This window comes from Ambystoma mexicanum, chromosome 7p, assembly GCF_040938575.1.
Source record: "Ambystoma mexicanum isolate Mex_15411 chromosome 7p, UKY_AmexF1_1, whole genome shotgun sequence".
Classification (NCBI taxonomy): Eukaryota; Metazoa; Chordata; class Amphibia; order Caudata; family Ambystomatidae; genus Ambystoma; species Ambystoma mexicanum.
Window position 1 is genome coordinate 5,814,549 of NC_090939.1, and position 144,179 is coordinate 5,958,727.

At 48.7% G+C, this 144,179-nt stretch overlaps 2 protein-coding genes across 2 annotated transcripts; both read left to right on the top strand.

Moving 5' to 3' along the window:
• Window positions 1–7,991: 7,991 nt before the first annotated feature.
• LOC138526569 (mucin-22-like) lies at window positions 7,992–12,098 on the top strand. Its single transcript, XM_069637353.1, has 3 exons — window positions 7,992–8,927; window positions 8,975–10,616; window positions 11,989–12,098. The coding sequence occupies exons 1-3, from the start codon at window positions 7,992–7,994 to the stop codon at window positions 12,096–12,098; spliced, it is 2,688 nt and encodes an 895-aa protein (XP_069493454.1).
• Window positions 12,099–15,062: 2,964 nt separating this feature from the next.
• Window positions 15,063–73,296, top strand: LOC138525606 (sodium/potassium-transporting ATPase subunit alpha-1). The gene is made up of 23 exons (XM_069635647.1): window positions 15,063–15,286; window positions 28,016–28,132; window positions 28,404–28,463; window positions 29,699–29,902; window positions 30,207–30,320; window positions 30,447–30,581; window positions 37,595–37,712; window positions 38,286–38,554; window positions 39,298–39,496; window positions 40,720–40,829; window positions 42,019–42,153; window positions 42,518–42,710; window positions 42,854–43,029; window positions 46,644–46,780; window positions 46,874–47,024; window positions 47,839–48,007; window positions 48,301–48,455; window positions 48,603–48,726; window positions 50,175–50,320; window positions 60,100–60,230; window positions 71,715–71,816; window positions 72,396–72,487; window positions 72,881–73,296. Exons 1-23 carry the CDS (start codon window positions 15,275–15,277, stop codon window positions 72,907–72,909), a joined length of 3,078 nt encoding a protein of 1,025 aa, XP_069491748.1. The 5' UTR covers window positions 15,063–15,274; the 3' UTR covers window positions 72,910–73,296.
• The last annotated feature ends 70,883 nt before the right edge of the window (window positions 73,297–144,179 follow it).

The window sequence follows — 144,179 nt, forward strand, 5'->3', positions numbered from 1 at the left end:
GAAGGTGCCACCTGGGGCAGGCATGCTGGGCAAGAGTCCACACAATTGCCCACTGCCCCTGTGCCCCTTCAGCCTGTTCTGCCCTCTGGCTTGGCATGCTGGCACCTGCATTTCTCGTTTGAAGATTACTAGTCCGGTATGACGCCAGGCTGCTTGCCACACGTGTGCCTATACAGTCTCATAACACCCACTGCATTCTGGTCCTTGTAGTTCAGCCTTTCCTTACAGGCCAGTCCGTCCCAGGGGCTTCTAACGTTGCCGTGGCCAGTATAAAAGGCAACCCGTTCTTCGGGGTGTGTTGGATTTCTGCCCGGCACTCTGCATGGAACCCCGCTTCTTCTGGCTGCACTTGCTGTGCAGGGGGGGGGTGGCGGGGGCGGGGGTGCTGGTCACCACCGCAGGGAGGGCATTCGATGCTAATGCATTTACATGCAATCACCCTGCCGTCAGCTTGTCCTCTCTAAGTGGATTACCCTTTGCGGGGATTGTGTTTAATCGTGTTCTTCCCCTTGCCCTCCAGCCGTGCCCCCGCCCTGCAGGTCCTGTCTGCCACCTGCACTCTGTACTGCCCGCCTTGGACAGGCCTGGAGGGGAGGGGCAGATGGGCTGCAGCTGTGTACAATGCTGCCACCCGTAGTGTGTTATAACGTGGCAGTGCGGGGTGGGTGTGCACCGCTGTGTGTGTGTGTGTGTGTGTGGGGAGCACAAGAGTGCACCTCACGCCTCCTCTAAAATCCGCCGGATCCAGTGATTACGTCACATTTCAACTTCTTAATTGAATCAACACTAGAACTCCCCGAGAGTTTGTGTATTTGCAGAATAATAGTAGAACTGGGAACGTGGCCGCTTTTCTAAGCTTGTAGTTTCTGTGTGAGGCAAAATACGGAGCTGGAGACTGGCCACGCATGCCGGGCAATAGGTCTACACGTGTTGCACCTGCGATGGGTCTCGCGAATACCACACCCGAGGGTCACTTCCATCAGAAGTGCCTGGGGTACACCCAGCTGACGGGGCCCTTGAAAGCCTGCACCCCGAACAAATTCCTTGTAAAAACTAGTACACATGTCAGACCAATGCATGTAAGTGCATTTTCCCCAACCTTCTGTAGATCACTCTTTCAATAGCAGCCAAACAAACCATCTCCTCAACCCAATCATCTGAGTTTGGCGGGATTCGGGACTTCACCCCCTCAAGATTATTTTCTTGCATATTGACGCTCCCCTGAATAAAACATTTTTTTCAGACATGGAAAAATCCTCAAGTAAGGCACCACAGCCCAAAACCATCGTTTTAAAATCCAAATCAATACTGCAATTCAGGACCCGCAGACACCTAGTACAAACCTCCTGCCAAAAACCTCTGACCCTAACACAGTCTCAAAGTAAATGCTTGAGAGTGCCCACCTCTACATCACAACACCAACACACATCAGAATCTGGCATGCCTCTGCTCTTGAGTCTCTCCGGACACTAATAAACCCGGTTGAGAAATGTAATTTGCCTAGTGCGCTCGCAAAAATTAATCGAGCAGAGCTTCACATTTGCACACAACTCAAGCCACATATCAGCAGTGATCTCACATCCCAATCACCTACTCCACTCATCCATCAGATCAATATTCCCTTTGTAGTTAGCAACAATTTGGCGATAAACTTTGCTCGCAATAGAAGGACTGCCCACCATAAAAATGTCCAAACTCGGACTCGTTCCCATCAATCTCACAATGCATCCCTTTAATTTCCTGTAGTCTGCAACTGAAAGATTGTCAATAATGAAATGTGTGCGAAGCACATCAAAATCAACCCGCTTCCCATCTCTGTACACATCACTAATCCAATGAACTCCACCAACAAACCATTCCGGCCACAATATAGGTCTGCCACCCTCTGTGATTGCTTTACTGCCATGGGTTGCCCCCACAGTGCCAAGGCCTTTTTGGTGATTTCAGTATTTCACCATGCAAAGCCTTCTAACATGTTCTCCTTCATTAACCCCTTAAGTGCCACGGACGAGCTATCTCGTCCTTGGCACTGGGGAGGTAATGCCAAGGACGAAATACCTCGCCCTTGGCACTTAAAGGGTTAAGCCAAATTGAGGCTGAAGGCGATTTCAAAGCGATTGAACCACACGTCATGAAAACCTTTCCACACATCCCTCAGAAATTCAGTCAAAGGAAATCTCCTACAGGGGTGGACTGGCCTATACGGAACTCTGGAGATTTCCCGGTCGGCCTCTGCACCCTGGGCCTCTTTTCTGTGGTATTTCCAAATTTTCTCATAGGAAAAGCATTGAAAATGTGTCATTTAGGGCCACTTTCAACTTTATTTCCAGGGCCTCTTTCAGTCCCCAGTAATTATTTCCAGGGCCTCTTTTAGTTCCCAGTCCAGCCCTGATCTCCTACCACGCATGCTAACTGTCGTAAGCACAGCTCGCGGGGCAAGAGGGCCCAATGAGCTCGCCTCTGCCACTGCCCAAGCACTCGGATAATCACCCATAAAAGGAAACAGAAACTGGCAAGAGAATGCCAGATGATACGCCTTAAAATTGGGGACCCCGAGCCACCCCCCTCTCAACTGACAACTGCAATTTCCACACTTTAAGTCTCTGAGGTTTCCCGTCCCAAAGGAAGGTCTGCAGAGTAGCATTAGATTCCAGCAATGTGCACTAACCTTCAAAGGGAGCATACTCAAAACATAGTTGATTTTCGGGGCTGAAACCATCTTCAAGGCGTTCACCTTGCCCCACAATGATAAATGTAAAACCGCCCACCTTTGTGTATCCAATTTCAGCTCCCGGCAGGCCTCCCCTATGTTCATCTCCAAGTATTTTATTTTTTCTAAACACCATTGAAATCCATAACCAGTCACCAATGATTTAGCACTACTCGTGATTGGCAAAACCTCAGACTTTGACCAGTTTATTTTATATCCGGCCACCTCATGGAATCGATCAAGGATGTTCATCAGAGATGGCAAAGAAATCTTCAGATCCTGTAAAACTAGCAAAAGGTCGTCTGCATAAAACCTGTTTTCTGTTCAACCCCATTGAAGGACACACCTTTCAAGCACATGTCACTCGGTAAAGCAATAGTGAGAGGTTCAATGGCCAGCACAAACAGTAAAGGGGAAAGCAGGCACCCTTGTCTGGTGCCCCTCCAAAGACTGAAAGTTCCACACAACAAGCCTTTGTCTTAACATCTGCCGTGGGACGGGCATACAAAAGGGAAACCCAAGAAATGTATTCATCATCCAGATTCATTGCCCTCAGCACTGAAAACATATATTGCCAATTAACACTATCAATCCACTTTCCAGCGTTGAGAGAGAACACAGCTACGTCCTCATCCAAACTCTGGGCCTGCGACATGGTCAACAAGAGATTTATGGGCGTTTACGAAAATGTTAATAGGCTATGTTTTCGAGACTGTGCTGGTGAAACCCATTGGCGGTGCTTCAAACCCGTAGAACACCACGGGGCAGAAGCAGTGCCTATACATTGTTCCCATCCTCTCCAGTGTGTGCCCAGCTGGCTTCTTTGCAAGGAGTCCCGCCAATTGTGTAGCTTTTCTTAGTGTAGTCTCTTTTATACACAATAGAGGTAATATTAACACTGTATAGGCAGTGCTTCTGCCCCTTGGAGTTAAAGATGACTTATCCAGTAACACTGGACAACACTGCTATAGCTGCACAGTGTATTAAGTCACCCAGCTGGCCCACTTGGCCACACACCACCTTAGGCCTGTAATTCTGGAATTGCCCCGTGTGCCAGTCTGAGGCTGACGCCACCACGATCCCCACTCCCCTACAGCTTCTAGCCTGAGATGGTGCTTTGAGCCATCTTTCAAATTGCTCCTTATCCCGGGTATTGCAGGACGTGGGTTGGGTAAACCAGCTGGAAGGGTTGTTTTGGCGGAAGGTATTTGGCCTACCTCCATCTGCCTCATTGGAGTACCTATGTTTGGAGTTGGGCATCGTTTGTTAAATCTAGAACCGCCCCAGAGTGCCCGGTGCAGAAGGAATGGGAGGGTGGGCCGTGGCAAAAAATGTAATTTTACATTGGAATATTTTTTATAGTATAAATTGGGAGCCCCGGCCAGTCTCCTGGACCAATTGTGAAGAGATTAAAGACTCCATGCACAGGAAAGCAAGTCTGGGGTTGGAACAATACCCAACATTTATCCAATCTGCAGAATTACACCGCAGTGGCCCTGGCATCTAAACACTGCATGGGATGTATTGCAGTGCCGAGTCCAGCAATAAAACACTTTGTCAAGAGGGCGGATGAACCAACCGCCTGTACTCTCACTTCAAGGGACAAGGTTGGGTGTATGCCTGGAAACGAGATTCTGTCGAATTGTGTTCCTTACCCCCCACCCCCCCGTCCCCGTCCCCCATCAGCAAAACGTGTTGAGAGTGCAGCCCATTGGGCTCTGTTTACATGAGGACGATGGGAAAATTCGTGCCCAATTACGATACCATTAAGGCGGAGACTTTTTGGATTTAGTGCTTACATTGTGAACTGGAGGCACTGCACAGTGCACTGTATTGGGTGTGGCATTGGGTGGAACACAGATTAAAATCAATGCAGAAACTAGTCAGTGTATACATTTGGGGGACTGAAAGAATAGACAATTGATGGAGTAGGGAGATCTTTGCTAATGTTTAAATGCTTTGGTACGGTTTCTAGTAATATATACATGTATTTTAAAATTAAGAATATTCTTTTAATCAGAAATGTAAAACATGGCTGTAAAATGATGTTAATCAATTGAGTGATATTATAGACCTTTTACTGAATATTCATTTATTTATTGACTTTAGGTACCCTTTCTATATGTTTCTTATTGCATGAATTATTGTTAACGGGTGTAAAGTTTGTGTTCATTTTTTTCCAAGTTCTTTTAGAACTAAAACCAAACATATATAAATAAGTAATCTTTAAGATGCACCTTTTACCCAATCAACTCTCCCTTATGCACTCCTCAGCCTATCACAAAACAAAGGCATTGCCATTTGTGACCCTGGCCCACACTTTTCTTTTGCCCGGGGGACTGTCGCCCATTGGTACCCAAGATCACTTTATACCCCAGTGGGCTGCCGTAAAATGGGGTGCCCTGTAGAGAAGGTGGATGTGATGTCTGGGCCCTTGGGTGACTTTCAGGGATTGCTGAGGCGGGTTGGTCTCTGGATCTTTGGTTGTCTTGCAGGGAGAGTTAAGGGGGTGGGGGGGTGCCCTCTGCATCCTGCCGGGCTACGTATAAAGGCTGAGCGGGGTCCCATCCTGGGGCGCTTTGAAGTGACGGCTGTGGGGGGCAGGAGGGGTCCCTCTGTATCCTGGGACATGTAGTAAGTAGCTCGTGACATACGAGCGTGGAATTCTACATGTAGAATTCCACACTCGTAGCTACAATGTTCCAATGTTGTTTACCTTTGTTGTGGTTCCATACTGGTCAGTGTTGAGAGAGCTGAGGGAGCTGTAGCACGGCTGGCTACAGGTTGTTCAGAATAAACAGTTACTGATACTCCAGTGTACTATCTTTACTACAGGACACTGTGCAGGGAGGCGGTCCCTCTGAATCCTGGGCTGCCTTGCAGAGGGAGGGGGTCCTATGGAACCATGGTTGATTTGCAGGGAGAGCTGGGGGGTGGGGCTCCTCTGGATCCTAGGTTTGCTTGCAGGGAGAGCTGTGGGTGGGAGTCCTCTGAATCCTTGCTTGCCTTGCAGGAAGAGCTGTGGGTGGGAGTCCTCTGCATCCTTGCTTGCCTTGCAGGCAGAGCTGTGGGAGGGAGTCCTCTGCATCCTTGCTTGCCTTGCAGGAAGAGCTGTGGGTGAGGGTCATCTGCATCCTAGGTTGCCTTGCAGGGAGAGCTGTGGGAGGGAGGGTCCTTTGCATCCTAGGTTGCCTTGCAGGTAGAGCTGTGGGTGGGGGTCCTCTGCATCCTTGCTTGCCTTGCAGGGAGAGCTGTGGGAGGGGGTCCTCTGCATCCTAGGTTGCCTAGCAGGGAGAGCTGTGGGAGGGGGTCCTCTGCATCCTAGGTTGCCTAGCAGGGAGAGCTGTGGGAGGGGGTCCTCTGCATCCTTGCTTGTCTTGCAGGTAGAGCTGTGGGTGGGGGTCCTCTGCATCCTTGCTTTTTTGCAGCAGGTAGAGCTGTGGGTGCGGGTCCTCTGGAACCTGGGGCGCTGTGCAGGGAGGGGGTTTTCCTCTTGAGTCTGCAGTACTGTGTAGGTATGAGCTGAGGGAGAGCTCTGGATCGTGGGGTGCCTTTCAAGGAGATCTAGGGGGGTCCTATCGATCGTGGGGTGCCTTCCAGTGAGAGCTGAGGGTGTCCTCTGGATACTGGCGCGACTTCCAGGGAGAGCTAAGGGAGTGAGTGCCCTCTGGAACCCAGGAAGGTTGCATTGCTGGGAGTGGCCCCCTGAATACTGGGTTGCATTGCAGAGCAAACTGGGGAGGGGGTCCTCTGGATCCTGTGGTGCTGTGCAGGAAGGGGTCCTCTGGATTCTGGGGCGCTGAGCAGGGATGGGGGGTTCCCCTCTTGAGCCTGCAGTAATGTGCAGGGGGAGCTGAGGGTGTCCTCTGGATCCTGGGATGCCTTTCAGCCCCTAGTCCTGACTGGAGGCTGAGGGGCGTTTCTTGAGTCCCCTGCCTCCTCAGCCTCCCCTGGGGTCTCCATTTCTCCAGGTCTTCAAGGCCCCAGTTTCCCTCAGGAAGGTATAAGCCCTGCTGGGAGGGCTGTAGGTCAGTGTGCCGTCTTGCTGGGGGTCGGAACGTGCAATGCTGGGGGACCCAGCAGGGAATGGGCCTCTCGGCCTGCGGCCTGCAGCCCCAGCAGGGAGTGGGCCTCTCGGCCTGCAGCCTCAGCAGGGAGTGGGCCTCTCGGCCTGCAGCCTGCAGCCTCAGCAGGGAGTGGGCCTCTCGGCCTGAAGCCTGCAGCCTCAGCAGGGAGTGGGCCTCTCGGCCTGCGGCCTCAGCAGGGAGTGGGCCTCGTGGCCTCTCGGCCTGCGGCCTCAGCAGGGAGTGGGCCTCGTGGCCTTCGGCCTGCGGCCTCAGCAGGGAGTGGGCCTCGTGGCCTGCGGCCTGCAGCCCCAGCAGGGAGTGGGCCTCTCGGCCTGCAGCCCCAGCAGGGAGTGGGCCTCTCGGCCTGCAGCCCCAGCAGGGAGTGGGCCTCACGGCCTGCGGCCTGCAGCCCCAGCAGGGAGTGGGCCTCTCGGCCTGCAGCCCCAGCAGGGAGTGGGCCTCTCGGCCTGCGGCCCCAGCAGGGAGTGGGCCTCTCGGCCTGCGGCCCCAGCAGGGAGTGGGCCTCTCGGCCTGCGGCCCCAGCAGGGAGTGGGCCTCTCGGCCTGCGGCCCCAGCAGGGAGTGGGCCTCTCGGCCTGCGGCCTGCGGCCCCAGCAGGGAGTGGGCCTCTCGGCCTGCGGCCTGCGGCCCCAGCAGGGAGTGGGCCTCTCGGCCTGCGGCCTGCGGCCCCAGCAGGGAGTGGGCCTCTCGGCCTGCGGCCCCAGCAGGGAGTGGGCCTCTCGGCCTGCAGCCCCAGCAGGGAGTGGGCCTCTCGGCCTGCAGCCCCAGCAGGGAGTGGGCCTCTCGGCCTGCAGCCCCAGCAGGGAGTGGGCCTCTCGGCCTGCAGCCCCAGCAGGGAGTGGGCCTCTCAGCCTGCGGCCTGCAGCTGCCTGGCCCTTTCCGGGCACGCGAGCCTTCGGCCTGCCGCCGCCTGGCAGCCATGGAATTCGGAACCCTGGCCTGGCCTGCGTGGAGTGAGGCCGTTGGAGCTGTTGCCAGCAGGGCCTCGCTGGGAGCCATCCGCCGGCCAATTATAGCCACCTCTGGCCCCGCAGGGGGCTCGCTGGGACCCCTCTGACCCCGCAGAGGCCCGACTGGAGATTCTACCGCTTGCTTCTAAGGTGGCCGTCGTCTCCCAGGCCTGTCTCTGAGCTGCGGCCTTCCCCGGCCCCCAGGCCTCTCCTGCTAGAGATCCGAGGATCTCCCGTTTCTGAAATGTCTGACCCAGGTTATGCCAGCTCGACAGATCCAGCCAATGCCAGGGACCCTGCAAGCGGGACAGAGACTACCACTGTGGCAGAACCAGACTCTGCCAGTCCAGCCACTGCGCCTGCAAGCGGGACAGAGACTACCACTGTGGCAGAACCAGACTCTGCCAGTCCAGCCACTGCGCCTGCAAGCGGGACAGAGACTACCACTGTGGCTGAACCAGACTCTGCCAGTCCAGCCACTGCGCCTGCAAGCGGGACAGAGACTACCACTGTGGCTGAACCAGACTCTGCCAGTCCAGCCTCTGCGCCTGCAAGCGGGACAGAGACTACCACTGTGGCAGAACCAGACTCTGCCAGTCCAGCCTCTGCGCCTGCAAGCGGGACAGAGACTACCACTGTGGCAGAACCAGACTCTGCCAGTCCAGCCACTGCGCCTGCAAGCGGGACAGAGACTACCACTGTGGCTGAACCAGACTCTGCCAGTCCAGCCACTGCGCCTGCAAGCGGGACAGAGACTACCACTGTGGCAGAACCAGACTCTGCCAGTCCAGCCACTGCGCCTGCAAGCGGGACAGAGACTACCACTGTGGCTGAACCAGACTCTGCCAGTCCAGCCACTGCGCCTGCAAGCGGGACAGAGACTACCACTGTGGCTGAACCAGACTCTGCCAGTCCAGCCACTGCGCCTGCAAGCGGGACAGAGACTACCACTGTGGCTGAACCAGACTCTGCCAGTCCAGCCACTGCGCCTGCAGGCGGGACAGAGACTACCACTGTGGCAGAACCAGACTCTGCCAGTCCAGCCACTGCGCCTGCAGGCGGGACAGAGACTACCACTGTGGCAGAACCAGACTCTGCCAGTCCAGCCACTGCGCCTGCAAGCGGGACAGAGACTACCACTGTGGCTGAACCAGACTCTGCCAGTCCAGCCACTGCGCCTGCAAGCGGGACAGAGACTACCACTGTGGCTGAACCAGACTCTGCCAGTCCAGCCTCTGCGCCTGCAAGCGGGACAGACTACCACTGTGGCTGAACCAGACTCTGCCAGTCCAGCCACTGCGCCTGCAAGCGGGACAGAGACTACCACTGTGGCTGAACCAGACTCTGCCAGTCCAGCCTCTGCGCCTGCAAGCGGGACAGACTACCACTGTGGCAGAACCAGACTCTGCCAGTCCAGCCTCTGCGCCTGCAAGCGGGACAGAGACTACCACTGTGGCAGAACCAGACTCTGCCAGTCCAGCCACTGCGCCTGCAAGCGGGACAGAGACTACCACTGTGGCTGAACCAGACTCTGCCAGTCCAGCCACTGCGCCTGCAAGCGGGACAGAGACTACCACTGTGGCAGAACCAGACTCTGCCAGTCCAGCCTCTGCGCCTGCAAGCGGGACAGAGACTACCACTGTGGCAGAACCAGACTCTGCCAGTCCAGCCTCTGCGCCTGCAAGCGGGACAGAGACTACCACTGTGGCAGAACCAGACTCTGCCAGTCCAGCCACTGCGCCTGCAAGCGGGACAGAGACTACCACTGTGGCTGAACCAGACTCTGCCAGTCCAGCCACTGCGCCTGCAAGCGGGACAGAGACTACCACTGTGGCAGAACCAGACTCTGCCAGTCCAGCCACTGCGCCTGCAAGCGGGACAGAGACTACCACTGTGGCTGAACCAGACTCTGCCAGTCCAGCCACTGCGCCTGCAAGCGGGACAGAGACTACCACTGTGGCAGAACCAGACTCTGCCAGTCCAGCCACTGCGCCTGCAGGCGGGACAGAGACTACCACTGTGGCAGAACCAGACTCTGCCAGTCCAGCCACTGCGCCTGCAGGCGGGACAGAGACTACCACTGTGGCAGAACCAGACTCTGCCAGTCCAGCCACTGCGCCTGCAAGCGGGACAGAGACTACCACTGTGGCTGAACCAGACTCTGCCAGTCCAGCCACTGCGCCTGCAAGCGGGACAGAGACTACCACTGTGGCTGAACCAGACTCTGCCAGTCCAGCCTCTGCGCCTGCAAGCGGGACAGAGACTACCACTGTGGCAGAACCAGACTCTGCCAGTCCAGCCTCTGCGCCTGCAAGCGGGACAGAGACTACCACTGTGGCAGAACCAGACTCTGCCAGTCCAGCCACTGCGCCTGCAAGCGGGACAGAGACTACCACTGTGGCTGAACCAGACTCTGCCAGTCCAGCCACTGCGCCTGCAAGCGGGACAGAGACTACCACTGTGGCAGAACCAGACTCTGCCAGTCCAGCCCCTGTGGCAGAGCCTGCTGCCATGCCTGAGCCTGCCAGTCCAGCCCCTGTGGTGGAAACTGCTGCCATGCCTGAGCCTGCCATTCCAGCCCCTGTGGCAGAGCCTGCTGCCATGCCTGAGCCTGCCAGCCCGGCCACTGTGGCTGAGCCTGCTGCCATGCCTGAGCCTGCCAGCCGGGCCACTACCAGGGTGACTAAACCTGTGGCCAGCATGGAGCATGCCACTGTGGCGGAGCGCGCCAGAAGGATTGCGCCTGTTGGTACCGCCAGCATCCCTGAGCCTGCTAGCCACCTTCAGCAGCCCCCTGTTGCAGCGACTAGATATTATACTGGTGGTGCCGCAGGCCCCCCAACTGGTCACCACCCAACAGGACGAACTGGTAAGGAGCACGCAGCGCTGTTGGTATATAACACTTGTCGCTGGGGTAGGTCTGCAGACATAGTGTGGGCGTGGGCTCTTTCTGAGATGTGCTGAAAAGGACACATGCTGGTGCCCAAAAGGGGCATTCAAAGAATCAAACTCATCGACAGGAGGGTAGCTTAAGTTTTTATTTAGGTATTTCAAAGAAACAACGTTTCGAAGAGGGCACCGTTTCTCCCTTAATGCCTTTTAGACTAGACGTGTTGGCACGTAAACGGGATAGTTGGACAGCAGCTGGGAAACCAAGGGTGTGGCAGTTACTTGGCGAGGTTCAGCTGATCATCAGTCATCTTGAACTAGAGGTGGCTATTCTAATACTCTAAATCACTTTCCCGTTGCTTTCCATCTAACGCTCTCTACTAGCATCCTGTGGATAGCTTTAACGTGCAGCATTGGTGCTCACCCTTTGCAGGCCATATTCAGGTCTTGTTTGGGGCGGCCTTCTGGCTGGGTTTAGGAGAGAAGATGGGTAGGGTGGAGGTTATAAAGGAAAGGAGAATGACTAGGTGGGCGGTGGAGAGCATCTGGGGAATGGCACCACACTTTCCTGTGGCTGCCAGATGTGTATCCACCACTGGCTTCTATCTAGAGTAGACCAAGGTCAGAAGGCAGTTGGTTGTGGGTTAGCTTGTGGTGTGCAACGTTCAGGTGATATGGTGTACCGTGTGGTGTTTTTTTGGGGGGTTTTCGGACTTTCATGTTTTGACCATTATGGAAGTGTTTTGGTGGAGTGTGTTTAGGTCGTTTTCTGGTGGTTTCCAGGTGTGTCCAGTTCTGTAGAGAGCTTGGGTCCCGCCATCGTGTGTTTTTTTCTAGCCTGTGGGATTGGCATATGGAGCTCCACCAGATTCTGTGGGATGGCGGTGGTTGGTTTTTCCAGTGGGGGTATGTGTCGGGAAGCTGTCTCTTCTTGGGGCTTAGTGGGCTGCTGTCCTTTAGTGTGGTAGTCTGGTACAACTGCAGTATGTTCATGTTGGACTGTTGCCTCTTTCCAGAATCTGCATGGACTGTGGCGGTAACATGTCTGCGCTCGCAGGGAGAGCTGTGGGTGGGAGACCCGAGGATCTTTCCCTCTCTGGCACGATGGGCTCTGGATACTTTTAGCTTTGTGCATTCTTTCTGGTGGCCATAGTGCCCTATTTAGTACAAAGAATAGGGTTTGTGATTTGCTCGCTGCTTTTGATGCTGTATTAACCGTTTCCTGAATAGTTTCCCATTGGATCTACTCTAGAGTTTGTTTTGTGTTTGGTTTCAATTGTGTTGATTTTTGGTGGGTTGGAACCGGTGGGGCTATTTTTACAGAATGTGCTTGATGTAAATCTCCATTTCAGCCAAGTCATGCATTCCACAAGGCCACCTAGTAGCCATCGCTGGAAGTTCACCTCCAGTTCTGACCCACAACAGCAAGGCATTATGGGTATGCAAATTAGCTCAAATGTGACCCTTTTTCTCCAGGAAATTCTAATCACATCTGTCTTGGGTTGATTAAGCTATGTATAAAGTAGCACTGCTCTCATTCACCACTAGTTGAATGTTGAATATTCCTCTACTAATGTAGGCCAATATAGATTTTTCTTTCTTTTTATTTTTTGAAATGTTATTGATGGTTAGCCTGGGGTCATGCCATGACAGGAGGGTGATACGTTTGTTTTGGATTGTTCAGGGGTTTTAGAGAACTAGATGAAACTGCTGGAGGAAGCAGACACGTTTGGATAGGCCTTTTGATAATTGGGCTCATCAAGAGACTGCAATCCAATGGGAAGGGTTGAGAAAGGGCGTCCTCCAAGTAGACGGGTGGTGTATGATTTGGTTGACTATGAAGGCTTTGTGGTATGGAAGGAAGTTAGGCAATTTGATTTCGGCCCCACCCCCAGTTTTTAGCCCACTGGATTTTTTTTTGGTCTAGATTCTTGGAGATTTGCATTCCTAAAAGAATTTTACAAGGGAGTCAACCCTCTTGTAGAGGATAGGTATCATTGCAAAGGGGTGTATAATTATTGATCATAATTTTGATTGCCCCACCATGATGGAAACGGGGGAGACCATTTCTCTAGTTTCCCTTTATTTTTTGGGTTGTGAAGGTTTGGATTCTGGATAAGGTTGTGGATTGTCGCTCCAGTACTGTGCAGTGGTCTCCTGTGCTGCACTGCAGGCTGCAGATTACTGCTGCAGTATCCTGCAGGAGGCTCCTGTGCTGCACTGCAAGCTGTGGATTGCCGTTGCAGTACTGTGCAGTGGGCTCCTGTGCTGCACTGCAGGCTGTGGATTGCCGCTGCATTGTTGTGCAGCGGGTTCTTGTGCTGCACTGCAGGCTGTGGATTGCTGCTGCAGTACTGTGCAGTGGGCTGCAGGCTTCTGTGCTGCACTGCACAGCATGCTGTGGATTGCTGCTGCAGTGGGCTCCTGCTGCACTGCAAGCTGTGGATTGCCGCTGCAGTATCATGCAGTGGTCTCTTGTGCTGCACTGCAGGCTGTGGATTTCTGCTGCAGTATTGTGCAGCAGCCTCCTGTGGTGCATTGCAGGCTGTGGATTGTTGCTGCAGTAATGTGCAGTGGTCTGCAGGCTCCTGCACTGCAGGCTGTGGATTGCTGCTGCAGTACTGTGCAGTGATCTCCTGTGCTGCACTGCAGGCTGTGGATTGTTGCTGCAGTACTGTGCAGTGGGCTCCTCTGCTGCACTGCAGGCTCTGGGTTGCAGCTGCAGTACTGTGCAGTGGGCTCCTGTGCTGCACTGCAGGCTGTGGGTTGCAGCTGCAGTATTGTGCAGTGGGCTCCTGTGCTGCACTGCAGGCTGTGGATTCCCACAGCAGGACCGTGGAGTGGGCTCCCTGCACTGCAGGCTGTGGATTGTAGGCCAATAAAGATTTTTCTTTTTAATTTTTTTAAATGTTATTGATGGTTAGCCTGGGGTCATGCTATGACAGGAGGGTTGATATGTTTGTTTAGGATTGTTCAGGGGTTTTAGAGAACTAGGTGAAAATGCTGGAGGAAGCAGACCCGATTTGGATAGGCATTTTGATACTTGGGCTCATCCATGCAGGCTGTGGATTTCCACTGCAGTATTGTGCAGAGGGCTCCTGTGCTTCACTGTGGATTGCTGCTGCAGTGGGCTCCTGTGCTGCACTGCAGGCTGTGGATTCCCGCAGCAGTGACGTGGAGTGGGCTCCCTGCACTGCAGGCTGTGGATTGCTGCTGCAGTATTGTGCAGTGAGCTCCTGTGCTGCACTGCGGGCTGTGGATTGCTGCTGCAGTGGGCTCCTGTGCTGCGCTGCAGGCTGTGGATTGCCGTTGCAGTATTGTGCAGTGGGCTTCCTGCACTGCAGGCTGTGGATTCCCGCAGCAGTGCCGTGGAGTGGGCTCCCTGCACTGCAGGCTGTGGATTGCTGCTGCAGTATTGTGCAGTGGGCTTCTGTGCTGCACTGCAGGCTGTGTGGATTTCCACTGCAGTATTGTGCAGTGGGCTTCTGTGCTGCACTGCAGGCTGTGTGGATTGCTGCTGCATTATTGTGCAGTGGGCTTCTGTGCTGCACTGCAGGCTGTGTGGATTTCCACTGCAGTATTGTGCAGTGGGCTTCTGTGCTGCACTGCAGGCTGTGTGGATTGCTGCTGCATTATTGTGCAGTGGGCTTCTGTGCTGCACTGCAGGCTGTGTGGATTGCCGCTGCAGTATTGTGCAGTGGGCTCTTGTGCTGCACTGCGGGCTGTGGATTACTGCAGCAGTGCCGAGGAGTGGGCTCCCTGCACTGCAGGCCGTGTGGATTGCCGCTGCAGTATTGTGCAGTGGGCTTCTGTGCTGCACTGCAGGCTGTGGATTGCCGCTGCAGTATTGTGCAGTGGGCTTCTGTGCTGCACTGCAGGCTGTGGATTGCCGCTGCAGTATTGTGCAGTGGGCTTCTGTGCTGCACTGCAGGCTGTGTGGATTGCTGCTGCAGTACTGTGCAGTGGGCTCCTGTGCTGCACTGCAGGCTGTGGATTTCCACTGCATTGTTGTGCAGCGGGTTCTTGTGCTGCACTGCAGGCTGTGGATTCCCGCAGCAGTGCCGAGGAGTGGGCTCCCTGCACTGCAGGCAGCGGGCTACAGGCTCCTGTGCCGCACTGCACTGCAGGCTGAGTGCGGCTCTGTAGTGCACCGGAGGCGTGAGGGGAACGTGGCGCTGTGATTGGTCACACGGCCAGGAGCCCTGTGATAGGTTGAAGACTCGCAGATGTCGCCGCCTCTTTCAAAGGAGCCGTTACTAGCCTCTGGCGCCTGTGTGGAGCCACGCCCCTGTGCCGCTCCTTCACGTGACGTCTTCCCCTGTAGGCCCCGCCTTCTCTCCCTCCTACAGGTCGCGAGACTCTTCCTAGCGACGCCCCGCCCTCCCGCCGCTCAATCCCGAGTTGCCGTGACGTCAGACGGCGAGCTCGCGCGGCGGCGGCGTATATGAGGGCGCGTGGACTGGAGCTCTGGTGTCAGACAGTTCTGGGAGCAGGGCGAGCGGGTGGCGCGAGGCACAGGGCTCCAGCCGAGGCGCGAGCGAGCGAGGGAGCGACGCAGCGTCTGCACGTGACCCGGAAGCGCGGTGCCGGCGAGAGTCGGGACCCGGAAGCGGAGCGGCAGCGCGCACCACCGCCACCATGGGCTACGGGGTAAGACCCAAATATGGCCCAGCCCATCGTGAATGCACATGTTACCAAGCCCCCCGCCCCCGCGAGAACAAACATGATTGCCCCCCCCCCCCCCCATCGCTTTGTATTTTGTGTGACAAGGAGCCGCCGTGCCCCGGGTTAGGATCCCCGGGCACTGGCGGGGTTAGGAGGGTGCACGGGCCGGGCTCGCGGTGCTGGATATGGATTGGGGTAGCCTGGGCTCACTGTGCACGGGCGTGCACTGAGTATGCACCTGTAGCTGGCTGGCTCTGGTGCCCCCTCCCGCTGGCTACCCCAGCCCTGGCACCGAGCCAGGCATTACTTGGTGTAGACCCCCCCCCCCCCCCCCCCCCAGTGGCGAGCCCTGTGGAAGCTGGTTTCTCCTCTCGGTGGTGTGTCCTTGGGCTCCTGGTTTCCGTTGTCCAGTAGTGTGCCTCCCTCCCCCCCTCCTGTGGAAGCTGGATTCCCTCCCCTGTGGCGTGTGATTCCCTCCCCTGTGGAAGCTGGATTCCCTCCCCTGTGGTGTGCCTCCCCCCCCCCCCCTCCTGTGGAAGCTGGATTCCCTCCCCTGTGGTGTGCCTCCCCCCCCCTCCTGTGGAAGCTGGATTCCCTCCCCTGTGGTGTGCCCCCCCCCTCCTGTGGAAGCTGGATTCCCTCCCCTGTGGTGTGCCCCCCCCCCTCCTGTGGAAGCTGGATTCCCTCCCCTGTGGTGTGCCCCCCCTCCTGTGGAAGCTGGATTCCCTCCCCTGTGGTGTGCCCCCCCCTCCTGTGGAAGCTGGATTCCCTCCCCTGTGGTGTGCCCCCCCTCCTGTGGAAGCTGGATTCCCTCCCCTGTGGCGTGTGATTCCCTCCCCTGTGGAAGCTGGATTCCCTCCCCTGTGGCGTGTGATTCCCTCCCCTGTGGAAGCTGGATTCCCTCCCCTGTGGCGTGTGATTCCCTCCCCTGTGGAAGCTGGATTCCCTCCCCTGTGGCGTGTGATTCCCTCCCCTGTGGCGTGTGATTCCCTCCCCTGTGGCGTGTGATTCCCTCCCCTGTGGCGTGTGATTCCCTCCCCGGTGGAAGCTGGTTTCCCTCCCCGGTGGAAGCTGGTTTCCCTCCCCGGTGGAAGCTGGTTTCCCTCCCCGGTGGAAGCTGGTTTCCCTCCCCTGTGGAAGCTGGTTTCCCTCCCCTGTGGAAGCTGGTTTCCCTCCCCTGTGGCGTGTGATTCCCTCCCCTGTGGAAGCTGGCTTCTCGTGTCGGTGGTGTGCCTATGAGTGTGTTGGACTCGGGCTGCACTCTTGTCGTAGATCCATGTATGTCCTGGTTGTTGGGGCCGGTATGTTGCCTGTCTCCAGGCCCCCCACCTCCCTCGCCCCGAAGCATGCGCCAATGTGGTGCGGCCGCCTCCTGCATCCGTATTTTTCCATTACACACCGAGGCACTTAGGCTTGGCAGGGCTGCCAAGGCTGCTCCGATAAGATGGAGTCTCTGCCGTGGCCGGGGCTGCCACCTGCTCTGCGGGGGGAGGGGGGGGAGGGTCGCAGGGACAGCCCCTTTCCTCCACCCCATCAGCTGGTGCACCGAACACTTGTGGTGGCACGGCTGTGAGCCGCCCCTGGTTCTTGCCCAGTGAGTGGTGCATCAACACTCCTGGTCAATCAATACTCGGGGCGAGCGGGGTCCCCCAGAAGATCAGCCACGCTTTACATGCGGGTAGTTTCTCGGAATGGACATTTCTTGTCGCAGTTCTGCCTCTGCCTGGCAGTCTGGTTACCTGGATGCAAACCCTATACATGCTTAGGCGTGATCTTACCCTGTGCTTTAGGGATTTCGTTTAAAAGAGCAATGCGACTCAACTAGAGGCTTGCCTAGCAAAACGCATTGAGGTGCCCCGGTTTGCTGGGCGATCTCCCGAGAATGCTGTGCTTCTCTAGAGCCTGGCGGGCACATGAGAAGCACTTCAGTGGTGTAGGTGTAGTTGGGTTCGGCTGGCATCCTGTGTAGTCCAGGCAGGATTTTCTTGTCTGCCCTTTTTGCTCTAGTGCCCCTATAGACGAGCTGCCTTGACGGCCTGCCAGTGCATCACGGGCGTGTGGGGCCGGGGAAGCAGCCCCCTTGGCCCTGCGCTTGCCATGGCTCTCCCTCCTGTACTCCCTTGGTCAGTCTTTCCCAGCAGGAATCCAGGAGGCCCTGCATTTCCCTGTGCCTGGCTCTGGTAATGGTTGTGGTTCATGCGGATGCCCTGCTGCCCATGGAGATGATGGGCCGGACTCTGCCATAAGGGCCACGTGTGCCCGTACATTGTGTACTGCCAGCAGTGTGCCCGTCGTGTCTGTCGACCTCCTACTGCGGTTCAACGTGTTGAGCCAGGGCTGACACCTGAAGGTTGGTTCCTTATCCGGTGCTTCAAGCGCACCCTGTCCACTTGGGCTGCTGTGGTTCTGAGGTGTGTGCCCTGACACTGTGCCCATGACGGCTGCGTCGCGCTGCGCTGCGGGCAGAGCCCTATGAGACCTGGCATCTCGCGTGCAGAGTATTGATGCTTGAATTGTGCACCCCAGATGCCATGCACGGTTGGTCATTGCTGGGAGCCATTCACCTCCAGCTTCCATCTCTATAGCGCCTGGTTAGCTTGGCGCCATCAGCTACCAGGAGCTACTTTTCTCTTCAGATGCCACTGGTGACATAACTTTGTGACATGTAACTGTCTGTATGTGGATCCTTAAGTGTGCATAATGGACCGGGATCTCGCGGCATCCTATGGAGTCGACAGATTTCATGAGCATTGCCCACTGGGCAGCAGCTGCCCCGGAGAACAGACTTAAGGGGGGGTCAAAGCGGCCTTTGATATAGGTACTTATATGCCCCAAGGTAGCAGGACCAACCATGCCACAGTAATGCCATACGCCTCTTGCGTGGCGCATGTGGTGAATTCACTGGCACGCTATAATAACGTGAATCGTTATTTACTACATGCGATTTACTCCTTGCAGAACCATGTGGCGCTGGACCCGTGGTGTTTGGAGGAGGGGAAGGTACTGCCAGGAGGTTTTCGGAACACCAGCTCTCCTCCGTTTGAGGGGTGATCCTGGTTTCTTGGACCGAGGTGAAGTGGGTGGTGTGAGCGGAGGCAAGTAGAAGTCCTCTTGCACCATCACACTGCACAGCGTACCAAGTGGCCTACTATGATAGGCTGTCTTCCCAGTACTACCTCACTCGCTAGGTAAGAGCGTTGCCCGCTGTGCTGTAGTGCTCATTCCTGCTCTTTGCCACAGTTAGACAGTGGTAGCGTTGTGAGGGTTGGTGGGTGGTTGTGTGCTAGTTCACCTGGGTGTGGACTTCTGTTTACAGCGTGACTTTTTATCCCTGGCTGGTAGCGACCCCCTCTCCGCCCCCCCCCCTTCAGTAGTGGCAGACAGGATAGCTCGAGAGCGTGACTTTTTATCCCTGGCTGGTACCTTGCTACCCCAGTGGTTGACCCGCTTCAGTAGTGGCAGGAAGGATAGCTTGAGCAATGCCCTCGTCTTGGAAACTGAGCAGCACCCGTTTGCTACCCGGTTCCCCGCTTAGCGGCTGATGCCTGGCTGCCTTCAGTGGCGAAGGGGGTGTACTATTTCGCCTCTAAGACAAACCTTGAAGGCTGGACGTTGCTGTGGGAACTTCTTCTGAGAGTTTAGTCAACCCAGGGTTCCAACCCATGAAAGCAAAGACAATTTTACGAATTGCATCACAATGTGGAAAGAGCCTCCTAGGCTGATTCTGCAGTGCTAGCCTCGGGGCGTGCCCCGATGTGCAGGTAGTGCTTTCGTTTCAAATTCCAGATGCAAAGCCATTCTCGTTTCTATGGCTACCGATTTTAGAGGATTTAGCATTTATATAAAGGGTGGGGAAAAAGCCGACCTGTGCTTATCTATGCAGCACCCTAGGCTCTCGCCACTGGCTATTGGCGAGTGGTATGTGACTTTTAGCGAGATAGAATTGTGTGCTGGGGGGGAGGGGGGCTTTTGACTGCCTGGTCTTTGCACCATGTGTTAGTTACATGATGCCTTCCGTGCACTTTGCCTAGAGTGCGTCAATGGGATTGGCTGATGACTCCCAGTGAAGGTCTGCACACGTGTTATGTCGTGACACTTCCATGCCGGTATTCTCTCATGCCTTTGCGCTGTATTCCTGCAGGCCCTCCTCCAGCCTGTGACGCGCATTCTCCACATCCGTTTCTTGCTTTGTTGGGGGCGGGGGGGGGGGAGGTAACTTGGAAGAATACCCGGGAATCCGTTGTTTCATTACCACTTTCACCCTGGGCCCCATCTTCCGCAGTGAAGAGTGGAATGGGTCTGCCTGCAATGCCAAACCTCGCCCATGTATGCCTTTCTGCCCTGACACAGGCGGCAGAAGGGAGGTCCTGCAAACAATGCCGTGCAGAGGCGCCTCTCAACCCGCTCGCGAACGTCCCGTGCACAACGAGCTCCAACCACACGCCACGATTCACTTACTCTCGTGCACCCCACACAGGTCAGGATCGACGCACGCACCTCTCAACACGAGCCCCACTTCCGAAAAAACAAAGTACCCCTTCAACATATCATGTCACCACAACCTCGAGCCATGAAACCGCTGAGCACTCCAGCCTGGCTCCTCAGACTAGAGCGACAACAATCCAAATTCAGATCATGGCCAACCAGGCACTTGCTACACGCAGCCACAAACGCCATTTCTAGCTCCCTCCCCAACCTTGCAAGACCACTTGACCAACTGCACCCAGTAAGCCCATCTGGGCACAGCCTCACTGTCCCGCATGGCTGACACCTCCTATACTACCCACTTAGCTCTTGCCTGAATCTATGCTGTCCCACGATAAGACCAGTCAAATGTGAAGGCACCCTAGTGAATGCAAGGTCTCTCTCCGCTCATGCCCTGGAAATCCTCAACATGGATATACTGGCTTCATACAGCCTCTGGCGCATACCCCTTCACTACCCAATCTATTGTAAAGGATAGCTCGGGGAAACAAGAAGACATCGAACAACACAGGTTCGTTCCCCCGGGTCCGCGCTTGGAACCTCTGTGTATTACCTGTCATATCAAAGAGATGAGAGTTGCTAGATGTGTGGGTGTCGCCCTAGTACCTAGAGACTCCGTAAGCTTTGCAGCAATCACCAACTACATTTTCCCCACAAGGGAGTTGCTAACCACCAAGCTCAATACTTCACTCAATGCTGCGTTTACCTCCCACCTGGCTTACAGCGCCCCAGTCCAATCGTCATTCGAAGAGGATATTCACCTACTCCTGTCGACCTCCAAAACCCTTCTCTTGGGAGACTTCAGCCTTGGTTTTAATGGCCAAGAAGACCAAGACCAAATCTCTACCCACTTTCCCTCAATAAGTTGGGTTTCACACAATGCATCGCCAACACGCTGCAAAGGGCGACTGCTTGATTGGGATGTACATCACTGCTAACAAACCCTGTTTTGACCGACCTACACACAGCACCACAGCCACCCGCGGCTCCATACCAAGTCGTACATCCTTCCCCTGCTACATGAACAACACGCTCCAAACCTAACCATCAACCCTGCCGCCCAGGTGGACCACACCGTGCTGACTACGGCGGTCCACACTGGCACCACTTGCCTTTAGGAAAGCCCTTTCTATTGCAACCCTACTGTGCAAAACGGAGCCCTCTACCTACAATCCACCAGTACCTACAAAAAGGCTATCCATATACACTTGGATCACTAGAATTGAGAAAGCTAAATCTAGCTCCCGGGAGCTTTTCACCATTATGCAGGAATTGGTATCTCCAATTTCCCCCTCCACAAACTGTTTACAGCACATTGCCTGGTGCGCTAACATCCAAAAGGCCCTATTACACAATTTCCACATTATAACAAAAAATCAATTGCAAAAACACTTGTTGAGAATTGGGTCCTTCTCGCTGCCAGGGAGACATGTATCCAACTACAGTCATAAAGGAATGGGTAGAACACCTTGCTCCCTTCCTTGCCACCTTCATCAACTCTTCCTTCTCTTGCTCTGTCCCCACAGCCTTAAGGACGCCTGGGACCCCCACCGCCCCCTCCCCCCCCAACAAAAAAAAAACCTATGCTGGACATCAATACCGCTACTGCCTGGTCAGAACTGTTCCCTTTCTGCAGAAAATCCTTGACCGTGCAGCCTACCCGCAAATCAGTTTTCTTGATGCTCAAAACATGCTGGGCCTATGCCAGTCTCCGGAGGATAGCTCAGGGGCAACATGCTCGCCTTGGAAGCAAGACGACACAGAGCAACACAGGTTCGATCCCTGGGTCTGTGCTTGGAAACCTCTGGGTATAAAGCTTGTTATAAATCGCCAATCTTTTATCAATCAGGCTTCCATCCTGGCCATGGCAAGTAAACTGCCCTCTTGGACCTTAAGAACCAATTGTATGAAATTGCGAAGATGCTCTGTTCTTACTGTTTAACCGGCCTGCAGCCTTTGATTTAGTTGATCATCAAATACTGTGCCGAGACTACAGCAGCATACTTTCACCTCATGCCATCACCTGGATTTCCTCCTTCCAGCCTGACGGAAGCATGAGATTTTTCTCATCTGGCGCCACTGCCCCAGTCTCATGCAGTGTCTGGCTTGTACGTGTCTGCAACCCTCTAGAACATTACTAAGCCGCTTTTTGACTTGCTGGATGACAAACCTACACAAACTATGCTATGACATGCAGATTCTGCTCCTCCTTTCTGGAAATTACAAAACGGGTTTGCGCAGCTCTACTACAAAATCCAGGCTTAGGTGACTGCTCATCACCTTTGCCTCCACGATGAGCTGAAGTTGGCTCTCAGTCGCTTAAAAAAAGTATCCAAGAATAGACGACATAATCCCAGTGGCCAGTAATGTCAACACTTGTGGAATCTCTTTGGATGCCACTCTGTCACACTAAGACGGGTTATCGGCTGCACACAGACCTTTTTTACCCTATAATGTTGTACCACCATTGCTAGAGCCCTCATGCTTGGTGCTCGACTCCTGCAATATCAACAAACTACAATTATACAAAATAACACATTCCAAAGCGTGAGCACATCTCGGCAGTGCAAAGAAATGCTCACTGGCTGCACATCCGAGGGGGCATCATCTTCAAATCCCTGCCCCTCTCGCACAAATGCCTCTAACAGGGCGGTTCCTCAAACGACTGTCCACCAGGCCGACTCGCTCTGCCTACCCCCACCACTTGACTATCCCTAGCTCCAGGGGGCGCCAGGTTCCCGGTGCTGGATCCCAAGTGCTGGAATGCTCTTCCCTTGGGACTAAGATCTGCGTAATCTTACTGCGTCTTCAGGAAGCAACTCTCCGCCAGCCTATGTTTTCTGAAATATCGATGGCAACATCCCCCGCTAAGTTCCATGAGACCCACTGGGTGCTTGCCCACTCCCTAGTGCTCCGGCCAGTCTTGACTGCTGGTTCCCTCCCCAGCCGCTCATTGATTGGCTGGGACAGGACAAACAGTCCAGCATACGTGCTTCTGTACAGGTTATGATATATGGCACGGTGCACAAGTGCTGCTAGGCACACCAGCAGAATGTTTTCTTTTGGGGGTCCTGCTCCGGTGGCTGTCGGGACTGGAACACTTCCTGGAAATTACAAAAAGGTTAATTTTTGTTACTCCTCCCCGAACCAGTTGTCCTAACCCCTTTACACGCCACAGATCCATTTTTCTGCAGTTCCATTAAGGCCCCTTTCGTTGCTTCTAACCCTTTTTGCTGCCCAGCCCCATTTTGTCCCCTTTAGACCCTTTGTGTTGCCCTGGAACCCTTTAGCCCCTGATAATGCCCCCTTGGCTGCCCTAGGCCCGTTTTGCCCCTTTCTTGAGTCCCCTCCCCGTCCCCAACCCCTTTTAAACTAAAGAACGGTTTCTAATCCCAAAAAAGTGCCCACAGGTTCACACGCTTCACTCGGGTGAATGTCTGGAATAAATCCTGTTTGCCGCGTGACTGGACCCGAGTGGGATGGCACCCCAAAAGAAAAGCTAAACCCAATGGTGTAGTTCTTGGGTGGTCGAGGTTAATAAGAGGGGAGCCCATCTCACCAGCACGGCAGGCCTTTCAAAAGTCCTAACTGTGGCTATGCATTTTAGTCTCTGTGAAACAGTCTGTCTGCCACAACAACCGCACAACACAATGATGAGACTCACAGGGCGTTGGAATATGTGTTGCTAGTCTAACTATGAGAGAATTGGGTAAAGTTTGTGCTGTCAACTGAAGAAGGGTCACTGCGAGTGAGGTGTCAATCATTCAGAGTGGTGGAATACTTCAGCATAGTGATGGCAGAACGTCACTTTCACGGCCCAGCAGGGGTGGGGCGGTAGTAATTTGACAAACGTCTGCTTAGTCCTGACTACTCTTAGTCGACTCTGGACTTTTCAAGCCGTGTGCTGAGCCCCCTCCTGCCGCAGGGTCGCGCCCCATAGTTTGAATACTGCTGTGGATTAGTCTCTTGTCTGCCCCCCCACCCCTCTCCACCGTCGACTAGTATAGCCCCTTTTCTTGCAGCAGAACCATCTAGCTTTTATTTTCCACAACCCGTGTTCTTGCCCTTCGCCTCTTTTGTTGCCTAAGTCCATCTTAGCCCCTTTTGTTGCTTTCTCAAACCCTTTAGCTCCTTTTCTTGCCCCGACCGGTCCTCTCTCCCGTGTCACATGGCCATTTCAGCTCTTGCTTGGCAATGGGAGCCAAACCTTCGTTTGTGCCAGTGGAAAGGACAAGTACTGTATTGGTTTATGTTGCAGTGAAGCACAGGGTTCGAAATTGAAATTCATCCAGCAGGGGTTAAATCAAGCTCCAGGGTGTTGGGCATCACCCTGTAGGCAGGAGCTAAACACAGCTCCTGGTTGTTGGGGCATCACCCTGTGGGCAGGAGCTACCACAGGGGAAGCGGGAGCCACCAGCGATGCTCCTCTGTTTTGTCCATTTTGTGTGAACCTTTGTATTTAAATGTGTATTTGAGGTGTTCCAATTCTTCTTAACATTCTCAGCTGCTCAAAGTTAAACATTTACATGTTTGGAAGACCTCCAGTTAGTACTAGGAGGCAAAATGGCTCCTTGTAGCTGTTGGTGTCAAGCTCACCAGGCTCTGCTATGCTAGAAGCTGGAGCCGAATCGCTCCCGCTCCCCTCCATTTCGAACCCTGGAAGCAGTAGAATTGTGGCCTAGTCTGGTGCTGGGAATATTACAAACCGCAAGGGTTTATTTTTTTTTAAAAAAATGTTATTTGATTTTTTAAAATGGGGGTTGTGTGAATGAGGACCAAAATATCAGAGACTGTTTGGTTTACTTGTAAAGCGGCGCCAGGTCCCTGGGCAACCAGGCGCATATTCTTAGATACAGGTTACACTATAAACAAATAACATGCATACAATAAAGCAATTTACAAATTATAATACAAGTACATTGTAGCGTGTATATACACAGGCAAGATATATTACCAGTCGGTAAGTGAAAGGAGCTTCATGGGTTCTGTGTGAACAGCCAAGATATGGTGGTGTTCTTGAAAGTTAGGGACAAAAGCTCAGTTCTGATGGAGGTAGGCAGTGAGTTCCAGAGTTTTTAAGCTAGGACAGACAGGGAAGCTCACACCACCTGCTTTTTGGAGTTTAAATCTAGGCAGGATTAGGCTGTGAGTTTGAGCTGATCTAGTGGGTCGAGAGGAGGTGTGTAGTGTAACGCGAAAGGAGAGGTAACGAGGGGCATTGCTGTCCAAGCATTTGAGTCAAGGCTAGTGTTTTCAGGACCAGGAGCCATCCAAGATCAGATCTGACGTTAGAATTATGAGACCGTCTAGGGATGTTGAGAGCTGCCCTTATGGCATCATTTTGGATAGTTTGCAGTTTGAGGTTAGGCTAGTCGCCAAGTAGAGGGCACTGCAGTAGTTGATTCTAGACATGAGTGTTCTTGCAAGGGTAATGCAGTTAGAGGGTTGAGAAAAGGTCTGCAGGCGGTGGTAAGTTTGCAAGTATAGGCTGATGCCGACCTTTCTGCATTTGTTTGTCTGTTCAGGGAAAGAGTCCAAATAGACACCTAGAGTTTGTGTCTTTAGAGACCTTGATGTCATTACCGTCAATGATGGTAGGCTTGGTCTAATTTGTTGAGGTTGTTGAGTTGATCCTAGTAATAGGCGCTCAGTCTTGTCATCGTTGAGGCATAGTTCGTGTTGCGCCATCCAGGCCTGAATGACCAGATGAACAAATTTCATTGGACAATATCTAACCATAAACTGGAAGTGGTCTCGGAGTATAAATACTTGGGGACGAATTTCAACAATATAACATCTGATAATCCATTTGAAATAACATTGCGCGGCAAATTGATGCTCACCTCGCAAGCAAGAATTGTTTATGCAAAATTTGGGAAATTTTCATGTGCCCCTCTTATGTCATTCTATCAGCAGAAAATTATACCTGTCATTACATATGGACTTGAATCTGTTTTACCCAATCTGTCACATTCTGGGATCGAATTGAAGCAAAGTTCTGGAAAACAGTGTTAAATGAACCTGCTTATTAGATTTGAACTGGGACTTGTATCAATTCAAGCCCAAATAACTTGGAAAATGTGTAGCCTGTTCAGAAAATGTATCATGGGAATTTCGATGAGAAACAGCCTCGCAGTGTTGGCCGACTTCTTAATATCTTCAGACCACACTTTCCAACTGCAATGGAGAACCCACACTATAAACGCACTAGCAAAAGCGGATATCTCAATTGATGTTTGATAACAAATCCAAATCGAGCAAAAGCTAAATCAAATGGTTTGGGTGACAACTCACGAGAAATGCCTTAAACTTAAGGATTTTGATAGACTCCTCTTCGGTCATAAACAATTACGCACAATAGCTGACTATTTGATGAAATGTCCATCCCCACAACTAAGATTCCGCTTTAACCTATGGCCGGTTAATGACATTCTATTAAGACGAGGTTTGATTAAAAAAGAATCGGGGCATTGTCGGTTTTGCAATGATATAACCACTATAGAAACATCACAACACATACTCATGAAATGTAAAGTTTTTGATTTTCATCGTGCCAAACTTGCTAAATGTGTGAATTTGAATTACTGTAATCGCTCCTATGCCGAAACTTGGGCGGCAATCTTTTACTCTCCTAAGATATCTGTGAGAATAACAACCATTGCAATTCTAGATGCAGCGTTCCCAGAAGAGCAAAAAGGCCTTATTTACTGATGGAAAACAGTCTACTGCCAACATTAATGCTCAATGTGTCTGTGAAAATGTGTTGTAAATCTCTCTATTATTTTTAGATGTGCACATAAATACCATGATACATATCACAGTATAATGATATGACCCTGTGCACCTTATAGTCCTGTATTTTTTCTGACATTTCTACTTCTGGCTCTATTTGTCCTTTTTTAAATAATGATGCACTAATTGTTTGTCAAAAACTGAACGATGGTGATCCACTTTTTGTTACTGTGCGTTTGTACAAAAAAAATATTTGTAAAGTTGTCGTTTCAACTAAAGCAAATAAAAAAAAAAAAATATTCAAGGATTTAGTGTAATCACCAGTGATGGAATGAGTATCTGGGTGTCATCCGTGCAGTTAGTGTAGGAGACACCCAGATAATCGAGCATATCGAAGAGGGGCTTGGTGAACACGTTATAAAGCATGGGCGATAAACACGAGCCTTGAGGGACACCACAGTGAACAGGAGAGGGGTCTGCCGAAGCTGTGGGTGAAAAGACCCGCATGGACCTGTTAAGGAAGGAGTGGATCCAGGCATTGGCAGAGTCTGAGAAGTGGGCTGCAGATTTAAGATGTTGGCAAAGTATTGGGTGGTTAACCAAATCGAATGCTGCAGAGAGGTCCAGGAGAAGGAGTAACACTAATTTCCCGTTGTCCTTTAGTGTCTGGTTTCACAAGACAGCTACCCAGCTTTCACACACGCAGGTCGCAGCTGTCCACAGAGTATAGCGTGCTGTCTTCTACTATTGCCACTGAGATACGGAGTGACATTCTTGCAAAACATAAAGCATTGTGTCCTACTAGCAAACACATTCTGTCCAGCTCATGTCTCCATAGGGGATCCATTGCTGAATAGACACAAGGTGGGGTTGGTACTATAAAAGTGAGAGGTGAATTTGCAACCCGCTCTATGTTCATCTTAGACTCTGTTGCTGGACTGTTGTAGGTTTGCAGCTTGCAGTGAGCGCTCACCAGCAGAAGAGATTTTGGGGGGGAGGTGGTGGGGAACGTGTTTGGAGCGGGCAAAGTTGGGTGTGTGGGCTGATCATGCAGCAAACGCCATCGCCTTTTAAGAAAAGGGAGGGGTCGGTTGCTTCCCCCTCCCCAACCTCATGACTATTGCCGGGTACATCTGTAGTGCAAATCGTAACCGTGCTGTCTGTTCTGCACAGGGCAGTGCCGAGCCCACCTTGTAAGGGTGCCTACTCCAGTGCTAGACATTCACCGTATGTACATGGTGCTGCCAGCACAATGCATCCAAGGGTGTCTGGCGCTTAGGCCTGTTGCTGGGCCCCTGCAGGTCCTGTCGGGCCCTCTTCAGCTAGTGTGGTCTGTCTGCAGTGCAGAGCCGAGACTATGCTCGAGTGTTGCCTCAGTGTCTGGCTGGCTGCCTGTACCATGCTCTTCTCCCCTCCTCCCCTGACCCAGCCAGCCAGGCAGGCACCCTCCCTCCTATGGGCAACTCTTAATGTGGATCTTTTTCTCCTCCTTTGCAGGCCGGGCGAGATAAGTATGAACCTGCGGCCACATCAGAAAATGCCCCGAAGACGAGGAAGGGCAAGAAGGCGGCGAAGGAGCGGGACATGGATGAGCTGAAGAAGGAAGTGGCGATGGTGAGTGTCCTGTAGCCACTCCAGGACCTAGTCCAATGCCCTTAGCTTTCATGGAATATGTGCTTGGGCCTTTCAAGGATTGCGGGGCACAGCTGACCCGCCCCTTGCTGGTGTTCCCGTTAGCGCTTCTTGTAGCTTACAGTCTGTCTTGAAGCCCCCCCCAATTATTCATGGGGGCTATTACAACTGTTGACGTCTTTGTATGTTCAGTTCAGACCATCACTCGTTCTGTCTACCCTGCGTTTGACCAGTGTTTCTTTCTCTTCTGCAGGAAGAGCACAAGCTGAGCCTGGATGAGCTCCATCGGAAGTTTGGGACCGACCTCACTCAAGTATGTAGAAATGCAAACTTATATGTTGGCTATATTGTGCAGCGAAGGGGTCCTCAGCTGTACACAATATGCCCTGCATTTTCGGGCTGTTGATTTAGGATCTTGGGCCTAATGAAGTCCCATGCTTTGGTAGTTCGGGGGTCAGCTGCCTGGAGACACCCGGTGCACTTTTACCAGCGAGGCGACTGGAGCATATAGAGTGGGGATGGACTTGGGGTTGCTGGGGTTGTTTGAGGGTTTTGCAGTGCGCCGGAGTACAGACATTGACATTTTGCAAACGGTTGCCTAGCAATTGCACTACTGACAGAATAAAGGCACGGTGGTAGAGATGCGATTGCAATAGTGGTGCCCAGCAGAAACGTGAGTTTTCTATAGGGGTCTTACCTTTGAGGTGAGGGGTTTACGGAAGCGTGAGGCAGCTGGGCTTTCCATAGCCCTCCTGCTGCGAGCATGCTCTGAAAGTCCAACCTTTGGGAGTTGAGACCCGACCTTTGATTGCTGTCTGATATCCCCTTCTACCCCGAAGTACCCAATGTAAAACTGGCAGTCTGATCCTGCTTCACCATCAAGCGTTCTTCAATGGGCAGATTGATTGCTGGAGTGCTGGGCGCATTGCCTTTTCTGAGTGATCCTATTGTAACGCTGCATGGAAGAGGTGCTGGGAACGGTCCTGAAACTGCAATGAGCTTTATCCCCTTAATCCCTCTTCTGCCTCCTTTCCCAAGAGCCTCCCTACCCCATTACCCGGGTGGAGGTGAGCTTGTGCACCTGTGGCGGTCCATTGAGGACAGCCATATCGCAGCACCCAGTCATGGATGCGTGTGTATCGTTTGCATTCACTTCCTTAAGGTGCTTCACTAACGGGTTATCCTCTTGGGATCGTGCTTTGAGTGCCCTCAAACCAGGTAATGGCACCTGTGGTCAGTGCTTTGACGCTGGATACATCTGGCATGGAGCACTGTTTTCTTGGATGGCCCTTTTGGGCTCTTGTTACAGTGACTTGGGAAAACCATTCAGTCGTGGGCTGGTAAATGTTGCTGCCTATTTTGAGGCTCTAGGTTTGCAGTTGGGCATGCTTGTGGTGCTAGCATTCCTGGCGACTTTGAGCACTCTGCTTGGTGTTCTTATCATGCCGCTCGTTCCAGGGCCATGTGTGTTTGGCTCTTCTGGGCTTGCTGTGTTCTTTTTACTTTGTGCTTGTCGATCTCTGAATGTCTGCCTTCCTCCTTGTTTAGGGTTTGACGACAACGCGTGCAGCGGAGATCCTTGCCCGAGATGGTCCCAATGCACTCACGCCGCCCCCCACCACTCCGGAGTGGGTCAAGTTCTGTCGGCAGCTTTTTGGCGGCTTCTCTATGCTTCTGTGGATCGGGGCAATCCTGTGCTTCCTGGCGTATGGCATCCAAGCGGCCACGGAAGAGGAGCCCCTCAATGACAATGTATGTGCTGGCGCTGTGTGAGCATTTTGGGGGGGTTCTTGATGTGCTTCATGTCCTATATACTGCACTGGTTCTTGCTTGGTGTGCGGTGGCCCATTTGTATGCCAATGGAAGGCATGTGTGGGTTGGCTTAAATGCTCCCTGTAGCCCTTCCTGGCTTCATGGTGCGCTCGCTATTTTGCCAGTGTCCTGTGTTTGATTGCCACATGGTCTGTACTTGGAATGTTTTCTCTTAACTGTATGGACTTGCTGGGGCCATGAGTTTCTGGGAGTGCCGTGTGCTCATCTCTGTGCTCTCTTGCAGCTGTATCTTGGTGTGGTGCTGTCGGCGGTCGTCATAATCACTGGCTGCTTCTCCTACTACCAAGAAGCCAAAAGCTCCAAGATCATGGAATCCTTCAAGAACATGGTGCCGCAGGTAAGCAACAGTGCATGCAGCGCCTTGGTTGCAGGACTCGCAGCGCACCCGCTTCCAGACTGAAGTGCTAGCCTTGTGCTCATACCTTGCTGTAGCGCCACTAACCCTTGGTGATCTCTGTTCCAGCAAGCCCTCGTCATCCGAAGCGGAGAGAAGTTGAGCATCAACGCTGAGGGAGTGGTAGTGGGGGACTTGGTGGAGGTGAAAGGTGGCGACCGAATCCCCGCCGATCTGCGCATTATATCTGCTCACGGGTGCAAGGTAAGGTGTAGATCTTGCATGCAGTTGGCTTGCTCCTCATTTGGCACAATTGTGGGCTGGGGGGAGGCGCGAGTGGTGTTGATGGCGCTTAGACTGTAGGATTTTATATTGGTCCTTCGGTGGGTTTTTTAATACATTTTTTTGATGTGGTAAAACAAAAGGCTTTAATATAAGCATTGCAACATGTTGGGCCTGCTCGTCGCTTGCAAGAGCATTTTGCATAAAATGCTCCTAAAATGGAGGGTCACTTCTGCTTTCCTAGTGCTGTCTAGGGGTGATGTTGGTAATAAAAGCTTGATGTCTGGTTGGATGTGTTTTCATACCTCTAGGGGAGAGAGACACTTGCTGGTTGGATGTGTCCGGGGGGGGGGATCCCTGAAGCCCATCAAGTCCAACAACCGGTCGTGAATGTCCGTCCTCCCAGTGCATCCCCCGGGAGGCCCCACCAGGATGTGATTGTTTAGTGGAGTCCCTGCTTCACTTCCTCAATCCACCTGCCTGCCCGTGTCACGAAGGAATGTCCCACTATCCATGCCGACTTGTAGGGGCCCGTCTCTGTAGGGGGGGGGGAGTGGAGGGGCTCATATCAGTTCTTCTCATGTATTTCTTAAAACATTGCGACCCCCCCCCTGTCCTTTTCACACCTTTTGCTCCCAGGCCCCCTGCCCATGCAGAAGTGGCTGCTCCTATTCTGAATGAGTGTTCCAAATTCGGCTGGGTCCCATCCTGCTTTGGCCACTGCTTGTTTCAATACTGCTTGGAACTGATACCTGCTGAGTCCACTGCCGTTCCCATGTATCACAATTGCCCGCCGACCTCCGGTCGGATATCTAGGAATTCCTGGGTGATGCATCTGGGACAGTGGTCCTTCTCTCTGATGCAGTTGAGGTCTATTGCTCTCCCCTTACCTGCCTGGTCAGTCTTGGATTTTCTTAACATTCTGGACATGTCCTTGGTACCCATACTAATATCGCTTTTTGCCAGGCCATCTCCCGCTGTCGTGTTACGGCCACTAGTTACCCTACCCTGAAGGCACCATAGTATGCCAACGCAAATGCTGCCCTGAACATTGCTGTTTGATATATGCTACTACATGTACTTTGCAATACTTTTTACAGGATCACGAGTTTCCCAAAATTCAGTGGCCTCCTGCTGTCTGTTTTTTTTTTTTTTCCCCTCTAACTTTGCCCAACTCTTCATGGCATACTTTATTCTAGGGCTGTCGGTGGGATCTGGTACACCGGCTATCTTTGTGGTGTATGCCGCTGCAGCTAGGTGTGCTGCCGCCCTTCTTCTTTTCCCCTTTGGCAAATGCCCCTTCCAAAAATTCACATATTTTCTCTGAAATTTCCCGCACATCTTGCACTCCTGTTTCCACCAACACATCTTTTACATGCTTGTCGTACTGCTTACCCGTTCTGTACATTAGGGCGTTCCTGGTCAGCTTGTCTATGACCCGTTCCATTTTCTGTGGTTTTCTAATTTCTTTGGAGTTGACCTTGTTGTCGACCGTTCTTTCCTTTCCAGTGCTTTTAACGGGACCCATGCCTTCCGTGGCGTGGGAGTTCTCTCCCTGTCGGCGTCCGGTCTCAGCTCCCTTAACCTTTCCCACTGAAAATGAGATACGGCGTCAGCCACCACATTTGCTTCTCGGCGATGTGCCTCGCCCTTATGCATACATTACTTTTTAGGCATTCCAGTGTGATGGCTCTCATTAATTCCAATACTATCGGACATGATGTGCTCCCTTTATTCAACACGTGCACCACTGCCATGTTATCCGACCATACTGCCATCTCCTCGTTCAGTTCTTCCCATGCGCACAATGCTACCCAGATTGGAAAATGTTCCAGCAGCATGATGTTCTTCGTCCATTCTGCCTCCTGCCATGCCTTTGGCCATTTTTCTGCACACCACCCTTTTCCTAGTAGTGCACCAAAACTGCCTGCCGCATCGGTGAACAACACTTTTTTCTTTCTTCGTTTATGGGTGAGTGCCAGATGACCGACCCATTGAAAGACCTCAGGAATTCTGGCCAAACTTCCATGTCTCTCAATTCCTCCCCCTATCCTGACTTTGGTGCCCCATCATGGTCCCTCTCGATCTCAGCTTGATGCTTCTTTTATACCTTGTGGTATGACCCTCCCCGCAAAGTTTAGCTTTCTTGCTAGTGCTTTCAGTTCCCACAGTAGCCTTGTTCCTCCCTTTTTAGATCTTTTGTTTTTAGTAGGTCTGCTACCATGTCCTCTGGGATCCGGCATACCCCCCGCCTTGAGTCAATTTCTATCCCCAGGAATTGAATAATCTGTGTTGGGCCCATTGTTTTTTCCCCTGCCAGTGGGAAACCCCACTCACTTGTTATGTCTACAAATGAGTTGCTTTGCATAGTTTTGATCCTTTGGGCCCTAGGAACATAAAATCATCCAGATAATGCACCATCCTGGCCTCCCCCATTTCTTTTGTGACTGCCCATTGCAGAAATGAGCTTACCCTCTCAAAGTATGCACATGAGATGGCAAAACCCATAGGTGGACATTTGTCGATGAAATATTCACCCTCCCCTCCCACTGCATACATAGCCATTTCTGAGATTTGCTATTGACTGGCAACAGCCGGAAGGCTGACTTTCCACTGCTTCTTGGAAGTCTGAGTAGGCGCTTCGCTTTGTGGAATGCTGTCATTGACAGAAGCCCCGGGGGGGTATGATAGATGGTGGATTAGTCTGTATTCCCCTTCCTCCTTCTTTGGGACTAGCCCAAGCGGTGAGCACATGAAATCTTTAAATGGCAAAACCGGAAAAGGGCCCCCGATCCTCTTTCTGGATTCTCTTTGTTTTCCATCGCCGATTTTAGGTTTTTGCGGATATTCTGTGATCCTTGCCCTGTAAATGGAATGTTAAAACCTTGTCTGATCACTTTTGCAGCTTCTTGGTCTGGGAATGCTTGGAGCCACCCTTCCATTCTCTCAATTTTAACTGGTGTGGCCCCCTTCCTGCCCCAGCCCCTAATTCCGCTTCTCGTTTCTGTTGCTGGGTGCTGTCGCCCTTGTGCACTTGGAGCTGCTGTGGTCTCCCCTACATTTCTCGCACTTGTGGCTGAACTTGCACTTCCAGCCCCAGCTGCATGGTACCCCTTTTTCAAAATTTCAACATTGCCCTGGCTCTGCCCGTGCTGCCAAGTGTTCCCGCTGCCTCCTCCCTGCCTAGTTGGCGGTAAGCTGCTCTGCCACCCTCTCTGTGAACCATATTGCCTGCTCCGAAAACTTTGATCCCTAGCTCTGCATAGCTATTTTCATATCTTCTGTTATTGTATCTATAATCAGATCTGTAATCATTCTGCCAATACTGTCTCCTCTGCTGCGCTTCCTGGTTTCCCATTTTTCTTTTAATACATTAAATATGTAGAGGCTAAAATTTTCTTCGTCCCATCCCATATCTGGAAAGCAGTCCATTTCTTTTCTGAACACGTGGTCCTATTCCTGCCATGCATCCCCCCCCGAATGCCTTGTATACTTTTAACACCCTCTGTTGATATGCGACTAATGCTACCCTGCCCTCTAAGAATTTCTGCAATAGAATTGTGGACATTATCTGGAAAGCTGACATCCAGTTGTCAAACAATTTTAGTACTGTTCCCTCCTCAGTAGACCTGTTATCTTTTATGTCCTCTATTACATTCATCCCCCTTTTTTGACAATCTAGCAGTGAAAAAATATCACACTTTTCTCCATATTTTTTCCTTTACCTTGTCATTTATATACCAAGCCATTGCCTTCATGGACCTGCCCTGTGCATCCTTTTCCATTTTTGGTCTGCCATATTTAGTCATGATTGGTCCCCCTTTGTCTGCTGTAACTGCCGCTGCTACCACTGGTGTTGCCACCCCCTGTGGTGGGTTCCCTGCCACTGGTACTGCTGGTGCTCCACGGTGCTACTGGCTGTGGATTGGTACCTTGTGGTACCCCTCCTGTGTTTGGTATTATCGGTGCCCCCTGTGGTGCAGGAACCGGGGTCCCCTATAGCCTCTACCCACCCCTGCCACTGGTTTGGGCGACTTACCCGTACCTGCGACGCATTTTTGTAACCATTTTTCTCCCCACATCATTTTTCACAGTACCTTTTTTATTCTTTTCTTCCTGGGTGCCTCAGGCTGGTCCTGCAATCTCCTTGGCTCTTCTCTCCTCCTCTGTCCTTGTGGCACTGCATCTTCTCCTTCACTGCTACTGGGCTCCACAAACAAAGGCAACATTACCTTTGCCCTTTCCTCTTTTTGCATTACTTCCAGAACCCATTGGGCCCCATACTCTTACTCTGCATTTGCCCATTCACTGAACTCCTGGGCCCTTATTGCTCTTTCTTCTGCCAATCTTGTCTGAATTCTTCCTTTATGCTTGGATCTGCCGCAGCTTGTGCAAGTCTGTATGCTTTCTTTCTGCAGGGCTGTCCTTTGTCCCACACTTTCACTGCTGTGCGCCAATATTTGCCTCTTTGGCTCGTGCTTGCTGTGAATTGGACTGCCGAGTGTAACCCAATGTTCTGCTTGCTCTCTTCCAGTCGGGCCTGCAGTGATTTCGCCTGCCCCTTTAAGCCAACTTGTGCTTTGGAATTAATGTTCCTCCCCCAGCAGTGTCCTTCCTGCACGTTCCCCTTGTGCCTACTCGAGCGTTGGCTGCCCCTTTAAACCTGTGTCTGCTTTGCTGGAAGAATTTCTGCCCCTCCCCCCGTGGAGGTAGCATGGTCCCTAGGCAACGGCCCAGGCACAAGTAGCGATGTTTCCGTTGTCTGCGTGTGGGCAGGGCAGCCCCTCCTTCCTGCTCCGCTGGAGTCCTGTCCGATCGCTGTGTGCCCTCTGCCTCCCCTGGGCTTCCTTGGAGTTTCTCTCCGATGGGCTCCCTGGGTTCTTCGCTCGTCCTTCGTGTCTTCGCCTGGACCTGCTGATGGATGCCCTGCGCGGCTGGTGGATCCTGCACTCTCTCGACACGGCCCACAGACTTCGCTTCCCGGCGCTGCTTTCCGCCCCAGATCCTAACTCTGGGCACGCCGGCTGGTCCTTCCGCGCAGACTTCCGGCTTCCGAATTGGATTCCCGCACTGCAGTCCGCTCATGGCACTCGGCGGTCTTCTCTGCACAGCTCTGGCTCTGGTAGGTAAAACAGAGATGCTTTAGAGGAGAAACCTGTACCGAAAAGTGAAAGAAAAAACTGTAAACCCGCAAGAGTACAACGTTTTCCTTCCCTCTTTTCCAGGCCATAGGAGCTTGCCCGAGAGAGGTGAGCTCCTTACCTGGTTTGCCTCATAACTTTTCCTGGGGCTGCTTAGACCGCAACCCCCCTCCCCCACCCACCCCTTTGTTTTCCCTTGGGGCGGGGCAGGCTACCCCAGCCCCTGCTGTTATCCCTCACACCTTTCCTTGGTGCCATTTCCTGTGCTTCCTGCCCCTCTTGAGTTGTGGGCGCCATTTGGAAGCCCCTCCTCTCGGCTTTTGCGCCATTTTCCCCCCATCCCATGCCTAACCTCCCAGGTCCTTTATCGAGCCGTCCTTCGGACGGCCCAGGGCCTGGGACAGTTGTCCCCTGAACACCCCCAAGCTGTTAGTAATGGACCTGAGCATCGCCTGATTATGCACAGGGTGTGGAGCTGCTGCGGGAGGGGCCTGTGCAACATTGCATGGAACCTTCTGTGGTTGGGGGGGGGGGGTTCTACAAGGTGACCTGGTACTACCGGTGCAGGTGTGGGGAACATGCCAGCCAAAATGTAGCCACCCTGGCAAAACCCGGATGCCCACGTTTTACCAACAGTAGGAGGTCCTGGGAAAAGGGACTTGAACAAGTATAGTGATTCCTGAGGAAGTTCGGCAGCTGTACCCAAGTCACTGTGGCTGCCACTTGGGCCAATTGGTGCATTTGGAAGCTCAGGGGCAGCGAACGTGTCTAATACTTGAATGTATTGGGAGTTCTCCCACAAGCAGTCCTGGCCAAAGTGAGACTGCCAAGTCCTGGCCAAAGAAAGGTTGTGCCAAGTGTAGGACAAAGTGATGGCATTTCATGTAGAGGTTGTGAAGCTTCCCAAGGAGATGCAGTAGGTCATTGGGCCAGTCTGTGCCCATGTGTATGAGGGATTGGTGCTACTGTGGCATGTGAGGCGCATGCTGGTAAGACTTGCACATTGAGGCTGCACCTTAAGCGAGAGAGAGCGGAGCTGTCTGGGTGAAGAGCTGGCAAGTGGGGCCGACTTGCCCATCGCAGGTTAGAGTACCGCAGCAGGGACTTATCCTTTGCAGGTTCAGGCTGTACTTTCCTGTGACTGAAGTGCCTGCCCAAAATGCCATGCCTACGTAGGTGCTGGCATACACATCAAATGCAACAGTCCAATCATTTGGGTTTCTGAAAGCTTTTTATTTTTACTGTCTTTAATGGGGTCTTTTTTGATCTCGCCTCCAACAGGCCACTGTGACTGACTGCCCTCCGCCTTAACCCTGAAGTGGTAAAACTTTGTTTCGGCCGAGCAAGTACTTACTCCGCTGGAGTGGACTTGCCAACAATTATACAGTCATCTGTTGACCTGTCCTCCCAGAGAGACTTCGGGCCTAATTCCCAGAAGGGTTTTATAATGGCAAAACCCCATTGGAATACGCTCTGTGAATTGGGCCCTGGGCCTATTAATATGCTTTCGTATGCATTTCCCCTGAAAAATCAATATCAATCTGAATCTGCTTTTCCTACACCAACGTGTGTGTATTCCAAGTCGGAAGCCACTAAACCTGTTTGTATTTTAACGCTGAGATGGGAAGTCCATCTGGGAGCATCATCCGTCCCTTGGGTTGGCGCTGTCTTGTCGTAGGTTTGCTTTCGTGCCCAGTGCTTCACGCCAGTGGGGAGGAGTTGATGGGATGCCAACCTGGGCTGGCTGTCCCTTGCATGCATATGGGCACATTGGGTTGAATCCTGGTATCTATCTGCCTTTACGCCTCTGACTCTACCCTGGACTCATGGCCTGCCTTTCCCTTTTTGTTGTAGGTTGATAATTCTTCCCTCACTGGAGAGTCCGAGCCCCAGACCCGCTCACCTGATTTCACCAATGAGAACCCACTGGAGACCAGGAACATTGCTTTCTTCTCAACCAATTGTGTGGAGGGTACGTATTGCTGGAACCGGCCCGAATGATGGGGTTCAGGTAGGTGGGTGTAGATGCTGGAGCCATGGCTGGCGTGTTAGTTTGAGGCTCTTTCTCTAGCTAGATGGGTGCTGCAGAGAGTCGCCTGTGCTTTGCTGAATAACTGCCATGTCTGCGGATCAGTGTCTGGATGTCTGCAGATCAGTGCATCGGCACCCTAGACCTTGAGCCACATGGGAAGTGCGTGTCTTGAACATGAACCGCATGCACACAACATATACCCAATATTGGGGGGGTAACTCTTACTGATGGGGGTATTGGGGAAAACTCTCCACTATTGAATGGGTGCAACTTGCAGAAGGTCTCGTAAAGAGCACCAGTGAAGGGCCAACCGGGACCAAGAGGTCATGACCTGCCATGGAGGTCCTAGTGATGGCATAAGCCCTCCTTATACAACCAGGACTCGCCCCAAGGTGACATTGTGGGGGTCTTCTGATGGAATATGCCATTGCCGCCTGACTAAAGCGAAGGACATCGTGCCGTGACTTGTACTGCTCATTTCAATATGGTTATGTCTGTCTCTTTTGTCCCCAGGCACTGCCCGTGGCATAGTCATCAGCACCGGTGATCGCACAGTGATGGGTCGCATCGCCACCTTGGCCTCTGGTCTGGAAGGGGGCCGCACCCCGATCGCCATCGAGATCGAGCATTTCATCCACCTCATCACGGGGGTGGCGGTCTTCCTGGGGGTCAGCTTCTTCATCCTCTCCCTCATCCTGGAGTACAGCTGGCTGGAAGCGGTCATCTTCCTCATCGGGATCATTGTGGCCAACGTGCCAGAGGGACTTCTGGCCACTGTCACGGTAAGACTTGTGTTGAAATAAAGGGGCTGCCTGCGTTTCTGAAACCCAGAGTGCGACACATGGGTGATCAGCAAGTCTCTTGTATTGCTTCTTGATCAGATGCACTGGGATACAAGAATGCCTCCTGGCCGCAGCTTGGAACACCCAAAGCCAGTGGCATTGTGTTAAGAAGCCTAATATATTGCCCCCAGACCCCTCATTCCATGTATCGGCAGGGAATGTGTGAGCGGGCCGTGGTACGGGCCCATTAGAAAGAAATCCCGGCTATGTTGGCCTTTGCCGGCGAATGCTGTCTGGCGCGCAGTGATTGGTTGAAGATTTTAAATGGGTTGTGCGTGGTGCACCCTCACTTGGAGGGTGGAGGGGAACCCCAACTTCACCAAACCTGGACTTGAGCACCATGCCATAGTATCATAGAGCACTGGGGCATATCTGACTACACTACCATGCGGGAGTCCACTCACCCCACCACCCATCCCCTTTGAGTGAAACCATGCATCCAGCTGCTAAATGAACTTTACCTTGAATTGTGTGATTCTCTTCACACTGAAATGAAAAGATGCCTTACCGGGTATTCCAAAGTGGAACATGATGTGCGGGTCTCTAGTTAAATTGTCAGCCTGTTGCTCCTTAATGTGTTCTGGAAGTTTGGGTCGAAGTGGGGCTGCAGGATGAGCGTAGGTGGTCGACACCTCTTCTCCCCCCCCCCCCCTCTAATTACTGCTGTCTAATCTCTATCCCAGGTGTGCTTGACCCTCACTGCCAAAAGAATGGCGCGCAAGAATTGCTTGGTGAAGAACCTAGAAGCCGTGGAGACCCTGGGCTCCACCTCCACCATCTGCTCTGACAAGACCGGGACGCTCACCCAGAACCGAATGACTGTGGCCCACATGTGGTTCGACAACCAGATCCACGAAGCGGATACGACTGAGAACCAGAGCGGTGAGTGGGGCAGAGGAGGGGCTAGCTAAATGTGTGGGAGTCTACCTAGTATGAAGGAGACCTGGGTGGGGGGGGGGGGGGGTGTAGGTAGCGCACAATCACAATAAGATAAAACCGTTGCCCATTCCTAAGGAGCATTGGTGACCAGCCTGGAAAATGCAGCCATGTTGAGGCCATTTTTCAGACGCCGGTCCTGATCCAGCTTGCCCAGATTCCTGCAGGGCGAGCTTTACTGAACTTTTGCCTGTTATTCAGCCTTGAGGCAATCTTGCTTCCCTCTATCCCTCCTCCAGCATTGGGCCCTTTGTAACTACCCTCAGGTTCTACGCACCTCTTGCCCAGCCGGACCTTGCTCTAGGGGCCAGAGGGCCCACGCCTCCTCCCATGGGCCCCACGTCCGTGATCTGGCATCCTTCCTGTTTACTTGCTCGAAGTGGTGACTCCAGTTTCCACTCCTGCCCAGCGAGACCTTTCCTGTTTATCCACTCCCAGCACGAGCAGGGAGTTCCCTGACTTTTTTGGCCCTAGAAGGCGGCTTGCACATCTTTTCAGCCGAAACGTCAGCCGCACACAGCCCCAGCGTTCCATGGGCCTTTCGTAATGCTGCACCTATACCTCTAACATCTTATCCAGACGTAGACCAAATATGAGGTCAGACCATAGCCGGGCATAGGAGACCTACAATCAACGTCTCCTCTAACTATACTCACATTCTGTGTTTTATGGACTTAACTACATGGTTTCCTGTACTAGCGTTTTGTTTACGCCTTGGACACCTATGAACAGTTTTTTTTCACTGTATTTTAGATGTAATTATGTGTTTGTTCAGTACTATGGTTATTATGAATTGTTATGCAGATAATAACACTTAAATATTTTGCAAAAGCATCAGCGAATTAATAATAAAAAGCTGAGTTTTTTTAAGTGAGATGTGTTCATTAGCAGCAAATGTTAGTTTCTAATGATGGTTGCCCCATGAGGATGGGCTTCCAAAAGGGTTTAAACCAGTTTGCATTTAAATGTCTTTGCATGCTGTTGAATCATAGAAGGTAGGACAATTTCCCCCCCCCCCCCCCCCATTATAGATGTTGAGGTCCAGGGGCTGCTATTGGCCTCGCCGTAGCTGGACTGTTCACCTGGCACAGACAGCATGCATATGAACCGTCTCGGAACAGCCTGGCCTCTTAGCCTTGTCTGAATATTGTTCTCCTTTTTGTTTCCAGGCGCTTCATTTGACAAAAGCTCTCCCACTTGGGTGGCCCTGGCCCGTGTGGCTGGCTTGTGCAACCGCGCAGTTTTCCAGGCTGGCCAAGATAACACGCCTATTCTTAAGGTACGTGCAGAGAAGGCTGCCGTGGCACAGCTAAAATTCTACATCTGAAAGCCAACCCGCTTGCCTCATAACCTCACCCCCGAAGCCTAGTTTCATGTGTGCTCCTGCCTGAGGGCCCCATACTGGCCAAACCTGTATAACCAACCGTGCTGCTGCGTTCGGCGGCCTCTTAACCCTGCAGCAAGTGTACAGGCTGGCCTTCTGTGTAGGGATGGGGGATTGGGAGCTGTGGTGGGATCGCATGCCAAGCAGAGTTTCTCGTGTCATCTGCTTGCCATGATTCTGCTGCATGGCCGAAGGCTGGGTATTGGGTGGCATGCTTGGTTGTTGTGGGAGCACTGGCAGCAGTGTACAGTGGCAGGACCTGGCTGCATGCACTCATCGGCTGATGGCTGCCGCATGGCTGAGCCAACGCTTCTGAGTTTGAAGGCGCGGTGTTGGTGCCACTGGGGTCAGAGTGAGCAGTAATGGCAGTGCTGCTTTGCCTGCTCTGGCGTGTGCCAGTTCTGTTCACCGCAGATGATGGATGGTAGCGATTCTTTGTGCCGTTTTTAACCACTGGAGTGGTGACCCTTGCAGCCACTTATCTCTTCCCCCCCCCCCCCCCCCCCCCAGCAAAAATTCATATGCAGTAAAAATAAGATCAACGACAAGTAGTCACTGGACCCACGCCCCCACCCCCCCCTGCCCCGCCCTCCCACCAGCACAGGCCCGTGTTCTCCTCTGGGATTGCAGTGCTGCTGGACCGCTTTGATTCTGGGCACTCCGAGCTTGTGCAGTAGTTCATCTGCTGTAGTTTTAGGCCGAGGACCCAGACAATCAACAATTTGCTATAATATTTGACCTACAGTTGTATTTGCACATTAATAAGCAAATTGCCATTTAGATAAATTAAAGAATTCTTATTCCACCCTACTTTTGTGAATTAATATTTTAAGGTGTAACTGGTCCTTTTGAACATCTACAGTTTGTGCCATTTACTATTTGCATACCCATGCAAGTATGGGAGGAGACACCCCATCACAAAAAAACGGTCGAGTTCAGGTCCACCAAGTGCCCCGCTATATTGCAGACTTGTATTTTTGCAACCTCTGCTAACTAGTTTCATGTCTGCCTGGTGACGGAGCTGTAATTTGTGCTGCTCGGGCTATAGTGTTTCGATGTAACAGTGGTGTGGTTTTCTCCCCAGAGAGCAGTTGCTGGCGATGCATCCGAATCTGCTCTTCTAAAGTGCATCGAGCTGTGCTGCGGCTCTGTGAGGGACATGAGGGAGAAAAACACCAAAGTAGCCGAGATACCCTTCAACTCCACCAACAAGTACCAGGTAAGGGTCTGTAACCATGCGTCCTGCTGCCCGCCCCAAACCTGGGCCCCTTCGAGCAGTCAGTCTACGGCAACTCGCACAGCACGCCAGTTTCCTCCTGGTTCCTTCTATCCTATCCCTCTTGCCCTCACTAACCCGTCGGGAGACTATACCAATGGTAATTGCGCGACATACACAGCACATTCATTGCTATGAGGTGGGGGACAGAGCTATTTGTGCAACAGTAGCTTTTTTCTGCTAGGTTAACCTGGGCACCTTTCAACCCTCCGCCGCATTCAGCCTCATACCCGCTGATGGAACTGGCAGCGCCGTTTGCCTCCTCTGTGGCTTGACTTTGGTCTTAACAATGGTTTCATCTTTTCAGTTGTCGGTCCATAAGAATGCAAACCCATCGGAGTCTCGCTACCTGCTCGTTATGAAGGGTGCTCCAGAGAGGATTCTGGATCGCTGCACCACTATCCTGCAACAAGGCAAAGAGCAGCCTCTGGACGAAGAGCTAAAGGATGCCTTCCAAAACGCTTACCTGGAGCTGGGAGGACTAGGCGAGAGAGTGCTCGGTAGGTGGAACCTGGGTGCCTGGCAATGTATCCGGGGGTGGGAGGCGGGGGGGGGGGGGGGTGTAGGCGGGTGATCACACACATTACTTGAATTCCGGGTTGGTCCACTCAGTAAATGACCATGTTCCTTCTTTTTCGTGCAGGGTTCTGCCACCTCACTTTGCCGGACGACCAGTTCCCAGATGAGTTCCAGTTTGACTCTGAAGAGGTGAACTTCCCCACCGAGAATCTCTGCTTTGTGGGGCTCATCTCCATGATTGATCCCCCACGAGCGGCTGTGCCGGATGCTGTGGGGAAGTGTCGCAGCGCTGGAATCAAGGTGTGTTGATGGGGACCCGCCCTCCCAGAGAATCTCTCTCATCCGGCAACCTTTATCCCATACCCCAGGCTCCCATACCCCAGGCACATATGTACCCCATTACATGAGTTCTTGAATGTATTTTTGACCCGTTTCATCTTTTTGGGGTTCGTTGCGAGTGCAAACGTCCCTTTTCAACCAGCATCCATGGCTCTTTTCTTTAGGAAATTTGAATTTTCTAAGCACAGGGTTCGAACCAGTGTTGCACTGAATCATCTTGCTTCCAAGGCAAGCGCTTTGCCCCTGAACTATCCTCCTGAGACTGGGCTGGGTGTTATGATTGGTCTTCTGTCAGGACTTCTTGTGTCACGCGGTCTGAACTGATCACTCTGCTGAGGGAGATTTTCAGTGTCAGCAGCTCCTGTTGTCTGCAATTGGGAGACTTGAGGGGCCTGCACAGCTAGTGCAACAGTATTCATGGTTCCTGTCTGGGGTGATCCCTTCAGCTGCTGCCATGCCATTTACCACCTTCCCTCTAGTGTGGTAGTGGCAACTATTGTGTGTGTGTTTCCACGGCTTGCTATTGGTGGAATATTTATAATCTCGGCTTTGTATCGCATTTCTAAATGCACAGTCTGTACTGCGTTTATTTGCAATGCGCTCCACTATTTAATGGGCCTGCAAATGGGTGCATTTCGAATCCTGACTTCTGACTGTGCTTGAATCCCAACCCATGATTGCTGACGAGAGAGCACTCCAGAATGTTCACAAATGAGGCTATGCATTCCTGCCCAATGGGCCTGGTTGGCTGTCCACTGCCTGGTCCTTAACCAGACATCCTCCAGTAGCAAATATTACCCAGGAGTATGTTTCTGCGCGCTATCGTAGCCCCCTGGCTAGTTCCCTCTGCCACATGCAAGTCCTGCAAGTACTTGGTGGCAGAGCCCATGAGAACTCTGATCAGAATGTTCCTTCGGCCCCTGGGGGTTTGGCGCTGTTCTGTTGGCCTTGGTGGACCAACTCTTACGTGGGACGTCCTTGCTTGGAAAGCGGTGTTCCTTGTGGAGGTTCTTCCTCAAAGAAAAATGGGCAACCTTGGGTTTGACTTCTCGCTCATGTTTTCCCATAAAGGAGGCCTCTCCAGGCGGCTGACTTCTGCATCCTGGGTGGTGACTGTCCTGTGATGGTAGCAGCATTAAACAGCTTTCATAAAATCAATGCACAGATGGGTTACTGTACATCTGAGGGCTACTGCTGTGTGGCCTATGGGTAAAACTTAATGTGGACCCGCTACTGGGCAGCCCTACTAATTCTACAGAGACACAGCGCACCAGTCCGCTATCACTAGCCGCAATGAGTGCAAACTCGCATTATTACTACTCCAATATTGGAAGATCTTCCTACAGGCTTTAAAGTGCAACTTGTGCATTGTCTGAACTAGTTGTTCCAGGCCTTTGCTTGCAAGCAGCTAATGACTGGGGTTCCAAGAGTCACCGAACAGGAGCTAAAAACAGCAGCGCACGTGGGATGCAACGCTGGGGAACCAGGAGTAAGTACACAGCGCCCCCCAGAATTCCACAGGAGAGGCAAACTTTTTGACCATTGATCCTGGCCTGCGAGGCAAAAAGTGGCCCCTAACCAGGCTCCACAAGGCGTGTCCTAAAGGTGCTGTCCATGTATGTCCGGCTTTGGAGTACAGTAGCCTGGTGGCCTCAATTGGCAGAAGAACTGTCACAATGCCCTGCATCACTCCAGACCAGTGGATTTTAATTTGCTTCCCAACTCCACAACTGATACTACACATGCATACTCGTTTCACCGCCTTCCCAACTCTGCAGAACTACAACGGCAGGCACGTGATACCCCAAGGATCCTAGCGCATGGATTGTTCAAGTAAACTTACAGTTTAAGAACAATATAAATAAAATGTTTTAGTATGAAACCTCCCGTTAAACCACAATTGTTACTTTAATGCCTTGAATCCAGCAATATTTTAGATCACTTGACAGTGATTTTTACCTGATGGTGCTACTGCCCTGGATTAAATCTTTCTGGTCTGAAATCTGCACTGCGGGACACCACCTGTTGAATACCACAAGGAACCTCGCCATCTTCAACATGCCTCCACACCTGCTACAAATACGCAAATGACTCCCAAATCATGTACAAAATCTGCAGTGCACTGGAGGAGAACACAACACTAATAGATTGTCTCAAGGAACTCAGACTTCCACCTCAATCAACCTGGGCAAGACGGAAATCATGATTGCGCCGGACCACCAAGGTGGCCTACAGAACTAAGAACAGCACTCGCACAATCCAAAGCTGTTAAAAACCTCAGAATCCTAATGTCAACTAGCTGACCCTAGAACTGCAAGAAAATGTGATATTAAAGAAATGCTTCCATCTACCATTCCTTCACGCACACAACACTCCATCTCAGGATGGTCTACATCAACATCCTCTCCCTCGGAATGCCGGATTACTGAAGAAACGACAAGGTATACAGAACCCAGCGGCCAAACTTCTCCTGAAACTCATCGACAGGACCACATCACTCCAGTGCTAAGGATGTTAAATTGGCTACCAAATCCCCTTCAAAACAATGTGCAGAACTCGCAGAGCAGCCCCCGGCCTAGGTGCGGAATTCTTACAAAACCATCTTTCCGCTACCTAGAACATTCTGATCCAGCGACGATATCCACCTAGAGCCTAAACCATACGTGAGGAAAAGACTCTGGATCTGCTTTCTCTTGCCTTGCCGCCTAAATCAGGAACTCCCTCCCCAGAGAAATGCAAACCATGGAGGACCATCTCAAAATCAGGAAACTTCTTAACCTGAGGAAAAATGAATGAACACCCAGGCCCCATGAAACGAACACCTAACTAAAAAAGACTGGGGAGTAGGCTGGATCGGAGGAAGTACTGATGTACCCACCCTCATAGACGGTCAAACCAGAAACTGGGTAGAGATGGGGCCAACTTGTTTGGACAACAGAGGGCCTTGGATAAAAAGGGGGAGAGTGTCCCAACTGGGGGGACCTGTGGGGGAAGGGGAGCAGGGTTGATGAGGGTGGCAATTGGCCTTTAACACTAGGGGTAGAGAGGTTGCTGAACTGAGTAGTCCGGTTGAGGACCCACACCTCTGCACACAACATATGAGTGGCAATTGTAACGCACCACAATGTATGACCTGGGGAAGGGATGTTTTGCTGCTAGCAGTCAAAACGGATTGGGTAGGATAGGGTACTGCCAATAACCAACCCTACTAAAAAAAAATGCACCAACTCTGAACTAAACAACCACGCCTCCACAGCACAGCACGCACTTCACTACAGCAATGAAACGAACCACACACCGCCTCGGACAACAGCGCACGACGGCTACTGACTGAAAATAATCACTCCTATACTCAGTAACTGGTGCAAACTGAACTGAAGCTGCCAACAACACATAACTGCTCTTGCTGCCTTTCCTGCTCAGAACTGCCTGAGTGGCAAGAAACCACGCTGGTGGGCACAATATGCGGTATAAGAATCTTGTAATGTAACATCCATCTAATGCTTCCCATTTGGTCTCTTGTGTATGGTACTAAATTTTGTATTCATACAAATGGAACTGGTTCTTTCTTCCAGGTAATCATGGTGACTGGAGACCACCCCATCACAGCCAAGGCTATTGCCAAAGGGGTTGGAATCATTTCTGAGGGCAATGAAACTGTAGAGGACATTGCAGCCCGTCTCAATATCCCTGTGAACCAGGTGAACCCCAGGTAAGTAGTAACTCCCAGTTAAAATGCTCCCGTCATGGGAGCTTGAAACCTGCTAAATAAGTGCCCTTCTCCCCCCCCCCACCCCCCCTTCAGAGATGCCAAAGCTTGTGTGATCCACGGCACCGACTTGAAGGATATGAGCCCAGAGCAGATTGACGATATCCTGCGGCACCACACAGAGATTGTGTTTGCCAGAACATCCCCTCAACAGAAACTCATCATTGTGGAGGGCTGCCAGCGACAGGTATGTTAATTGGTGGAAGGTTTGGGGTTTAAATGTGACACCCTCACCTCCTATTCCCCCCCCCCCCCCACCCCATTGCCTTTCAACCTCAACATGTGAAATGAGGAGGGCTTGGAGAAGCTAAAGGCTATTGAGGTGATTTGTGTTGCAGCATGTGATAAAATGAAGGGAGCAGCAGAAGTGCACATCTCCAACCGCTCCTTAAGGACTGATCATGCTGGGGGCGGCAGTGTCAGAAACGGGCACCCACTCGATCAAGCAGGGGCCTGCTTTCCTTTATTACCCCCCCCCCCCCCCCCCCCCCCCCTTTCAGAAGGCCCTTGGGTTCAACATCAACATCAAGGCTTTCATTAAACGAATACAGCTTGCATCTGGGGAACTTTGGAATCTGAATAAGGTGGAGCATTAAAGCGGTGTTTGCCACCCCTCCGAGCCATGGTAAAAGCATTTCTTTGACACCACAGGGGATGCCAGTCTCCAGACCCACTGCAAGATCAGTTAACTGCTGTACCCAGAGTGCGTCTGCATAGCCTTGCCCAATGGGCACTGGCTCCTTCTACCAGCCCAGGATTGTTTGTACGGTTCGGGACACTGGCCGTCTCGTTGCATTATCGTGTCCAGTCCTGTGGAGGTTGTCTGATGCAACGATGGGTGGGCAAGGAGGATGCGTATGCGGACTTCTTTCAGAGCTACAAGTATGAGGAGTGCGGCTGAGGCACCCTGGGAAGGAATGAAGGGTATTGTGTAGGGCGGTTATGGGTACTGGTGTTTTGCTTGCACCATATAAATGACTTTCATCCCTTTTGTATAATAGGGTGCTATAGTGGCAGTCACTGGGGATGGTGTGAATGACTCCCCGGCCTTGAAGAAAGCTGATATTGGCATTGCTATGGGCATCGCTGGATCGGATGTCTCCAAGCAGGCCGCTGACATGATCCTTCTGGACGACAATTTTGCCTCCATTGTGACTGGTGTGGAGGAAGGTGAGTGCCACAGCACTGCACTAATTGACTTGTCCTATGTATAGTCTTTGGATGTTTAAACAATGGGCATTGAGTCCTTCATCAGCACTCCATGCAAAATGTGTAGGGGCGAGACTACTCCTTTCTACTCCAGGGGTTTGGGTAAATGATTGTGCCCTGCAGCACGTTGTAGCTCAGCCTACCAGCTACCCCAGCGCCCTGCACGAGTGTCCCTTGCCTTATGCCTTTTTTCTGGGGTCTTATAAACTGCCCTTGTTCCCTTGGCTTGATCTGATTGTCTTGTCCTTATCCAGGTCGTCTCATCTTTGATAACTTGAAGAAGTCCATCGCCTACACCCTGACTAGTAACATTCCAGAGATCACCCCCTTTCTCATCTTCATCATTGCCAACATTCCACTGCCCCTGGGCACAGTGACCATCCTCTGCATTGATCTCGGCACGGACATGGTAAGGGCTCGAGACCTGTGCATCCCTGGGGGTTGGGTGCTGCTTGGAATGCGTTGCTTATTCTGGCAATAGTCCAGTGCCTTTAACACCAGCCGGGGCATCTTTTGGAGCACAATAGGTTTCACATCTTTTGCATTTCTGCCTCAGGTTCCTGCAATCTCCTTGGCATACGAGCAGGCGGAGAGTGACATCATGAAGAGGCAGCCTCGAAACCCCAAAACCGACAAGCTTGTGAATGAAAGGCTAATCAGCATGGCGTATGGACAGATTGGTAAGTCTAGATACTCTCATTTACCCAAGCAAAATCGCCCAAATACACCCACTCACGCTGTTGCATGTTGAAGAGAAGACTGACATTAATACATTGCAGCGTCCCTGTCCTGTGGAGCAGAGGGTGTGGTGAAAACAGGCTCATCAGGAACTATTTTGGTGGTACAGTCTAACTAGCTGTAACTGGATGAGGCCTACCGGCCACACCACTAAAATTCAAGAAGCCAATGTGGTTGAGCTGGTTTGTTTCGGGGGTGAAGTGTCCCCTGCTTTTCCTGGCCAAACAGATGTACCCGTTTGTGCCAGGATGTCCGTCTGAATGTATGTGGTATTGGATAGCTCAGCGTGTGCCCCTGCAAGAGGGGAGATGGCATCCAAGTGGTGACGGCATTACTCCTACATACTTTGAATTTGAAGATCCTGGCCATTGGAAGCACAGCACCACTATAGGGTGTAGGGGCTCGGACGGTAATCTTGAAGCACTATATCTTTATTGGTCTTGTGGCTTTGCCTGCATCCTTCCCAGGGCGCAGTCTGGCCATGCTTGGCAGCTTTTGAAAAGCTGTGGGTCTAATCCTGGAGCGAATGGGCATAGTTTGGGTGCTTGTTTCCACCAGTTCTTCTTCCACCCATTACCTTCCCAAACGGGACTGCCGACCTGTGTAGTCTCTCAAAAATCCGAAACCTAGGTGTGGTTGCCCTGAGCGAGGGTAGTTTTCCCAGTCCATTGCATCCCAGAGAGGGCGCATGCTCAAATGTCCCATTTGGGCATACCACTTAGTAATGCCAGTGGCCTTTCCTCCAGCTCTGGGCAAATATGTGAAAGTAAGAGCACTAGGAGATGGTTGCCTGACATTGCTTGCGGTTGAGGTAGAAAACTGCGTGCTTGGGAATTCAATCTTAGTCTTGGTTTGTGCCTCTTGGCCCGCACCTTCCCTGTTTCTCTTCAAACTGCCAAGCCTCCCTGGCATTTCTTCCTGCCCTTCTCTACAGCTATTTGAAGTGGCTTTGATGCGTTACAGGAAATGTACATGCCCCATTCTCCATTACTGTTATAGTACCTTCTATGTATTCTTGTTACCTGCATATTGTTTAGTGTGGTGTTGCTCTCCCAAATAACTGACTGGCATTTTACAACTGTAAAAGTGGATCAGGTCCAGACTGTGCACCCCTACCATAGAGCTTTGGCATGAAATACCTTGCCTTGAGTGAGCCCAAGAAGCTTGGACGTTGCCTGGTCCAGAAGCCTGGGGTTAAAGGTGCAGATCAGAGGCTGCTCAAGCATGACTACCCTCGGTCTTGTTTCACCTGCTTTGTGTTTAGGTTGGACTAGGGCACCCTAAGGTGGAAGCGGGCCCTCCCAAAGGGATGTGTATTAATACTTTGCTGTCTTTTGTGGTTGGCATTGTTTACCATGTCTCACTGTATGGAACTCTCCCTGCTTTCTAGGTATGATCCAGGCCCTGGGCGGCTTCTTCACGTACTTTGTTATCTTGGCGGAGAATGGGTTCCTTCCGTGGACGCTGCTTGGTATCCGCGTCAAATGGGATGACCGCTGGGTTAATGATGTAGAGGACAGCTATGGACAGCAATGGGTATGCATAAAACTTTCCATTGTGTTGCAAGGGCTGGTGGCTGCTTCCGTGCAGTTGATGACCTCACAGATGAGGTAACTGGTGCTGGGACTTCGATGGCCTGTGTGGTTGTCAGGGTCCGGCTTGACTGAATTCCACAGGAGCTGATGCTGGCCCCACAGACCCTCACCAGGAGTTCACCTCTCAACCCTTAAATATAAGCTGAGCTGAAAACCCCAAGAAAGGGAAAGGGGAATTTGGAGAAAATAACAACGGAGACACAGCTGCCCTTCAACCGTCTGGTAGGCTCTGGTATCTGTGATAAACAAATACACCAGGTTACTAATATAATAAGAAAACTTCTTTTCTAACTTATGCTAAATAAACTCTAAACTCTTTACCTCTTAAACCTCAGTAAAAGACTTGGAGGTTAGTAATCTTTGTGGAATATCTTGTAAATATATCTTGTATTGTGCAAATAGTTCAAGCCAACCTAGTCTCTTTAGAATCCTAAAGTGATGGCCTTTGCAACATTTTTTCAGAATTAGATATTCTTCTTACTTCAAAGTTCTTCTGATCTTATGTAGTTTTCAGTGCTTACATAAATTGCAGTCTTTCTCTGAAAACATTGAGTTCTATTTGCATAGATTACTTTAAATTGTATTCTTTAACTTCCTGGAATACTGCTTTCTTTCTGCATGTGAATTGTTTTCCTTATTTACACATTTACACAAAGAACGTATAGTTTCTTCCTTTACTAGCGTGTGCGATAAACACGTGAAATCGGAAGACGTGAAGAATTGTCCTCGCGTGTAAAATACACACGCGATTATTTTAGAAACCCGCGCGCGTGAAAAAATACGTAAACGCGATAAAAAATAACACGCGCTGATAAAAATGGACTCGCGCTCTATCGCAACCCAACACGCGCTTTCTCTTGAGACGTATTTCGCGTAAAAAATATACACGCGTTAACTTGCGCAATTCTTTTAGGCACGCGCTCTATCGCAAAACCACACGCGCTTTCTCAGGAAACGACTTTCACGTAAAAAATGTACACGCACTTTAAAAAGAACACGCAAACGACAAACAGTCTTGAAGAACATTACACGCAGTTAATCAACTTTAAAATCCTACGCACAATCTTCAAGCTTGTTTTCCTTATAATAACTTTAACTGTAATGTCTCTTTTCTCAAATGAACTTGAAACCTTTTTACTCTTTAAGTTTTCTTATAAAAGAAAATGAAAGTTCACTGTGACAATTTCAAAATCTTTAAAAGAACGATCCCACCTGATGACTTCTTGTTCAAATTGGATCAGCAAACGATATTCTTACTACTTTGGTAGATTTTCTGAGCTCTGGAAAGGCCTTACTTAAGGAGCTTAACTAATACACAACCAGCCACTGAATTTCTCTGGATGAAAGGCAGTTTAGAATCTTGCTCACCTCCCAAGAATCAAACCCATTGTCCTCTCCACCAATCAGGCAACCAAACATATCATTGTTTCTTTAACCAATCAGATTAAGTTTCTTTCACTCCATCTTGACTTGGGCAAGCACAATGTTAATTCTATGAACAAACTCTTCCTGTTACTAAACCAGCCAGTTCTGAAAGCACAACTAACCCAGCCAGCTCTAAAGGCACAATGTTAATCTAGTTACTCTCCCTGTTATGAAACTAGTCAGTCCTGACAGTGGTGACCTAACTGCCCAGTTTCATCGAAGGAGCAGGAGGTGCCTTCACTGCAGCGGCCCAAGGGCAATTAAGGAGCGGGCGGGGAAGGCATGCGATGTGTGTGGGGTGCATGTGTATGAATGTTTAGAAACGGCAGAGGTGTCCCCTGCCGAACAAGCAACAGGCTGTTGAGGGAGAAGGGGGGGGGGGGCGGTGTCTCAAACCTTGGGTCAAGGAAGGGGCATGGCCATGGGTGTTATTTCCCCGCAGCACCGTGAACTGTTTCGGTAAAAGTGGCCGGCAGTGGAAATAACCTAGAACGACAGTGATTGCACTAGCATTTGATTTGTTCTTCAGCCGTGGGTGGGTGCTTGAGTGAGTGGGGGTGGCAGGTGAAGCCCCCTGATGTCTAGTGAAATGGCATTCTTCCACAGGCTTCATTTGCACTCTTACTGGCTAGTGGTCATTCAATCCTACTCCACCTTTGAATGTCTTGTTTGCAAGCTTTGCATCTCTCATACCCTCTCAATCGTTCTCGCTATAATCTATATGCCCCCTTGGGCCAACCTCACCTCTTCTCTCCTACCCACAAGCTTCATCTCCCAACTAATCCACCACACTGACTCTGTTGGCTGCCTCCATGACCACCAGTCTGGCTTCAGAGCAGCAAGGGGCATGGAAACTGCTCTCCTAAACACCTTTTACGACTTTCTCTCAATCCTCGACTCCAACACTCCGTCTATTCTCATCCTCCTTGATCTGTCCTCTGCCTTCGACACCGTCCATCATGCCACCCTCTTAAATCTCCATGATACTCTGGGCACTGGCTTGGTAACTTCATTTCGAGCCGGCCCTCCCAGGTTCACCTGGGTCCTTTTCGCTCTACCTCACTCTTACTTGCGGCATCCCTCAGTGCTCTTTTCTCTCACTGTGGCTCTTCAGCGTTTACCTGGCCCCTCTTGCCCACTTGATCGCCACCTTCTTTCCTCATTTCCAGTGTTATGTGGATGATGCACAGTATGACTGTCTGGCTGCTATGGTGTGCTGCTAATCATTTTTAACGCCAGTAACACTGACATCCTTCTCATTGGAACTCCTGCCCCTTCCTCGCCCCCTCCTCCCTCCCCTTAATCTCTGGCAAAAAAGCTGTGTTTCATCTTTGACTCCACTCTCTCCATCTCACCTCATACCACTGACCTTACCAAGAAGGCCCACTCTCAGCTTCATCTCCCTGCAGGCTTTCTCCCTTTCCTTCCCCCAGAAACTCAATGCCTCTAGAGTGCTGGTTCTCTCTAGGCTGGAGTACTGTAACAGCGTCTTCTCCAGCATTGGATCTTTCATGGATTCACATGCTTAGAATATTCCCCGTCAGACTGGGACCCCTCAGTACACATATATAGCCTTTTCCTATAGGAAAACTTCCGACACTTTTGTGTCCTATCCTCGTCCTTTTAGGACCCGCCTACGCATGCTCCGCAGGCCGTCCCAGTATAAGAGGCCCGCCCCCGCGGTTCCCCTTCAGATTTCAACCGTCTCCAAAGTAGTGGGATCTCCTCGTGTTGTCTTATTATTTTGTACTAGGTTGCCTTATTGGATTTCGAGTATCAGGAAAAGCGCTGTTCCGTCCATGCGCGACGTGCGGCTTGAAAAAGGTTTACGAGGGGGACGGACATATGGATTGTATATATTGCCTCCACCCTCACCATTCGGCGGATGCCTGCGACATATGCAAGGGTTTTTCTCAAAAAACCCTCCAAGACCGGAACCGACGCCTGGTGGCATGGCTGAATGAGGGTGCGGGGGCATCCCCCCCCCCCCCCCCCCTGGAGGTAGGCTCCACACAGTCGGCGAAAACATCACGCCGCGCGGCCTCGTCTGAACCACCAGCGAAGAAATCTAGACCGTCGGGAAAAGAGTCTTCTGGAACTCACTCCACTACAGACTCCTCGTCAAAGAAATCATCCTCATCAAAAAAGCATGTGAAGGAAAGGAAATCCTCCTCTGGCGATCATCACAGATCGACCACGAGTCGAGAGTCGAGTAAAAGCGGGCACAGTGTGGAGAAGGCGGGACCGCCAAAACCGCCTGCGTCGTCGACAGCGATCCAGTCAACGGCCGCCTTCCCGCCACTAGCGCAAGGGGCATCCTCCGTCCCGTCGACGGGGGTCCTACTGGAGGCCTGAAGTCTTCGACCCTACTCCCCCAGAGGCTTTGCTACAAGAGCAAGCTATGTTGCTGTCCTCGGAGGACGAGAGCGAGAGAGTGGCTGGCCCAGCAGACCTAGGGCTACGAGCGGCTGCCAAGTCGTCGACGAGGGCATCCGTTACACCGGTATCTGCCCCTCTCCTCAATCGGTTTTGTCGCTGGATATTCTGTCCTCGCTTCAGTCCTTGCTACGGTCGTTGGACCAGCGACTTCCCCAGGCCATCCTGCCACAGTCAGCTGTCGACGAGCCGGGCCCGTCCCGTCAACCGCCGCACCCACGCACGCCAATCTCAACACTGGTGCAGGAGGAAGGTGAGCTGCCAGATTCGGAGTCGGACAGGGGGGGGCCATGTCAGGGGTCTCTTTATCCCCCTCCAGGGATCCTACCTGGGAGTCAGAGGCAGAGTTAGAAAAGCCCAGCTCACCCGTCCCCTCCGGACGATATTGCGTCATTCCATTCGATGATGGAGAAGGCATGCAAAGAATTTGGTCTGTCCCAGGAAGAACAGAAAAAGGACTGTTTTTTGTTCGACCACATGGGCAAGAGAAGGAGGTCGGTGTTCTCGATACCGATACTTGACCATGTATGGAAAGAGGGGTTGCAGACAATGAGACACCCATTCTCAGAACCAGCAGTGAAAGGACTCCACCCGAGAATGAAGCGAGATGCCAAGATGCCTTTGGCAAGAAGGTGCTCTCCGTGGGAGCGACCACAGTAAAGGCAGCAAACTCTCTGGCAATTGTAGCCAGATACGATAGGGAGATGTGGCACAGGCTGGCTCCGCTGCTTGACCATCTTCCGGAACAACAGAGGAAGGCGGCGATGCTACTGGTCCGAGAGGGCGAGGAGGCCTCAAATCAAGCAATAAACATTGCGGTGGATCTTGCTGAGTCTGGCTTCAAGCAAGTCAATAATGGGGTCGTATTAGTGTACCTACTTCAGACCAGAAGTACAATACAAGGTCTTAGATATGCCCCGTTGAGGGAGACCTTCTTTTCGGTGAGAAGGTGGACCAGGCCCTAAAAGGGATGAAAGAAGATTCGGACACGGCACGTTCTTTGGGTGCCCTCCAGAGTGGCAGAAGCTACAAGTCTTTTCGCCCCTTTAGAGGGGCTTCAGGTAATTCAAGATTCTCTTCTGGAGACAGATCCTTTGCCAGATCGGCTTACCCCTCCCAGGGATACCGACGTGCCTCACAATCGGCTAACCGTCGACGAAACTTCCAGTCTTCCAGAAAACGACCATCATACCCATCGTCGACGAGAGACAACCAAACTAAAGATCAGCAGTGACGTTCCACAACCCGTTCTGGGGGGAAGAGTTTCAGCGTATGTCGACGAATGGGAAAGGATAACAATGGACCAATGGGTGTTAGACACTATAAGACACGGACACTCTCTGCAATTCAAACACAGCCCTCCGCAAATTCCACCTGCGTTCACCGCTCAGTCCCATATGAAGGCACTTCAACAAGAGGTTACACTCATGTTAGCGAAGGGAGTGATAGAATTAGTTCCAACATCACAGAGGCCAAAGAGTCTACTCAAGATACTTCGTCGTAAAAAAGCCGAACGGCAGATGGCGCCCCATTCTGGACTTGCGCGAGCTCAACAAGTACTTAAAGAGCCTGAAATTCAAGATGCTCACTCTGCAGGAAGTGATCAGCGCAGTTCAAAAGGGAGATTTCCTGGCGTCCCTGGATTTACAGGACGCGTATTTCCATATTCCAATGTGTCAAACACAGGAAATTCCTACGTTTTGTAATAGGGCGAACCCACTACCAATTCACGGTTCTTCCTTTCGGGCTCAAAACCTCCCCCAGAACGTTCACAAAATGCCTGGCTCCAGTGGCGGCCTGGCTAAGGAAGCAAAGCCACCATGTATACCCATACCTCGACGCTGCTAAGGGGATCCTCCCCAGCGTCGACCAACACAAGTCTGCAAGCCACCATGCAGCTTCTACAACGGCTAGGATTCGCCATAAACTTCGAGAAATCCTCTCTGCGGCCATCGAGAACGCTGGTATTCTTGGGGGCACAGTTCGAGACTCAGCTAGGGCTGGTGAAACCTTCTCTCGACAGGACCTCGAGACTCATTCAACAGGCGGCCCGGCTACGGCGAAACGCCAGGATCTCAGTGAGAAAGTATGTTTCGGTCCTAGGGCCCATGGCACCCTGCATCCATCTGGTGAGAAACTGTCGACTTTTCATGAGGCCAGTTCCTCTCAGACCGATGGACACAGGCTCAGGGATCGTGGTCGGACAGGATAACCGTCGACGACAAGCTACTTCGGACCCTTCAGTGGTGGCAGAGCTCCCACAATCTGAACAAAGGTGTGCCCCTACAGGAGCCGGAGTTCCAGAGCACCATAGTTACGGATGCGTCCCTAACCGGATGGGGAGCGCACATGGGTGCTCTCCAAACGCAAGGTCGCTGGTCTCCAACGGAGTCACTCCTACACATAAACGTACTGGAACTCAGAGCGGTACGATGGGCCTTGAAGGCATTCCTACCACACATCAAGAGGTCGCGGGTGCGGATACTGACCGTCAATACACAACAGCCATGTTTTATGAGGAAACAAGGAGGGACACGATCAAGGACTCTCTCCATAGAAGCCCAGAAAACATGGAATTGGGCATCGAAGCACGATATCTCCCTCGTGGCTCATCACCTTCCAGGAGTGAGGAACTGCCAAGCCGACTCCCTCAGCAGACACATGGCCCAGATACACGAGTGGGAAATGGACACGGGTCACTTGAAGAGTGTTCGAGAAATGGGGCCACCCCCCTCTGGACGCCTTCGCGACCAAAGAAAACAAGAAATGCGAGAAATTTGCAAGCGGGTGGCCCCAAGAGGGTTCGGTGGGGGAGGCGTTCTCCTTCCCATGGACGGACACGTTCCTCTATGCTTTTCCCCAGTTTCCCCTCATACGGAAAACAATACAGTGGATACGCAGATACAATTGCCGGGTGATTCTAGTGACACCATACTGGCCGAGGCAACCGTGGTTCTCAGACCTCCATCTATCGCTGGAACATCCCATAGCGTTTCCGAAAGTCCCGTACCTTCTATCCCGGGACAGAGGCACGGTGTGGCATCACGACCCGGACAGTCTCAACCTTACGTCCTGACTTCTCGGAATTCGGGGCTTTAGACATTTCATAGGTGTGCCAAGAAATTCTGCAGGCGGCTAGAGCTCCTTCCACTAACACATCCTACTCCTATAAGTGGCGGAGATTCTGTGAATGGTGTAGAAAACAGCGGGACCTACAACCATTGTTGGTGACGCCGGAACAAGTTCTACCTTACCTGCTCCTCTTAGCAAAAAAGGGATTGTCCCCCTCATCGATAAAGGTACACCTGGCAGCCATCTCGAGGTTCACAAGGAAGAGGCAGTCGTCTCCTCTATTCAGTGACAGACTGGTGAAACACTTCATGCGGGGTTTATTTCGAGCCTTCCCCCGGTGAAACGTTTTCCCCCGGCGTGGAGCCTCAACACAGTGTTGGCAGGCTTGATGAAACCGCCTTTCGAGCCTATGGCCACGTCCGACATGAAATTCATTTCGTGGAAGTTGGCATTCCTGATAGCTATCACATCAGCCAGACGTATCTCGGAACTACAAGCGCTGGTCGTGGACCCGCCCTACCTAAGATTCTTTACGGACAAGGTAGTCCTGGCGACTAACCCTACGTTCGTCCCTAAGGTGCCGACGGTATATCACAAACACTCATCCGTGGTTCTGCCTACTTTCTTCGCCACTCCATCGTCGGCAGCAGAAAAACTCTTCATACCCTGGACGTTAAGAGGGCTCTGAAATTCTACCTACATCGCACACAAGACATCAGGGCTACTCGGCAACTGTTCGTCGCATATGGTCCGTCGACGAGAGGTAAAGCCATCTCGAAACAGGGATTGGCCAGATGGGTCTCGTCGACGATTGTTTTTTGTCACTCTAAGGCCGGAAGGCCACTACAAAGACATACTAGAGCCCATTCTACAAGGTCGATGTCATCCTCAACAGCGTTATGGGCCGGAATTCCACTGACGGACATATGCCAAGCTGCGGCATGGTCAGTGCCCCACACGTTTACCCGCCACTACTGCCTTGCCAGGCAGCATGCGGATGAGGTGCAGATGGGAAGAGCTGTCCTGCGACATCTGTTTCAGTAAGGTAAGCTCCACGTTGTGGAGAGTGTTTTCTACCTTTGATGACAGTATACTCTCGGTGGGAAAGGTTATGAGTAAACTTATTACTGCGGCGCATATGTGTTGAGTAGTACGGTGAGGGTGCGTTACATTGCATTCTCACCACCGTCTCAATGTTACTGCTATACAATCTATTCTAAGCATGTGAATCCATGAAAGATCCAATGCTGGAGAAGGGAATAGTTTCTTACCTGTAACTCCATTTCTCCAACATTGGTATCTTTCATGGATTCACATGCGCCCGCCAAGCCTCCCCGGGACTGCAATGTATGTGATGTATAAGTTTAACCCTTCCTACTTTGGAGGGGCCGAAATCTGAAGGGGATTCGCAGGGGCGGGCCTCTTATACTGGGACGGCCTGCGGAGCATGCGTAGGCGGGTCCTAAAAGGACGAGGATAGGACACAAAAGTGTCGAAGTTTTTCCTATAGGAAAAGGCTATATATGTGTACCGAGGGGTCCCAGTCTGACGACGGGGAATATTCTAAGCATGTGAATCCATGAAAGATACCAATTGCTGGAGAAATGGAGTTACAGGTAAGAAACTATTCCCTTCCTCAATCTGCCCCATTCCACCCTTTGACCTCTTCAACTAATCCAGAGTAGGACCGCAAGACTTATCCTTGCCCTTATATGGGACTGCATCTCTCCAGCCTTAAAATCTCTCCACAGGCTCCCGGTGGTTGTAAGGATCAAATTCAAGACCCTTTGCATCATCCCCAAGGTTTTCTGGGGCCTGGGACCACGCTACCTCCGACTTTCTCTCCCTAAATACCCCCCCCCCCCCCCCCCCCCCCCCCTGCTAGAGTCCTGTGATTCCAGCTCTCTGCAGATCAGGTGTTGGTCCAGGCAGAGAGTGGGGATTGGATCTTTCTTCGGCAGGAGCCTCCCTCTGGAATGGCCTCCCTACCCCTTAAGTTTTGGAAGCTTCTTAAGACCTTCCTTTTTTTCCCCCCCTTCCTCCTTCTCTCTCCACTTGCTTAATGTACCACCCTGCTGCTAGGATTGGCTGCCTGGTCCCCTCTGAGTCTTACAGGGCCAGGACCCACCCCCTCTAACCTGTCTTCTGCAGTACCCCATAACCAGCACTTGCCATCGGGCACCCTCCTCTGACTAGCCTACTGAGGCTGGTCGACGCACTCCCTAGCAATAATGCAGCTCCAGTCCCCGGAGGCCCGACCCCCCCCCCCCCCCCCCTCCCACCTCACCCCTTCTTGTTTATTGCACTTGCCCGATCTGAATGTCACAAGGCATAGTAGGACCCTTGTTTGTCCTCTGTTCCCCTTGCTGCACTCTGCTGTATAGACACCTTGCAGATGCTCAATAAAAAAATGAAATGACTAGGCGAGTAAGAACTGGCCACTCTGCTGCGTTCTTTCTGCCCCTACCTTTCCATATCCTTGCTGGGACTCCGTGAATTTTGCTCTCCGTCAGTTGCAGCTAAAGTTAATATTTGAATTTGAGCCTGTTGGTATGATCGTACTTTCCACGAACCATTGGTGAGGATGGTCTGGTGTGTGCATGTGGAGCATTGAGGGGTTTCTGGCTAGTGCTTACTTGCCCCAGTGTGCTAGTTGGTTCTTGCCCCAGTGTGCTAGTTGGTCCGAATGACAGCTGTCCCTTCCCAGAGCCCTCTACAGTCTGACTAGGCATCCCATTGTATACTGTTGGTGCTTCAAGTTTCTCATCGCCACATTTCCCATTTCAGACCTACGAGCAGCGCAAGATAGTGGAATTCACATGCCACACCTCTTTCTTCGTCAGCATTGTAGTGGTACAGTGGGCCGACTTGATCATTTGCAAAACCAGAAGGAACTCTGTTTTCCAGCAGGGAATGAAGTGAGTATGCCATAGGTAGCAGCCTAAACTGTTGGGACAGCTGTCTTTGCGAAAACCTCTTTGCAGATTTGAAAGCTGTGCTATTTTGGCTACCCTCTAATCTACTGGTCTTTTTGCTTATGTGCTGTGCGTCCGTCTCTTGAAGGGTCTGTTTTGTGCCTCTCTGGGCGGTATTGCAAGGAATGTTCTTTAATTACGTAGTATTTAGGATTTCCCCTGCCTGTCCATTCAGGTGCATCTTAAGTATTTCCTACCCCAGAACGCGCCTCCGCGTATAGCTAAGAGCCGCCGATTGCGATTGGGGAAACTGCATTGACTTCTTTCCACAATTCCGTAGTTGTTTGGAGATGCATTATGGCCTTGACTATTGCACTTCCTTATGCTGTCTTGGCGGACTGTCCTCTTTCTGCATTTGTTTGGCATCCTATGCTGAGGCATGAGATGCTTTGTCACCTAAAACAGAGTTGGTGATGCAGTCGTAAGTGTATTATTGCTGTATAGCAGATGGACGCAAAGCTACAAGTTGCTCTTGAAAAAACACTGTATACTTTGTCACAGCTATATAGCGCAATCGAGTACTTTGGTATCTCTTGATAAAAGTGTGCATTATACGGAACATAAATTATAAAAACATGAATGTCTTTAAAGGGACTCTAACCCCATCTCTATGTGGGGTCCATTACTAGAGGTAGGCTACCAACATAAAATAACAGTGTGGGGAGGGGAGACAAAGGGACCCACAAGCAAGACCCCCTATGAGCCTGATGTTAGGGAGAATTCTCTGTTTAGGCTGAATTTCCCTACCTAGTGAGTCCCCCAGCAGCTTTGCTGGATTTCTGGGGTTTAATTTTTTCTCCTGCCAAGAGTGAGACTCTTTTACCCTCACTCTTGGACATGTTGAAGTGTGTTTTCTTGGTTAAACCTTGTGTTGAATGGGCTATGGGGTCTTTTACTCCATAGGGCCTCATGTATTTTTGTGATGTGGGTCACACAGCACCCTCTGTGCCGTGACCCAGGGGTGTCCTAGGGACTCCCCAACATAGACTCCATACCCTGGGACTGACTACTGTCTCCCAGGGCATGTAAAGTCACCAAAGACTTTGCTAGTCTTGAATCCTGAACAGAACCAGTACAAACCATCATATTGTGGACGTACTGGCTGGGGCAATTCGATTGCCCCAGGGTCTGTTAGTCGAGGGGGCACGTCTCCGTCCCCCCTGATCGAGTTTTGGCTGGTGGCAGTGGAAACTACTTTTTATATTCGACCGCGAATATTTCCCTATGGGATTTCCCATTGTTTTAGGCTAACACATTTAATTATTTATTTACGGTAGCCTTAAACATACCGCCGGTTTATATATTTATTTTTATAACTCCGGTTGGGACTTTTTGCCAAAACTTGATTCTAAAATGGCGTTGGTGTTCGCCTCTGTAACTCTGACCCAAAGTGGAGCCCTTTGTTCCACTTTTGGCGGGCTTCTCCACAGAAGCCCTCCAAAGTGGTGCCACTCTGTCTGGGGTACTTAGGAGGGGTGGAGGGGGATTTAGGCACCCTGGACTGAGTTACCTTGGTAACTCAAGTCGCACTCCGTCCTGATTGGCCCAAGTGGTGAGCCGCCCGGCTCACCACTTAGCATGTTTGAGTGACAGCTAGGCTGGGTGAATGGGGGTTTGCTGCATAAAAGCAGGGCTTTGGGGACTGGGACTTCAGAAGTCGCCACAGGACCAAGAATCCGACGAGGGAAGAGCTGAGCCGACCTGCTTCGACGACACCACCCGGTGGAGCCCTGCTGAACCGTCTCACCACTTTTTTCCCGACGACCGAGGAGAACTCTTAACGGAGTGGCTCCTTCCCTTGACTGGTGGGGACAACCAGTTTTCGCCTTCTTTCCGTTCTTTGAGGTATCTCGTGGCCGCCTTGCCTGTGCCAAGCACCCCGGCAACCGGAATACCACACTTTACCCCCATACCGCGAAAGTCGGCACCAACCCTTTAACCGGAGGACTCCGCGGCTGGTTTCTTCCCGGGCAGTGCAACGACCCTCTTCTTCTGCTCTTCAGCGAGAACTTCTTCTCCCCTGACCGACGTCGAGCCCTGCTGCCACTGCCTGGAACAACTGCCCCCGCTGGAGGATCCTTTCCGCTTAAGGTACTGTGTTCCGCCTGGCTTCCCTTGCTACCGACTGTACGGGGTAGATTTAGTCCCCGGCTTTCGAACCTGGGAGTGCCTGGGACACTTTGGCTAAACTTTCTGAGCCACTCTAAACTCTTTTTGACTCTTTGCAAGACTTTGAATCTCTAACTAACAGTGTGATCTTGGGCACATTTTCGCTCCGGCTACTCTAAGAGTGGGCCCTGCCTAGTGACTTTTGCTCACCTGTGACTTTATTCTTCGTTAAGCCTATTGCAAGTGTTCTGGACCTTAGAGTGGTGTGTCTAACCTATTTCTGCTTTTTCTCTCCCTTTCTTGGAAACTACTAGAGTGTCATCTAACGTTAAGCACTCACCTCTGTTTTAATTAAGTGGTGTTAACCTAGAGTTGTCTAGATAGGAGAAAGGATTGAATTTACTTTCAGTATAACTGTGTTGAAGTGCTTTTACTATATTTTTGCTAGAGTGTTTTTAACTTATGTGTATTTTAAATAAATAACTATATACTTTTGAAACCAAGCTCTGGTCAGTGTTTGCTTGTGCTATTGTGTTTTGGTACATATTGTGTATACTTTACATACTGCCTAACTCTTCTTGAGAGAAGTCTGACTGCTCAGCCACAGCTACCAGGTAAATCTGGGTGGTACAGACTGCTACCAAAGGGGTTTACTGCTCTACCTGTAGTCTTAAATCTTTTGCAGTGTTCCCCAAGGGAACTGCACAGGTTTCTGCCTAACACTGGTGTACAGCGGTGGGATTTGTATTGAGTATACATTTTATTGTGCTTTAGATACCTTAGTGCAACTAACCACAAAGCTTAGCACTGAAAAAGTAAAACCTCTAACATGTCAGTTATAGAAAGCTATAGTCAAGAGTCCCTTGCAGCCAAAACTGCTGATTGTTTAAGAGTGCTCTGTAAACATAAGGATCTCCTGACTAAGGGCAAGAAAATGGAGCTGATTGAAAGATTGTTAGCTAACCAAAGTCTGGGTGATGGTTCAGAGGAGCCTACCACTCCAGCAACTGTAGATGACAGTATTGAAGTTAACATGGAGCAAAATGTTGATGTTTCTGAGGAAGAGTCAGAAGAGGAGGGTGAGGCTGTTGTAACTGTCCCCCCTAGGCCTCTGCCTGCTCTACCTGCTGTGCCTACTGGACCTTTACCAGGTCCCACCTTTAGTCCTCAGTACTTTGAACTGGAGAAAATGAAGCTAGAATTGGAGTATAAGAAACTTAATGCTCAAACTGACAAAGAATTAAGGCTAAGGGAAATGGAGCTCAAGTATGACTTAGAAATGAAGAAATTATCTGTTGAGAATGTTTCTCTCTCTGGCTCCTCTAGAAGTTCCAGTCCTAAAAGACCCCGGATGCCTAAAGAATTGGTTGGTATGTATGAGCCTAAGTTGGATGTGTTGGATTGGTTGTCTCTGTTTGAATATAATCATGGGCTCCAGAACATCACAGGAAATGACTTACTCACCTGGTTGTTCTCTAGGCTTCCCCCTGTTGCAACCGATGTGGTAATGGAGATGGGGGAGGAGGATAGGAAGGACTATGAATGTGTGAAACTAGCTTTGATAGCTAGGTTTGGGAAGACCCCTTCCCAGTATCTTAAGAGGTTTAGGAGCCTCAAAAAGCATGATGGTACCCCTTGGGCTACCTGGGTGAGTGAATGTTTGAAAAACTTAGAGGGATGGATTAAGGGTTACAAGGTGAACACTTATGAGGGGATGAGAAATCTCTTTATGTTGGAGTCAATTTATGATGCCTGCTCTCCTGAGCTCAGACAGCACTTGGCTGATTCACAGGAATTGGATCCTAGGAAGCTAGCTAAGGCTGCTGACTTGTGGGTTGCCAACAGGGCCACTCACAAGGATTCTGGGGTAACTCAGAAGAAGGATGGGGAGAAACAGCCTAAAAAGGACCCCAAAGAGAATTCTAATACCTCCCATACCCAAGAGGGCCACAAACAACCAAATAACCAGGGTAAGCCCCAGGGTAAACCGAATCAGGCTAGTGTACCTTCTGGCCACAAGCCAGAAGGAGGTCAGAGCAAGCCACCCTTCCAGAGAGCATTTGGACAATGCTATGTCTGTCAGGGTACTGACCATATCAAAGGAGATCCCAAGTGCAAGGGTAAACCTGCAGGGATCAGCACAGTCTCCTTAGCCTTCACTCCTGAGGATGAAGTACAGATGGCTAGTGCCCACTTTGAACTCTTTGCTGAAGAACCCTTGGGTCTTCAAGCAACTGTAAACTTAGAGCCTATGGGTCTGGTTAGTCCCCAGAATAGGGTTGTGTATAACTCCCTACCTGTTAACTCTAAGGTGTATTATGTGGACAGTGTTCTTGTCAATGGCCAGGATACTCCTGCCAGGAGAGACACTGGGGCCAGCAGAACAGTAGTGGATGAAAGCTTCTTTCAACCTGAGGATGTGGCCAAAGCACCCAAAGGTCCCACTAAGATGTCTGGAGGCCCTGTCCAAATGGTTCCTATTCTACCAGCCCTCATTCAGTGTAACAACATGACAGTGAGGATCCCTGTCAGTGTTCAGACTGAGGTACCTGGGAAGGTCCTGTTAGGGAATGACCTAAGAACTCTAGGAGTAGTGTCACATACCCCCAGGCCTCCCAGTATGGAGAAGCAGAACTTAACCAAATTGGCTAGAAAGGCTACCTTGAAGGACCCTTCCAAGCCTGTGGGACCCTCTACTGAGAACCCCACTACAAGCCCTGGTGTTAGTAAGTTGACCTCTAACCCAGGCACATTTCAGGATAGTATGCTAGGAACATGGGTGCCCCAACCAAGCTCCATCATTGTTCCCCTAGTCTCAGAGTCTCTGACTCCCCCTGCTTCTGAGGAAGAGGTGGATAGACCAACTAGGCCCCTATCTGGACCTGAGAGAACTGGTAATTCTCAGTGCTGGTGGAAAACCAGAAAAGAAAAGTCTAAGGCCAAAAACCTTCAGACTGTTGGACCTTCTACTGAAGACCCCAACTCAAATCCTAATGTTAGGGGGGAAACTCCTAAAATAGGTAAGGGTAGATCTAAGAGGAAGGGGAAGCAGGTGCAGTGCCTAACCCCAACCCCTCCAACCAAGAGGCCTAAGACCCAACCTGCTCCCACAAGAGAGGTGGTGAGGAACCTTGGAGGCCCCTCTAGATCTCAGGGAATCCTTTATAAGGACCCCTTGAAAAAGCCTAACATAGGTTCAGAAGTTGTACCAACTTCTGAGGGACTGGTCAACCAGATCCCCTATAACAAAAAGACTGATGTTCCTCAAAGGGTTTGTAGGTCCTTTAGCTTGCAAAAGAAAACCTTTGAGTTCTCCCTTAAGCATAGGTCAAGGTGTCACCATCAAAATGCTGATGGACTCTCTAGGATGTATATCATCGACTAGAGGTATGAGGTTCATCCAGGAGTGGATTAAATCCTCCTGTCCCTTAGTCTGGGGGGGGCGAGTGTTAGGGAGAATTCTCTGTTTAGGCTGAATTTCCCTACCTAGTGAGTCCCCCAGCAGCTTTGCTGGATTTCTGGGGTTTAATTTTTTCTCCTGCCAAGAGTGAGACTCTTTTACCCTCACTCTTGGACATGTTGAAGTGTGTTTTCTTGGTTAAACCTTGTGTTGAATGGGCTATGGGGTCTTTTACTCCATAGGGCCTCATGTATTTTTGTGATGTGGGTCACACAGCACCCTCTGTGCCGTGACCCAGGGGTGTCCTAGGGACTCCCCAACATAGACTCCATACCCTGGGACTGACTACTGTCTCCCAGGGCATGTAAAGTCACCAAAGACTTTGCTAGTCTTGAATCCTGAACAGAACCAGTACAAACCATCATATTGTGGACGTACTGGCTGGGGCAATTCGATTGCCCCAGGGTCTGTTAGTCGAGGGGGCACGTCTCCGTCCCCCCTGATCGAGTTTTGGCTGGTGGCAGTGGAAACTACTTTTTATATTCGACCGCGAATATTTCCCTATGGGATTTCCCATTGTTTTAGGCTAACACATTTAATTATTTATTTACGGTAGCCTTAAACATACCGCCGGTTTATATATTTATTTTTATAACTCCGGTTGGGACTTTTTGCCAAAACTTGATTCTAAAATGGCGTTGGTGTTCGCCTCTGTAACTCTGACCCAAAGTGGAGCCCTTTGTTCCACTTTTGGCGGGCTTCTCCACAGAAGCCCTCCAAAGTGGTGCCACTCTGTCTGGGGTACTTAGGAGGGGTGGAGGGGGATTTAGGCACCCTGGACTGAGTTACCTTGGTAACTCAAGTCGCACTCCGTCCTGATTGGCCCAAGTGGTGAGCCGCCCGGCTCACCACTTAGCATGTTTGAGTGACAGCTAGGCTGGGTGAATGGGGGTTTGCTGCATAAAAGCAGGGCTTTGGGGACTGGGACTTCAGAAGTCGCCACAGGACCAAGAATCCGACGAGGGAAGAGCTGAGCCGACCTGCTTCGACGACACCACCCGGTGGAGCCCTGCTGAACCGTCTCACCACTTTTTTCCCGACGACCGAGGAGAACTCTTAACGGAGTGGCTCCTTCCCTTGACTGGTGGGGACAACCAGTTTTCGCCTTCTTTCCGTTCTTTGAGGTATCTCGTGGCCGCCTTGCCTGTGCCAAGCACCCCGGCAACCGGAATACCACACTTTACCCCCATACCGCGAAAGTCGGCACCAACCCTTTAACCGGAGGACTCCGCGGCTGGTTTCTTCCCGGGCAGTGCAACGACCCTCTTCTTCTGCTCTTCAGCGAGAACTTCTTCTCCCCTGACCGACGTCGAGCCCTGCTGCCACTGCCTGGAACAACTGCCCCCGCTGGAGGATCCTTTCCGCTTAAGGTACTGTGTTCCGCCTGGCTTCCCTTGCTACCGACTGTACGGGGTAGATTTAGTCCCCGGCTTTCGAACCTGGGAGTGCCTGGGACACTTTGGCTAAACTTTCTGAGCCACTCTAAACTCTTTTTGACTCTTTGCAAGACTTTGAATCTCTAACTAACAGTGTGATCTTGGGCACATTTTCGCTCCGGCTACTCTAAGAGTGGGCCCTGCCTAGTGACTTTTGCTCACCTGTGACTTTATTCTTCGTTAAGCCTATTGCAAGTGTTCTGGACCTTAGAGTGGTGTGTCTAACCTATTTCTGCTTTTTCTCTCCCTTTCTTGGAAACTACTAGAGTGTCATCTAACGTTAAGCACTCACCTCTGTTTTAATTAAGTGGTGTTAACCTAGAGTTGTCTAGATAGGAGAAAGGATTGAATTTACTTTCAGTATAACTGTGTTGAAGTGCTTTTACTATATTTTTGCTAGAGTGTTTTTAACTTATGTGTATTTTAAATAAATAACTATATACTTTTGAAACCAAGCTCTGGTCAGTGTTTGCTTGTGCTATTGTGTTTTGGTACATATTGTGTATACTTTACATACTGCCTAACTCTTCTTGAGAGAAGTCTGACTGCTCAGCCACAGCTACCAGGTAAATCTGGGTGGTACAGACTGCTACCAAAGGGGTTTACTGCTCTACCTGTAGTCTTAAATCTTTTGCAGTGTTCCCCAAGGGAACTGCACAGGTTTCTGCCTAACACCTGAACAACTGTATAGTATCTGAAAGGCGCAACCCACCCCTGGTATATTTGGACGGTCCTAGACGTGGTGGTCTCACCCACATGAATATAAGAGGTAAAGCAACAGTTTACAGACAGAAAAACATGGCCCAAAACCGCACTCCAGTAAATTACGCAAAACCTCAACCTTGGAGGGTAGGAAACAATTTAAACCAAAGCTAAAGGCTTTCAAGACTATTAAAGAAACTGTTTCACATTCTATTACGATTTGCCATTGAAGAAATGTAAAGCATGACTAGCAATTAAAAATTAACTGCAGATACTGACAATACTTCCCCCCAGGGGCATCAGAAAAATGTGCAGGTAAGTACACCCTCCATCCCCATTGCAGGATCCCAAAAGGGGGGTGGTGGGGTCGACTTGCATCAGTGTTTTTGACAAACTGCTCCAGCAGCACAAAATACCATGGTGAGTTAATGGCTCCAGTCCACAGGTGTGGTTTGCAGAGCCGATGTGGAAAATGCACCTGAAGGTACATACGAACTGGCACAATGGCTAGAGTTGCAGTTGGATGACCTTAACTGGATAAATGGTGGGGAAGTGATCTCTCGGCACCTCTAGACACATCAGTGACCTCAGGGACTTGGCACATCCTGGTGGGAGACAGCGGGATGTGGCACTATGAGGAGGGTTCCTTCCAGATGATGGGAGTCGGTGGAGTCTTCAAGAAGCCTGCACTGCTCCTCCCATATGCAAAATGGCCAAACCACTGCAAAAATGGCAGGTTACTGCTTCAGCATGTCGGCAGACATGAAGTTGCAAGAGAAGCAGGGACCGGAAGAAGCCCAAACAAGCTGCGGCCAAAGGGTCAGACCATTCTAGTTGGCCACTAGAAATGTCACCCAATCGGTAAGTGAGAAGGAATTGTCCAGGACCTATTTTAGCCTACACCAGTTGTGACTAATATGGTTCACAAAGAGCCTGCGTGATCAGAACTGCCATTTTAGGCCTACTCATGGTCACCCTGTGCAAAGGAAGCGCTGCATCTTATCAGCGGTCAATAACTCTTTCGCCACGGGAATGATCCCGGACTCTCTTAAACGTGCTTTAGTGATCCCTCTGCTCAAGAAGCCTTCTTTGGATCCTGAAGTGATGGCCAGTTCGCCCAATTTCACTTTTGCCATTTCGGATGAAGGTCTTGGAGGCGCTGGTATCCCTCACTGCTTCCCCGTTTCTAGAATCCACCCAGTTCCTTGATTCATTTCAGTCTGGCTTTCGGTCTGGTACAGGTACTGAATCCGTTCTTAATTCGATGATGTATAACCTGTGTCTTGTCGATCAGGGTGGTGTCTGTGCAGTCCTGCTCTTATATCTGTCGGCTGTGTTCGACAGTCGATCACTCTCTTCTAATCTCCCGGCTCTCTGAAGACAGAATCTCTGGCCAGGTTCTCAAATGGTTCATAGCTTTTCTGACTGGTTATTCTCAGTCCCTCTTCCTCCTTTTTTGCTCTGCCCCTGCCTCTCTTGTGGTGTCACTCAGGGCTCGGCACTCTCCCCTAATTTGTTCAATATCTACATAAGATATCTACTGTTTTGGATCGAATCTCATGGGTTTCGCTTCTACTCATATGCCGTTGATGCCCAGATACTGGTCTGTTTTGGACCTTTAAAAAACCGGAAACAGCCAACAGGCTAAAAAAATTGCCTGGAGGAACTGGGAATTTGGATGAAGCTGAACTGGCTCAAGCTAAACGGTGCTGAAACCAAAGTCCTGGTTGTGGGTACCTCTACCCCTCATGTGTTCTGGACGGATGACTTCTGGCCCCCTTCACTAGGCCCTCTCCCTATACCTGTTCTATCTGTCAGGAATTTGGGAGTACGTTTCTCGGCCACTCTGACCGTGGATGAGCAGTGTGCAATCGGGTCACTTTAAACTCGGGGGGGGGGGGGGGGGGGGGGGGGCCCTCTGGAAAGTCCTCTCCTTATATTCCCACGGCTAGTCGGGCACCTGTGGTGGGAGCCCTGGTCCTCGGTGTCCTGGACTACTGGAACTCCTATCTGGCCCAACCCAGCTATCTTATTGGGTGTCTGCAGCTACTCCTGAATGCTGCTGCCCGTTCTATCATGCGCCCACCTTTTGGAGCCCACATGACTCCCATACTGAGACAACTACATTGGCTCCCTGGTGCTGGGGATCCTGGGATACTTGTGTTGGCAAGATTGGAGCCTCTGAAAATGGTTCAGATGGGGAGACCCTGCACTTCAGATGCATGGAAGATGCTGTTGGAGCAATCGTAGGTCTTGCAGCAGAGGTGGCCGAGTCCCCATCAATCTAAGCCTTGTTCAGTGGTTACTAGTGTGGTTCACTCATCAAAACAGCGAAGGAAGGCTTAGAGTCCAGCAAGGGAGTGCCAGAGAGAGCCACGTCCTTCCTTGGAGACGGCCTTCCAGAGGTACCCAAATTCCAGCTTCCTATCCAGATGTTGGGGCTGGTGGCACATCCTGCCTGAACACTGCCATTGTCGGAACATACGAACTACACAGGGATGGATTCCCAAATGAATCCTACATGGCTGCCTTGACCTCCCAAGGCCATGGCCACTTGGGCACATGCTTAATACTGCCTATTGTCCCACTTGACTAAATCCAGTGGGGGATCTGCAAGGAGCTAGCCAATTGGGCCCCTTGATTGTAAAATGGCTTCCTACTCTTGGAAGTGTTTCATCCCCATTTAGGAATCTCTGGGAATGTATAACTGCAAGGGTAAACTGAAAGCTGGGACGTCGCAGTTAGTTTAGGACCTTCATACTAGGGCCCAAACCTTGACCCTGGTTATATAAATATTAAATTGATGCTGTACCTGACCTGGAAGCTGGTCACTGGCTGTGTCCCAGTAAAGTCTCCAGCTGGAAGTCCCATGAAGGATGCTTTTTATTTGAACCCTTTATGTGTGCAACCAACGACTTCAGATATTGTCAGAAATACAACAGCTATTTGGTAAAATCTTTTTGTTGTCAAACAACAAAGCAATGCAGTCTACGTGTTTTTTTTTTTTTAAAAAAAAATTCTCTCTAAAGATCCACCCTTATTTTTTCCCCCCTCTTCCATTATTGGGAAACTGGATTTATGAATGACATTTACTAAATGTAGTATTTGGTGTTGGGCACATGCATTGTGTATTCCATTTTGATTTACTTGTGGGATGGAAAAAATTAACAATAGCCCTGATGGAAGGCATAGCACTTGCCGAAACACGTGGCTCACAAAGGACTACTTAGATATATCAAAACAAACATCAAGTTTTTTTCGGTAACATTTAGTATTGTGCATCATTTACTGTGGTGTTGCTACACAAGTGAAGGTGTTTTCATTGCTTTTTGTGTTTAGCTGTACCAAGCCATCAATCAAGACCAGCATTCACAACCATGCACTTAATTGATTGCTTTAGAATTGTACCCCTTTTAACCTTGTTGGCGTGCTAATTTTCCCGTGTCTGAATTGCTTGGACTGGATTAAGGCTCAGATTCTGCTTGAAGCTATGCTGCGAAGGGAAGCTACTTGCCTGTAATTGCTTGGGTGGGACTGTGTTGCCTTTCTTGGAATGTTGGGGCATTCCGTTCTCTAGGGTGGGATCCTGCACAGGTGCATGCCTAGTCCTGGAAGGCAGTGGAACCGTCTGGTGAGCATGTAGTTTGGGACGATGGTGGGTTCTTGATTGCAGGCGCTGGAACACTTTCTTGCACTCATGACCTGCACTTTGTTTTCTAGGAACAAGATCCTAATCTTTGGTCTCTTTGAGGAGACTGCCCTGGCTGCTTTCCTTTCCTACTGCCCAGGAATGGACGTGGCGCTCAGGATGTATCCCCTCAAGTAAGTCTTATACCCAGATTTCTTTTCTCACAGGTCATTGCTGTATTTTTTTTTTTTGGTGGGCTATACTGGTTGGGAAGAGCTTGGTTTTCTACTTGGGCTGGTGTTGTGCACATGAACTGTAGTGAAACTGTGGCCTTCCTTGACTAGTCTCTGGGGTGCATCCTGGTCTCTAAGTAAATCCTTTCTATTTGAGCCGTTGTTGTTGTGATGTAAGTGGTCTTCTACCGCCACTGATGGCAAAGCAAAAAGGGGTTGGCTTGGTGTTAATGGCTAGGTCTCTGGTTATCGCAATAACCTAACGTTGTAGTCCACAGGTCATGGTTTGGGAATAACCAAGTAGAAGTCCCTTTTATGACCAATCCTAGTAGTTTCCCCAAATACACGACCCGGTCGTGTTTTATGTAGGTCTTCGTGCTACATGCCATTAGAATGATGCTTAGGTCGCGTGTTTGCAGGCAGTGTAACTGGGACCTATTAAGGGGGCGGCTCTGGGGTGATCTGTCGGCGTGTGTGGAGATTGATGCTCCTCAGCGTTCGGTGTGTCTTTGCGTGACTCCTATGTCTTCCTCCCTACAGGCCGACGTGGTGGTTCTGTGCCTTCCCATACTCCCTCCTTATATTTGTGTATGACGAAATCCGGAAACTCATCATTCGACGCAGCCCTGGTGGTAAGTGCTTGTGCCCTCCTCTGCTACTCTGCACAGCCACGCACACTTGCCTTGTAGGCCTGCACAGCAAGGGAGTTTGTGGGTGGGGGGGGGGAAAGGTTTGGGACGGTTAACGTTTAAGCTTTGCTAATTTTTTGCCACAAGGTGCATCCAGTTTCTGTAGCAGAACCGTATCCTGCTCCCATCTAATGCGGGAGCACTCTCAAAGGCCTAGTTTGCTTTGGGGGGGGGGGGTTTATTTTGTAAATTAACTTGGCAGTGCTGTCCGAGTTGTATCGTTCCCATTGATAATACCACTTAAATGGGCCAGGACGCACATCTCTCCAGGGACAGGCCCCTGTAGGCGGTGTTTGTTTCAACGTATTGTCTCATGTGTTTGTTTTTTTTCCCCAGGTTGGGTGGAGAAGGAATCGTATTATTAGTTGGTTGTTGCAACATTTCACACAGGTGCGCATGCGCACACTCCTGTCCTCTGTACTGCAGCCTCTGTCCTCTTCAGAAAGACAGCCTCGTGCGGAGGGGGCACCGGAACCTGGACCATGTCTTGAACGTGTCGCTCTGAGAGTGGTAACAATTCTATGTGCCTTTTCCTTTTTGTTTTAAAAGGAAAGACCCGAAAGATGTGGTTTTATATCTGGATTTTTACAAATAAAGGCAGATTCTAACAGTCTGACTTTTGGACTGACTCGCTAGTGTGTTTCTTCCGAAACCATCGCCACTGCACGGTTACATTAATTGGATGGATGTTCTTCCGATGCAACACATTTCAGTTTGGCTAATCTGTATGAATAAAGTCTTTTGTTGTAATACTGCCTGACTCCTGCTAATACATGGTGTGAGGAGAGTGTCGCTAATGCTGTGAGGATTGAGGCATGCCAGATGGGCCAAAAAACGTCTAGCATCACCAAAGGACATTCACCGTGATTCCACTCCCAGATACCACAGTCTCTACTTTGGCATTTGCCATGCCCTGTCACTGGAATAGTCCCAGCAAAGCCATCACTTGAGGCAGCCGGTAGGCTGCACGCACCCTACAGCAGCAATATCTAGGAGTACATAAGTGTTCGTTTGTGCTGCAGGCTCAAATTTATGTATCAAGTAACCGTTGGCCATGCCAGGAGCTGGTTTGCATCTGAAATTAAGCCATTACATTTCAGAACACTTCTTCGAAGATCCGTGGGGGGTGGTGGGTTGAATAAGGAGAGTTGTGGCAATGGCTGAGGGTACAAGTGCATCCACGCCGTAAATCAAACTTTACCTCACCTCCAGGCTCTGTCCCTCCTTTCATCACATGTCCATGCCAATAGTCTGGGCCCATAGTTGGTGTGCTCTGTGTTAGTAAATGGCAAAAACTAAAGTAGGTTGAGCCCCTGGGTCGCCTATTGTTTCCTTCCTAGGCACTGGCATTGTATTCATCAACTCAAATCATGAGCATGCGCATCGGATTTTTAATTTCCTGCTGACCTCCCGAGCAACCAGGCAAATGCTTGCCCCCTTCTTCCCCGCGATCGATAGACTTGTATGTGTAGACAAATGTTTGTCCCCTGCCGGCTCCAATCCGCGTCACCTTTTTTTTTTGCAACCCTCCCTGTTCATGATTTAATGACCATGCGCTTGTAAGACGTGCTGAGGTTTGCTGGTCTGCACTGCTACTGGCAGAACATCTTCAGTGGACGGGCTAAAGCCAGATCCTCCCCGCGGCATTCACAACACTGCAGAAGTAGCTCCGCACCAGCCCAGAGTAAATCCACATTATAGGATTGAAGGTGGTCATTCCCCACATGCAGTCAAACTCAGAATAAAGGACACATCTCAGTAGGGAATGAGACCAGGAGATTGGTTGCGAGAGAAATAAAGGCTTAAAATTCACAAACCAGAGAACTCTACTGCTTTTGAGAGCACTCTGGCAAATGATACAAAGCAATACATTTTAAAGGGATACAGCGTTATGGGTTACATTGTCTATATAGACTACAAGTTACAATTTGATTGGAACTGTAGGGGCAGGCTCCACAAGATTGGCTGGCTGTCAGCTTGGTGGGTTGGTAGGCATCACATGGTCCAACTGGGCCGGTCTGTGATGGGTGATAGTCTGGTCTGTTCTGGGAGAGGTGGCTGAAGCTGTCTAATCTACATGCTATCACAGGACATCCAGTAAATAACCCATAAACTAGAGGCCTATACATTATACACACTTATTTACAGTATCCCATCTCAGGTTATTGGAGAGGTGAAGGGTGTGGGGGTCTTGCCCTCCTGGTGACCTGCTGCGGGGTGAGATTAACAGTTGTCGGGTCTGGCACTTCAGAGCGGGATAGATTGTTGGGTTGGGGCAGAATATATAACGACAGGAGATTAGTTTTATTGGGGGCACTCTAGGGTGGTCCGCGAAGAAGGGTCACCTTTCTGTTACATCAAAGGAAGACTGGAGGGGAACATGGTTGAACGGGCAGTAACTTTACAATAGTCGGGATGAGAGGTGCAGGAGGCTTTGAGGAGACAGATGGGCCCAAGTCCCGTTTCGGCCCGGTCACATGCAGGGCAGTGATCTCGGAGGAAGGACAAAAAGAATACACTGTTACTTGCAACAATTTGCGCCAGAGCATCCGTGAGAAATGGGCTTGGGTGGCACAGGCGCAGGAGGAAAAAGGTAGGGACTATCGGTGCTTGCTGTGCGCGGCACTGCTGAGGGGAGAGAAGGCTTCACAGCTACCAGAATGGTGCCTAGTCCAAAGATGGAGTCTGGGGTACACAAAATGGAGTCCAAATGTATCTTGCAGTAACCCCACTTCTGTAGGATCAGGGAAGTGCAAGGAAGGTGTCCCTCCACTATTGCAAGAGCAGGTGGTCACTTTTGTGTGGAATGTATGAGGAGGTGGGGCAAACCAACCCCCTCCTTCCTTACATTCCCCCCTTTTGTTACATTTAAAGTAACAAATTATTCTTAATATATCTAGCATTCCTGTAGTGTTCTGCCTCCAGCACCACATCATCCCAAGCAGGTGTCCCTTTTATGGGCCTCCAAGCCCTACAAACGCCGCACAAGCTTTGACCGCTAGCATATTCATCAGGAGTTCATGTCATATGTATTCCCCCATGCCCATCTAGGTCCACCCACACCTTATACCTTTCCAGCTCCCTTGGTTCTTTGTTCGTGGTACGATACAAACTGTCCCCTGTTTATTTCCTAGAATTCAGATTGAGCTGGCACCCAACCCGTTTCACAGCCCCTCTTACAAATACCTTGGGTCACAATGGACCATTAACCAGGCCGGTTGGTGGGAGTGCAATATTTATTAATTTTACAGTCCCAGAAAAACACAATTTTAATATTGGGCAGCAATCGGGTGATAAATGTAAACTGATGAAATACACTTGGTTGACCTTTTACTAGAACCTATCCAAAGCACAGAAGAATGGGAGCAATTTTACTGTTCGGGTAGGTGGCACCAGAGTTAAGATTTCCCCTTGCAATGCTCCCTCAAATCCCAGTTAATGGAATTCTGAGTGGATGGAAAGGAGCAGCAAGGAGTCTGGGATACTAGACAGCAAACGGAATTAAAATCTGACCATCCCCTCACGAAATGGGAGGCAAAAATCGGGTTTGAAAACCTTTGCAATTGCATAAATAATTAATTTAAATGTGCGTTGAATAAATGAGGTAAATATAATGTAACACTAGCAACTACAAAGTAAGGTATCAACAAAGGGCGTACAGTTCAAAAATCCACTTTGAAGTGACAACACAGTGCAGCCAGAATCACACGCACAGAATTTGCATTTGTTAAAGTACACTGGTTTAAATGTCAACTGTTTGAAAAACGGGTGAAATGGACAGAATCAGAATGCAGTTTTTAGGCTGGGTGATAAATGCACATCACAGGGATAATTGGAAAGTGAAAGAGTGACTAGCTGGAAAACTGGATGAGATTTTCAAGGTGAAAGGAAATTTGGTTTTGGGGAAAATGGTTTAAAAGGAAAGGACACATTTCACTTAAACTAGATTTAATGACTAGATTGATAAAGAAAGACACGGTATGCTCTAAGGTTAATTTGCAAGGTTAACCTTTGCACCCCACGTTCAGCTCTGTGGGGAATTAAATTATTCAAAATATGACTAAGGACTTAAGCAAGACAGAAATGAGTGAAAGAATGGAGCGAACGATGGGAGATCAAGAACAGGATGCACAGGGAATTACAAGTTACCAGGGTATTGATGGGATTACTAAGAGTGGAACAAAGACAAGGTATCAAGATGGGGTATACTATGTGTTGCTATGGGATGGGGGAAATGCTCCCAATCAGCGCTTAAATTTGGGATTTGGGACAGCTAACTGGGTTTCTGTACTGAAGGGATCTGGTCACTGCGGCAGACTCTCCTGGCAGAAGACAGCTGGGCAAAGGTCTGGTCACGGCACAGCGACGCCTCAGCTGGATGGCATGGGTAGCGGGGCAAGCAGGCGCGGCACTAGAGCATCCCAAAGAGCGGCTCAGCCACCTTTCCCCTTTCTCCCTGCATTTAGTGGGATTTTGTTGTGGGGTTTAGTTCTGAAGGGTGGTTCTGCCTGGATAGGAGGGCCTGAACCAACTATCTTTCCTGGCAGTGGAGCCTGGAATCAGCAGGATGAATATGAAAAGTCTGGATACGCAGGCACTGGAAAATTCAGAAGTCCCCCGTCTCTGTGAGCCGCTACCTTTTTTATAAGGCGGGTGACATCACAGGATTTACTGTTGGGCAGAACTAAGCTAGACCTACCCCTAAGAATCTGATAGGTCAGCCTATGCTATGTCGCCTCCTCCTGAGGGGCAGATTGAACTGAAGGAGGGGACTGAGTTTTACGGGATGTGTTTTTATGAGGTACAAATCAATCCCACATTCACTTTTGCCAAATCAGTTTAGGACCTAAATCGCACATTTTTTCAGTAGTGGCGCTTCCACAAACTGCATATTCCACACAGCACAATACTACCACTCCCAAGTTTGGAGGACTTTGTTTCGTCCTTTTAATAATTTTTCATCATTTTCAGTGAGAAATATTTTACCTAAAATTCTATAACTTGATACATGCATCCCTATTATAAGGCATGATGGTATTGAATTTCAAAGTGCCACCATATACACTTTCCTAGGAATATAAAGTTTTCCGCCATTTCAGTCCCCAACATGCTAGTGAAGGCTACTGCATCTTAATTTAAAGCCACAAACATTGCATTTAAACTGTAAAACCTTTACATTCCGGCGTGGTCCGGTTAGAGAGAGTTTATTAAAGTCTTTTTAGCCAGATGACCAGCATTGTCTCCCAAATAAGGACATAACTTCCAAGGCTGTTCCGGAGCTGGCTTTGAAGCCCCCCTGTTGAAGTTGAGAGGAATTATTTGCAATTGTCCTGGAACTCTATTATAACAGGCTCAAGCCCAGACAGTCTGACGAGCATGTAATGTGCTTCCGATTGGTCCATTCAAAGTTTCCACGGGGGTGGCTCCTTTTGCCAGCATGCAAATGTCCTTTGAAGCCAAGCAGGAAAACTTGTTTTGCTAGTTCCCCAGTACAGCAAATGCATTTAAATTTGTTTTCTTCCTGAGCCAAAAAGCAAGGCTGTTAGAATAAAACATTAGATTTCAAACACCCCCCTCCCCACAACTCTTACAATTCCTAAGCAAAGGCAGGGCCTTATTCAACATTACACATTTTCTTGTTTGCAAAAGCAACTATTTTTACACGTGGGTAATTCTGCTGGGATGTCACTTTCAAATGCAACCTTCCTACATTCATTTTCTGAATCTTTCCAAAGCCCTAGTCCTGTTTCTAATACACAGGCATCTGTCCAAATAAAGATCCATTGAAACTGACATATGCACAGAGATATAGGGTTTCTTTTGAAGTTTATCTGAGATATTGTGTAGCAAAAAGTCAAGTGTTTTTCCATACAGCTGGGAATAAAGTTGTGATGTCACAGATTTTTGCCCGACAGCCTATCATTCAGTGAAAAATGCTTTCTTTTGCTGGGGGCACAATCTGAATATGACTGGGCATAGCTCGGTCTCACTGGATCAGGACTGTGTATTATTGAACAGATGAAAAAGGGCATTTGGCTCATTTGAATGCAAAATGTTTCCTTTTTCATGGGAAATTTTGGAGCTAGCAGGCAAGCAGAGCTGCTTTCAACTCTTCTTTGGTGCGCATCGGGAAACGCACTGGCAGCCTTTCTTGGTATGTTCCCAGTTCCATCTTGCCCCATATGTGCTTGTCAAAGACGGCGTAGCCATTATTTTGGTGACTGCAAGATGCAGTTTTTAAGGCAAGACAATAGTGCTAAACGGCTAACTATTGGTGATGGGAGGGGAATTCTGCTGGGTGGATTAATGTACCCCACAAATTTCACCCTCCACCCTGACTCTTCTGAGACTTCTTGTGGAAGGAGAGTAGGGCAAAGTGGGGTTCATCAGGTGAGTCCTTCCATCAAGGAGCAGTACCCCACGATCCACCCACTGTCTTTCATTGCAGTGTTGAGCGACACCCACTGATTTTCCTTCAGTCATTCTTTTCCAGGTCCCCGGGGAAGTTCTCCTTGGTAATCGGGAGCAGAATAAGTACTAATCTAATGGATGAATAAAGACTGGCTACATTTTCCCACTGTCTGTCTTCCCGGAATGTTGACAGCAGTGGGACACACATTCCTTACGGTCATTTACGCAATCAGCCAATAACAAATGATAACTATTGATATTTTACTAGGGCTTTTGGGGATATCCTTTTGCACTGACAATGAAGAAAAAAATACTCCCTATTAGATATACCTATGAACCTACCTATTCCCTTCTGGTTCTTCTTTTTCTTGTTCTTGTTTTCCAGATGTCCCCTCTATTTGATTTTCTCCTGGCTCCTCAATCAGTAAGTGTCTGGGGTGACAACTCTTTGTTAATATGGACCAATTTCCCTTCTGCCAACTCTCCTTTGGGGATGCATATTCTGTAAGCGCCAGGTGAAATATCTACAATTTCAAAAGTACTGCACCAGCTAGGGAGAATTTTCCGCTCCTTGATCTGGTTCTTTTGGAAATTGTACAAGTAGACCCTGTCTCCTACGTATTCCTTTTTGGTTGTTTTTAAGTCCTATTGAGTCTTCATCCCCTCTGCAGGTTTTTAAAGATTCCGCTGAGATTAAACAAAAACATGTTAAAGGTGTTTTCTTAGATTCTCAACATACTTGTGTGTTGTGGAGGCGTTTATCAGTGTCTGCTCTTGTGTTCTATAGAGCAGATGCTGAGGTAGCACCATCCTTCGCCCAGTCATTAGGTCAAATGGAGACCTCTTAGTCGCAGAACATGGTGTAGATCTGATGGCCATCAGGACCAGCAGTAATTGGATGTTCTAACTTGGGTCCTAGTGACCACAGTGACCTGGATTTCTCTCAAGAAGAACCCCCTTGGATGGCTCCGGTTTTACCCAGCTGATCAGCTAGGTCATTTCCAGTTTTGTCGCCCATCTATTCTGGAATAACCCTTGATCTTCCAATAGATGGTCATCCCATTAGAGGTGACCAGATCATCAATATTTTGTATTCGCGTGCCGTGTTTGAGTGGTTTTGTTATTAGCATACATCATGCCTCTGGTTTTCCAATTAACCAGGTGCTCCGCGAACCTGTTTCGGACATAATCTGAATCGTGATTGGACGGCTGTGAGGATGGCCTGATTAACTGCCACCAGCTCTGCCACCTGGCTACTGCGGGGACCAATTTTGTACCCAGAGGAGGGTTCTGGGGCATCATTCACCCAGGCATTCCCAACGCCGGCCACCTTTTCTTTTCCCCCATTGTCTATAAGGTAGGAGCACCCGTCCACAAACTGTGGGCTTCCCCTGGCACTTGTCGTCTTCATAGACTTTGTGCTGGGAATTCAGGTACGCCTCCATGTTGTCCTGGGTTTTAAGACTTTTGTCCTCAATGCTGTTTTCTCTGGCACAATCATGCAAGTCAGCCAGACCTTGCGCGAGGGGGGACTCGTCTTGTTTTGGCCATATCTGACCTCCCTGGATTCTGTCAATCCAAGTCTTTCCTGTGAAGTAATTCTGGAATTACTCACATTTCCGGCCCGGATTCTGTCACTTTGGAGGTATTGCAAAGGCTGGTGTGGAGTCTCATCTATGATGTGTTCCCCCTGGATAAACGGGCAGTAATTTCTGAATGTCCACAACGTTGCCAGGAGTGCCTTCGCACAATCGTTTAATATTTCCTCCACAGAGGATAAAGTCTTGCTTGCATAGGAGATTACTTTGTTGACCTTGTCAGTATTTTGATATAATACTGCTGTCAAGCATGTATTCGAGAACCCTGTCTCCAAGAAGAACACCTTGTTTTTGACAGGGTAAGCTAGACAAGCTGCTTGTGAGAGACTTCTTCTGAGTTGCTTTACTGCCTCGGCTTGTTCTGGACCCCACTCCCACTTGATTCCCCCCCACCCCCTCTTCAACAGGTGGATCAGGGGTCTTGTGACCTCTGCGTAATCCTCAATGAACTTCCTACTGTAATTAGTCAGTCCAAGGAGGCTTCTTATCTCACGCAGAATTGTGGGGTCTTTTAGTTTTAGGAGTGCTTCCACTTTCTTCTCCTGGGGACAGAGACCCTCAGGAGTATTTCATGTCCCAAGAAGTTGACATGGGTCCTGCACCACCGTGCCTTTTGGACAGTTTTGCTCTGGCAACCATCAACTGGGTCACAACATAATTGATTTCCGCTATGTGTTCCTCCATAGTTGAGCTTTTATCAAGACATCATCCACATAGGCCAGGATAACCCTTTAACCCAAGTCGGGCATGGCCTTGTGTTGGAAAATGTTGAATTCCTTGCCGGAGTTTATGTATCCGAAAGGTGTCCAGGTCCATGTGTACTGCTGCCCCCCCGAAGGTAAAGGCCAGTTTGAATTGGTCCTCCCCACTGACTGGCACGGTCCAGTACCCATTTGTCTGGTCAAAAGCAGTGTATACATTTGACCCCTGGATCTGGGCCAGCCCATGGTCAATGTATGGGAGAGGCCATCGGGACATGTGGACTAGTTTATTTAACTCCCTAAGGTCTGCGCAGTCTCTCCATTGGCCATTTGGTTTTAAAATCCCCAGCACCAGATTATTAAAGGTGCTGTGAACTGGATGAATTATCCTACGGGACACAATATTTTTGATTATTTCTGTCAGTAATCCATGGATGCGAGAGGCAAGCGATTATTGCTTCACAAACACAGGAGTCATTCCAGGGTCTGTGGGAATTGTTATAGTATGGATCTCGGTGCGACCACGATCATACGAGTCCACAGCAAAAATATTTTGGAAATCTAAGAACACCTGTTTCAACTTTTTAGCCTCAGCCAGGTTGACACACTCCAACCATTTGCCTGGAAAGACTTCGGGTTTTGCTATCTCAGCGGCTTCCTCCAGTTGGGTGGAGAGGTCTCTGGTTAAAGTATTGACCTAGACAGAGGGTTTTAGGTAGGGGAGACAGTCATTGTGGACCTGGAATATCGCCTCATCCTGCCTGATGTCACAGGTCATCTCTTCCTCCCCATAAGGGCAGGAAGAGTACACCAGGAAATTCCCCCCCCCCCTTTGCCGGTTGAAGATCCTGTCTGGTGGTATGTCATTGTCAAAAGCAGTCATTGGGGATTGGCCCTACCAGTTCATTTCCTAGAGCCATGGAAAAATGTCAGTCATCAACCGCCATTCCAATAATGGTGCCTGTGCCCAGAGTGATACTCCTGGGGTTGCTGTTATCCATCAATATTGGAATGGTGTTGTATTGTACATTGACTAATGGTGTTGGGTTTAACCCCAGCCCCTGCTGTTGGAGATGGGCATTGAGATGTACATAGGCGTCAGGACTTTGCAGTTTGTCCTTTAATTCAAGTGGGAATTGTCGGGTCCGTCCTGGGATGGGGACCTCCTCTCCAATTTGAACTTAAACCGCATACGGCAGCAATTGGGCTGTCCGAAATGCTTTTTCTGAATCCTCAAAGCCCATGGGATTAGCCCATGGGATTGCCCCCTGGTCTGCACCAGGCCTTGTCATTTATCAGGTCTAAAATTAATTGCGAACCGATTGAGAATGTCACTGCCTAAAAAATAGAATGCAGCAGGGACATCTCAAACGACCCAACAATTATGTTCTATGCTTTTGTTACTTATAGAAATTTTGAGCATACACCTTCTAGGCAGGAGTTGTTTGGAATTGGGAGTTTCGAGGCCCATTTATCACTTCTCAATCAATTTAAAGGTGGGAATGGCAGGATCTTTTGGGAGCTTTCTGAACATGGCTTTGCTGATGAATCTCTTTCCGTTGTTCACGCACACTCTGGCGAGAACAGACTCCTTCCCCTCATTTAACTGAATGTTACTACGGACTTCTGCAATTGTATTCACTCTCCTAATTGTATTCACTCTCCTCTCTTGCTTCTCCACTCCTTTTGACTGCTTACTCTCTGTTCTCTCCTCCCCTTACTTTCTTCTATGCACTTTATCAGAATTGTCCCTTGACCTACTATGATAGCAACCTCGTCTGTCGCTCCCCTATCCCATTACTGTCGCCCCCCCTCCAGCACTATCTGAAACGTTGTCAGGCCTAGTACGAAATTCACTTGTTTTGTTCCTCCCCTCCCTTTCTGCACCCCTTTCCCTCACCTTTTGTTTTCCTCTACCTCTACCAGAAATGTCGTCAGGCCGAGAATGGTAGTCGCCTGTCTGTTTCCATTTCCTTCCCACTCTCCCCTTCCCTTCCTTATCTATGTCTTAGCACTTGCACTATCTGAAATGACGTCAGGCTGAGTACGATAGTTAATTTCTCATCCTTACTGTTCATTGTTCCCTTCCTTGCCTTGAAGCGCTTTGAAACACATTGTGTATAGGCGCTATATAAATAAACTATCATATCAATAGGCAGGAACAACTGTTCTCTAATTTTCAGAATTTCAGCTAAACTTTGAGCTGGTTTTTCTTCACTTTTGACTGTAGAACTGGGATTTTCAGATTGTGAATCAGTATACAATTTCAAAGTATTTCCTTCCAGTGTGGAATGCCACTTAAAACTGGAAAGAAGGTTGATTTTCAGGAATGGAGAGGAGTTCCCATCACCATTTTCTAGTCCTACAGCAACCACTGTAACGTCCACCTTTCGTGTATCCATATGTACGCCTTGTGGTGTGAGCATGAAACGGAGAAACTCAACCTCGATTACATGGGAAAAACATTTTTCCAACTTAGCATACAATTGTGTTGTCGAAGCTTCTCTAAGACTGCCCGGACATGGCCTACATGATGTTCCATGGAATTTGAGTAAATAAGAATGGCGTAAATGTAAACAAGAAAGCAAACGTCCAGTAGTTCACGGAGTACATCATTCACAAAGAATTGGAACGCCGCGGGGGCATTGCATAGCCGGAAGGGCATGACCTGGTATTCAAAGAGGGCGTATTTCGTGCGGAAGGCCTTTTTCCACTCGTCTGCCTCTTTTACTCTTACAAGATGGTATGCTCCTCTTAAATCCAGTTTTGTGTAGATTTTAGCATGTTTCACTTGGTCCAGGAGCTCTGTTATAAGTGGTAAAGGATATTGATTTTTTTTTTATTGTGATCTGATTGATGGCTCTATAGTCGATGCAAGTTCTTAAATCCCCCTCCTTTTTAGGCACAAAGAATAAGGGCAAGGAGGCAGGTGACTTGGACAGGCGAATGAAACCGTTCATCAGGTACTGATCCAGGTAATTTCTTAGATGATGATTTTCCTGTTCTGTCGGAGCGTAAATTCGGCTGCAAGGGATCTGGGCTCCGGGTACAAGATCTGTTTGAAAATTGTAGGGTCTGTGCGGGGGCAGAACGTTGGCTTGCTCTTTTTTGAAGACATCCTGGTAATCTTGGTATTCAAGCGGTAAGGAGCTGATGAGGCCCAACACGATTCCTTTCTTCGGTTTCAGATTGGTGTCATCTTTTTGTAACATGTGTCGGCACAATCATGAGGAAATATCAGAACTCGTTTTCGCCAGTCGATCCTAGGATTGTGGGTCTCCAGCCAGGGCATTCCCAATATCATATGGAACTGATGAGCACCGATGAGATCGAAGGCAATGTCCTCTTGATGCCCGTCCTGCCACAGAAGCTTGACTTTCTCGGTGTATTGTGTCACCGGTCCGGAGGATACCTGAGAGCCATCCACAGCAGTGACGTTTTCCGATTTCTGCTTCTGTCTGAGAGGAAGGCCTATTCAGAGAGCCAAATCTTGGTCAATGTAGTTACCCACAGCTCCACAATCAATATGCCTCCAACGCATGCATTTCTGATGGTTGCTTGTGATTCACCAAAACCACTGGAAGGACTAGATGTGAGGTCTGTACGGATTCCTTTTTCATGCTCGACAAGCGGACTCCTACACTTGCCGGGCATTGGCGTTTCCCGAGTTCTGTTATGCTTCTTCATCAGTTTTGTCTGTTGCCGCAACCATTTTCTTGGGTGGTTTTATCGGGCAGTCACGGAGGAAGTGACCTGCTTGTCCACAATATAAACAAAGCTGCTGTTGTCATCTTTTTTCCCTTTCTGCTTTGGTAAGGGGACTTCATGATCCACCAATTTGCATTGGCTCAGACTGTTCATGTGGTTTAGTCCGATTATCACAAGGTCGTACGTAAACTGACCATCCCTCTGCTCTAGCGCGATCCATTTTCCGATTCTGCAACCTATGATCGAGTTGCACCGTTAGGTCTATGTAGTCCACACACCTCTCAGGGGGATTCACCACTTGTGCCAACACATCCTTAAATTCTCCACGTTACCCTCGGTAAGAGTGTAGTTCTCTTCTCTTCTGGCCAGTTGGTCTGGGCTATGAGACAATTGAAGGTTGCAATATAGGTTAATAGATCTTGACTCCCTTGTCTGAGTGACAACAACTCGTTGTCCAGAGCTTGTCCTTGAGTATGATGGGCAAACAATTTCTCCATCTCATGTTGGAAATTCCCAAAGTTCCAGAGTAAAGGGTCATCTTGATTTACCAAAGGTATAGACCAGTCTGCCGCACTACACTACCTCTTAAATACGAGAGTACAAATGCCACTTTGGCTTGGTCATTAGGAAAGGCTCCTGGTCTGCACAAGAAATGGAGGCGACATTGGTTCATAAATACAGCAAACTTGTTTGGGTCACCGATGAAGCATTTGGGAGGGCCTAGAGGCACTGCTCCTGGAAGAACCACCTGAACCGGTGTTGGTTGATGTGGTGTGGAAGAATGGGTCACTCCAGGCAGTGGAACCTGTCCTGTTTGTGCCTGTAGCATTTGTCTTGCCAATTTCAGTTTTCTCCAGTTACAATAAGATCCCTCTGTAATGCATTGGTTTCCTGTCTTGAAGCATGTACTTCAGCCCGTAATTCCCCTAGTAAGAGGGCTAACTGATCTGTTTCTGAAGTTTCCATAACGCCCAGGCAGAGAGTATTAGAGGCTTTGTGTTCTGTTACGCTCACCTGGTCGCTGTGGAGGCGTTTGGGCATGGTTGCAGCCCTCCCTGAACTTGAATCACCCCCTTCAAGTCTCTCCCTCAGTAGAAAAGCTGTGAGCGGTGGTACGTTGTGATACTGCTCCTGCGTGGAGATAATGTGAGTATGCCAATCTGTGATTGTTGTACCTCTTGAACCCTTCACCCCAAAGTACGGTTCCTGTGAGCATACGCCGGCCCATAATGCTCACCTGTGAATTATGGAATATAAGATCTCCGTCCTGCTACTTCTGGCAGCGGCGCATCGAATGGGATCTAGTTCCTATACTGATCCCTGATAAGGATTAGTCCAGTCCAGCTGCGATTATGCTTCTCCTTATGATGGTTAAGTTTTTCTTGAGCTCTTGTGATGCTGTTCGTTCTGTTTAATGTCTTTATATGTTGCTCCTATTTATGCCTGCAATAATGTCTCTCTTCTGTTTTCTTCCCTTAGATGGAAATGCAGCCTCAATGCCGCTGTGAGACGCGAGACGCGGCCGGATGGAAGATGGATGCTACCGCAATGTTCGACAGCAGGTAAGTGATGGTTTAAGGAAAAGCACGAAGTATGGTGAAGCGCAGCCTTAAACAAACTGTTTTTTCGATGTCTAACCTTGTCTTCTGTTTTTACTTGCAGGCGCTTCTGTCGACGATGGAGCGTGTCGTGCTGCTGTGCCAAGATGAAGATTTCGGCATTCGGAAAGTGTAAAGATGAATACTTGGTTTGCCACAGAGATGTACAGGTAAGAACAGCTTCCCCCAGTTGGTAAGTATGCTGGCAGGAAGCAGGATGTCCAGGAAGCAGGATCTTCAAAGGTAAGTCTGACCTCATGCGACGGTGAGTGTTACGCTGCTTGCAAGTGCAGAATAACGCAAAGCATTTGTCTTGAGGATCGGGGAAGCTTATATAGCTGAGATCGTGGGCATGCCCATTAGGGCCAGCTTACCAGCCACACCCTGCCACTCCTAGAGAGTGAGCATGTGCAAAGGCAATCCATTAGCAGCCACATCCAAGAATACACTTGGGGCTGCTTAATGGATGGAATGTTCAAGGTTAATGCATCCTGCTTAACGGATGGAATGTTCTAAGTTAATGCATCTAAAGTGATATGTCCATAATAAAAGCTTTTTGGTGTTAAATGGATGTTCTTGTTTACTTTTGTTCATGAGCCTGGGGCCAAAGGCGCCAGGACAGTGTCCACCCAGGTCTCCTGTGCATGCGACCCCTGTATGCCTGTGCCCCTGACTTCATGACCACGACACTAGTGCTAGGCGGGCTGCTCAGATGCTGGAATACATTTTCGCCTCAACATTGATCAGGGAGATTGGGCGATATGATGAACATTCTAGGGGGTCTTTGCCTTCCTTGGGGATAACAATGATTATAGATTCGATGAACATTTTGGGGGCTTGGCCCGTCGCTAGGATTGAATTGAAAAGTTTAGTAAGGAAAGGGGTAAGAGTGTTACTGTTTGATTTGTAATAGGCTGGCGTGTAGCCGTCCTGTCCTGTCGCTGAGCCTGCCTTCAGGTTAGAGATGGCTCCCTGAACTTCTAGGGTAGTGATAGGGTCATATCTAGATGGTCCCTGGCTTTTGGCGGGCGAGGGAGTGCAGCTAGATATCCTTCAATTGCTGATGGGTGGCTATCTCCTTATGCCATGTACAGTTTAGAGTAGAACCTTAAAAATTGACTAAAAATCTCCTGCGGGCTCGTTTGAGAGGCGCCAGATTCATCATAGACTTTGTGCACTGCTCTGTCTGCCCTTTGCTTTTGCAACCGATTGGCAAGCATTGTGTGGGCTTTGTCCCCTTTCTCAAAAAACCTCTGCTTAAGGTATTTAAGTTGCGTCAGTGCCTTGGCTTGCCATATATCCCTCAGTTCTCCCCTCAGCCCCTTAATTTGACTCACCAAGTCCTTACTGTAGGTTGATTGGCTCCTTAGGGCCCATTCCGTGCGAGTAATCTCTGCTCTTAATTCCCCCTCTCTGAACTGCCAGTCTTTATTTTTTTTTAGCCGCTACCTCAGCTATTAAGAGTCCCCTTATTGTGGCCTTCCCTGCTTCCCAAACCGTGTTCAGTGACATCCCATCAACATTGTTGGCTTCACAATAACTTGTGATGGTGTCAGCGAGAGTTTCCTTGAACACTGGGTCCCAGCACAGGAAATCATTGCAAACCCACCTTTGCTCTGGTTTAGGCAGGGGGCCCAGATCAAGGTCTAGCGTGCATAGGTCGTGGTCAGAACAGGCCACTACTTCTGTGGACAATCCCAGGATGTCGCCTTTGTTTTCTGCTCCCAGTAAGAGGTAGTCTATTCTCGAAAGTTTGATGCGGGGGGGGGGAGAAAAAAGTGAAGTCATTTTCTTTCAGGTGAGCTGTACGCCATGTGTCAATTAGATGGTGTTCCTTCAACTGACCCAGGAATCTATTACCTTGAAGGCAATTGGAGGGGATTAGTGTTTTGTCCTACTAAGTATCAATCCTTTTCTTGTTCCGCTGCCACATTAAAGTCCCCCATGCAAACCAGGGCGCCCTCCCTCCAGGCCCCTAAGAAGTCAAACAAAGGTTAAAGAAAAGGTACTGTCCCTGGTTGGGTGCATAAGCAGAGCAGAGTGTAACCATGCATGATCTTAACATTTTAACCGCCATTTTTACACTGCCCGTCACCACTGGAAGGCGTTAGCCGGCTCGTCCCCCAAGGCTCGCATCATAAGGCTAGAGCCTGTCTGTGCCTGTCTGGGGCTGAGGGGCCAGCCACCCTGCACCTCGCACCATCATCCTGACCAGCTGGGCAGGCCTGCATCTGCCTGCACATCACTTGAACGTGACCATCTGCGACCACTCCTCCAAGGGTAACCCACCTTTAACCTACCCATTCTTACGCACCATTCATCTAGCATACAGCATATCACTATGCTACGCCGCAGAACCTTCAAACAACATTCAAGACCGATTCACTGCTTTGCCTTGCCACATCGCTTTCGTACCGCACTCTGTCTCTCTATCCGTTGCATACATAAGGCAACACCGGGCTGTGTAAATCCCATCCCCCACCCCACTAGGTACCACTATCGCGGCTACACCCGCCAATACTGTAACTCGACTTTTCTCTACACACAATTAACAAGAATGCCACACCTTGGAATCCGCACCAAAATTATCATTCAGCACACACTACAGTTATCCTGTACTGTCCATGTGGGAATTGCCTGCTATTAGCTGCTGTTTGCATTAGCCATGCCCACCATGATTGCATTTCTAGCAGTGCTCATTGCCTGATTGAGTTGGGATTTGCATTTAGCCTACCCTGATTGCATTATCCTATTACTATCACTACTGCTCTGTACTGCATCAAGTTGTTTATTACTTCTCCACCCGCCCACAACTGTTGATTTTTAGCTACACTGCCCATAACTGGTCGCCACTGCACTCAAGCCGATTCATTTAATTGGCTGTACCCCACCAGCTACCACCATATACGTGTACTCTCAACACAGACCATCCATGGCACGTCTTCAATTTACTATCATCGCACTCTCCATATACCTCTACCACATCCATTCCACCACCATACAGCCCCTCCACCCCCCCTAAAAGCCAATATGCAACTCCCAACCATCAGTCCACCTTTCCACTACATGACCCATAGCAACGTGGGCCCACCTCACTCCCCTGAATTCCACCTCACACCAGTGCCTTGCAATCTCATACGCAGAAACTCCTTTTTAGGATACCGCACTTCCCAATTCCTTGCTAAAAATCCAGCCACAACTCCCAAATAACGCACCTACTAACACACTCACAAACAAGCACAAGAACCTAAGCACCACCCCTCATGATAAGCCTAAACGTCCTCAAGACACTCCGTTACCCGCCACCATCAAACTCAACTGTGCCCTCATAAATGCCAGATCCCTTGTTGCGCACGCACTCGATATCAGATCTCATCCAAGCCAACAACCTTGATTTACTGCCAATAACTGAAACCTGGTTACATCCAGCAGCAGGACTTGCCCTTATGCTTGCAGTCCCAAAAGATTACACTATCAACAAAGCGGATAGAACATCCAGCAAAGGGGGAGGAATTGCCTTCATTTCCAAAACCCAGCTATGCCTAAGAGAATTCACCTCTCTTCCGTTCCCCTCTGGGGAAACTTATATCTGCCACTCTCTGCCCAAAGAACACTGCTGATTCACCTGATCTATAGACCACCAGGCCCTACTTCCACATTTGAAGAAGACATTTCCAACCTACTCTCCTACAACACCAAACCCACTTCAAAAGTCCTTCTACTAGGAGACCTGAACTTAGGGAACAAAGACCCCCTAGATTCTCACGCTTTAACTGTAGAACAATCCCTACTTGACCTAGGTTTCAAACACTTGTCAGGACCTACCCACAGCCAAGGCAGAACCCTCGACTGGGTTGCCAACTTAAACTGCAATCTGAACCTACTCTCTAATAACCCATGTGCTTGGTCTGACCATCGCATTATCCTCTTCGAGTTAGATGCCTCAACCCACATCCCCCCCCCCCCCGGGACTACCCACTCTCCTCCAGCTTCGACTAGGAACAACAAGGCCATTACCATGGATTCCATCCGCCCACTCATCCACCCCATAATCAATCCATCACACGCCCCTGAACTTGATCCAGAAGCACTAGTTAACATGTTCAATAAAAACCTACAACTGGCGCTAGACCAAATCGCCCCCATCAAACCCAGAAAAGCCAAACAACCTAACCACCTCAACAACTGGTTCACACCTGAACTAAAAGCAACGAGATCTGCCGAATCTACCTGGCAAAAAAACCCATCACCTCAAAACAAAGATCTCTTCAAGACAGCAGCCGCCACCAACAAAAAAGCTATGATCAATACCAAAAGCGACACATTTAACAACAGAATACAAAATGCTAAATCCAGTGTGAAAGAACCTTTCACCATTTTCGGATGATTGGAAGCGCCCATACCCCCCGAATCTACCTGTGACAAAGACGCCACATGGTGTGCCAAAATCCAAAAGGCACTATTAGACAAAATAGTCCTACTCCAAACTAAAATAGAGGCCAAAAGACGACTCCTAGCCACCAAAGGTACAAACACCAACCAAACCCACCAACCTCAACCCAACAACTCTGATCTCTTTGAATTTGCCCTGGTCACCATTGCCCCGGTTGAAGCAATATTTACCAGCCTCAAACCATCAAAATGTCAAGGGGACATCTGTCCCGCATCCTTAATCAAAGGAGGAGTCAAAGACGTTGCCCCTTTCATCACCACGCGCATAAACTTCCTTTGCATCATGCACTGTACCCAAGAATCTCAGACGCCTGGGTTAAACCACTGATCAAAAAACCCACCCTAGATCCAAGCATTCCCACTAATTACCATCCCATCACGACCGTCCCATTCCTGCAAAAAATCCTTGATAAAGCAGCCTATATCCAAATCCAGAACCACCTCGAAACGCATAATCTTCTTGGCCTCCGTCAATCTGGTTTCAGACCTAGACACAGCACTGAGACAGCACTTCTAGATCTGAAAATCCAAATGAATGAGGCCAAAGATAAAGGCCATCCCTCCCTCCTCCAACCTCTCAGCGGCCTTCCACCTGGTCGACCGCAACATCCTAACTGCACATCTAACCACCTCTACTTCCTTCTCACCAAATGCAGCCAAATGGATCCAAACCTTCCTGGCCTGAAAGATCCACGAGGGTCACCTCTCACATATCACGTGCAGATTTCCCCAAGGCTCCTGCATCTCCCCCACCCTCTAACATCTTTATTAAGATGTTATTTGACCTCCTTGATGACATGAAAGTCCTATACACCAACTACGCTGATGATACACAGATCCTCATCACGCTCACATGAAAATGACTCTGCCCTTCTTAATGAAATCTACAGCAAGATCCAAGACTGGATGGCTAAGCATGGACTCTGCCTAAACGATGACAAAACCGAGCTCCTACTCATTGGCTCCAAACAGCGCCTTAATAAACTCGACCCAAAATACAATTCATTCCACATCGATGGAAACCTTATCAAGGTCTCCAAAAATGCCAAAACACTGGGTGTCAACCTAGACTCCATCCTGACACTCAAGACAGGTCAACGCCACTGCCTCGGCCTTCACCACTAAACTTATAACAGCCTGCATACCCTTTCTATCCACTCAAAGTTGTATCATACTGGCAAGAGCCCTGATACTTTCCAAACTCGACTATTGCAACTCCCTATATCTAGGCACTAGCAAGCAAAACATCCCCAAACTTCAAATTTTACAAAATAATGCCCTTAGGGCAGCCCTCAACATCCCACGTATGGACCACATCTCCCATGCAAGACAGACTGCCACTGGCTCCCAATAAAAGATAGAATCACCTTCAGGACCCTCATGATCACTCACAAATGCCTCAACACTGCTCCAAAATACCTTGTTGACAAATTCTGCACCAGAGCATCCTCCAGACCCACCAGAACCAACTACGTGCATTGCCTCAACATCCCCAAATACAGACTCCAGAAATCCGGCGGCACCAGTTTTCCAGTCTTAGCGGCAAAAACATGGAACTCTATGCCCCCATCACTGAGAGATGAACACTCCTTCCTTGCCTTCCGTTTCAAAGTCAAAGCATGGCTCTTCTCCTCAATCCCTCTCACATAACCTTGTACTCATTTCTTCAACCATCAACTTGTATATACCCGTTTATAACTCAAATCCTAGCCTGCACCTTGTGTTCCTACTATTTAATTTTGTAAATGACTTTAACCCTGTATCTAAATTCTGTCTGTAACCAGCATCACCAAACATTCCTGTATACTTTATATCATGTAACTGTAAACATCTGTATTCTATGTAATTATACATGTATGTAACCTTCACACAAGACAAAGTGCCTAGCTACCCCTGGGTTCAGCGCGCTATATAAGAAAATAAAACAAGCAAACAAACCTTCCTTTCAGAGCTACATATCTTCCTTGGGAATCCCTGTATGTGTGTTCTATTTGGAGTCCTAGGGATGTTTTGTACAGAATTCCAACCCTGCCCCTCTTCTGGGGGCCGGAAGCCTACACTGTGTCCCCAATCTCCCTTCCTACAATCTTGCGTTCTTCCCCATGGGTATACTTTGTCTCTTATACAAACAATACAATCAATTTGGACTGTTTAAACTGTCGTGCTAACATAGACCTTTTTTGCGGTAAATTGGGACCTTTCACATTTAGAGATCCAAAGACTAAACCATCAGACCAAGCCATAGCAGCCAGAAAGAATTGCATATAATGCCCCACCACCCTGTAATTTTGTGCGGGGATGAACCTATTCCCACCTCCAGGATAAGGAAACCATGCTGCAACTGTGCTCCAAGCGTGTGTGGATTAGTGTAATGTGTATAACTTTGTTCTGTCCGACTGAGTGTTTCTCCTTCCCGCCCTGTGAGATGCTACTGGGAGCATTCTTTCCTGAGAGAAATCGGACGCCCTAAACTAAGAAAGGCCACACTAGTGGGAGCCCCCCCCCCTCCTAGGCATTAATTGAGACTATTAACATGTGTGCTAAGTAGAAGCAACGTGTGTGGTGTACCATATGCAGATACCACGTGAAATCAAACTGCACTGCTGATTCATTCAGACATTTAACCATTGGCTTTAAGCACCAGGAACTTAAGCTAGTGTTTGGAAAAGCCTTGCTAGGAACCACTGAGATTGAGGGTACAGTGCACATTCTTCAAAGAGTATTTAGTCTCTTGTACTTCCACTTTAATTGCTCCTGGCCCCGTCTTCGAGGTTTTGGTGCCGGGTCTCGTCTTGGACCTGTGGGCTCTCTTCGGGGGGGTCTCAGTCTGAGCTTGCAGTAAGACCCTGAAGGTGCTAGTGAGCCCGCTCTGCCTCTTCCACTGAGGTCAACCTGAATTCTTTGCCGCTGAATTTAAATGATAACGAGAAAGGGTGGCCCCAGTGGTATTGCACTCCTTTCTCTTGCAGCCATACCGTGAGGGGGCGACATCCTCTTCTCTTCACTAAAGTCATTGCTGAAAGATCCTGGAACATTTTTACTTTCGAGCCGTTAAATTCTATAGTGTCCTTATCTCTTGGTTTTAGTAGAATGTCCTGTCTCTGCGCATAGTAGTGCCATTTTGAGGACTGAGCGGGGTCCTCCTGGTGGGCCGCCCGCCCTGTGTACCCTGTCAAATTTGAGCTCGGGTGGGGGGTGGGGTTAAATTTGTTGTACAGGGACAGGATTATGGCCTTGACCTTGCTTTCCAGACCAGCCGGGGTCTCTCGCTGAGCCGCCTCCAGTCCTATGATTCTTGTGTTGGATTGTCACTCCCGGTTTTCCAGGTTGTCAATCTTTGACTCAATGCCTCGTTCTTTCTGTTCCAAGTCTTAGAGCCGGGCCTCATACTGCATTGTTTTGATGTCCCCCGATTGCAGTTTGCTCTTGATAGATTCTAGTCGGTCTTCTACTTTAGCAATCTTTGTCTGCAGGTCGGAGACAGTTTCCGTGAGGCTAGATTTGATTGACCTAATTTTGCCCAAAAGGAGCCAAATGTCTGATTTCGTGGTGCTGTCGAGATCATTGCCTGGAATCTCAGATGTGCTCTGTACTTTGTTTAGTTCCATTGTAGTGCCTGCTCGACAGAACTTCGGCAGTTTCTACGGTGCGAGGATCCAGCTTACTTGTTGGTGAAATTGGTAGTCTGCTGTTGCTTCAAAGGGAGCCGTAACCGGTCGGTTGGTGGGGTTTCGAAGTACCAGGCCACCTGAACCACTTCGAAGTGTGGAAGACAATTAGACTCTGGGCCGCGGTGGTGCAATTGGTACTTCCTTTTCTGTCTCTTATTTTACCTTCCCTCTTATGCAGGGGTCCGCGTGCCCAGTTACGAGCCTCCGGGATAAGACTATGTGTGTTGGCTCAGGGTGTTTTGCACACAATGGGTCTTGTTGTGGGTATGTTTTGTCAGGATTTGTTGCCTGTGGCGTATTGCAGGCCGTGAGCGCATAGTTGCTATATAGACCTTTTGGAACTGTTCTCCTAAAAGGCACACATTGGCAGGAACAGGGATGAATCCGTGTTGTAGTGACCTGCTGTCACTTGTCAATTCTGTTATGTCCATGTAGAAGCAAATGCAATTGGGAGGCAGAAACTGTGCTTTTGAGGTCTTGCCTGGCCGGTAGTATGCAGACTTATGGGCGCTTTTACTTTTCTATATTGTTTTGTTCACAGCGGCAGATCAATGTGGCCTCCTCACTGTGTGTGCCCCGCTCTGTGTGCTTGTGTTGCCCAGTGAGCGCATCGGGCTGAAAGCGAAGTATGCCGTTTGTTGCTCATTGCTCCAGGTGGTCTGGGGGGGTGACTTGCAGGCTTCTTTACCCCTGCGTGGGATGGCAAACTCTGGGTGTTGGCATTCGCGGGGACCACCTGCTGGGTGCCTCTCTCTGTGAGCGGGAAGCTCGTATCATGAGCCGGTAGCTGACTCCTGCAAGGGAGCGGGGACCCGTGAGAGGCTTTGTGCGTGCAGATGGGGGAGGGGTGAGGGAGCAGTGCTTTCTGCCTCCCGGACTGTGCGCAGTTTGTTTGTGCCCCCCCCTCACTCCTTACCGGGTGTGTTCTTGCAATGTCACCATGCAGCTGCCTCAGGGAGGTCGGGATCCGGGCTGTCCGTTCGACTGCAGCTCACGCAGGGAATTCGCAGTTCCCTCGCTTCAAGTGTGCCGAGAGTCCACCATCTTGAAGGTGCAAAGTCGGAGTCGGACGTTCCCCTCGCCAGGTCGTATTTACCTGGAAGTAAGCTGCGGTTTTATACAGGATTTTTGTCTCAAGGTGCCTGGAGTGTTCCAAAACAATAACGCGTGGTCCACACATTAAAATATTCCTTTTTCATTGTTGTCTCACTGCGTCTTCGGGCCTGGAGAGGGAGCCATAGGCTAAGGCTGCCATTAAGTCTGCGCCCCCGGGTGGTCTCCTCAAAGGTCTTTTTACAAAGAAGAGTGGCTTGGGATCCGGTGTCCACCAGTGCTAAAAATTCACATTGCCCCTGCACTTGGACAGAGGCATAGAATCTACCTGCTTTCTCCTCCAATGGGCAAAGGTAATTTGCCATTTTAGCCAGCTGGGCGGTTAATTTCTTTATTTTGGACTAAAACACAGGGGTATTTTGAACATAATTCGGAATCCCCTTTTTCTTATTCCGGGTTGCACTCTTTACCCCCCACCCACCCCACCCACCCCTGTTCTGGAGGCAGTCACCCAAATTGATTTGGGAAGTTTGGGAATCCTCTTTTAATATTTTATTCTCTGGATGACCATTCTGGGGTTCAGGGATGGGCGATTCTGAACCAGTCCCCACATCCACCCAGTCTTCATTCAGATCTCTTGGGACCCAATTTTCTTTGGGAGGAATTCCCCCGTCCTTGAAGGAGAAGATTATTTTCCCAGAATCCTCTAAAGATTCTTCCCCTTCAAATTGGAGGACACTAACTTCCTCCACAAAATGGGCCTTCTTGAGGTCTTTATTTCTCCTACCTGTGAAAACAAAACCAATATATCGAGGCTGAGTACCCCAAAAGGAAAATACACCGAACACGGGTTACAAAGGAACATACAAAGTACTTTATTTTATACTGAATCCAGTTACAAAAACAGAGCAAAATCAGATAGCTATCGGCCCTCAATACAACACAACGAACTCCATCGTGGTTCAGTGTGAGACGCTGTACTTTAGAATGCATTGGTTTTTTTTACACTTTGTGAGCACAATGTCCAGCCCCACTTCAGGTTAATATTCCACTTAATACAACACTGATCTAGGGTTCATGCCAAGTCTCCAACAACCTCATATAACTGGTTCGCTTTTAATACATGTATCAACAAGCCTATACAGCAACTGTGTAATCTGGGATTTTCCATGTTAGTTTTCTTAAACATTGATACAATGTGGTTAAACAAGTGTTCTATGTTCAGTATTTGAATACATTTTTTATAGTATACTCGTGGATTAGTTTCTTTACACGAATAATCCCTTACACACAAGTCAACGAAGGACAAGGTCTCAGTTCACGACCTCAACAAGTGGCCTGCAGGTGTTACATATTAGCTATGTACAGAGGTTAAGACGGCCATGTTGTATTTTGGAATGACATCGTCAACCATTTTAACTCACAGGGTGACTACAAAGCGAATCCTAAAATGGCGGATTGACCTACAATGGCAGCTTACATTGATTTTAAGGTCAGGACCTTGCAACACGGATTCTTTCGCAAGCGACTTTCGAGCAGCTTGGCGTAGGCCAATATACATATATTTATTGCAATAGGAGGCACAATATAATTTCTCTTTTGACAAACCCTCCTTTTGGCCTATGCCAAGTGCTAAAACTACTGTAGATCTCCTTGCAAGTAACTCCGTGCATCATCGTCCATGCATCCTGAATCACTGTCGGAAATATCTATTGCCATTAGGTCATTTGCTAAAATTTCTTTAAACACATATTCTTTGGAAGTTTTATCTGGGGCATACACTTTATGTCCTATCGAACTTATCGCTTGTGCGCAACATCCCCCTAGCATCGAACACATACCAGGTAGACACTGAATACAGCAACAAAGAAACAACAGGATTCCCAAAATAATCAGCAAGACCGAAAGTACCTTCCAACCACAAGATTGCAAGAAGTCCCAGAACCAAGTGTTTAGATCCCAGCTTCCCTCGGGAACATGCACTTCGGAACTAAGGACGTGCAGATTCTGTATTGCCTTGAAGATGGTTGGGGGGGAATCTGGTGCGAAAACACAGCAAGCGGACCCCACTAATTTACGCACTCCACCATGTTCAGCCAGAATGACATCTAATGCCATCCGGTTTTGAAGTGCTACTAGTCTTATCACCTTCTTTTCTAACGTCATATTATAGAGTATGTCCATGGTCCGGTTGATGGTTCTCTCCAGTACTCTCGCTAGTTTTCTAATATCTTCTGAATTTGCTATCTGCCCCCAAAATGGCACAACTGATTTAGCTATATCTCCCAAGATTTGTACTGGGGTGTCACCATTCTCGTCCCGCCATGGACGAGCCTTTGAAATTCTCTTGTACTAGCTATAAACACCCCAGGTAACAGGATCCCTAAATAACAGGTTCCCTGCCAATCCCTGGGCAACCATGGGAATGCTACATTACCACAGACAAAGTAGACCGGTTTGCCTACATACAGAGGTCTGTTTCCCCCAGTCAAATTTGCAACGTTGTCACAACCTAGAAAAATTCCCATTGACTGAGTTCCATTCCTCTGTATGCAAAAAGAAACTGAATCGGGGCTATGATTAACAGTGTAAGAAGGAGGCATGGCATCCTTATTGCCTATTGGAGCCATCTTAAAGGAAATCAAAGATTGGAAAGGACAAGACAGTTTATCAGAAGGCCTAATAGAAGCAACGTTAGGTTTACTCCTGTTTGCGAAAAGCAAGCATCCCAGGGGAGTCAAAACACGTTTCTCAAAACTATTCAAATTGGTGCCATCAAAGTGCCCTGAGATGCTATCATTCCAACAGCCAAAGAACAGCGCTCTAAGAGAAGCATAGCAAGCAGTTGTCAAATGCAAAGGATGAATTTACCAACCTAGCCCCTTATCCCCGTGTTGCGGTAAATGTGAGCAGACCCAACAGTTAGACTTATTAAAAATGGCATGCGTAGCATTCATGATAAGTAGTAGTGTTATTGTGGTACCTTTGTCTGTGCTGAGAGTCCATAGGGGATAGAGTATGCAAATGTACAAAGGGAGTAGGAACAATAGGTGTATTTTCAGTAGGTAACAGAAGGTCTAAATAATGAGTTTCCTCAAGGTACCACAATCCTAAGGCAGTGACTATTAAAAACCCAAATATCATTATAAAAATACAGCAATACATTTTCGGGGCCCAGGCATTTTGTCCATTGTCCCGGTTGGTCACCCCCTTATTTACAAGTCCCATACGAGCATTAGCGGTAGCACGCATTGTAGTCTTCAAACGGATACCCCAATGTTCGTTGCTGGCGACCTCCCGGTCGAGCGACTTCTTAATCCTTCCACAACCCTAGCCAACAGAATCCCCTTTCTCAAATTTGGGAAAAAACAAGCCCTCGATGATCCTTTTCTTCTTCAAATGCACAGCCGAACCGTGCCGTAAGTCTATCAGATGCACAGCAAAACTGTGCCGTAATTCTATTTTCTTAGACGCAGATTGTACCTTACTTTTCCCGGTACTGATTGATCCGGAAACAATATGTCGTCACTTCCTGCTGGAAGCAACGTGTCGGAAACAAGTGAAGATGCCGAATTTGAAATAGCAGTTTCCGAATGCAAAACCTTTGGAGAGTGTGGAGACAAAATGGCAGCTTCCCCAAGCCTCACAGACTCGGAGAAATTCTCTGACACACTCAGTGCTACTTACTGCTTTGGGATTGTTGGTTGCAGCATTAGCAAGGGGTTCTGTTTCTTCTGTAACGTGTGGCACAGGGTGAGGAAGTTTCCTGACGTGGGACGCGTGTATCCAGTTCTTTCTCACAGAGACCCGCACCGCTGTCTGGGTGACCAACAGGACTTGGAACTGCCCACGCCAGCGAGGCGCAAGGCAGGAGGAGTGCTCAAATGCTTTGATGAGCACCCAGCTTCCAGGCTGTATGCTGTGACCCGGGCCCACATATCGCACAGATAAAGCTTCTCGTACCTGGTGATGAATCAAATACAGGTTTTTAGTCAACTGGCTGCAATAGTCTGAAAGTAATACATTTTCAACATTTCTCAATGAATTGCATTTCGGAAGATTCCAAATATTGGCAGGTCTCCCCATTACCACCTCAAATGGAGAGAGCCCAGTCTTAGTTTGAGGGGTTGTACGCATGGATAACAACACGATCGGTAAGGCGTCCGGCCATTTTAGTTTGGTGCCGGCACACGTCTAAGCAAGCTTGTCCTTAATGATACCATTGTGTCTTTCTACTAGTCCGGCGCTCTGAGCATGTCTGGCCGAATGGAACCGTTTGTCAATTCGTAATGCCATTAATATCTGCAGAATTACAGCAGCGACAGAATGTGGACCATTGTCCGACCAGATAACTCTTGATAGCCCGAACCGCGGGAAGTATTCCCTTAACATGATTTTTGCAGTAGTCATGGCTGTAGCATCTTTAACAGGGAAAGCCTCAACCCATTTACTAAAAGCGCAGATAACCACCAGCACATATTTTTTATTATCACATCGTTCCATTTCAATAAAGTCAAAGTGGATCACCTCGAAGGGGACAGAGGGTGGCCCAAAACATCCCCTCTGAGTTATTGTCCCCTTTCCCACATTGTGTTGTAGGCAAATCATGCAATCCTGGACGTAGCGCTGGGCAATTTTCGAAATATTGTCATTTACCCAAATTTTCTCTAACCTTTTTGTCATCTTCTGGGCACATACATGCGTAGGGCCATGGGACATGACCATCATCATTACATACGCGTCAGGGAGTAGCCATTTCCCTTCCACTATATCCACCCAACACCAGTCATCATCAAGTTTCCCCCACCTTTTGGATTCTTCTAACGTGGCATCAGCTTGGATATCCCGTACAGACCTGACACCCTCATCCATTGCATAAGCATGTAAAGTCTCCCTTGAAACGTACATCGCTGTAAGGAGATCGGTAGCAGTTTGTCTAGCTATCTGATCAGCGAAAGCATTCCCTTTCCCTAGATCATCTGTAACCTTTCGATGTGCTGCACATTTCAGAACTGCTAACTGAGTAGGGAGCGTAAGCGCTGAGAGTAGTTGTACTATTAGGGAGCCATGTGGGATTTTGGTGCCATGTGAAGTTAGGAACCCTCTCTCTGACCAAAGTCTCCCAAAGTTGTGCACCACCCCAAAGGCATACTGACTATCAGTATATATATTTACTGCAAGCCCTTCAGAAAGTTCACAAGCTCGGGTCAGTGCTATAATCTCTGCGGCCTGCGCAGAATTATGCGTGATTCTCTTAGTTTCCACAACCGTGCTTAATGTGGTGATTGCATAAGCAGCTGTGGATGTACCATCCAGAAGTTTGAAGCAGGAGCCATCACAAAACAGTTCTCCTTGCGGATTATCCAAGGGAGTGTCTTTCAAATCAATTCTACCCTTTGTCTCTTGTTCAGTAGTATACAGACAATCATGTGACTCTTCATCGCCGCAAGTAGTATCTTGCGGGAAAGGTAGGAGTTCAGCCGGATTAAGAACACAACACCTCTTAATTTGAATGTGAGGAGCAAACCAGATCAATTCATATCTTGTCAACCGTGCAGAAGTGAGGTGTTGCGTTTGAGTTCGGTTCAGTAGAACATCTACAGAGTGAGGCACCATCAGGGTTAGATCATGGCCTAGGACCATTCCCTCACTCTGTTTTACAGACGCAGCAGCAGCGACAGCTCGCAAACATCTTGGCAAAGCACATGCTACAGGATCAAGGGTGGAAGAAAAGTAACCGCACGGCCTACTCTTCCCTCCATGTTCCTGCGTTAATACAGCCAAAGCACATCCATCACATTCATGTACAAACAACACAAAGGCCTTTTCATAGTTTGGTGTGCCCAAAACTGGTGCAGAGCATAATGCAGTCGTAAGCAAGGCAAACGATTGCTGGTGTTCCGCGTTCCATGGCAATGGCGAAGAAATGCCCTTCTTTGTCAAAGCCAACATCGGTTTGATCACTAGTGAAACATTTGGGATCCACAACCTACAGTAAGAAGCCATACCTATCAAGGCTCTAACTTCCTTCTGTGTATTTGGGACAGACATGCCAGAAATGTTTTATTTTTTCAGGTGTCAATCTTCTTGCCTCTTTTGACAGGAGATAGCCTAAATAGGTGACCTCCTGGCAACAATATTGAAATTTTTTAAGCAAAGCTTTGTGACCATGCTTAGCTAGATAATAAGCAATAACACAGTGCCCTCCTTACAGGCGCTCTCAAAGTCAGCAGCTAAAAGCAAGTCATCAATGTACTGAAGCAATGTACAGGTAGAGGGCAATTCAAGGGTATCAAGTTGTTCTTTCAAAGCCCTACTATAAATGCTAGGACTCTGTGTACCCTTGAGGTGCATGAGTAAATGTGAACAAGCGCCCCCCTAAGGTGGACGCAAACAAGTATCTACTATCCTTGTGTATAGGAATACTAAAGAAAGCATTCTTTAGATCCACCACACTAAAGTAAGTAGCTGTAGCTGGAATCATGGTTAGGATTGTCGTTACATCAGGCACAATTGGAAATTGTGGAGCGACGACTTTATTAATGGCACATAAATCAATTATGAAACGGAATGGAATTGCATTATTGCCATTCTTGTACACGGGTAAAATCGGACTATTACATAAACATCCTGAAATTTCTTCAATCACCCCGCGATGCACAAAATCGGAGACAATGCATTTCAAAGCTCGCTCGCCCTCAACTGAAATATTATACTGGGGAATGCGTGGCAGCTCAATTCCGTGTTTCAAAACTATTTTAACAGGTTCAATCTGTAAAACACCGACATCATTGTCGTCAACAGCCCACAAGCTCTCTGGTACATTAATGAATTCTGGCGGCAAAGGTCTAGTCAAGAATTGCAAGACAGAAAATTGCTTTGGTGAATTTGTCAAGCGCACTCCATCAGAAGAACAATAAATCACTGCATTTAATTCCTTTAACAGATTCAACCCCAGCAAGTTCTCTCCACAATTCGAAGTCAACAGAAATGGAAAGTGGTCCATAAAAGGACCCAAATAAATAGGTACCGGCGAAGAAACTAGACAAACAACTGGTGTGCCAGAAAACCCTACAGAAACATTGGTTTGCCCTGACAGTGGAATGTTTGGAACCCGTGAATGATCAATGGAACACTTCTGTGCTCCAGTGTCTATCAAAAACGGGTGTTTCCTATTTCCCACCATCATTTCAACGTAGGGACCTTTCTGATTGACGGGAATAGGTGTAGGCTCCAAATCCTGCTTCGGGCAATCCCAACGAAACAGAATGTCATCAAAAGGAAGCTCTTCAGATAAATATGCAGCAGAAGGATGATCAAATATGTTCCTGGTGTCCACACTCGAAATCTGATTCTCCTGCGAGAAAGGTTGCTGGGGATCCTGTGTAAACTGACCTCTACCAGGGCCCCCTACACCCGGGCGACCTCTGGATCGTCTACCCATATTTCCGAATGTGTTATTTGACCTTTGTTGAAGGACGGGGCATTGTGCTCGCCAATGACCCTATTGACGACAATAGGCACACTGGTTAATGTTCAGAGGACCCAAGGGCACATTCCCTTGTGGGAAATACTGACCTCTAATCTGAGAACTACCCCCTCTGGGGCCTCTAACAATTTGCTGCAATAGCACTTTAGTTTTCAAATCACCTTTTCGTTTTGCAACTCTATCTTTTTCATTATTGACACGGTTCTCGTAGTACTGAGCCATGTGCAGTACTTCTGATTGCGATTTCGCCTGCCAAGCGCTCTCAGAAGACATAATTTGTGACTGGATGTCAGGCAGCAATCCATGCACAAATTTGTCCACAAATAACCTTTTCCCAGACTCTGTGCCTAGGTCTTGTCCACTGAAATCTGAGAATACCTATTCAAACCGATTAAAGAACTCAGTAGCACCCTCAGACTTTCCTTGGACACAGGCCGTAAGTTTGTCCCATATAATTCTTTTCTCTGGAATTATGGTTTTCAATTTTGCAATGATTCTATCAGGCAAAGTTAGTATCACCTGAGGCGGTCTTTCACCAGCTGGCCTTTCTCCATCGAGTCTAGTTATATTCACCCATGTATCTCCCAACCCTGGCACGTCGTCTATAGTTCTAACTTGTTTCCACAAATCTACGAGCAGGAGTACAGGGAATAACAAATCAATATCACCTATGGTGAACACTGAGGATTGCAAGACGGACTCTATTTCTTTATAGAATCCTGTCGGATTTTTCCTAATATCAGGAATAGATTGCCTAATAGCATTCACTTCCTATCTTGAGAACGGGACGTGAACGAACTGTGATACATGATGTGCAGGAATGTCCACAGCGACTATATTTCGTGCAACTTCAGCTGCAATCTCAACCTTCGGGACAAATGTCAGAGGAACCTCTCTCATAGGCAACTGAGAAGTAGGTGACTCCGAACGCTTACTAAGCAAAAGAGCTAAATCAAGCGCTAAGGCAGTCGAAGAAGTGTCAAGTGAAAAAGCTCTTGTAAATACTCAAACTCTGTAGGACAACTAATCTTTCTTTTCACACAATCATCCTGTTAGGTACTCTACCATTACCTGTATCACTCTCCTCTGCATTTCTGGCGTATACTGACTATATGTGTCATATACTTCAACTGGAGTTATCGACATATCCGAAATCCATCTAAGCGCGTCCTTCGTACAAATTTGTGCTTCCTCAGATATCGATTTACGACAAGGAAGGAACTGTTTCTGTACATACATACTTTCCTCCTCGTCATCCTCATTCTGCAACTTTTCGAACTCCTTTCTATACCCAAATAACCTCTCGACATGCTCATTTACTTTCTCCACAGTGTCTCTAGAAAACACTAAAGTATTTAGATCATTTAACCCTTGCGGGAGATCTGTGTTATTTAATTTTCCACACATTACACATAACTGAATCCCTAAACCTTCAATAAAAACATTTTTCTCAGGAAAATTATCCATATTACAAAGTGTGGCAAAAACATTAGCTTGATCATCCTTCTCCATACAATACTTAGCCCATGCAATTAACTCACGTTTCTTCTCCGGTAGTACAGTATTGCGAGTGACAACCTTTGACCATGCACCTCGATCGATTACAAGCGGCTCAGGACCACTTGGAAGAGAGGGAGCAAGCAAATTCAATGGAGGTACTGTAACTGGTGCGATAAGAAGAGGTGGAGGAGCTGGAGGAAGGGGAACATTAGGTGGAGCAAGGACAACGGGAACAACAGCAGATAGAGCAGGAATAACAAGAGGGAGAGGCAAAGCAGCAGGAAGAGGAACACACGTAGCTGGCGCAGAGGCACCAGGCCTTCGTTCATTTAACAATTTATCTATAAATTCATCGGAAGCATGGAGGTCTTTGGACGGATATATTTTTTGAATTCCAAGTGAGAAAGCCTTATTCATATTCCTAGTCGTTTCAGAATGTTTATCTTGGTCATACAATAATGCTTTTTCAGCGTTCGTCTTATGACGGCGCGCATGCTTTTCTCTACTTTTAAGTTGTTGCAACACTTCTTTTTTCCAATACTGCAAAACATCAAATGCTGCAGGTCTAGCCTTTTTCTTTAATAGAATTGACTCTAAATACTCAATCTGAGGGATTTCAAAACTACCATTGATTGGCCACTGAAGTTCGGAGGCATGTCTGGTTTGTCTATGACAAATGTCATTAAATACTATACTTCCAATGCCATGCTTACAGTACATAGTAAATGCCGGCGACCCCTCCTGTGGTGCTGGACGGCTAAATTCCAAAGATCGTCTATCGCCATGCTTACAGTACATAGTACATGCCGGCGACCCCTCCTGTGGTGCCGGACGGCTAAATTCCAAAGATTGTCTATCGCTGCGGAACAACGCCCTGAAGCAGGTAGACAATTTCCCAGGCATATCAAATTATTGGTGTTACCTGGTCAATAATTGTGTCTACAGATACAATGCGCAAAATTCAAATTTTCAGGGTTGAATTAAGTCGGGTCACGATTCACCTGAAAAAACCTAAGGAGGTCCGATCGGATTTCAAAGAATCTTACCTAACTAATCTTATCTCGTGGATGGTGATTTCGGCAAATCTGCCCGCCTCGATAAGTGGACCCTCGTCAAGATGCCGTCTCAGACCACAAGCTAATCGTCCAGGGATCGGGTCGTGCAGCGCTGCTGAGGTGTCACGTCTCGTTCAGTGGGGCCACTTTTTGTCACACCATCCGATCTCGGTCCGATAGCGTGTGTCAACCTTCAACAATCCGGCATCAATCTTGAGGGTCCCTATTCGGGCGCCAACTGTGAAAACAAAACCAAAATATCGAGGCTGAGTACCCCAAAAGGAAAATACACCGAACACGGGTTACAAAGGATCATACAAAGTACTTTATTTTATACTGAATCCAGTTACAAAAACAGAGCAAAATCAGATAGCTATCGGCCCTCAGTACAACACAACGAACTGCAGCGTGGTTCAGTGTGTTCAGTGAGAGACGCTGTACTTTAGAATGCATTGGTTTTTTATACACTTTGTGAGCACGATGTCCAGCCCCACTTCGGGTTAATATTCCACTTAATACATCACCGATCTAGGGTTCATGCCAAGTCTGGAATAACCTCATATAACTGGTTTGTTTTTAAATACATGTATCAACAAGCCTATACAGCAACTGTGTAATCTGGGATTTTCCATGTTAGTCTTCTTAAACATTAATACAATGTGGTTAAACAAGTGTTCTATGTTCAGTATTTGAATACATTTTTTATAGTATACTCATGTATTAGTTTCTTTACACGAATAATCCCTTACACACAAGTCAACGAAGGACAAGGTCTCAGTTCACGACCTCAACAAGTGGCCTGCAGGCAAGTTACATATTAGCTATGTACAGAGGTCAAGACGGCCATGTTGTATTTTGGTATGACATCGTCCACCATTCTAACTCACAGGGTGACTTTACAAAGCAAATCCTAAAATGGCGGCTTACATTGATTTTAAGGTCAGGACCTTGCAACCCGGATTCTTTCGCAAGCGACTTTCGAGCAGCTTGGCGTAGGCCAATATACATATATTTATTGCAATAGGAGGCACAATATAATTTCTCTTTTGACATACCCACCCTCTGTTCCCTAGATTGCAGATTTTCAGGGGCAAGAGATTTTAGTTCCGGTGTGTCCAAGGGCTGTTCACCGGTGAGGAAGGAAGCTTCCTCTAGGGCTTTACACCCACCGTTCCTCCTCCTCGGGAACCAGTGAATAATCAGGGTTCTCTCCCTGTCATTGTTCTGGGGTGCCAGACCCTTGGTTTGAGGGGTTCTGAGCCGCCATGTTCATCTGAGGGTTCTGCTGAGCCCTCAACATGCGACTCAGATCCTGTTAGGTTCTGGACCTGTCGCTCCAGTTTGGACACCCGTTCCGGCTGGTACGGGGGTCTTTGTTCATACCAAGGGGGTTCACAGGAAGTGTAACTATCCCTTCTCCCGGAGTACCCTGGGTATTGGGGATTTTGGTAACCCTCCGCCCTTGACCTCCCATCTCCCAGATTGGGTGGTCTGGACTGAAAGAAATGAGAGTTCTCCTGCAGGTTGGGGTTTTGTAGATACCGGGGAAAGAAATTTAACCCAGGATTTGGGGGATTACTGCACTCCTGTGGGAAGTTAGGAGAGGAGTTTCCCGGGGCAGTACTTACCTGGTTGGATCCCCTTGGGCTGGAGGAGGCCATACATACCCCAAGATCGGCCAGATGCCCTTGTATCTGGGACTTATGTAATCGGAGTTAGGGATCCCATTGGTGGGATTACCTCCATGACTGCCACCTGTTGCTGATTGTTTAGAAGGCCTTCTTTGCCTCTGATTTTGCTGGTTTTGGGTAGGTGCATTTTTAGCCCCCCCCCCCTATTTCTAGGTCCTAGATGGGGCAACCTTCATCTCCGTGTTGGTTGTTTTTTTTGTTTTTTTTTAACCTGATTTATATTTTCTGCAGGTTTTTGGGCCTCGTAGATGCGGGTAGCCTACTCTATTACCCAGTCCAGGGTCCTTTCATCATGAAAATCCCTCACCAGCTGGGTCATGATGTAATTTGGAAGCGCATGAAAGTAGGTAGTTATGAACCCTCTGATATCCGTGCGTAGCCTCCTGGAGGTTTGTGCATTTTAGCTCCTGCCCGAATTCTCGTGGGGCCTGATCTTCTCCGCATTGCAACTTGTAGGCCGCTTTGCCTCTTGGGGCTTTCTGTGGGCGGAAAAGTGCTTCAAGATGTAGGTGGACCATCTTGAATGGTTTTGGTCTTCCAGGCCAGCAAAGAAGCTGGAGTACTCCGGAGAGAACGTCCCTTTGGCATAACCTATGCAGTTCTGGCTATCTTTAAGGTGGAACGTGTCCATTTGTTCATAGAGTTCCAAATGCTCCCAAACAGAATATTTTGCATTTTTGTGGTAGTCTTATGAAATTCCAAATGGCCTTGATCTCCCTAATGGGGTCTTTCACCAGTGCTCTCTTTTGTTTATTTGCCTTCTTTTTCCACGTCACCCGCTTCCACTTGCCCTCAGAATCAGAGCTGCTACTGTTTGAGCCCCCCCTCATGATCTTGTAGGTGCTACGTGATTCAGTGAGCTTGTGAGGGGCTTGCAGAATGGTGTGGCCTAGTTTCTTCTCCCCTGTGGCGCACAGGAGAATAATCTTCTGACTCGTCCCTGCTTCCAGGGTTGGCAGAGGATCCCCCCCACTGCCCTGATTGGGTGGTGGTCCTCAGAATGCTCTTTTGGGGACTCATTTCATGCTGTTTTTGTGCAAATCGAACCAAATGGTCCCTTTTGGAGATGGTGCTTCTGCAGATCTAATTCCCTGACTTTCTCCTCATAGGAGGCTTCCTGGTCAGAGACATCAAGCATAATATGTTTGTATCTATACAGGGACGCCTGTCCATACATTTCTGAGGGGGGCTGCCCTGTGGGCTTCATCATGCTAGGCCTATTTAATTCTGATGGCCTCATGGCTGCTGGCTCATGTGAACCAGTAGACATGAAGTCAGCAGTGCACGACGTATTAAATTTGTTTGAGTCCCTTAGTACAGAGGGGCATCCCACTGGGATCAGGGGTAGCCCTGTCCCTCTCTACTTGTTCAGGGTCCCTCAAGAATGGATTTAGCCTGGCATGCTCTTTCTCCAACCTCCCTAGTTTCTCCTTCTCAGCTCCTACCTCTTTATAATAGTCAAAGGTCTGAGCTTTTTGCTCCGCTAACAGGACTTGACGGGCCTCTATGTCCCGCTCTTGAGCTGCCACCTGCTTGTGGAGTCCCTTGTTCTCCTCACAGAGGGCCTCATTCTCTTTGCGCTGCCTGTATGGTTTGGGAACAATGAGACCATTTTTTTTGTTGCAGGAGATTCACCTCCTAAATTTGCGCATTTTTAGTTTGGGTGTTCTCTTCCAGAGCACCTGCTACTCGTCTGGTGTGCGCCATTACTTTTTCATATTCATTTTTCAATTCATTTCATTTCTGGAGGCCTAACTCTTTCCTGTAGATCCATTTTTAGGCTGCTCACTTCCTGACATAGGGCATCTTTCTTCTGATTGAGGGTGCCCGTCTGTTCAGCCAGGTGGTCCCTTTGTTGCTTGATAGCATTTAATTTCTGGCGTTCTTGATCAAATTCCGCTTGCGCGTGGAGTTCTTTAATAATTAATTTATTACTTTCCTCTTCCACTTTCTCAATCTGCTTTTGTTAAAACGACGATCTGTTCTGAGCAAACTTTATTATATTTTAGTTGATCAGCCTTTTCCTGACACTACTTTTAATGCATCTAATTGGGCCTCCTGGTCCGATTTCTCCAGTTGTTGTAGGGCCAAGTCTTCTTTTAGCTGTTTAATGTAATTCTCCAGTCCAACCCCAGAATCTTGGCTCTTCTGCAATTTTTCTTCCGCCAATTTTAGCTTAGTCTGCATTTGAGTTAAGAGTTCAGATTGGTTTTGCGCAAGAGTTCATTTTTCTTCATGCTTTACCTGCATCACTCCCATATGGAGATACATGTAGGCTGTGATTCTGACAATTTTAATCTGCTCCTCTTTAATTTTCGGAGTCATGTACAACTCGCTCAAAGCTTGATGTAACAGGCCACTGTCCTGCCACGGGTCCATGTTCATGGCGGTGACCTGTTGCATCATCTCTTCTAGCCAGGCTCTCATCTTGCTCTGCCCATTCCCTCCTGACAAATAATGTGTGCAGAAGGCGCTTCTTGGTCATATTTATCTCTACTGTGGTCATTTTGGAAAGTGTTGTTTCTCTATTCATTTATCTATATAAGGGTAACTTGTATTCTGTTGCTTTTTGTCTAATTTTGCTTTAATTTTATACACAGGCCTGGTACTTAGGGTCTATGTTTGAGGAGGCACTTTTTATAGCGTGTAACAACTTTCCAGCCACACAAAGTATCCCTACCTTGCAGGTTAGCCTGCTGTGTTAAGCTGCCATGGGTGGCAACACTTACAATCCCTGGCATGAGCCCCCAATTTGTTAAGGATACTAATCGGGCATCAAACACCAGACCCTTGTCCTTAGCCTAGGATGTGGCATTCAATTAGAATACTTTTTCTTTATTTCCTAGAATTCAGATTGAGCTGGCACCCAACCCATTTCACACCCTTTTACAATAATCTGGGGTGTCGGGGAAGGTCCTCCGCAGTGCATCCCACACTTGAGCCCATACATTACTAAACACTGATCCATCATGATGGTTGCAACCTATTGTCACTCCCGGGAAACCAGCCTTCACCCACAATCCGTCTGCTTGGACTCCCACAGCGGACACCAGCAAGCTCTTTACCTCCCCTATAGCCAGGGGGACCCCCGCAGTATGCTTTTCAAAAGCATATATCCACTTTCCCGCCCCTCCTGAAAGTGGAGGCAATGCCTTCAACAAATTATTTTTGTCCATCTGTGCCCATGGTATGTAATGGGGCTGCTCTGCTCCCTTGTGAATGAGGGGCATTTGCAATTTCATTTTGCTCCCTGTCTTACTTACCTTACTCCTTTCTTCTTACTCAATTACATATTTCCCAACCTGCTTTGGAGCCTCCCCTGCCACCTTTCTCGCACTACCCCATCTTCTGGCTCTTCTTGTAGTGGTATTCCTACCTCCTCCACCCCGTCCTCATATTCATCCAGATCACGCCAAACCTCATCTATTTCTCTGTCAGATGCTGCACTCCCCTGTTCTTAACTTGCTTGACTACCACTTGCTTGACTACCTTCTTGCCCTATTCCTACTATCTTTATTGGGGTATTGTTAAGGTGGAAGAAGAATTCCCCTGATTTCCACTCGTCCTCTGCCTGGCTAGATGGATTCCTGGACGGGAGTGGTGATGGTGTTGGCCCGCCTGCCGAGATGGACAGTGGCTCCCCTTCCCCGGGCAACATTTGGCCCCTATCGCACAGCGCTCTCAATCGTGTCAATTCCATTTGTGTGGTAACGAGTTGTCTTAGTCATTAGTTAGGCGTGCAAGATTTACTGGTGGGGCACACGTGGGACCGTATACCCCTCAAGGGTAGTAGGGAGGCGGGGCTGTCGCAGCGGGTGTGGAGGTGTGTGTTTGGTGAGGGCAAGTATGATGGGTCACTGTACCCCTCAGCGGGTCTAGTTAGCAGTGGGCAAAGTCTGTTGAGCTCTTCGTCCCCCATTTTCATTGGTTCCCCATCCCCTTCAGCCACTTTTCCTCCCCCCTCTACTGGGCCCGGCGCCGTCTCGGAGGGCGCTTCCTTGTCTGCGCTACTCACAGTGGGTGTTTCTTCAAACATCCTCCAAAGATATAACACTTCTCGTCTATTTTGAAGTTGCTTTTTGAAGGTGAAGGGTGTGGGGGGTCGTGCCCTCCAGGTGACTTGCTGGGGGGTGAGATTAACAGTTGTCGGGTCTGGCACTTCAGATCGAGAGGGGATAGATTGATGTGTGGGTTAGGGCAGAATATATAACGACAGGAAATCAGTTTTATTGGGTGCACTCTAGGGTGGCAGCAAAGAAGAGTCACCCTTCTGTTACATCAAAGGAAGACTGGAGGGGCACAAGGTTGAACAGGCAGTAAGTTTCCAACAGTGGGGGTGAGAGGTGCAGGAGCGGGTTTGAGGAGACGGATGGGCCGCAAGCATGATTAAGCCCGGTCACACGCAGGGCAGTGATCTCAGAGGAAGGATGAAAAGAATACACTGTTTGATTGCAACAATTCGCACCAGAGCATCCGTGAGAAATGGGATTGGGTGGTACAGGTGTGGGAGGAAAAAGGTGGGGGCTGTCAGTGCTCGCTGTGCATGGTGCTGCTGAGGGGAGAGAAGGCTTCACAGCTTCCAGAATGCGGCCTAGTAAAAGATGGAGCCTGGAATACACAAAATGGAGTCCAAATGTATCTTGCAGTAGCCCCCCTTTTGTAGGTGCCAGGGACTCTTCCACTGGGACCAGGGAAGGGCAAGGAAGGCGTCCCTCCACTATTGCAAGAGCAGGTGGTCTCTTTTGTGTAGAATGTATGTGGTGAGGGGCAAACCAACCCCCTCCTTCCTCACAGGATCAAGCCGAAATGAAATCTCTGCAAGGAAGGGTCTTGCCTCTGTTTCTTCAAATATGAATGCCTTCAGTATGCGTGTAGTTGACGCCTATACCCAAGTGTTGCCAGGCACCAGAAGACGAGATGGGGGTGGGGGGACACAGGAAACAAAGTAGAGCAACAACTGTTATCTTTGCCTTGTGACAACCCTACCGTGCAAGTGCATGAGGAGGTAAGTGCGGGGGGCATGTGGGTATAGGGCGAAGTGCAGGAGTGGGGAACCAGTGCCTGCGCTGCCAGGGGGACTTTTTATAAATGAGATGTAAAGTATTTGCAATGGCTCTCAAAGTACCCTAGCCACCCCCCACCCACACCACTGAAAATGAATTGTAGCTTCTATCGTGCCATAACCTCATGCGTGACATGCTTTGATGGGATGGCCTGTTTCAGGTGCCCCAAACGCAGGATTGTTTTTCTCTAAGATCTTGGTCATGCAATAGATTAAAATGAGACGCCGCCTCCAGTTTGAACCTTTACCCTCGCCCTATGTAATGCTCATCCCTCCATGTGCTGCTTCCCTTTCGATGGATGATTGCTGTTCAGCTCCAGTATTCACCGTTTTAGGATACCACTCAAAGCTCCAACAATCAAACTGACTCTGGCAACCGCTCCAATTTAGACTAGTCTTGTGATGCAAGGCTTTACTGAAGATCTTAATCTGATGTCATAGCGTGAGACTGCTCTGCGATAACCGCTGCTTGTTTGGGGGTAGAACCTGTTTTTGCATCCTGTTGCTCTACGACTCCAATATTTTCAGCTCTACTCCTTGTTTTCCTTTTCATGGAGTTGTCCATCCTGCAATGGTACAACCAAAGCACGTTGGTGAAAAAAAAAAAACCTGCCGGGGCTACTCCATAGCTATGTCCCTGTGTTGACCTTTCTGTCACCATGTTTCAGGCCTCAACCCCACCAGTCCCTTTCTCAATGTGGTGGAGATTTGGCGCACCTACATTTTCACACCCTCCCTCAGCAACCTATGGCATGTTTTAATGCCCTGGTCACCAGTGTTAAAGTGGTGAGCCCTTTTTTGCCTTCATACCTCTACTGTTTGCTGTGCCTCTGGCTGAATCATTAGTGACCAGACTGCGGGTAGGTCTCCTAAACACATCTCGCTGAAGGATCTCTTCCGGCTTTCATATTGCTCATTGCAAGGAAACAAAGTGTAGTTCAGATTATTACAGGGTCCTTGACCACATCTTCCCCGCATGTCTGTCTTGGGGAGGGGGTCTGATCTATCCAGCTGTAGCTTCAAACCAGCAGCATAGGCCCCATTCCTGCACTCTGCCAATAGCACTGGCATGCCCAGAGCAAGCACTTGAGGACGCTAAACAAGCTGTTGGTTGAGATCTCTGAAGGTGGTGAAAGAAGCCCCCTGGGGTAGGCTCAGGTGAAACTCCAGAGGCTGTTGTACAGACATTATGGGCTTTGCACAAGCAAACCCGGACTCTGCTTCCTTTACGGTTATCCACCATCTTGTATACGCTCATGCCACAACCCTTCTGAGAGAGCAAAGTGGCAGATGGGGAAAAGCAAATTGGCTGATGAAAAGCTAGGCGGGACTCCCACTGTGCAGGGACATGCATAAGAGTTTTGCCGTCTTGGTATCTAGTGGCTGACTCAAGCTTTTTCGATGCATTGACACCTCCATCGAGCAATGCTTGGAGTGGTCCTACTATACATTCCCATATCTCTGTTCAGGCTGCCCACCACACTTTAATCAATGAGCCTTTCCTTTTGAAAATTCTAGACAAAGCCGCATATTTACAGATCCAGGCTTTCCTAGAAAGCAACAACATCCTAGGCAAAAGACAATTAGGGTTCCGCCCCCACCACGGCACAGAGTCGGCGCTACTTGACCTCAAGAACCAACTTCTTGAGGCTATGGACAAGGGCAAAACCTCCCTCCTCCTTCTCCCTAGACCTCTCTGCAGCTTTTGATCTGGTTGACCACAAGATCCTCTGCAAACATCTAACTGACACGGCCCACTTCTGCCAAGAAGCCACCTCCTGGATAACCTCCTTCCTGAACGGTAGAGCCATGAGGGTTTACTCTGACCAAGCATCCACCATCCCTTCACCAATTGACTGTGGAGTCCCACAAGGTTCATGCACCTCCCCGACTCTCTACAATCTCTTCACTCTCCCCCTCTTCAATGACCTAGAAGAATCCGGCATATCATATACAAACTGTGCCGATGAGACACAAATCCTAGACCCAATAACAGGCAACTATGAGCAAGACCTCAACACCCCACAAAGCATATATGCACGCATCCAGGCCTGGATGGCAGCCAATGGCTTATGCCCAAACGGGGAAAAAACCGAAATACTATTGGTCGGTCCCAAGGAAGCCCTAAAAAAACTAGATGACTATTACAACTCCATCATCAAAGACACAGTCATCACCACCTCCTCTGCGGTAAAAATCTTAGGCGTCTACCTGGACTCCACACTGTCCATGAATACGCAAGTCAGTGCCATCTCCTCCTCAGCAGCCCTCACTTCAAAAATCATAAATGCAGTAAGACCTCATCTCTCGCCTAAGAACTGTCTAAACATCGCTAGAGCCACAATCGGAGCAAAACTGGACTATTGCAATATCCTACTCCTTGGCACGTCCACAAACAACATTAACAGACTGCAAATCGCGCAAAACAATGCCCTCAGGGCAGCCCTCAACATACCTAAGAGAGAACACATCTCCCAGGCTAGAAAAGTGGCCCACTGGCTCCTGATCAAAGATCGCATAACGTTCAAAGCCCTCACGATCACACATAGATTCCTCGCTGCGACAGCACCAGCCTATCTAGTGGAAAGAAATACACCAAGCCCCATCCCACAGACCTAAACGCGACAAATACTCTAACCAACTCTCAGTCCCACCCTTCAACAGAACTAAGGCTGGTGGTATGAGCTTTGAAGTCCTAGGTCCTAAAGCATGGAACTCTCTGCTACCTAATCTCAGGAAAGAAGAATCCCTACTCGCATTCAGAAAAGTGCTAAAAACCAAACTATTCAACTAAACTATGCTCCAATACTACCCCTTACAATAAGTAAGCAGCTCCACTGTAACCACGGAACACCATCTCTGCTGTTATCGTTAATAACAATTGTTCTCACTTTGTTCCACTGTAACCATGGAACTCCATACACCTATCGCAAATAGACATGATCTATGCCTGTAACCATTTTTGTCAGCTGGTTACCAAGTCAAATATTCTGTAACAGCGCCACGATGCCCCCGGGCCGTGGGGCGCTTAACAAATCCAAATAAATAAATAATGATGTGCCAAAAATAACAAATTCTATGACCTTTTCCTGGTAGTCTGCCACAGACCCCCCCCCCCCTTCAGAACTGCCTCTGCACGCCAGGACTGGCACCACATATGCTGTCGTGCCATCAGTGGTGCTGACAAAGCCCCATTACTGGTGGCAAAACCATTGTCTATGGGTGGGTGATACTTCCCAAACTCGAGGACTGGGTTTAGCAGTCATGTGGGCTCGACAATGTGGGTGATGAGCCGAACCCATCCACTATGGGAATACCATGATACAATGGTTGGCTTCTCCAGCATGGGGGTCTACCAAAACCGGATCCAGAATTTCTCTGCAGCTGCATTTATGCAGGAGTAGTCATCAGGAATTGGGGGTGGGGCGTCTGATCTTATGCGCCCCCAATTAAAACAGCAGCAAAATTCAGATGCTTCTACATTGAAACTAGATTTTCCCCACAGCAGATGATGACCCGAGGGGTTTATGCCAGGGTTTTATTTTCGAATTATTTTTTTGCCGCCTTTTTCACATTACTAGCAGAGAAAAGTGAGAATTCACATGCGCAAAGTGCTATGTTAAACATACATGTAATATTTCCAGCCACATATCGGACATTTCTCCGTCAACCACACAGTACCTGAATATATTCGGTCAGCTGGATACACTTGTATATAAACTAGTTTTAAATGCCATATCATACCTCTCACTCTGCCAATAGACTACCAATTTCATCCCACCCTATATCGACAATGGCTGTATTCAGTGCCTAGTATCTGCCTCCAACGAGTCTTTGTCAAGTACCGTCTCTGATAACACCATATATCCTTGGGTCTAGTAATAGGATGTGCCAGGTCACAGTAAATTGCCTCCCATTCGTGTGCTTCAACCAATTTGTGCATCCATTGGGCAGGCCATGGTGGGCGGTTTATCCAACATAATCAAAACAATGAACCAGTGGAATAGAGGATGACAGATCAAGTACATTCATCTTTTTACATATACCAATAAATGTCTCGGTTTTAAATTCAACTTTTTCTTTTTATTATTATCATCATAAAAGATTAATCACAACATATGTACACAATAAAAATTCAATCCTTAGAAAAGCAACTCGCATACATTCATTCCCACCACTCATTCAATCTCACTCTCATTAACAACAGATGACTTTATACCTATATCCGTGACCCACTCGATCACCATCTAGCATGTTCAAAATTAACACTACTATAATCCCTATGCCTGTTTGTCAGGTGATTTTATCTGTATATAATTATTTCCACAGATCTTATCGTCGAGACGTGTTTCGGTGGTCTATAAGGACTTCAAGGATAATGTCCCCTTAATACTGCAACCATCATCAGTACAAAAACAGGAAATTCAATGGTTCTCATTTGACAATGTAGGGTGAGCCACACTACCTAACAAAAAATAATAAAAACGATTAGAAATTCTGTCAAAAAGTCATCCTCTCTTGCTTATTCATCACTCTTAATGTGAGCACACATGATTCTCAAAAGTAATCATACTATCGGCATGTTTCAATGTTTTTCTATTACATCGAGACTGCTAATATAATGGATAAATCCCTGTCACACCTGTGTGTGTATTCCAATCTATATGGACTCGCCCACAAGGATGCAATATAATTGACCCCATTAAATCAGGTCCTTTAATTATAATGTCTATACTACAATTTTAAGGCCAAGATTCCCTAATCAGTCTGACATACTCACTTTTTTAGTGACACAAGGCACCTACGTCGCCTTCTAGATGAAACAACATACCCTTATTGATGCAGGAGGTTCCTAGTCATGTAAAACCAATTACACATTTTATAGACCTGTTGGAGTACACCACTCGTATGTTGGAGTCAGTAGAGCCCCCTCATAGCTTTTTCCTTAAACAGATCCTGGAAATCAGAAGAGCTTTCATCACACTCTGCATCACCCGCAACAGGGAATAACTCACCTATAATTACTATTCAATTACTTGCATCTGATAATGATTCTGAATTACTCTTTTTAATATCGGTTCTTAGTTTTGCTTTGTAGGATTCCTACAAGATAGAAGTTGGAAGGTGACCTCAATATTCAAGTTGATTTGAGTTGGATTGTTAAAACTAAGAACGGATATTAAAAAAGTAATTCAGAATCATAAGCAAGTTTCCTGTAAACATAGAGCCATGATTCCACAAACGGCAATACCTGGCATCCAAGCACATACACATCACCCTCCAATTTGTGCTAGGCGTCTAACTTCTGTCTTCCTGGATTAATGTTAAAGGTATTTATATAGTGCACCGTCACCAACAGAGTTGGTCTCCAGGCGCTCAGGCGGATCTGTAAACAAAAAAGGTGGGGGGTGGGCTAGTGGGTGAAGAGGGCATAGGAAAGTGAGAGGTGGTGTACAGTTGACAGCTTCAGTTCGGTTTTCACTGTGCGCTGAGCTTGGGTGTGCATATAGGATCGAAGCGGGTCCTCGCGTTCTGTTGTTGCGATCTATGTGTTGATTGATTGTTGTTGCAGTGTGGTGCAGTCCGTGCGGTTTGCTGTGAGAGGTGGTTGTGTGGGTTTTTGTGTGAATTCATTATGCAGAAATTTGAGGTTTTGGTTAGTAGGTTGTATGTCTCATAATCCCTGAAGTTTAGTTTATGTATTCATTTGTCATACTCGTTTGGTATAGTCTTTCTCTTGGTTTACTGATTGTCTAGTGGTATCGATCATGCCCCTATAGAGAACGAAGAACAGACCTATGCATTCCTCAAAGAATTGCAGACTAATATTACAGCCTCCTTCACCATCGGTCTACCAAAAATAATTATGCCTTTATGGTGTCAAGTGCCCACCGTTTCAAAACACCTATAGCCGATGCACCCATCATTGATCCACGTCACCGTTGCTAATCTCATAGAAGGCATCACACCAACACCAGCTAGTCAATATGACATGACCTCTTGCCCAAAACACCTGTGTCCAAAAACCTGTGCATAAATCCACTCTCAAACCTGCATGCACCCGTTGTCCTTCGTAATAGTGTTCAAACCATTGCAGTGCTCATAGGCCACCACACCAAGAATGTTAAAGCACGCTTGTACACTTACCTCAAATATTACTGTTACCAGGGGTATTGAAAAACCAACACTAATGCCCAGAAGACCTATCATGGGCCAGTCTATGCCTGTAGCGTGTAACAAGGTATAGGGAAACCACACTGAACGTGGGGCTTTTATGCCCCCTCCCCACTTAAAGAGAGCCCACAATATATCCTTCGTTTAGGATCCAAATACGCCCTACGCAAGACTCATATAGAGCTCTGTGGATCCCTCCCCTGTACCAACAATGAGCCAAGAACTAGGCCGGTGTACAGAAAGAAGGTATATTTAAAGTATAGGCTCAATAAATCTTGCGCTACACACGCCATCTTCTCTGTAGCACAAAACAAAATTTCAACACATAAAACTACTTTCTCCTTTTTGTTTCAGGTACATGAACACAGGCTGCATAAACCGTTCAAACTTCCTGTCCCACGAACCACTTCAGCATCAAAATGAAATACTGCACCTTACTAGAGCATATGCCTTAGCATTTCTTGATACAGGTTTAATTTAAAAACGCAGTACCGCTGACATGCACATTGCTTAATACATGTGGTTTCTCTACACACTTGCAAATGCTTGCAGTTTTGAAATAATATCTTTAAGGGTCCATGTGGCAAATGCCACTGTTTCTTGGTCACCAAAAAGCAGTACACCATCGTTCAGCTCTCAGGGTCACGTACTCTCAGGAGAGTGTAAATTGTTCAATGGAAATTGCTCTAGTTTCACTTTATGAAGCACTTATCTACGCAGGCATCGATTATATGCAGCACCCCTCTCAAAGGCCAGGTCTAGGGAGTGGGGGAAGTTTTAGACATTGTGTTTTTGGGGCCAAGGGCACCCCTTTGTTAAATACAATGTTTAAAGAGTGGTGACAGTTGGGAATTTCGTTTTCGTGGCCAGGACACACCAATTACTTTGTGATTAACTTTATCCTTTCAAACACTTCCAAGATCCCCCGTAAGTCATTCTATTTGGGAATTAATTAAATAAATATTCCGTAAAATATACTAAGGGTCTACACAGTTTGCCCCCCCCCCGCTCACTATTACGGGAGTAATAAGTCAGGCAGAACCCTTACCCCCACACACATTTAGTTTCAAGTGGATACGTTCTACTTAACATTGGACCTCTGTTTTGCGGTGCTCAGGAAGGACACCAAGGCTTTTTTGTGAACCCACAGGGTCTAGTTGCTTCACTCAGCTGTTGGCTTCCCCAGTGTCTCTCTCCCAGGCAAAGTTTAAGGCCTTGGGATGATAAGGCCTCTCCACTATATATATATATATATATATATATATATATATATATATATATATATATATATATATATATAAAAACTCGGCAAATCATGGTGAACTGGTTAGGACTCCTGTGTTTGCACCATGTTGCATGAGCAATTAGTGATTTTTCCTCAATTACATAAAAATGATACCAGTGATTATCATCACAATTTACCAACAGTTATATGATACACTTAACCACCCATGTCCTGATTTCGAGATTTTTCCCACTTTCTGGGAAGCTGTGGTCACTTTTTAGCCTGCTACCAGAGTTCTAAAATTTGTTTTTTTTAATGTGAATTACCCCCACAGAGCCGCCTTTAAATTAGCTTCAAAATGACAGCAGTCTATACATATAACCGTTCGCCAATTCCAATGTAAGTGTATGGCCACATGATAAACATATAGAATATTTAGTTTCACATTGGTCCCCATTTCTTGGTTTCATTTCCCTGAAACCATGTGATTGAGTCTGTTGGGCTTCAATGTGAAGATAGGGCCTCATTCCGAGTATGGAGGTTATCAGGTTGCTATTTGCGCCATGACTACCTCCCATACCGGTACCGAGTCCGACCTGGTTCAATGGGGATTTACCGGTCCATTCCGACCTTGGAGGACCAGTAAGTCCCCATTGAAAAAAACATTCCCCATTCCCATTTCAGTCCCCATAAGGCTCAATGGGAATGGGGAAGTAGCTAATAATGGTACCGCAATGTGCGGCATAGCACATAGCCTTATGGCATAGCAACAGACTCAGGAATCGAAACTTAAAGCCATCTGATTTCCTGGGCCCACAAAAGCATTTCTCGGAAAAAAAATAGCTGGTTACCTCTGTGACATGTATTTTGCATGACAAGCCTATTCATTTTAATACATTGCGTCTCGCCATCACTTACCAGGTCTTTTCCCTGATATTTTTATTTTAGCATGGGAACATTTTTTCTTCATGTCTTGATTTGACTGCAAACAGACATGTCAGGTCTGTGGCAGATACAAGTTAAATGCTGCTGTTGTCTCTCAGCCAACACAGTAATATGCCTTTCACATGTTAATGTTCCTTGTGTCAAATGCAGAAATACCTGCATTCCGATTTGCTGGGCACATTTAGCAGTATTGAAGTTTTAAGGCAGGCCTTTCATTCACCAGTTGCCTTAGCCGTAAAAACTTGCATTTCACAGTAAGACCTAACCTGGCCTTTCAGTTATCTGTTGGGGCTGTGATTAAATCCCACAGGTGTCGGTGATGGCAGCCTCCTTTTCCATTAAATCACACCAGAATGCTGCTATTTTAGGGCAGGACCAGGTCCTGTGTAAAAAGAATCCACCTCAAGTTTATATTGGGACATGCCCCAGAAGCAATGTGGTCAAATTTGCGAACCTTCAATGAAGTAAGGTCCCAGCTCATCTTGCCTGCAGGAGTGGATGATGGAGTAGAAGATGGAACCTCCAGACTCCTTAGACTCGCCCTCTCTACAATCTTTTACAACTGCAGAGTGGGCAAACCCAAGGGATTGTGGGGGGGATAAAACACACTGACTTTTCTACTCCCTTTTCTCAAGAACTTTTGTGCAAGAACTTTTCTTTAATCTTTGCCACTAGCTGAAAGGCTTCTTTCCAAAACATCTGTTCCTTCAGTTCTTCAACACTGCTGACTGTTTTGAGATCAGGGGAGGGAATTGTTAATCTCCCTAATTGCAAGCAAGAGGAATTGGGCCGAGGAAATCCCCTGCACCAAAAACTGTAGAGTCCACCAATGTGACAGATTTAACTTTTTTATTGAAAGTTTCAGTACAGGGATCAAGTTCATGAACAATAAGCAATTCGCCAATAGTTTCTCATTGCTCTCAGACTCGTCAGTGTTTTAATGGCCAGTGATGTCACAAAATGCAAGTTACATTAGCAAGGGAACACAGCATATGTTAGTGAGGTAAACTACTTATATAGTACATACAGGGGTTAGTATCCCTGTTAGCTAGGCCATATCTGGCAACTACTCCTGTGACCACCCCCTTAATATTGTAACTACAGGTATGTCAGGTTAGCGAGCTGTTATTGGGCCTCGCAACAAAGTGTGAGCTAGCGTGGAAGGTGGATAGGCATTGCTCAGCAATGGTCTTCTCAGCTTGGAAGGGTACCAGCCCTTGAGCAAGTATTCAAGGTGGTTGGAACAGCCACAGAGGTACTGCTTGCACCAACAAGTTACCATCTCGGATACGATAGTCCTTGGGACAGAACGTTAAGATTACATACTGGTATTACTTTTGCATAATTTTTGCCTTCAGTTGTTTGGGAACGATAGTCTGTCTGACTCTAATGAATAGGATGTATTGCAGGTTTCAGGTCACGTGTGTAGGGATCACAAACTTAATTTTCCTGCTTGCACTTGAGGAGTTTTGGCTTGTACTCTTGCAGGTGTTCTATTGCTTCTATTAACTTTCCTTCCCTCGGTATCCTTGATGAGGCTTTGCACAATGACTGCACTGACAGCCTGGTCTGCACGTCTCAGCAAACAGCAAAGCCAGCATGTCCGGCCTCTCTTTATTCTCAATCCCTTGCACCGTCTTCCATTCGTTTCAATGTTGCTGTGGTGGCCATCTTTATTTACATGGCCGTTCATGTTAGTTGCATTAAAGCGTCAGCAAGCAGTTCATGTTTTCTTGTTCAACTTGCGGATACTGCATAGCGAAGGTGTCCGTCCTCTAGCTAAATGCTCTCTAAGCATGTGCTTTGTTTCTCTGTAGCTTTCTGCAGGAATAAGTATGTGCTTCATGTCCAACGCATCTAAGTCGTGGTCTTAGTCGTGACATCAGCTGCTTTCTTCGTGGTTAGTCGACTTGCTCCATCAATTGCAAATGTATCTCTTCAACGACGTCCACAGGAATAGCTGTGTAAGTGAATAACGTTTCTCACATCTGTGATGCATCGATGATGGCGAGGAGGGGGCCAAGAACGATGTATACCTCATTTCTGTGGTGTCAAGATTTGGGCAGGACTGGTGCAACGAGGGCTGCACGTTTCCCTCTTCAATTCCCCATCTGGGTGAGTAATTGACCACACTTCCTTTGATGTTTTCCCTGCTTAGGTATGGTTTTGGAATCCATACTTTCGCCACTCCTCCCAGGTGACCTTCATACCTCACTTCTTCATTGTAAACCCCAGGTCATATAGCGGTTGTCTCCATTGGGCTTGCACCATATGCAATGTCCCATGTAGTTATGTGGATCTGGGGGATGTGAGAATATTGTGCCTGGAGGGAACAGGGAACATTGCTTCAAGTGAGACTAGTACTGCAAAAGTCTGTCTATCTCTATGCCCAGTAATATTTTCATCCCTATTGTATTCTTTGTAGTCTTCTTGCACTGTTATTTCTACTCTGACACAGAAGGCCAGTAGAATTAGCACTAAGGCACCTACCAGTACTTTGAGCACATTGACCATCCATGAGGGTATCCAGGAAAAGATATGTCGGCCAATCTTCTCCTGCTGGGCTTGTGATTTCTTCCATCTTGGCATGTAAGTCTGATAATTCCTTGATCGCCTCTGTGAGGGTTCCATTTGCTCCATTATGGGAGGGCACGTACGAGCAGCAAGACAGGCCAATCTTAGTCCACATGCTTCCTTCCATAGCTGTGAGGAGTTCCAAAACATATCTATTCTAGAGGGTAATGAGTCTGACCGCTCTTCTTCTTTGATGGCATTGAACCACTTAACTGTTGAATTGATAGTCTGCAACAGTTCCCATCGTGTTATTTGGAGCCATTTGTCGTTTGAGTTGGCCTGGATCGCTGTAACAACTGTTCAATAGAACTGAAATGTTCCTCACATCAGTCTGTGCTCTAGTGGTATCGCATAGTGCTTCTTCCATTTTGGATGAGCTATAGTTTCCTCGTTTCACTCTTGTCCGTTCCACCTATCTTTTCTTCCTATGCCTCTATTTTGGGAAACCCATCTACTTGTACTTCTTTCTGCAGCGCTTCTATAGCGGGTGTATTTAGCTATAGTAAAGAGCATACCCCTCCCCAGTTAGGTGGCAACTGCATGTATGCTTTTGATTCATAGGGCCCGTGGTGGTCCATTATTACTGCAGTACTGGCCCTCATACCGGGTATCTTCGATGTTCATTTGCATCCCTTATTCTCCCAACCTTCACTGGACCATCATTCTGGAAACACAGGGAAGCATTTTTGAGTGGTATGATACGCATAGGGCCTCCTTAATTTTCAACCTACGTGAGCAGCTTGGCACTCGCCGCCCATTCTGTGAGGCAGTCATTTTCCTTCTGGGCCACTTCTACTGGGACCATTAGGAGTGCCTGTGCTTTACACCCCATCCTTCCTTGCATCCATCCTTCTATCAACACCTGTCCTTACACCAACAGTTGAGGACTCTCCCGGCAACCCCACAGTCCTCTTTTTCCTTGTTTTTGGGCACTGCAATTCCTTTTGTCTCACCACTCTTTCCCTTTATGTGGGCCATCCAGTAGTTATTGTATCGTTTTGTCTGAGCTCTAGTAATCGTCCATAATTGCTTGAGTTTTGATGTAGCCATCTTCATATGGGAACGTCTTTTGTGACCTCCATCGCAGTGTGGCCCATCTTCCTTGAAATTGGCCTCTCGTGGTACAGTGCTCCAAGTACATAAGGAATCGGGTTCTGGCTGCTGGAATTTCTGTTGCTATGAATGTTATGGAAGTACTGATGGCATAGGGGATGATGGTACACACATAGCCCTCTCCTTTGTGGTTTCTCTCCTCACCTTTTTCATGAGCTGGTACCACATGTTGTTGGTGACACGGGCCGAATTGGCTGAATGTGCATTTACATCCTCAGCTGGTATTCACGCTTCTCTTATGTATTTTTACTTTGCGGGCAGCACTGGTAATGAACTCAGGGATAGCGTTGATAACAACTGAGGATAGGGGTTATGTTAATGTTTATACACAAGACAAGTGTCTCAAAGCGCTCAAGGAGGGGGGAGCAAGGGGAGAAAGTCATTCAGAGCCCTTGAGTTTCTGAACGATTCAAGTCTGCCCAGCCAGATTAAGTGCATAAATACATTTAACAGGGTAGATAAAAGGAAATCAGTCTGACGGGTTGTGGTAGCTTACTCTTCAAAGTGTGTGTGATGCAATGCGCCCCTTTGTAATGGAAGAAGGATAAAGAGGTAGATGGCAGAATGCAAAAAATGTCGGTACAATAACTCTACAGTGTCCATAGTTGACATACAGGTACTCTCTTGACGACATCCATGAATTCGACACAAACCTTTGCCAAAACTCATAAATCGGGAGGAACTCATTGTTAAAACAGTTATGCTCTTCTGCAATAGTACTGTGCTAATGCGGTAATAAAGAGTCGCTCAAATATAAACTGAACCTCTGGGTCACCAAGCAAGGCAACAATAGACATGTTATTTCTTGTCAAAATTGGGCAAGTGTGTGCAACATAAATGAGAAAAGCATAAATGAATATTTTTTTGGTACCTTGTCTCTGGGTTACTATGAGTTCATAAGATAGTGCAATTGTTAAATTGCTCATTGAACTCAATTCTGACGCGCAGGCATTACCTAGTTTAAGAAAGACAATGTGCCTGATCTAGCTTTCTGTGTGTCCTTGTCTAGCTCTGGTCTTTGAGCATGTTTGAATCTGTTGCTGTTCCCCTTCTTGCAGTGGTTCGTCTATGTGTTGGGCTAGGGGCGCCTCAACTCGGCAGTGCTTGAAGTCTCCTAGGTAGTTACACGCCTTTTCCCTATAAATTTGACAGCATTATCTGTGGCTTGCTCTACTATAAAGGGGCCATCAAAGCATGGCTTGTGCCACGCTGTTACAAAGTTTCTTAAAAGGACCTTGTCCCCTGGATAAAGGTGGTTTGAGCAGTTCAGATTGTTCTACTTGTGTTAACTTAATCGTCCTTTGTACTCCGCAGTCGGGACTTCAGCTGTTGAGAGAGAAAAGCTAATATTTTTCTTTAATCAAGCCATTTAGCCATTTACAAAATACCATTTGCTTGCGGTTGATAGTAAAACGTATGCTTAATCCCCAGCAGGCCTGTGATCTGCTCAAACACTTCATTTACAAAGTGAGGTCTGTGATCCGATCATATGACCTTGCACCCTCCCCGCCCCCCACTGTGGCAACTCCTCTCTGACAAGGAATCTTGCTGCACTAAGGGCATCGGGGTGTGAGATTGGACCAGTTTCGATCCAGCGAGAAAATGGGCATGCTACTACAAGCATATACCCGTAGCCTTTACAATTTTGAATCATATCCAGGTAATGTATGTGGAGATGTGGGCCCATTACATCGCAGTATTGCTCCTTGCACTACCCGCATTGAATTTCTGGCAGACAATACAGTTATGCATAAAGGTGGCAATATATTCTTCCAGGTTGTGGTTCATTTAGAGCAGCTGTGAGAGCACAATCTGAAATAATGCTAAGGGGATAACTGGATTTCCAGTGCTTTCCTTTTGCCGCATTGCATCTGTGGGGGGTATCAAGCATCCTCTATCCACAACACTTTCTCCTCTACTGGTGCTCGCCCCTGGAATTCTACTATATGTGTAACGGGCAATGAACTATATTATTACTGCGAAATATGCGGCTTGCTTTGCTTCTATGGCTTTGTTGCCATGGGAAACCATGCCCTCCCCCCTCGTGTGGGCCTTGCACTTCACTACTGCTATAGCTGATGCCAGCTCCAGTGCATCTGAGCCTGGTCAATAGGGGCGTGTACTGTACCGGTGTAACTTCACCATGTCGAAAGCCCCTCCTTTTCCAATGGGACGGTTCTGTGTGTACTGTTGACGTCACGTAGGTGGATTCGGGAGTACTGTGATCTCCTTGTCCTCATACGCTTCTAATGCCGTTAGTGCTACCAATTCTGATGCTTGTGCTGAAAAATGTGAGGGTAGTCTTGCGCTCGCCACACTTAACTGTCCCACTCTGCGTTGGCTTTACTACTGCTTTCCCAGTATGTCTCTCTCCGGTCGTCTGGTCAATGGTTGAAAACAAGTCAATAAAGAGTACCTCCGCACCCCCAAGGGCATTTTCCCTTGCTCTAGGGATGTCATAATATTCTGTGTATGTGGTACAGTCAAGTACATAGGCTTTCGTCTACTGGTTCTGCTATAAATGTCGCTGGGTTCACAATTCTGTACCTCAACACGTTTATCGCCGGATTTGAGATAATCACTGCATATCCAGATGTTCGGCGTGGTCAACGTGCCTTGGGCTTTTCAAGAATGGCGAAAAGGGCATTCTCCACGTACAGAGTGGTGCTGCAGTCCATTGTAACCCTTACTCTACTGCAAAGGCAGTAGCAGGCAATGCTTGTTTGCAAGGATAATGACCTCTCATCACCGGGTCTAAATACCTACAGTAGTAAGCAATCGGTTTGTGCCCTGGAGTAGTTTTCTGTGTGAGCACTGCCATCATCACTACTCCATTCGAGTGTGTGAACAAATACAATTCTGCACTGTAGTCTGGAATCCCCAACACTGTAACTTGTGTGGACCACCTTAGTCTATGAGAGTGCTCGTTCGCTCTGTGCACCACTTGTCTCACATTGTAACATCTTTGTTGTAAGCTTCTGTCTGGCGGCGTGAGATCGTCTCCCTTTCCCAGCGCTGGTTGCTGTCCATTGTCTGAGTCTGCTGGGTCACGTTTTGTCAGGAGTCTGGTGCAGGCACTGAAGACATCGCTTCGTGCTCAGACTAGAAGCGTGTCTCACGTTCTTAGAACTAAACCTTCGAGGTGGGTATTCATTACGGCACGCTCCCATCTGGTTGAGTGGTGTCGGTTGCCATGGCGATTAGGGCAACGCTCTGCCCTACGCCAGCCACGTTTGCAACGGTGCAAACACGTGACAGCCGGCATTTAAATGAACCCGGAACCATCGTACGGTGCTTCTGATCAAGCTTTGTTCTTGATTTTTGCAACCTGTATTTTGCCTCATTTCATTGACCATGGACCTTGTCTTCCTGGATTGTCACCCACGTTTAATCCTTGTTGGCTTTGTTTCCCCGCTCGCACATTGACAAACCTTGGCTACGTTACGGACTGCTTTGCCTCCTCCTTGTCGGCTTGTTCTTTGCTTATCCTTAGCTGCTCTTGGACCTGCTACACTCCTGCCTTTGCCTGCATTTCTTGATTTACTCTCATTAGTTACGGCGGGTCTTAGGATTGTTTGTTAATCATTTGTTTTTGCATTTTTGTTTTGAGTTCAATACCCTTCCTACGTTGCTGAACACTGTACTTCATTACTTTCCTCCATACGCTGGATCCTCGTTTTCTACACATCATAGGGACTGCGTCCCACATCACTCTCCTCACCTGGAACTCCTGGATTTCATCTCTGTCTCCAACGGCTGTCCAACACAGAACCTGCTCCAGACTCCATTGGGAATCACTGACTGTCATTTACCTTTCCTATTTCTGGTCTGCCTTTGGACTCCATTCATCTGTACAGCCATCCTCGTGCCGTCGGGTCCGGTGGCCAACTGGACTCAGACTTACCACCTTAGTTTTAGGCGTCCTCGTGCCGTCGGTCTCAGGTTCCTGGCAGACCAGAGGTAGCTTTCCCAGTTACTATCCCGGGAAGCATTGTGTTGGTTATTAATATTGTTTTGTAGACTTGATTGTTTGGGGTTTTCATCTTTGGTTATTGGATTACACTAGGGTTTCTTTAGTCGCTTTGGGTACCAGTAATTTTGAGTTCTGCCTGCTGTTTGTCTTTCACAAGTCCAATCATGATTGGGTTTTATTACTTTAAGACAGTGCCTGGGATCAGATGTGGTATCTGTATGATTTGTCTGCATATACTTGATGTCTGTTGACCACCTTCCAGAAATTCCGAGTGCGATCCACGAGTTTAACTGTCTCCATCTTCTGGCTAATATTATCCTTAGTGTGTTTTGTCAGGTTCACCTAAGGGTCGTATTATCTTGAGGATTTCAATGGCTACACTACTTGTTCAAAGGTCGTGGGAATCTGGCAGAATCGGAAGCGTTCTAATGGAGATCAGTGAGAACCTTGCGGGCATAATGCAACTACTGGTGTAATTATGCACCGACATGGCTGCCGCCCATAATGCCACACAACGTAGGATGGATGAGCTCCAGTTGGCTATATCTATGGCCGGTCCAGTGGCTCCTCAATCATCTGGGGCCTCTTCCTCTGGACTCCCGTCTGGAACTCAGGGGCAAGGACCCATGTATTTAATGGCACAGTTTCTCCTCGCTCCGCCTGAGAGGTTCACTGGAGATCCTAAGGGATTTAGAACCTTTGTCAACCAATGTAGGTTGCATTTCCTTTGTCGCCCAAATTAATTCCCGGACTCAACCACTAAGGCCGCGTTTGTTCTTTCCCATCTGGGTGGGACAGCAGCTGCTTGGGCCAACCCTTTACTCAAGGAAGGCAGTCACATGCTGTATGACTGTACAGGGCGACTCATTGTTATTCACCTATCTGGCTAAGTTTAATCAGTTATCTGCCGAAACCAATTGGCCAGAGGAGAAGAAGTCTGCCCAATTTTACAAAGGCTTATCAGAATCTCTTAAGGACATTTTATCAACTGTTCCGGTTCTTCCTACGTTCTTCTCAGAACTCCTTAACCTGGTGCTTCAGATTGATGCCAGACTCTCTGAATGTAAAGGGGAACGGAAGGCACATGTCCCGGTTCCTTTACCTGCCTCAGCTGTTGGTACAACTGAGCCCATGCAGATAGGGGCTGTCCGAGGGCCTCTGACCTCTGATGAAAGAGAACGACGCAAGAGGGAAAACCTGTGCTTTTATTGTGGTTCTTCAGAACACATGTTGCGGGTTTGTCCCCGAAAACCCAAGAAACAGGGAAAGTTGAAAGCCCGGCAGTAGTGGGGGTCCAGTTGCCGGGCTCAACATCCAGGGACCCTGTTGTCTCGATGGCATTTTCGTTACCGACCCAATTGGAGATTCCAGTGGTCTCCTCTTGGGCAGTCATGGTGGTTATTGATTCAGGTGCCACAGGCAATTATATCGATGCCACCTACGCCCGAGACATGGGCATACCTATGGTTTCCAAGACCAAGCCAGAACTTGTTAACGCAGTTGACGGCACAACCCTCTGGACAGGACTGGTTACCAAAAAGACTGTTCTATTGAATATGACTACGTATACAGGTCATACGGAATCTATTACGTTTGATGTTATTGCTGCACCCCAGTTCAAGGTCATTTTAGGGTTGCCATGGCTAACCATACACAATCCCTGTATAGATTGGCGTTCTGGGGAGGTGATCTTTGATTCTGCATATTGTGGGGAGATGTGTTGTTCCTCAGTTATTGCCCCCACGACTCCCTGTCACCCTCTGTTGCACACTGCTCCAACAGTCGTGGCTATCTTCATGGCATCTCTACCGGACGTTTACTCCTCTTATCGGGATGTGTTTGATCCTAAGGGTGCTAAAGTATTGCCTCCCCACAGGCCTTACGATTGTCCGATAGATCTTGTTCCAGGAGCTAAACTACCTGTGGGTACGGTCTACTCTCTTACTGTAAAGGAAGACGCACTTTTGAAAGTGTATATAGAGAAATCACTGAAAGCAGGTTTTATACAGCCTTCTCGGTCACCCACTGCCTCGCCTATGTTCGTTGTACCAAAGAAGGAGGGTGACCTTAGACCGTGTATTGACTACCGCGAGCTTAACGCGGTTACTATTAGGAATCAATATCCGATCCTACTCATATCTGTTCTGCTGGACCAATTAAGTTCCTCAGAAATCTTAACCAAACTGGATCTGCGAAGCGCTTATAACCTAGTTCGGATCCGGCAGGGGGATGAGTGGAAGACAGCATTTAAGAGGCGGTACGGGTTGTACGAGTATTGCGTGATGCCCCTTGGACTCTGCAACGCCCCAGCAACATTCCAACATTTCATTAACAATGTTTTCAAGGACATGTTGGATGTATTAGTGGTGATTTACCTAGACGATATCTTAATATATTCACTAGATCTTGAGACACATATCCATCATGTGTCTACGGTGTTACAAAGGTTACGGGACAATCTCCTCTACGCTAAACTGGAGAAATGCATATTTCATGTCACCTCAGTAGAGTTTCTGGGCTACATTGATGTTGATGTGTACCAATGAGCAAAATCCTCCCCATTCAAGTGGCAGCTTCTCATACGCCTTCGATCCACACTCCCAGTAGTGATCCATCAGCACTGCCGTTCCTCCTCTCATTGCTGCGAGTTGTTGTATTGTTATGCATCCTACGTTCTCGCCAACATCGCCATTGTTCTGATAGCACAGGGCTGGTGTCTTCATGGGGATTATTGGCATCGGTTGAGCTTTGTTCTCCACCCATGTCAGTAATGTGTCTTCAGGTGGATTATTGGCATCGGTCCAGCTTCGTTCTCCACCCATGTCAGTAACTTTGCACTCGCGTCCCACTCCTTCAGGCACTTGCCATTTTCTTCCTGCACCTTATTTACTGACGACTGGGGTAGTGTCAGTGCTTTGCTTTCCACCAAACCATCGTGCCATCCATCGTTAGTGTATACTCGTCCATACACTAATGTCTGTGGCCTTTCCCAGCATCCTGGTTCTCCTATCTCCTTCACTCTTGTCCATGTACATGGCAATTCTTTCAGTGGGATAGTCTTAGTTTCTCCCCTCTCAGGTCCATCCGTTATGTACTGCAAACCTTCATCTCGGTGCCAATAATTGCTCATCATGTCTAAGGTCTTTATGTAGTTATCTTCATATGGGAATGTCCCTTTGGACATCTATCTCAATGTTGCTGTCTTCCCTTGGAATCTTCCTCGCGTTTGCACCATTGTGAGATACATCAAGCACTGTGCTCTTGCTGCTGGTATTTCAGTTGCTATAAACGTTCTAGAGGCACGCATGGCATAGGGGATTAAAGAGCAGATTTAACAGCTCTCCCTGGTGGTTTCCTTACCTACTTTGGTCATGTGTTTGTACCACATGTTAGACACTCGAGCAGTGTCAGTGAGATGCATGTCTACTCCCTTGATCTGTGTCAACACTGTGCTTACCTCTCCTTACCTTATCAGCAATGTCTCTTCCTCCCCCTGACATGGTCGTCCCACCTGCTTGGGTAGGGGGGAATGTTAGTATAGGGTACAGTGGTAGTGGTGACAACATATAATTGCCAAAATACAAATCCCATCAAGCCACTGGGAATTAATAGACACAACATAATAATGTTCTTTATTGTTTCTCTCATATCCACTTACGCTGCTTGATCCTTGCAGCCTGGTGATATAGTTGCCTGCCTACAATTCATGAAAGAAGGTGTTACTGTATTAGCATGTGTCAGTACCTTTGAGCCCTGCAAACCAAGTAATCACTTATTGCAAAGGTAAATGCCTCCTCTTAGATCTTTCTTACTCAGGGGTCTCTTAATATGGCCAATACTTGGGGTTCACCGTACTCAGGTTGTGGGTAGGTTTGGGCCAAAATCTCTACAAACACAAGATAATATACTGCAGGGGATCGTGCTCTGAATCATCTGGGTCTCCTCATATAGTGTACAAACTGGTTAGAGAAAGCTTTGGGGGTGATGGGTGAAGGTAACATCAGGACAATAACCTATACAATCCCCACGACAGTCACGTAGACCTGCGTGTGCGAAAAAGGAAAATAACAGACAGCGTATCCTTAGTCAATTTGGACCAGTATTCCAGTTGCTGCTTCTGCTGCTTGCGATAGTGTAACCATGGGGTGTCTGGGTCTCCCTAACTGGTTGAGGTCTGCACACACTTGTATTTCGAGGTCTTGAACGTTGGCCCTGCCGGTCACTGAGACGCTGTTGCCAGATGAGACCACTACTTTGTAGGGATTGATGTTGTGGATATGATTCCATACAGTCTTACCAACTAGTCTAACAGCACGGTCTGCTACCTCCTCTACAACATGAGGTCCCATGAATTTCGCCACATTCCAGCGCCTCACAAATTCCGTAGGAGGACAATATCTCAAACTTTCACAAAATGCTCTATTTCATGATGTTGTGGTGTGTCATTGCAGTTGATCTCTTCAGTCTTCTGGACCTCCCTGGATCTGCTGTATCTGGCGAGAGATAAGAGGCACTTGGAACCAAAGAAGGAAAGTAATCATACATCTCCTGTCCTAACACATCTGCACTATTCTCAGTCTTTCAATGCTCTTGTGTGAGGAGCCAGGGGAAGATGCATGGACAGTCCTGTCACCACCTCATGGAGCGCTAAATGGTGGTCGGACCCTGGTTTATTGCACAACTCAAACAAGGCTAGAGGCAAACAATGCAGCAAGTTTTTCTTGGTGCTCTGCTGAGTTTTGGATATGCACTTCTTTAGGAATCCAATCAAGTGTTCACACATTCCACTTGCTTGTGGGTGGTATGCACAGGCAAACTTATGCTTGATTACTAGCAGGTTTGTGATGTGTTGGAATAGCTCATTGGCAAAGTGGGAGCCATTGTCCGACTGCTGGACCTCACACATGCCCCATACTGTGAACAGAGCCCTGCCTCTATCCACCTAGAAAATGGGCATCCAACCACTATCATGTGGCGGTATCCTTGGCAAACTTGAATCATGTCCACGTAGTCTATGTGGAGATGCAGAAATGGGCCTATGGGTTTTGGTATGGCTCATCTCACAACCCTCAAAGTATGCCCTGCTGTAAACTGCTGGCAGGTCAAGCAGTTACTTAGAAAATCAGCTACATGTGCATTTAAATTTGGGCAGAACCATGTTTCTCTAATGCGCGTAGCAATGACTTCCTTCCCCGTGTGTGTTGGATAGTGCAATTGTGTCAATGCTGTATTCAATAGTGCTACGGGCATGACCACTTTCCCTGTATTGTTCTGTCACCATAAAGCATCTGTATGAGACATGGAAAATCCTCCCTTTATCCATAATTCCTCCTCCTCTTGGGGTGCAGCTCCCTGTAGCTCCATAATCTGTGTTTCTGGTTGTACATTGTAACCTTCTCTCATCACCATGTTCCTCACTCCTCCTTGAGCCTTTGGTCTCTCCTTCAATTCCCACAATTGCCCAAAATACGCTGCATATTTTGCCTCATCCGCTGCTTCATTTCCTCTTGAAATAGGGTCTTCCCCTTTAGTGTGGGCCTGACATTTCACTAGTGCTACCTGTTCTGGATATGCAATCACTCAAATCAATATGCCCAATAATAGTGCATGCTGCACTAGGATCCTGTCTGCTCTCCTGAACCCTTTCCTGAGCAATCTTGCCAATCCTGAGTGTACTGTTAACGTCTTGTAGGCGGAGCCACAAAAAATTGTCACCTCCTTCTCTACACTGTTTTCTAGTGCTAATATGAGAGCCACTAGTTCTGCTGCTGGTGCTGAATAATGGGATAGTAGTTGTGCACTGACAACCACCTTGTGTGTCCCATCCTCCCTTAGTCTTACCACTGTAGTCCAGTACGAAGCGGACTTGCTCCACGTATGGTATGGTAATGTTTATTTGTAAAGCGCCTATACACAAGGCAAGTGTTTCAAGGCACTCAAGGAGGGAGGGAACAATGGAGAAAACAACAGTCATTTAGAGCCCTTGAGTTTCTGAACGATACCAGTTTGCTAGGCAGAGTAAGTGCATATAATTGTGACACCCCTGGAGTATCACACAACTCCTTCCTAGCCACGGATGCCAAATGCAGTTGACCCCTCATACCTTGGTTGTCACGGGCTCCTGATTGTAGTATGTACAGGCACCTTGAGACAGCCAATGGGGGGAAGAGGGGTAGGGAGAGGTTGTGGATAGGTAAGGGGTGTTGGGGTCACTGGAAAGAGGTTTAGGAATCTTGAAATGGGACAGGGATAGGGAGCATAGGGAAAGACATAACTTGTTCAACATACACTTGTGGTACACCTCTATGAAACTCCTCTACCTAGCCAGTACCCTTCTTAATTAGGATATAGCCTCCTACTGCTTTATTCCTATTCACACTCTGAATCAGAAACACACATGAGCACATAAAGCGTTATTGATGGCCATGGACAATTGCAGCAACGTACAACATAATGGCCAATAGACACAAGCAACAAACATTGATCTTGCCATTGTGTGGTATCCCCATTGGGAGTGATTCATGCCCCTCCTGTTGTGTCACCAGGCGTAGGTCAAATCATAATACTGCCTTGAACATAAATGACTTGTAACTGACATGAAATGTAAGAAATAGCAAGCAGCCACAAACAAACATAGCGTTACTACGCTTCTCATGAATAATGTTTCCCCAACATTCTACGGTTCTGATCGCTATAGTTCCATGTGTCACTGCGTGCCCAGCATGAGTTTGTGAGACAACTGCTGAGGAAACACACGTGCAGTCCTTTGTGGCACGTATTCAACCCTTATCAGTGTGCAAGGGATAATGTTCCGTGAACTACATACAGTACAAACCGCACCCAAGAAATGACGGTATGCAGCCTAGAATCACATCCATATTCATAGAAACACTTAACTGATGCCTGGAGGGGCTTGCCGACACTTCCCCAGGCAATACGTTCTCCTGCTTTGGACAGACACACTGCTGTGATTTGCTCCGTGCTCTTATTAGGGACAGAGCGCTGCTGGGACTCGCCACCTCACCACCTGGCCCGGGCCTTCATGAGCCGCCAAACAATTGTCTGCACGCCTGCTCTCCTTCGGCCCGTGCTTGCCATAGCAACAATCACAGGAAATAAAGAGGATCCAAAAGTCAGATCCTCACGTCCCCTGCACACTTTCAAATACTTTATAAAACAGTCAAAATTTCTACACAACATGATATCTAATTTTTGTCCTAATGAATAGTACATCAAAGCAACCCCCATTCAATTTTCATAACAAAAAGTAGAATTTTAATCACAATTTTAAGAAGGCAGTGAGCAAGTCCGCTTTTCTGGCTGACGCGTTTCGAGGTTAAACCCCCAATTTGTTTTGAAAATGCATAATGAGATAATACATGATGAGTGGCCTATTATATACATCTCCAAATTGAATAGCTCTTTGCACGACAAGCTAGTATTGAATGTACAGTAGTCTGATATGTCCTTTTATATGATATTCTTTTTTGCAGTTCACAAGGCTCAAGATGGGGTGCAGGGGTGGGGGAATCCGGGGCGTCCAGTTGGTCAGAAACTGGTTAAGTGCTGAGAGATGCCATTCTTGATGGGTAATTGACCGAGTGCTGTAGTATGAGGCAAGTGCAGGCCCTCAGGCAAGTGCTGATGGTTCAAAGTGGTGGTGCACCCCATTGTCACTGCTGATGATTTCTCCACGGCAAAGGCCGCAGCTGCCAAAGATTGTTCACACAGATAATGTCCTCTCATCAATGGGTCAAGTTGTCCACTGTAATAAGCTATTGGCTTATGGCCCATGCTTGTCTTCTGAGTCAGTACCACCTTCATCATTACACCAGCAGTGTGCTAAAATAGGAAAAACACCTTTTTGTAGTCTGGGTGCCCGTCATCTCTGTGGTCAGTGTCTTTGTTCCCCCTTTGTGCCTCTTTGAGAGCGCCCTGTAGTGGCGTTGCGTATGTGCTGTAGTCGAAGACTCATGCTCTGCAGAAATTGCACACCCCAAGAACTGTTGCATTTCCCTTACTGTCATGGGCTGGGGTGTTTTGCCTATTGTCTCTGCTCTCTTTGGGGCAATGTGTCGGCCGTCTTTGGATATCATCTGTCGAGTGTATAGCACCTCCTTTTGTCCACTTTGTACCCTTTGTCTACTAACACTGCCAGCATGTGCACTGAATCCCTTCTGCACTGATCCTCTGTCTCCCTGCAAAGATGTTGTCTACATAATGTAAAACTGCACTTTCTGTCTGTATTTTACTTAGATCCACCTGTATCACTCTGTTAAAGATAGATGTGGACTTTCAGTACCCTTGTGGTAAAAAACATATGTTTCCAATTCTGGTTTTTGGTAAATAAAGCTGGTCAAGTCTTGTGAGTCTGGGTGTAGTGGCACTGAGAAGAATGCGTTCTTCAAATCAATGACCGTGAAACAGCAGCTTTCTCTGGAATGCCGCACAAAAGTGTCACCGGGTTTACTGCTGGAGGATACTCTGCTTCTACAATATGGTTAAGAGGTCTTAAATCCTGAATAAAACTCCATGACCCCCTGTTGGCCTTATGCACGGGTTACACTGCAGTGTTGCATGGAGATTCAGAATGCCTCTCTCGATCAGAGCCGTGATTGTTTTGTAAATGCTTCCTTGGTTAGGGGATACTGGTTTTACCCTAGGCAAAATTGCTCCTGGATTCAGTTTACAGGGTAATTCATGGAATAAATGTGCACCGAAAACGGGAGCCCAAGCGTGAAAATCTCAGCGTACGCGTGCGAAACGCACGCAAGCACCCGTTTCCCTATTCATGGAACACATTGCGCGTGGCTTACCCTCGACCTGCGCCGAATCCGCAGAGCTTTCATACATCATTGTGACATCACGGAAGCCCTGCACGAGACGCCCAGGGAAGGCGCACATCGTCCAGCGCACACACCTAAAAAGGGGGCGGAACATGCAGAATGGAGAACGACACGTGAAAATGTGGGCGTTATGGGGGAAGTACCGCTGCGGAATCCTCGCAACGCCCACACATGTGCTAACAACACGTATTCATGGAATCCTACAGGGCAAACCTGTGCGTGACAAAAGACGCGCAAAGCCGGAAACACGTACGCCAGTCAAAAGCTGGCGTAAGTGCCCCTGCGCAGCATAAAAGTGTGCACAAACAACAAACAAGCATCTACAGTTACAATGAATGTACTATTTCTCGCAGCAGTGATCGTGGTACACCGCAGGAGGAGGAGGATAGCCAGGCCCCGCATTTTCTTACCCAGAACCAGCCTTTTTGGGATGCCTGATTACCAGGTCTATGGTAGGTATAGGTTTCCACCTCATATCATCCTAGACCTGGTCACTGAGAGGGAGGATGATCTCACATCACCCACCCTGTGCTCCCAAGCACCGAGCCCCTTGGAGAAGGTGCTCAATGTCCTGCATTTTCTGGCCACTGGGTCATTTCAGCGGACAACTGCCATAGTTGGGGGCGTCTCACAGCCCACACAGTCATGCTGCCTACACCAGGTGTTGGCAATCATGACTGCACGCCCCTCGGTCTGCAGGCACATATACATACCCAGAACACCCACAGAAAGGTAGGTCATGGTCGAGAACTTTTACGGGGTGGCACACTTCCCCAGAGTGCTCGGTGCCATTGATTGCACATATGTGGCAACCGCAAGCACTGGCATTCCATCAACGTGCGCGTTGCATGTGATGCCAAGGGAATCATCACCTCTGTCTATGGAAACTATACAGGGTCCACGCACGACAGTTTCATATTCAGAATTTCAGCCCTAAACTGGGACTTGGAAGCTGGGAGGCATGGCGACACATGGCTCATTGGTGAGTACACATGCCTGTGCACATGCATGCATGTCACACACAGACAAATAGACAAACCCAACTAATGACAACCATACTCAACTCCCCAGGGGACAGTACCTACCCTCTGAGCATCTACATGATGACGCCAATACGGAACCCCACCACACCAGGTAGGATACAACGCAGCCCATATTGCAACCAGGGGCATACTGGAGCGCATAGTGGAGCGCACATTCAGAGTGCTCAAGACACGGGTCCACTCCCTTGACTGCTCTGGAGGACAGCTACTATATGCACCCCCAGTAGTGTGCAAGATAATTGTGGCAGCAGGTGTCCTACACAATGTAGCAACACAGCAGGGCTTACCGGTGGACATGGTGGTGCCCTCACATCCCCAACCACACGCACACACGCTGCGCATGTGAGGGCAAAGGGCACGTGGTGAGGGAGCCCGTACCCAGGTTGTGGCCACATTTTTCACCTAAAATCCCACCCCTGCAGAGTGCACACAGGCCTGGCACATTCCAGGTGGCAATTGATGATGACAAATGGACAGTGAACTGGCATAACCTTGCCACCCTGAGAATGTGTCCTTGGAAGTGCTACATTGTGTGCATCCCTAGCTACTTAAACAAAAACAATCCCATGTGATGAAAAAACACACATGCAAGTTGCATAATCCACCACCCCCATGTAAAACAGCATATCCAAATCCTGGTATGTCACCTAAACCCTCCCAAACCCCATGTCACCCGCCCTACACACCATGCCATGGCATGCAATGAGAAAACTCCCAAATAAATGCACAACACATGATACAACTGTCACAAAGTGCACCGTGACAAATGGAAACAGGCCAGAGACAATTCCCTCTGACATGGAATCTGACGAAATGACCGACCAAAAATGTCCGACCTATACTAAAAGGACGTAAATGCATGCCACCAAAGGTTCAAACACCCAAAGTTAGAACCTTTGGTGGCATGCATTTCAGGTAATTTAAAAATAAAAAAAACAAATGCGGGTGCTCCGACGTTGTCCCCTGCAACACCCCGCTCACTACACAGTATAGTGAGCGGGGGTTGCGGGGTGGAAACCCCTGCACCTGCCCAAAAAAAGAATAAAAAAAGGAGCCTGCAGCGCCGGTTCCCGATCACGGAAGTGAAAGTGAACTGGTGCTGCAGGGACACAGCATGTCACAGAAGCAAAGTAGGGTGTGTGTGGGAGTATGTTGGGGGTGTGGTGTGTGTGTGTGTGTGTGTGTGTGTGTGTGTGTGTGTTGTGTGTGGTGGGTGGTGATGTGGGATTGTAGGGGTATTCAATGCATGTTTCCATGGGAAATGTACAAACCTTCAGTGTTGCGTACACTTCTCATTAGAACTTCTCCGTCGCAGACTTCTCATCGATGCAAAAATCACGCTGATCCCCTGACAGATCAAAAGCAAACCCAACACAGGACTATCTATTCACCAGCATGACATATAATAAACACAGGACCTAACAGTGACAATGTCAGACAGTGACCAATCACTATAGCACAAGTGTCTCAATGTGACATTGCCACCACACAGCCACCTTCCATCATGAGTGTGTCTCTGACATCATGGTCCCACATACAGCAGGAAGTGCAACAACAATGTAGACATGCAAGGCAATGCATGAATAATCAACATGAAAACATGCACATTTAACAAAATACAAACCACAATGCAGTCCAACCATGCAGGGTGCACCTCAACACCCACATGATGTTGAGATAAAAAGAAAAATCCTCCATGGGCTCATGGTTTGCACGGCTAGACCATAGTGAGAGATCAGTCACTGTTGTCACCCTCTGCTTGAATATCAGGAGGTGTGTGTGTGGTAAGGGTTCCTGCCCACGCATATCCCCAGCATGCCCCTCCATGGCAGCAAGCATGCAGGTCTGGTAAACCTGGTCCTGCAGGAAGATGGCACGGAGGTCCCCATGCAGCATCTCATGTGTAGCACAGAGTTCCTCCTGCAAGGTCTCACACATAGCAATGAGTTCTGTCTGCATGGCCTCAAGTGATAGACGGACCTCCTCATGGCTTGCATGGAGTTCAGCTGAGATGGTGCGTTCCAGCTGCTCCATCCGCTGTTCCACCCATGTATCCTGGCTCATCAAAAGTGCAGCCAGAGTAGTTCTGAGGGAGATGTTCTCTTCCCTCAGGGCCTCCCTGTCGGCCTCTGTCTCAGCAGCAATGGCTGTGCGCAGAGCCTCCAGTTCAGCCTGTCGGTCCCTGTTGGCGGCCAACATGTCCAGCCTGTGTGAGCGGCACGTGGACCATGTTGCCTGCTGCTGGAGCTCCACCTGCCCTTCAGGGTATAGCATGGAATCGGCCACACGTTCCATGCCCTGAGCCATCATCTCAGACGATGCCCCCCCCTCTTGCTGTGCCATGCCATGCATGGAATTCTCCCACGCAGTGTTCCCTGGTGGTGCACGGCCACCGCGTTGCCGTACAGCACACCTGTTGGGCCCAAGGAGACCTGATACTTGCTGCGCTGGTGCTGCCCGTGGCTACAGGACTGCATTCCTATGTTGATCTGCTGCCCCAGGAACAGGAGCAGCTGGTGTGGAGCATGGCCCTGCATCAGTAACCACCACAGGCAGACATACCAACACTGACTGGCCCCTTGAGGGGTATACCCCCATTGCAGGTGTGTCGGGCAGAACAGAATCCACTGCAGAATCACTTACCTGCGACGGCATGGATGGGTCAATATCCGATTCGGCATCAGAGTCAAAGAGATCCTCAGAGGTGTACCCAGAGCCAGCCCTGGACAGGATATGATGGTCTGGTGTCAGATCCTCACTCCTCTTGACAGGCGCAGAGGCAGCACAAACTCCTCCCACCCCATTGGGTCTTGGCACCTGGGAAATGGAAACCGCAGGCCACCGCAACCCTCTGGGGAAAGAGGGTTAGGGTTCGTTGAGTGGATGGGTAGAGGGAGTTCAGGATAACCGGAAAGAGGTTTAGGGAATCACAATGGATGGGCAAGGGGGTTTTAGGGAAACATGCTCCTCGACTCCAGTGCTCTTCTTGCTGATGGTTGTTGGCAGTGGCTATGCTCACACACACTCTCTCACAACCATCACTCTCTCACAATTTCTCCTTTGGAGGCCTTTGTATTGGAGCCTCTAACCAACTTACACCTTAGATTTGGTATTCTCTAGTGCTGCTTTGGTTTTCAAACTGCCTTCTCAAACATGAACTTCTCCCTCATTTCCTCATGAAGGCAAACCCTCCCAACATCACATCATATCGTGGTAACTCTCCACCAATATGCAGATTACAAGTTCCCCACCTCACCCTGTACAAGAGTAGCAAACAATAACATGCACACGAGGTGCTAAAACACTTAGCTCTGTGTTCTGTGGAGTTCTAGGTCCTTCGGCCTTTTCGTGTTGATGGGCGTGATATGTCTCACCAATCCGATCAAACAACAAGCTGAAAATAGCAAAACAAAGTCAGTGCACGTGCGTGCGAAATTGTCGTTCCTAAGGAACGTTCCCTAAAGGGTTAAAGATTGTTAAAAGTGCGGTTGCTTCACCGCCAAGCTAACTCCAACTCTGGGTTAGTATTCATGCTCTGCATGCAAAATAGTTTAACTCGTCTTTTCGTGCTTCCGAAAATGTCAACACATTAATTCCACAGCACGTAGCGCGTTTCCCTCCGACGGGATAAATCAGCTGTTCTAGGAAAAAGACGTGTACTTAGCTTTTCATGTACGCGGGGCCGGGGGTTGAGCTGGCGGACGGTGCCCCGCGTAGGCGTGCATGCAGGAGCTCGAGATATACACGTATACACGTCCTCTCTTGCCGATGGTCAGGATTGCGAGCGTTGCTTTTTGGGCGTGGCTCGCGCATGCGCAGTAGCGCGCGTGTGGTCCTTTTCCTCCCAGCAGGCCCGTGATGCGCACAGCCTGCTGGGCAATGTAGTTTCTGGGTGGTTCTCCTTCCTTGGGCCTTTGTCCTGCAAAATGGAAGGAGAACACGCCTGGACAAGGTGGTTGGACTCCCCAGGGCCCTCTTAACCCCCCCCCAGAACCCCCAAAACACTGCCAATTGCCCCAGCCCTGACATCTGGGGCACCAATGGATGCTCATGGGCTACCACACCACACCCTCCACTGGTGCCTGGTTGGTTCCCTGAACCCTCTGCCATCTCCTCCTCTGCTCCCAGTGTCTCATCAACTGTAAAAAATACAAAAGAACACATGAGCACACATGTCAACAGCATGCACCACACACATAGGCATCACAATGTTGACAGTCAACATATGAAGCAGCCATGTCACACATGACACAAACTCTGGCATGCACGCAGTGGCTATGAAATGGAAATGGGCCCTGAAAGCAGACATGGATGCGTGTCAAATGTGAAGCTAAAATATGTACTGCATGTTTCATAGAACGTGCATCACACACAAGCTTCTGCCTGTCATAGACTTAACACAAAAATGACAGATGCCAACAAACAGATGTCATGTAGCATAGCCATGGCAGAACTGTCAACCAGCCCCAGATGGAAGTTAAAGAGTACTGCCCTTGACCCATGTAAAATGCATGTCACCATACAGTACATGCAAATCACTACGACAAAAAGGACACATGTGTCACAGGATGCAACAACGCTAGTGTGTTGCAATACAGCGAAGAAGCACACATGGATATATTAATGCTAGGTCACTTTGACATCACACAAGTGAATAGGCATGTGGAAGGGAGAAACAGGGCTCAGAAGTGTGTGGGTGCAGTGCAGTACAGTACATGTGTACGGCCTCAACCATTAATATAATCACAAATGCCGTATGTAAGGGCAAGTTCACTCATCATGTGCAAAGTGTTGGCAGTAGGTTGTAGGGGTATAGTAACACCCCTCTCCCCCCAAGTTCGGGGAATGCCTGGCTCAGAATGGTGGGTCAGAGACCTGTGTTGTAGCAGACAGTGTGGGCATGTGTCAATCGGCGTGATGAGGAACTGACCCTGAGCTTTCATGAGAGGGATAACCAAATACCATGAGACTGATGAAATACCGGAGATGGAGTAGAATGAATAGCTTGACAGAGACACATAGGGGCTTACTGGGAATGCACATGGTCCGTGAATTAACACTCATGTCCACTGTGAGCCTGTGCCATCTGCACAGTCCGAGTGAGACACCCTGCATCAAGGACAAAGGATGTACCACACTGTACAGGTCTGGCAGAGTAGCAGAGGGAAGTGTGCATATACACTGAATTTGGGGACAGGCTGTTACAGTAGTCCAACATGTGACTCAACAGTACCATGGAGACAGTGAGCTGCTGGGGGACAGAGAGGCAAGGTAGCATGCCCCTGAGTAGGACCAGCTTGCAGGGTGACCTCACATAGACAACAGTCATGTGACGACATAGGTCGAGTGTTGAGTGGAAGATCATCACAGGCTATCCGCAAACATGTCTGGGAACAAGTATCTGGACAAGAGAGGCTGCCGAGTGGTTAGCATGTAAGGAGGGCGCAGGTGAGGTGATGAGGATTGCCTCCGTGTGCAGCACATGGCCTGTATGCAGACTGCATCACAACAAGCACGTATCAGTCAAGCATCGCATGGGTCACACATGGCAGTCATGACTACATAGCCTGAACTGGCAGCCAATCACAACACATCACCCAAGCAAGATACTCATGGGCTGGACACACATGCAACAGCACTCACCGGACATTTCATCATAATCCATCATGTCTCCCACTCCTTGGATATGCCCCTCATCAATGAACCCTGCAGCGATTTCCTTGTGCGTAGTGAGTTCATCGTCCTCTGTTGGC

Coding starts and splice junctions, on each gene's coding strand:
- LOC138526569 (XM_069637353.1), top strand. CDS start 7,992: ATGTCTGACCCAGGTTATGCCAGCTCGACAGATCCAGCCAATGCCAGG. Junction 8,928..8,974: donor CCAGTCCAGCCACTGCGCCT/GCAAGCGGGACA, acceptor AGACTCTGCCAG/TCCAGCCTCTGCGCCTGCAA. Junction 10,617..11,988: donor CCACCCAACAGGACGAACTG/GTAAGGAGCACG, acceptor TCTCCATTTCAG/CCAAGTCATGCATTCCACAA.
- LOC138525606 (XM_069635647.1), top strand. Junction 48,456..48,602: donor TTGATCTCGGCACGGACATG/GTAAGGGCTCGA, acceptor TTTCTGCCTCAG/GTTCCTGCAATCTCCTTGGC. Junction 48,727..50,174: donor CATGGCGTATGGACAGATTG/GTAAGTCTAGAT, acceptor CCTGCTTTCTAG/GTATGATCCAGGCCCTGGGC.